This window comes from Marmota flaviventris, chromosome 7 (assembly GCF_047511675.1).
Source record: "Marmota flaviventris isolate mMarFla1 chromosome 7, mMarFla1.hap1, whole genome shotgun sequence".
Lineage (NCBI taxonomy): Eukaryota > Metazoa > Chordata > Mammalia > Rodentia > Sciuridae > Marmota > Marmota flaviventris.
In genome coordinates, this window is record NC_092504.1 from 93958353 (window position 1) to 94083946 (window position 125594).

At 35.1% G+C, this 125594-nt stretch overlaps 1 protein-coding gene across 1 annotated transcript; it reads left to right on the plus strand.

Moving 5' to 3' along the window:
* The first annotated feature begins 33046 nt into the window (after nucleotides 1–33046).
* Cenpe (centromere protein E) lies at nucleotides 33047–115219 on the plus strand. Its single transcript, XM_071614846.1, has 40 exons — nucleotides 33047–33102; nucleotides 36239–36330; nucleotides 38470–38559; nucleotides 38682–38800; nucleotides 39340–39459; nucleotides 39856–39937; nucleotides 40106–40173; nucleotides 40253–40318; nucleotides 45695–45746; nucleotides 47386–47473; nucleotides 48130–48259; nucleotides 49382–49501; nucleotides 50393–50551; nucleotides 54477–54624; nucleotides 55272–55360; nucleotides 57150–57317; nucleotides 61976–62095; nucleotides 62644–62766; nucleotides 62857–63022; nucleotides 63351–63505; nucleotides 65085–65399; nucleotides 75565–75837; nucleotides 75981–76139; nucleotides 79880–80083; nucleotides 81333–81491; nucleotides 82748–82906; nucleotides 83088–83369; nucleotides 84780–85019; nucleotides 85613–85771; nucleotides 87717–87821; nucleotides 88505–88723; nucleotides 90634–90831; nucleotides 91876–92076; nucleotides 94401–94616; nucleotides 96873–97058; nucleotides 101370–101482; nucleotides 102805–102902; nucleotides 105069–105252; nucleotides 113067–113353; nucleotides 114920–115219. Exons 1-40 carry the CDS (start codon nucleotides 33047–33049, stop codon nucleotides 115009–115011), a joined length of 6060 nt encoding a protein of 2019 aa, XP_071470947.1. The 3' UTR covers nucleotides 115012–115219.
* The last annotated feature ends 10375 nt before the right edge of the window (nucleotides 115220–125594 follow it).

The following is a 125594-nucleotide window of genomic DNA, read 5'->3' on the forward strand; positions in this document are numbered from 1 at the left end:
AAAAGAAAGTGGTGAAAAAAAAAAAAAACCACATGAAATAGAAAGTAATTTTAGAAAGTAAGGGCTGGCGGCTCTTCAATCTTAGGGGTAGACTTCCACACTGGAAAAAAGAGCAAGAGAGCCCTCATTTGCTTTATTATATATAGGGGAAAGTTCAAAGGTATTCCATAGAATGTTATTCTGTCAAATAAGGTAGGAGGTGGGCTGTCCAGGCCCAAGGGGTCACGCCCAATTCCAGAGCTATGGCAGCCTTCCTAGCTGAGTGAAGACTGAAGTCACATGCATTGTGTAATCCACTCAATGGATTGTGGGAGGGGTGACAAAATAATGTTCAATGCCTTGTCTCAAGGCCAAGTGAAGAGACTAAATAGCTCAGGAGTGATTTCCCACAGAGGAGGAAAAGTTTATTTGGGGCTCACAGGTTCAGAAGTCTCAATCCATCATTGGCCAACTCCCTTGTTCTGTGCCGAGGTGAGACAGAATATCATGGTGAAAGGATGTGGCAAAGGAAAGCTGTTTAGCTCATTGAAAGGAAAGTGAGAAAGCAAGAGACGGGCGAGCAAGAAATGAAGGACAGAGACCAGGTAGAGATCCACACGAAAGTTTATTTGTCTAAGTTGACAAATAAAGGCCATCTCTCTATAGAGAGGAGAGAGGCCCTGAAATGTGCGGGCGTTGAGCTTTTATGGGATAGGGGTTTGGAGTTGTAGCTGTGGCATTGTGGGATAGGCTGGGGGTGCTTGGGTCAGAGCTAGTCGGGTGGGAATAGCATGGGATTGGCTTAGGTCGATGGCACCATGGGGCTTTCCAGAGCCGAGGGGTCACATCCTTCTGGGATTGGCTTAGGGTTATGGTACCATGGAGTAGGTCACTAATGGAGGTGGGTGGAGTTCAGGTAAGAGGAAGTACAAGAAAGTGAAACTTATAAGATGGCAGTTAACATTTTAGATGGCTGCTCAGATGTTAAATCAATACCTTTTACTCATGGCAGCCAGGAAAGGGCAAGGGACTAAATAAATCTTTCTAGTACATGCTCCCGGTAACCTACTTCTTCCAACTAGGTCCCACTTCACAGTAGTCCATTCAGTTATCACAGACAAACTAGCAGGTTCCCACAAGGGGCAATGAGAGATTAGAAACATAAAGACTCACTTATGCAGATTTTTGAAGACAACAGCTGGGATTGGGTAGAATGCTGGATGGAGAAGCAGGTCTAAAGAACTACACCAGCAATTTTTATTATATGTTGTTGAAGCACGACCCAAAGAAAAATACCACCAACTCCAACTTAAACCAAATTAAAGCAAGCTTATATTGTGTACAATATATGACAACAAGGAAGTTATTCCCAAAGACCATCCAATAGATTTCCCCCCACATATCATTTGTCTAAATAAAAGTTTCTCAATCCCAGCACTATGAGCATTTTGGACTTAATACATTTTATCATCTAGAGCCATTCTGTACATTGGATAATATCTGTAATGAGCAAGCAAGAAATATTAAAAATAGTTATATTAAAATATTAAAGTTATATTAATACTTTAATAAGGTATTCAATAAGATATTAAAATAAATTAATATTACAATTACTCTTAACAGTGTTTTCATAGCAATATTGAAGCAGGTAGAGAAAACATAAATTTATAAATGTAGAATGTTATTATATTTGCAAATTTCTTGACTAACATATACCATAAGCCAGATATAATATTGAAAATTTAAAATATTTCATAGAAACCAGAACCTATATTTGGGCAAACTACTTGATATATTGCAGATTAATTAGAATTCAGATTGGATACAATATAAATTTCTAAACCAAATAGTCTTTCCATGTAGATAACTGTAACAAGTCATTTTCTATCAGTAATAGAAAAACAAAAATCAAAGACATTCTTATTGTATATAAGATCTTACCTCTGTGAACAATGAACAAAGGTAAACAAGTTTTCTGTCTAGAATGACATTATAACATACGTAAGTATAAAAAAAATTCAACTTTTGAATATTATTTCTTGACTTATGCTTTTATGATTTTATTATTTCTAGTATTATGTTTATAAAACATTTAGTGAATCAATAATAGTAATAATGTGCTAATCTATCATGCTTGCAGCCATAAATAAATTAGATGAGAGATTATGTAGAGTCTCTATATCTGTCTGATCAGCTATCTTGAAAGTCAATAGTAATATTTATTACAGGTAGCTGAAGAGTTTACAAAAGAAGAATAAGGGGATCCTGAAACTGAGAATGAAAAAAACTACAAGTAGCATAATCTCTGTACTAAATTTAAAGTTTAGAGAAATAAAAACAAACCACATGAAAAAAAATGATAGGAATAGATTAAGTCTCAACAAAAGGCAAAACTGATAAAATTCTAGAAAAACCAAGTATCTGCATCTAACCAAGCTGGCAAACTAGCTGGGTTCACAAAATTTGATTACTTCAATAACTTAAGAAAACAGTGAAGAAAGCACACAAGCACACAAAAGCACCTTTTCAAAATCTGGGACGGCTCTGCAACCTTAGGGGTTCGTTTGAAAGAGAGAGAGCATGTCTCAAACCCTAGTTTTGTTGGGGGAGACTGTTCAAAAGAACATTCCATCTATATAAGGCAGAGGGGTAATGTTATAATGGGCAGCCCACTCCTATTGGGTAATGCCCACTCCCAAAGCTTTGTTCCTCTGCTGAGGAGAGATAGGGATCCACCTGCTTCCAGGTCAGGGAAGCCAGTCTCCAAATTTCCATAACTCAAAGCTAGGGGGCGCTCAGCTCCTATGTGGCAGCTCCCGATGCCCAAGTGTTCCTTCTAACTATATAATATGTTCAAATATTCTTCAATATAAAAGTAAAATTTTCATTGAAAAACTATTTCATGCTTACCTTTTATATTTCATAATTATTACAGTTAAGACCATGTTTCTAGATTCATCTAGAATATGTTCTTTAAGTATCAATTCAAAATTGATGAAGTAGAAACAGAAAACTAGTATAACCAATATATAAATAAAATGCTAGCACTTGAACAAAAATTTTAATATAAGATAACTTAATAAAAAGAAAGAGCTTAAACTAAGATAAGAAATGATAAGGGCCAAATAATAATATAAATAAATTTTTAGACTTAAAAAACTACTTCACACAAGCATAAGCAAATTATTTTAAAATGAGTGAAATGGAAATTTTCTAGTAATTACAACTTAACACACAAAAAAAGAAGAAATGACAAAAAAAGAAGAAATGTGAGACTCTAAACAGACCAATTTTTATCAAAGAAATAGAAAAATTAAATAAAAGAACTACCCAATAAAGAGCACCAAACCAAAATATCTCTGGGGAGATTTTTTTATTAAATATTTTTTATCATACAATTTCCATTCGATTCAAGTTGTTTCAGAACATACACAAAGGGGAAAAAAATAAATATGAATTCAATTTAAAGACGTAGGGGAAATGTTGATACCTAAATTTACAAAGTTTATACTACAAATTAATTTCACTTATTATTATCAATGTAAACATTCTAATTAATCTATTAGAAAATAGTATCCAGTTGCACATGAAAAGGAAAACACAGGATGATCAATTAAGTTTTATCCCAGGAATGTAAAAATACTTCCTTCAATATTACAAAGTCTATTAATAGCTTGAGGGAGAGGAAAAAAAATCATATGATTTTTCTCCAGAGGTGCAGAAAAAGCATTCAGAAGTTCTGCATTTAAAAAAAAAAGAGAAAAAGAGTTCATAAAACAAGACTCAATGGATGCTTCCTTAATATGATCTTATTCTAAATGGGGGAACATTAAATGAACTGTTGTACATTAAACGTAAGGTCATTTGCCTGTTATTACTATTATTATTTAATGTTTCAAAGAAATTAGATTAGATATGCATTCCAAAAAATATCCACCAGCTATAATGAGGAGAACTAATTGCAGGCAGACATAGAATTTTAAAGGCCAAAAGGGGACTTAGAAAACTTGGAATAATCCAGGTATAAAAAGGCAAGTGAGTAAACTATGGTAGCCATATTGGTCTTGAAAATCAAAGTTGGGTCCTCATTCCCCTGGTGTTAAAAGGAGCCAGGGACTCAAAAGGAGTGGAGGTGTCTTGCATTTTTATAGACCCCCATCTCCTTTTTTCTCTGCTTACCTGCCCAAAAGGCAGGAAAGGGTGGCCCCAGGGGTTAAGGGCTTGTGTTGGAAAGTGAAATCCTTCCCTTCCCCTGGAGTTATTAGCAACCAGTTGATAGGGAAGTGCCATCTACCCATTTCCCTTTCTTTGATAATCAGCTACCTGTCCTTTGCCCCATCTCAGTAATTATCATATAGAAATGGAGGGTCACAAGTTTTAAAAAAAAATCCAGACTTTTTGTTTTAGAATTTGTCTGGAACCCATGAATCCAACTATGTAAGACTTAATTGTATGTGAAGAGTTATGGAAAATAATCATCCTACAAAATAGCCTCCAAAGAAAAGCAGAGAGATGATGCAGCTTGGGAGGAAGGAGGGAAAAACTAGCCAAGCATTAACCTTCCAGTAAACCTTTTCCTTATAACAATGGGCCCTGAAGGAAGGAGGTGAATACTGAAACTCTGGGAGACAATCAATTACAGAAAAAAGAAATACCTACCCCTCAATATCTGGATTCCTATCTCTGCAAGTAATGATGAGCTTCAACCCTTTACAGCTGCCCTCCTGAGTTAAAAGTTTTAACCTACATAACTAGCCCCTGACTATCGAATGGCACACCCACAAGTTCCAATGATGAAACCACCCTAACTGACCCTATAAACCAAAATCCCCTCTGTAACTGATGGCCATTTTCACATCCAGAAAATGAGTCCCCATGCCGCCTGAGTCCGCAAAGAACAATAAACAACTTCCCTGAATCTATTGAGGTCTGTACCCATCCCTTTGAGCTTACAGTATGTAAAATAAAAGAGACAATCCAAGATTTCTGACTGTAACTCTTGGCATATCATAGGGTTAGTTAATAAGATAGAAAAGACAAGAGGATGTTTGTATGAGAAAATGGCTTTAATTTTTGAAAACATGAATTAGGAGAAATAGTGAAAATCAAAGACAGACGACTATACATAGTTGGATTCATGGGTTCCAGACAAATTCTAAAACAAAAAGTCTGGATTTTTTTTTTCACCTTTCTGTTTAGCCCTCATGACAATGTCATGAGATCAGTATTATTGTCCTAACTTAATCAGTCAAAAAACTATAAACCAGGGCTGAGATATAGCTCAGTTGGTAGAGTGCTTGCCCCACGCGCATAAGGCCTTGGATTCAATTCTCAGCACACACAAAAAAAAATTATAAACCAATCAGTAAATTATGAACAAAGTGAAAATTAAGGCTTGTAAAGCTATCTCAGGTTCTCAGGGAGAAGTTTGACCAAAAGAATGTAAACTCCTTCACAGATGGAAACAACCGGAGAAAGAAAATATAATTAAAAAATCATCATAGATTCAAGGGCTGATATGTCAATAGCAATATCACCAAAACAGTCCCATGTATACAAAACCTGTTTTCCAAGTACTTTTGCATGTATCATTTCATTTAATATTAACAAAAACTTCAGGAATTATCATTTTCCACCCCACAGCATTAAAGAAGTTTAATTGCATAGTAATAAATTACTGTTTTAGTCAGCTTTCTTATTGCTGTGACCAAAAGATCTAACCAGAACCATTTTAGAGGAGGAAAAATTTATTTGGGGTTTACAGTTCCAGAGGTCTCAGTACACAGATGGCTAACTCCATACCTCAAGGCTCAAGGGGAGGCAGAACATTCATGGCAGAATGGTGTGGCAGAAGAAAGCAGCTGGGGGTATGGCTTCAGGAAGCAGAAAAAAAGCTCTGCTCAACAAAAACAAAACACATACCCCAAAAGGATACTCCCAGGGACCCATATCCTCCAGTTACACCCTACCTGCCTACAGTTACCATCTAGTTAATCCTATCTGAGGATTCATGCGCTGATTAGGTTGAGATTTTCATTTCGCCTCTAAACTTTTTTTGCATTGTCTCACATAGGAGCTTTGGGGGAACATCTCACATCAAATCATGTCATACAGCTGATAAATTTTAGAACCACAATGCCAGCATTTTGCTTTTCAATACTGGGAATTGAACCCAGGAGTATTTTACCATTGAGCTACATCCCCATCCCTTTTTATTTATTTGTTTGTTTTATCTTGAGACAGGGTCTCACTGGATTTCTCAGGCTGGACTTGAACATGAGATATCTCCGCCTTAGCCTCCTAAGTAGCCCAGATTATAGGTATGTGATACTCAGTTTCCAGCACTGATTTTTGAAATCCATTTTGGTGTTCATTTCAAACTAAAATATGTTCCCACTCCACAACAGTATTTGGGGTAAGCATTGTTAAAATATTTTAAAATCAACTCAAATTTTGACACAAGGAACTGAATGATTCCTATTAGTTATATCACAGAGATACTGTAGAACAATAATTATTTTCAAGACTCTGATAAAGAAGACATAGTTCTGAAGTGGATTGGGCAAAATATACAATCCATACTGAGTGTCAACTTGTTTCTGCTGATTTCACTGTAGTAAACATAGTCAGCATAGTCACAATTTAGTAGAATTTAACTTGAACAACCTTGAAACCCTACTTTGGAAACTTAAAGGGTTTGGGGGCACAGGTGGTGCTTCTCCTTCTGCCTCTATTGAAGATCATGATTTCTGGAAATGAAAACTCAGTAGCGGCTGCATAGATTCATTAAAAAAAAATGTGATTTACTGATTCATAAGCACTACTGTGCCAGTCTAGTGGAGAGCAGTTATAGAGAGAAAAAAGGGAAATAATGATGCCATTACAGAGTCCCACATACTAGACAGGAATGACGCTCCCCTAATCCAGGGGACAAATTCAGCACAAAGGCAAGAGGTAGACGTGATGGAGAGTATCAATTATCAAAGTTCTAACAGAAGTCAAATCCTGCTTTTCAAAATATCAACTCTGCTTCATATAAATTATAGTCTCTGTTCCTTTTTATTTTTGTTGGTTGGTTGGATATTTTGTCACATTTTCCCTTTCTGCTAATACCTTCATGAACAAAATTGAAGAAATATGTTTAACTGCTATTTTAACATGCTATTGTGGGCTAGTCTACAAGGTAGGCATGATAAATTTTTAGACAGAAAATGACTTAATTTTGAAATAAATTGGTCAAACTACAGATTTAAGGTGTATTGAGAAGGAAAAGGAGATAAATATATTATGATTTTAAAATTTTAAACACAAACTTCACAGAAGTGACATTAAAATAGCTCTAGAAAGCCTTATGCCCAGAAGTTGTTGAAATTATGGAAAAATCAACAAACAATTGAGAGATTTTTATCTAACTTCAGGGAAGCAATAAATAAGGAGTATCCACTTATTTCCCTGCTAGAGATAGATAATGGAATGTTAATGGATTGTAAGGGAAAAGCAGAATGATTCATTAAGCAATTTTATTTTCATTTTCGCCAAGAAGTACAATCTTTATGAATGTTACCCCTAAAGCGTGCCTGAAATGCTCAATAACAACTTCAAATTCCAAACAATTTTGGAAGACATATATTGCACTTGTATGATGGGTTTCTCCGGTCACTTTTAATTTATACATTCCCTCTCGCTCTTTTTTCCCCTTGCAATTTTTTCAACAAACCAGATGGCTATTCCTATGCAGTTTTCCCACACATTCTGGATTTTGCTGATTTTATACCTGTGGTGTTAGCATATTATTCTTTCTCCTCTAGGTCTGTAAATGGGTAGTTAGATACAGAGGCTTCACCAGATTCATATTTTGGCAATAATTTCATTGTTTTATACACCTACTAACTTATGCTAGTTGGTTTTGTGTATTTCTATTTGGAAATATATAATGTCTGATTATGTCTTTATCAGGGAATTTAGATGTTGTTGGTCTAATCTTTCCATTGAAATGTTTTTAGCAGCTACATATATTCTTGTATTAGGGATTTAAATTGATAATTATTAATTCTATGATACCTTATTTATTAGCTAGAATAATCAAATAAAGAAAAGTATCTCCTTATCATCTATATAACTACTCTAAGGGTCTTCTCAAATACTTAATACTTTCTCTTTATTTACCAAGATTCAGACTAAAGTGAATTGGTTCTGTAACATTCTCCAAAGATAATCAATGAGATTTTTTTTAAGTTTAAGTATCATTATGATGACATAAAGTTTAACATACTTGGTCCAGTTCATTTCTTTTTTTAAAAAAAAAAAGTTTTTAAATATATATATTTTTTTAAATTGTAGTTGGACATAATATCTTTATTTTATTTATTTACTTTTATGTGGTGCTGAAGATCAAACCCAGCTCCTCTCATGTGCCAGGCAAGTGCTCTACTTCTGAGCCACAGCCCCTCAGTTATTTTTCTTTGTCTGGTGGAGGCTCTTTAATTTAGCATTTGTGTCCAGAACCCATAGTAGTATAAGAGAAGTCCTCTTCATGCTCTGAATATAGACTTTGCTGCTCTGCCACTGCAGCTTAATTTTAAAACTGACTTTGTTGTTGTTGTTCCTTTCTCTTTTCCTTCTCACTCTCTTTAATCATGGAAAAAGCAAAATTAACCTTCTTCCCATCCTAGGGCCAGATATCTGTCCTTGAGCACATGCACCACAGGAATGAAGGACCCAGGCTTCAGGACTGGCCACAAGACCTAAGAAATGGCTCTCTCTCAAGACTACAAGTGAATTATGACCCCTGACAGGGCACAGCTGGAATATAGCTTTTGAATCATCTCTTTTTGAAAGCCTTCTGTTCCCCCTAATAGAATCATAGCCTCTGAGACAGGACTCCCTGTGTTTCTCCTTTACTAACAAAGTAATAAAACTTCTTTTTCCTTTTTCTCAAAATCTTGTCTTCATTATTGGATTGGCATCTGGGATAAGGATAGAGATTTCTATAGCAGTAGCACCTGGTATCTTTCTCTCTCTCTCTCTCTCTCTCTCTCTCTCTCTCTCTCTCTCTCTATTTTTTTTCCTAGTATGAAAAGATCTTGCAAGTTCTTTTGTGCATTTTGTGCCCCAGACCTGGAAACATTTATGCAAAGAAGCTGTAATTTCTTTTCATGGGAAAAAAAAAATTAGAGGCCATAGGTTGAGCATTATCTCAGGGCTTTTTCAGCAGAAAGAGCTAGGAATATTATGAGTTATTAATATTTCCAACCCAAATTTAGAATGAGTTGTTTTCATTTAATTTTTTGTTGTTGTTTTATCCATCTACTTACTTATGTTAAAAATATTGGTTCCTAACAGCATTAACGTAATTACTTACTTGCTTTTGTTTCTGAACAATATCAATGTTATTACTAAAAACACCAATTCCTTTTAAAAGATTAATATTTCTTTGCAATTCTTTTCTCCTTAGGCAATATTCAGTAGGATTGTATAACCAAATCATTATTAAAGTAAATTGAAATACCTATTCTCTATGTGGCTAACACAACTTAATTAGTTTCATTTTGTTTGCAATTTTTAGTAACTGTTTTTAAATTGAGGGGAATAATGTATTATGGAATAGGTAAAAACATTTACTTGGTTTCAAGATCAATCTACAAAAAAAAAAAAAAAGAAAGAAAGAAAAGAAAAGAAAAATACATGTCAAGAAGTCCAGCTTTTCCATTTCTTCCTCTCAACTCTGAAACCCTACCATTCTCTACATAGTTTTCAAATGAGGACACCGGTGCCCCCTTGGGACTATTTGGCAATACCTGGCAGTTACCACATGTGCTACTAGCAACTGAAGGTAAAGGCCAGGGATGCTGCTCACTATACTACAATGCACAAGACAGATCTACAACAAAAATGTATCCAATCCAAATATCAATTGTGCAACTGCTAAAAAAGTTCTGCTCTATAAACAATCCTTTTCCATTTGGTTTTAGGTCAACCTTTCATTTTTCTAATGCAAATTTTAAAAATTACTTCCTTAGATAAAAAGTAAGCATAATATACATAATTTTCTCCTTGACTTTTTTACTTAATAATCTAATCTGGAGCACATTTAAAAGCACTCTAAAGATGTATTGATTAATTCTCTTCACTGCAGCACAGTACCTCATTCTGTAAATGTATATTTACAGAATGTATGTTTATAGAAATGTTTATTCAACTATTTCTTATATTGACTTTGGGGAGTCTTTTCCTACAGAAAATAGTTCTACAATAAAAAGCTTTGTGTATACATCCTTTAGTACTTTTACAATGAGTATATAAGTCCCTCGATAGAGCTCAGAACTTTCTGCATTCCCACCCATCAACAGGGTGTATTGTCAATCTGTTTAGTTGCTGCCATTCTGATGGTAGGGAAAATGGATGTATGCATAATTTTAATTTGTATTTCTCTTATCTGTGAGATCAAACAACTTTTTGTTTTATTAGAAGCAGTTGGCATTTCATTGTTATTTTGACCAGTTAACTTCTGGCTACTTTACTGTAAGTGTAATAACTGGCATTTTTCTACTGTATTTTTTAGATCTCTTTGTACCTTAGAGATATTAATCTTTTGTGCTACAGTTTCAATACTTTTCCCAGTTTATATTTTTATTTTAATTTTTGTATGGTTTTTATTAAAAATTATCTTGTGAAAATTTATCATTTTTTTATTTCTTCTAGATCTTTAAATCTTTGCCAGGAAATGACTCTGACAAATTGAGAATTATGACATCATCTTTTAACCTTGAAGTCTCTGATCCACTTGGAATAATATCTATGAGGACTGGTACCCCAGTTGTTTCTCTTTTTTAAGGGTTTTCCTAGCTATTCTTGCTTGGTGTTCTTCCAAATTAAAATCTTAACCATCTGCAATAGCTCAAGAAAAAAAAATGAGCATGTTATTTGGATAACTTTAAACCTATAATTAACTTAGGGAAGGTTGTCATCTTTATGGTATTCAGTCTTGCTAGCTAAGAATATGGTACAACTTTCAATTTGTTCAAGTGTAATTTTGTGTACCTTGAGGTGACTCAGTTTTTGTGGCATAGGTTTTGAACATTTCTTATCAAGTTAATCCCTACTGTTCTATTTCAATTCATTTTTTTTTCTAAAATAAATTGAATCTTATGTCTTTTAATAGGTATTGTGTGTAAATATGAATTCTAATGATTTTGGCCTTGATTATATAATTTATCATCTTACTAAATTTCTGATGAATTTGAGATTGACTGGCATTCACTTATAATGACTGAAAAAAGTTCAGAGAAACACCACTTTATTCGGTTTGGGGGTTTCTGTTCGGGGCTTAGGTTGATGTGGCCTAAAGAAACACACAGATTATCATGAATCAGAAGAACGAAACAATTGTCATTAAGAAGGAATCAAATCCCAACCAGAAAAGGAGATAGCAAAATATCACCTGAGGGAGGCAATTTTCTGCCATGATGGAAACTCTGTCTTGATAGATTTAAGTCAATGACATGTATTCGTTAAGATTCATGAAGTTATGCACTTAACATTTTGAATGTCGTTGCATATAAATTTTACCTCAATAACCAGTAAAGAAAAAAAAAGTGCTAGGCAATTTTCTTTCTTGTATTTTATTCTGAATAAATAAGCATGCAATATTATTTATTTTAAGTAAATTTCCACTGAAATCCATCAAATCAACAGATACATATATATAGGCAGTTAAAATTTTGCACCCTCTCCTCAAGCCTAATCTTCAGAGAACCCCTTTTAACTCTGGTGCCAAAATTCCTGGAGTTTATGTGATAGTATTCTCTCTCTCCCCGTGTCCCCATTCTCTCTCAGACAAAAATCTACACAGTACAGAGATTCTCAGAGGAACAACATCCAATGATCATAGCTAATATCAAGTTCTTTTTTTTTCTCCAACACAATAAATGGGAACAGAGTTTACAAAGTATTTCTTAAAATTCTTTCTTCTCCATTAATTTCCAGTACAAATGAAGGAGCTTTTAGTCAACTTCTGGGAAAGATTTTCAAAAAATCTCTTTCTCCTAATCCTGGATTACATTACCTTTCTCTTTTACCAAATTTCTTTTCCCACTTCTGTAATCACTAACTGCTATACCTCTGTTGGAGTATTAGAGAAAAGAAAACCTGTGAGAGAGTTAGAAGCCACCAAAGGGTACAGAGAAAGCTAAGAGCAACATTATTTTTAGTGGCAGGCCTGAAGGATAATAAATACCCTACAAAGAATCTAAGACTATTTTTACATATCCCAATAGTGGCCATGTTGAGAAACACTGATTTACATCAATATTATGTTCATGGCATACCTTGAATACTGGATTTTTTCTGTACATTCAAAGAAATGCAATTGTAGCCACATGTTACTACAGAATTCCCATGGATGACCTTCAGCACTATTTTGCTATTTGAGTAGAAGTGTTTACTGCCTTGACTTCTGTCCAATAAATTCACCAGGCCAAATTCTTACCTCTTCCAGTAAATTTAAATATTTCCTTGGTATCAACTTGGTGATATATGCCACTGTTTCAACCAACTTTAAATAGCTGTGACAAAAAGGCCCAACAAAAACAACACAGAGGAAGAAAGGTTTATTTGGGCTCATAATTTTATATTTTCAGTCCACAGCTGGCCAACTCCATAGCTCTGGGCTCAAGATAAGGCAGAACATCATGGCGGAAGCATTGTAAAGGAAAGTAGCTCACAACATGGCAACCAAGAAGCAGAGAGAGAGAGTACTCTGCTCAAAATATAAACAAAATTTAAACCCCAATGGTACACTCTCAGTCACCCCTTACCTGCATACAGTTACCACTCAGTTAATCCATATCAGTGGTATCAGTGGGTTAATCCACTGAATAGGTTATAACTCTCATAATCTAATCACTTCACTGCGGAATGTTCTTGCATTCTCTCTCACACATGAGCTTTGGGCAACACCTCATATCTAAACCATAATCACCAATTCTCATATGTTCCTTGCAGCAAGTTGTACCCAACTCTTCATCATATTTTTTTTCCAGTTTTACTGAGGTATAATTGAGTTCACAACATAATATCATGGCTCTGGGTTTAGTCTGCCAGACATTGCTAAAATACTTTCCCTTATCTTTTGTAGCCAAAACTCAATGAGCCAAATCTGATTCCAGGTTAGTGAGAATTTATAACATGAATGCCCCAGGAAACCAACTAAGAATCAATGACATACAGATGATCTAATTTGGGTTTGCAAACCTATAAGTAATCCTCTCAGCTCTTTCTTTTCACATATGAAGCCTTTCTTTTAAATATTTTTACCAAAATATACTTAAAAGTTCTTCATCAGGATAATTTAGCAGGAGTCTTTAAATCACTACCTCTTTTGTTACTTGTATCACTTTCCAAATTCATTTGGAAACATTTTGATGTTCTCCCATCAGTAGTGATTCCTATCATCGTTTAGCTCTGCTTTCTATTTCCTCATTAATTTACTGTACCCACAGCTAAAATGGTTTGTGTTAAGGTACTAATCAAACACTTTTACAATAACAAATGGTTCAACAACTGTTGACGTATGATGAATCTATTTGCTTTTATCCTAAAATATTTTGCTTATTCTCATTACATGCAAAGGGAAGATATAAGAAAATACAAACAAAACCAATTGACAAAATTGTTTTTTAAAGAACTTTCTAGTTTAACCTGTGATCCATGAAATTAGTGGTGAGCTTGTTATGCTCGAATTCAGGACCCCCAAAAGACCACCAGAGACCAAGATCAATGTAAACAGCAAAGAGGTGTTTATTTCGAGCTGGCTTGGTCCTCTGCGTGCACACAGCAACTGGTGACACTGAGAGGCCCCGAGCCCAGGGTTTGCAGCAGTTTTATACATTCTTTGGAGAAGGCAGGGACCCCCACATACATCATAGTATCTCTTAGCAAATCATCACACACTGCGGGAAAATCAAACAACAACTCTAAAACATGATTAGCACATTCACTGGCGGGAACAAGTTGGGTAGGGGTGATTGGTCAGTACAAAAGGGGTATTCATTTGAACTGATTGGTTTAAGCCAAGAGGGGTGTACGTGCTGAACTACATGGTTTCCCAATATGTTATCAACCACCATAAACTACTGGGAGGGTCATCTGGCATCCCAGGTATTTCCCTGTCTCATGCTGATTGGTGGCTTCTAGGGGGCTGCTATGGATCCCCACCTAGCCTGACTGAGTGAGGGACACCTGGCACAGCAGATCTCTCCTGTTATTTGTAGATAAACAACTTAGCAGGGTGGGAATGTGCCTAGGAGTGCTCTGTGGGTCTTTCCAAGGACAAAGGTGATGTTCCTTCCTTGGACAGGCTTTGCTCTGAGGTAGAGGCTGGTTTTTCAAGCTAATAAACTGAACATTTATAATTTAATTTAATGAGTTTTATTGAAGCTGGAGATATAGCTCAGTGGTAGAGCTCTAGCCTAGCATGAGTGAGGTCCTAAGTTCAGTCACCAGCACCAAGAGAAAAAATTTTTTTAAAAAGCTTCAAAATATGAAAAAAGTGAGGTATGGTAGATAAGGGGCTGCTTATAGGGAAATATGTAAATTATTGATATAAATTGTAACTAATATCAACACTGCAAATAGATCTCCTAAAATGGGTTGGCAAACTAGGTCTGTGGGCTAAATACAGCCTACTACCTATTTTTGTCTAGCCCAGGGTCTAAGAATGGTTTTCATATTATTAAATGGTTGAAAAGAAAACAAAACAATATTTCATGGTGTGCTATCATTATTAATGGTTTAGCTATCACATTATGTTTTCTTCTTAGTTAAGAGTTATATATTTATTCTACCACTTGCATTAGTAAATGCAGAAATCCCAGACCACTGAGAGAAGTTGGGTAAATCAAACATGTTTTACTAATCTAAAGGATATAAAAGAAAGCAAACAATACTCTCCCAAGCCAAACAAATAATATGCTTCAAATTTCTTTGAATACTGTTCCTATCATATTTTTGTGATTGCTTTTTGTAAAGCTTTATTGTCTTTTTTAATAAGCACACCCTAAAAGCCAAGTGACTTTTTATAATCATTTTAAAAAATTAGTTAAATTTATTAATGTACCATGTTACTTTCTTCATTCATCACTTTCTCCCATTTCACTTCTTCCCTTTCAAATACATGCATAAGTTGATTACTTCCATATCTGTGAATGTCTGTATATATATTGTGATACAAAATTTAGGTAAAAGTTATTTTATCCAGCACTTTGAAGATAATTCCTATATTATTCTCTGTCATAAATTGTTACTGATGAGAAGTCTGCTTTCAATCTAATGGTCAACCCTCTTTGGTAAATTTTTTATTTCCAGACCCCTTTCTGGAATATTTCTTTTTAATAGTATGTATTAAACCCAGGGACTTTCAATGCTGACTAAATCTTCATCCCTTTTTAGTTTAGTTTAGTTTAGTTTAGAGACAGAATCCCACTAAGTTGTCCAGGCTACCCTGGAATTTGTGATCTTCCTGCGTTGGCCTCCCAAGTAGCTGGGATTCTGCACAGGTATGTGCCACTGCATCTGTATCTTTTTTGGAAGATTTTAAGATTTTTCTCTTTATTCCTGATATTTTCCAGTTTAAAAATGTGCTTCTAGGTGTGGAATTACCTTTATTTAATGACCCTACAAGCTTTTTAAGTATGCTTTCAATTTAAAAACATCACATTTTTCTCACATTTAAAAAATTCCTCAGCAATTACTTCTTGCATATTGCTTATTTACCCTATTTGCTTCTTCTGGAACTCCTATCAGATTTATTTTTTTTAATATTTATTTAGTTGTAGATGAACATACAGTATCTTTATTTATTTTTATGTGGTGCTGAGGATCGAACCTAGTGCCTTACACTTTTGAGGCAAGCACTTTACCACTGAGCTACAGCCCCAGCCCCCTCCTATCAGATTTAAATAATTATGTCGCAGATTCTCTAGCAATCTTCCATTTCTTGTCATTAATCCATAATATTCTTTTTTATGTAAATTTTTATTCATATATGACAGCAGAATGCATTACAATTCTTATTACATATATAGAGCAAAATTTTTCATATTCTCTAGTTGTATACAAAGTATATTCACACCAATTTACATCTTCATTCATGTACTTTGGATAGTAATTATCATCACATTCCACCATCATTCTTTATCACCTTGTCAATCCAGGACGAATTCTGAGAAAATTCCTAAGTATGATCTTCCAATCCATTAATTCCTTTTTGACTTGTCTAAAGATTATTCCATTTTGATAAGATTTGTTATTTTCTTTTGCTTTTTTATATACCTAACTTTCCATATAAAGGATCATAATATTACTTTAGGACATTCTCTCAGAAGCCTTGAACCAACCCAACCCAGTTCTCCTTTCTTCCTCACTTGTAATTCTCAAGAATAATAGAATGTGCTAGGGATGCAATATCCTAAGATAAGCAGAAACTAACCAAAATGTTCCAGGCTTTGTCTTTGTCCCCTCTGGAAATACCATCTTTCAACACTTTAGCCCAGTGTGTTTTGGCCCTAGGGTATAAAACCCAGAAGAGGCTGATTTCCGGGTTCTTTCAGCTACAGTACAAGGGGTGCATACTTAGACAAGACTCCATCATCTGGGGCAGTGTTCCTGAGACTGGGAGGACAAGTTCATCATGACTCTTAGGTTACTATTGTACCTTGCTGCATATCTAAAAGTAATAAATTCACCTCATGCTACTTGTCAGGTTTGTGAATATTCTATTTCACCAAACTTGGGTCTATAGGAAATGTAAATGTAGTTGGAATTTCAAATTTCCTGGTCCAAGCTACTAATAAATGTGGTAAAACAAGAATACAAAATAATTTTATCTGTTTTATGCCACAGTCTGGCTGGGCACAAATCACGAGCCACTCAAGCAGGAACAAACTGAAAACTCCAAAGTAGCAGGCGCCTGAGGCGGACAGCAGGAGTCTAATATACAATTGAATACACAGCTTAACATAACCATCATTATCTCAATGGCTTGCTGGTGTCACCTCTCAACCACTCCAATCTGGCAAAAATGCCATGCATCATTCCGACTGGCTATGGCTCTCAGCAGTTTTATTCAAAGATGCATATCAAGTACTCAGTTCCTAACACAAAGAGATTCTTGATGGCTTGTTCAATCAGGATTATATGGTTGTCAATCTTGATTTTGTCTATACAATTGAAAAGGCTCCTATTTTATGAAGAATGATTAAAGAAATAAATCTGGCAGCAGGTATAATTAGTTAAACTAATCATTAGTTCATGTCTTTCTCAATGTTTGTTTATTAATGGACTAAAGTAAACAGAACTAAAACTACAATAATAGTTCCAGATACTAACATTCTTGGAAAGATGAGAAAAATATCATCCATTGCCACTGCTTGGAAAAGCTGATAATGATCCATCTAGAGGCATCTGCTCTAACAGGAGGTCCTTAGCTCCATGAATTGACCTCAGTCTTAGCAGCCCCCTGCCTATATAGTCCAAGGAAACCTTTCAGAGTTCTATTTCCCTTTTCCCTTTTATTCTATCTGAAGCCCTTCTCTGGGTTTTCTGGAAAACCAGATGGACATCACTGATGAGAATCCAGAGCTCCATGCTCCTCCACAGGCAATGATCTCATAGCACGTCATACCACACGACAGGCAGAGAGGGAGGGGTCTTATCCTTCTCCTCACCTTTGCAAGCTCTCACCATGAACCATGAAGACATTCTGGCCAATATCAAACAATCTAGGTCAAACAATAAAGTCTGGCCAAGGTACAGAGATTGGTAAGAATGATGATGTAACTCAGCTATAGATATTTTTACTTTAATTTTTTTTTATTAGTTGCTCAAGACTGAAAGGGTAAAGTTTCTAAGCTGCTTCTAAACTGCAAAGCCTGAGTTAAAATGTAAAATACCGGGCATTGTAAAGTTCCTAAGCTGCAAGGCATGAGTTAAAAAGTGAAGGACTAGGTATTGTTAAGTTCCTCTGCTACACCCAGAAATTCCTGAGGCAGTTAAGACAAAGCCATACTGGCCATTTAGTTGATTAATATCCTAGGGCCCTGTGCAATCTTGCACGTAGGCATCGCAGGGCCTAAACCAATCAGTTTGAATGTAACCCCCTCCTTAGGAATGACCAATCACCCCCGCCCGACCTGTTCCTGCCAATGAATGAACTAATCATGTTTAGGAATTGTTGTTTGATTTTCCCGCGGTGTATGATGATTTGTTAAAGGAGACTGTGATGTATGTAAAGTCCCCGCCCTCCCCAAGAAGTGTACTTAAGCAGTGCTCAGCCCCTGCTCTGGGCTCTGGGCTGCTCTCCCTTCTTGAGTGAGCACGGAGCCCCAGCGCACTGGAATGGATCCCCAATAAATAAATCCCCTTCTGCAATTGCATGAGTCAGTCTCTTGGTGGTCTCTTCCTCCGACGCTTCGCAGGACCCTTACAAAGACAAACAGTGATCTTGACATATCATACATTTGATTCAAATAGGATATGAATTCTCCTTTTTCCACATGTACAGATTGCAGGATCACATTGGTTATACATCCATGTGTATACCTACAGCAATCCTAGTGTCAGTTGTATTCTGCTGCCCTCCCTCTTCCCCCTCCCCTCCCATCACTATTCTCTACCCATTCTACTGTGACACTTATCTCTCTCTCTCTCTCTCTCTCTCTCTCTCTCTCTCTCTTTTTCTTCCCTTCCCCCTCACACCATCATATATGTATTTTGTGAACCCATGAGGGTGTCCTTCCGTCTTCCGTGCAATTCCCCTTCTCCCTCCCTTTCCCTCCCTCCTCTTTTCCTTGTTTCGTGGTAATCTTCTTCTCATGCTCTTCCTTCCTACTCTGTTTTGAGTCACCTTCCTTATATCAGAGAAGACATTCGGCATTTGTTTTTTAGGGGATATTTTTACTTTTCGTGTTATTTTTTCAGTCAACAAGCAAAGAAGATCAAGGACATTGCTGGTTCTAGTGAATTCTGCTCTCAAGTTTCTTAGAGAAAAGACCAGGGTTTGGTGAAAAAAATCAACCCATCAAAACCTCCAGAATTGCGGCTGTTTTAGTCAACTTTTTTTATTGTCATGACCAAAATATCTGACAAGAGCAAATAAAGGAGGAAAAATTTATTCAGGGGTTTATGGTTTCAGAGGTCTCAGTCCATAAATGGCTTGATCTATTGCTCTGGGCCCAAGGTGAAGCAGAACATCATGGCAGGAAAGTGTGGTAGAGGAAAGACAATCAGGAAGCTGAGAGAGCTCTCTCTTCATCATTAGCAAAACATAAAACACAAAGGCACACCCTCAGTGACCCACCTCCTCCAGCCACACCCTCCCTGCCTAGAGTTACCATCCAGTTAATCCCTGTTGGTAGATTAACACACTAATTAGGTTAAGGCTCTCAGAACCCAATCGTTTTACCTCTAAATTGCATTGACTCAAGCTTTTGGGGGACACTTCATATTAAATCATAACACTTGCTGCCACAGTCTGGCTGGGGCACAATTCAGGAGACACTTGTCAAAAGAAACGAACTTTATTTTTAGAACACACACCTCACCACACAGCTCTTCAGGAAAAACCCTCAGAGCCCAACTGCCACCACCGGCTTCCCACAAGCCTCTCCACCTCCCCCACTCCTCCTGCTCTTGAGGCTGATTGGCTGGGTCGCATGGGCGGAGCCAAAAAAAGTTCCCCAATGAGCAGCTCTGTGGTCTGAAAGGGCAGGGAAACAGCCCAAAGAGCATCACCGCAGAGGAGCCAATCAGTTGGTAGCTAGAAGTTTGCTTGGGGCTGTTGTGAGCCAATCATCAGCTGGCAGCTGGAAGTTTGCTGGGGCCCCTTTGGCTGTGGCTCTCAACAACTTGCCTTCTGATTCCTTTCCCTGATAGGGAACATCCATCTACCACATGGCTCTGGGAAGCAGCTTAGAGAGGATGGCATTAGGAAGTATCTGTACTGACACTTGCTCTATGGTTCCCTTAATCCAAGTAATGGCTTCCACTTGCTATTTGCTTATGTCCCAAGGCCAACTGCTGCCTCAGCCACTGGCCTCCCTGTGTTTCAGTTTCTCCTCACTCCAGGAGGATCTTTGGGAGCAGCTCCACTCAAAGAGGACTGATCTAGCTCTCTTTTGGTGGTTCTATATCTATATCTAATGCAAGAACTAATGCACGGTTTGGGAGTTGGTAATTTATTTTTATAAGTGAAGTTTTATTTTTGTTGAAAAACTACATGCACATAGAATATAAATCAAGTAGTGTTAAAAAGCTTAAAATAAAAACAGCCACCCCCACTCCTTATCTCCTATCCACTCCTACACTTCAGAGTTAGCCAAGTCTCTTAGCTCTGTATTGTGGGCAGTTAACTATTGTTAAATAAACAACACATTCATAATTTCCTATAGTATTGAGTTATTATTGGGTTTTTTTTCTCCTTCATAAAAAAAGCAAATGTTGGCAGTAAGATAAAGAAATGAGGCTTTTTTTTTTTTTTTAGGGATTCCTTGAGATTTGCTTTCACTTTCAGTTTATTCTCCAATAATTTCTCACAAAAAAAAATGAAATTACACACTTGCTTAGAAGTAACTGGAAAAAAAATAGAACAGATCACCCAATTGAAAGCTTAATGTTTGGTTGTAGGGAATTTTATTAGATTTTCAAATAAACCAGTACCATTACTTTACTGTGCACCTAACAAATTTATGCTTTTTCACAATATTTGCCAAAATATTGACAAAATAACTTTCAAAAACCAAATAACTTACACTTAAAACGTTTAGCAAAACAAAAGTAACAATAAAGTTAAACCAGGGTGTTTTACTAATGAGTAGATCTTACACTTCGCCAAATTTAGTTAAATGTTTTGTTATAAAAATTTAGTGTATATTCTTCTACGTTAAATGTGAAGTAGCTAAAAGCTAAACACATGGAGATGACAAACAAAATAGTCATTCTTACTGTTACCATTGTTGACCAGTGACGAGTCCCTGCTTCCCCAATGTTGAAGAATAACACCAGAGAAGCACGCCAAGGCAAGGTCAGAGTAGAAATTAGAAGTTTATTAAAGGACAGCAGAAAAGACTTCTCCCGGAGGAAGAAGGGGACCCAAGAGATGGTATCCATGGAAGTGCGGTTGTTTCCCCTTTTTATAGTTCTTTCAGTGATGGAATGTAGGTGGGAAGGCCCGAGGGGTGGGACACAGGTGGGCCAAAGAAGTAATCTGGTCAGGAAGGACTTCTGAGTCAGCATCTTCAAGTTTGCTGGGGGCTGTTCATTAACACTTCTTTGGGATGGGCTATCTTCATGTTTGCTGGGGGCTGTTCATTAACACTTCTTTGGGATGGGCTCCGGCCTTGGGCTTTTTCCTGGACTTCATTAACATTCCATGAGTTGTCCTGCGTTTCCGGAATTCATTCTCAACATGGCCTCCATTTTAGATCTTACTTGATATTAGACCCGATTTACCTAACTACATTGACTACCTAACTTTAAATCTGGCTTCATTACCCAACCATAAAAAAATGTAAAGTAAATGTTCTAATTGTCAATTTGTTCTGCTAATTGCAAATACAAAGCCCTTCATGGATCCTAAAATAAAATTATATGGTTTTCAATAATACTGGCACACATATTTTAGAGACTTCACATTACCCACATGCTTGGGCCTTTAAAAAAATTACATATTAAGATGAGTGAAAGGAAGTTTAATGGAGTAAAGGAGAGAGAAGGGAAGGGCAGAGGGCAGAAAGAAAAAGGGGGAGGGAATGGGGGGATCATGAACTGAAATCAATATCCATTCATGTATGAGATTCTTGGGATGAACCCAACTATCACATATAACCATAAATCTCTAGAAAAGGAGAATAAATAAATGAGAAAAAATTTTAATTACATATTAGAGTCCCTTCTGGTTGTAGTAAATGACCATTTTGAGGAAGGCGGTTACTTCATGGGCATTTTCATCTACTTTTCCAGTATAGAAAAACTTCATTGGGGAACAATAATCAAGAAAAAACAAGAGTCATTTATTTACAAGTATTCCATTTGTTATATTTCTTGTTATATCTTCAAGATGTTGAAGGCAGGAGAGTGTCATTAACTGATGTTTCAGAGTATATAAATCAAATATTTTGATAATTTAACAAAATAAGATATAAGGAAAATTGGAGTGCTACATTATGGCATCTGCATAATCCTGATTGAACAATTTATCCAGAATCTCTTTGAGCCAGGAACTAAGTATTTGAGATGTACCTTTGAACAAAACAGATAAAAAAACATTTTTTCAAAGATGTCATTGCTTATAAGAAAAACATGCACTGCTCAGAGTCATAAGTATACTACTACATGTGGTGCCTCAGAAACTCAGAGGATAAAATACCAGAGTCTTCTTGAAAAATGTGAACAGATTCTGGAGAAAAGATAGGAGCTATTACAAAAAATGAGGAAGCAATATATACATATATATACATACACACGCACATATGTATATATGTGCGTGTGTATGTATATGCGTGCATGTATATATGTGTGTGTGTGAAGAAAACCTTAAATATCCAGTTGTTGATTGTTTATTTGTAGGTTTTGAGCAAGAACAGAAGTTAAAAATAACTTCCAATTTTTTTTATCTATTGTAGCTGTATTGTTGAACCATAATTGAAAATTAGATCTAGAACTGATATAACAAAATTTTAAAATGAGGCAAGTTTTAATTTTTTTTTGAGAAAACTGGGATGTTTTCATAATGGCCAGTAAAAAATTAGACATATGTGTCTAAAATTTAGTGACATTTTGGATTAGAGATACAGATTTGGGAATTATCAACCTGAAAATGTTAACTAAAATTGCAAGGGAAAAGGGGGACAAAGAATAAAGAACAGAAGATTTTGAACGAAGTCATCAGGAACCTTTACGTGAAAGGTAAGGCTGAGGTGAAGAGCTTACCAAGGAGACTAAAGAAGTGAGCAGAAAATAAGGGAACAGGGAAGACGTGCAATTAGAATGTAAGGAAGCAGAACTCAGTGCCCAATACAGTATCTACTAGTCCCATGTGATGACTACTGAGGAAAGGAGTAATTATAAGTTATTGGGACAACTTGGGTAAAAGAAACTAGTATTTTAGTGGTAAACTTTATCAATGTAAATATAAGGAAATAGCAAATTTTACAAAATCTTAAAAATAAAGAGTATGGGGAAATTATAGAATTGTTCTGTATGTTGCTTATGATGTAGTTCCATGCATTTGTCAAGCCTCATAAAAACTTTATACCCAAAAAGTTGAATTTTATTATGGGGTCTACTGGACTAACTTGGTTGTTGAATCCATGCAGCACGGGCCAGGTCAGCTCACTAGGCTGCACTCATTGGCAGCAGAGCTAGACTGGAAGGTCCAAGAGACTTCACTTATGCATTGGCATGTTGATGCTTCTCCACATGGCCTTTCCCTGTGATTATGCCAGACTTGTGACTTTAGCCCAATAGAATGCAGTGGGAATGACTCCAAGCCATCTCTGGGCCTAAACTTAAAAAAATCTGGAAGCTTTCATTGGAATGTGGGGAGACAGACATCATGTACAAGTCCATCCTCAGATTCCTAGCTGTGAGGAAGAACACAAGATTAAAGGGGTGAGAAGTAGAATGCATCTTTCTAGGGAAGGAGTGATGGATATACAACAGGGAGGGAAGGACATCAAGGCCTAACATTCAAACAAAGCCAGGAGAAAATGCCCAAAGTAATGAAAAAATATCTATTTTTCCCCACAATTTACTTATGGTGGCCCCCATAATGGAAATTTAATCAACATGGTAGGGTTCTAAGTCAAGCAATCAATATCTGAAGCTTGATTCGAAGTGAAGAAGGTAACTAGATACTGCTTTGTTGACCAAGAAGGAAATGGGATAGATGGAGGTGACACAAGGGCAAGGAAAGGTTTTCAAATTATGGAAGAGACCTGAGATATTTATAATATGAAAGGAGAGAGCCATTAAAGAGAGTTTTTAAAAATCATAGTAAAGAATGAAATTTTTAAATGTAAGAAATGAAATTTTAAAAAAAGATTTTAAAAAATGTAATATAATTATGATTGCTGTATGTATATAGGTGACTGTATGACCAATATGATTCTGCAATCTGTACAATCAGAAAAATGAGAAAGTATACCACAATTGATTCAAATGTATGAATTGCCAAGATCATTGTAATGTCATGTATAGCTAATAAGATAAAATAAATGTAATATAATATTTTTAGAATCTCAAAGTAGAGAAAGATTTCCTAAATGGAAGAAAGTACAGAAACCAAAAAAAAATTACACATGTAAAAAATTTAAACTATAAACTTTTGACCAGATGTAAATATTTGCTAAATAATAACCCATAATACTTGAAGAATTCCGACATATCAGTAGAGAAAGATAAAAAATTCAGATGAAATAAATGAGTGAAGGATCAATCCAAATAGACAATTCAAAAGTAAGCTATAAATACTACTAGTAAGGAATTAAGGGATGTTCAAGCCTTCTAGTATTCAGGGATCTGCAAATAAAAGCAATAATAAAATCTCTTTTTCCTATACAATCAGAAAAAAATAGAAATACTGTATTGATAATATCCAATGATGTTAAAGAAATGGGAAAGTTTATATTCACTCTTCGTTGCAGCATGATAGGTACACATTATTGGGGAAGTAATTCAAACAAGGATATCATTTGAGTCAGCATTTCAATTCTAGCAATCTAGTCCATGAAAATAAAATCATGAGGATATAAACATATATGAAGATGGATTTTTGTATTAGAAGAAATGCTGAAAATTGGAAACAATCCAAACACCCAAAAAAGAATGATTAAACTACAGGAATAATTGAATATTATGCAGTCAATAAAAAAGGCAGATCTACATACTTATGCAGTCAATAAAAAAAGGCAGATCTACATACTTATTCCCTAGTATAAAAAGCAAATTTTTTCAGGGCTGGGGTTGTGGCTCAGCGGCAGAGCGCTTGCCTAGACGTGCGAGGCGCTGGTTGGATCCTCAGCACTACATAAAAATAAATGAATAAATAAAATAAAGGTATTGTGTCCAACTACAACCAAAAAAAATAAATATTTTTTAAAAATAAAATGCAAATTTTAGATCAACAAATCCAAAATGATTCTCTTCTTAACAATATAAAATTAAGTTGTAATCATACAGATTACTTACATTTATTAAAGAGTCAGAAAAATGTAACATTAAACACTTTAGGAAAGATCATTTGTTGAAGAAACATACATAGGCAATTTTAGATTTTTTTTTTTTTAATAGGCTGGGGATGTAGTCAGTGCATAGTGCTTGACTAGTGTTATTGTCTGGATAAATGGTATTCTCTCAAAAACTCCTGTGTTAATACAGTTCAAAGGAGAAATAATTGGATTGTGAGAGCTGTAACTTAACTAGTCCATCCTAATTTGAAAGAACTAACTGGGTGGTGACTGTAGGTAGATGAGTTACTTGGGGGCATGCCCTGGAAGGGTGCATTCCTCCACACACACCTGCTTCCTGGCTGTCAAGAACCGAGTAGCTTCCCTCTGCCACAATGTTCTGCCTCACCTCGGGCCTAGCGTGACAAACTCAGCCATGGACTAAACCTCTGAAACCACGAGCCAAAAATAAACTTTTCCTCCCCTAAGTTATTCTTGTCAAGAATTTTGGTCACAGCAACAAAAGCTAACACGCCTGCATGCCAAGGCTCTAGGTTCAATCCCCAACACCAGCAATATATACACCAAAAAAAGTGTCACCTAGATAATTCTTTCAGAATACTAAAATTATAGATTGCTATTTTTGCTGTTTTCTAGTTTTTTTTGGCGGGGGTGGAGGTGTGCAGGGAATTGAACTCAGAGATACTTAACCATTGAGCCGCATCCTCAGCCCTTTTTTTGTATTTTATTTACAGAAAGGGTCTCCCTGAGTTGCTTAGGATCTCACTAAGTTGCTTTGAACTCACGATCCTCCTGCCTCAGCTTCCCGAGCCACTGGGATTACAGGCATGCACCACCACACTCAGCTCTAGCTTGTTCCTTTTTTATTTATTAATTTTTTTATTTATATATGACAGCAGAATGCATTACAATTCTTATTACACATATAGAGCACAATTTTTTATATCTCTGGTTGTATACAAGGCATATTCACACCAATTTGTATCTTTATACATGTACTTTGGATAATGATGTCCATCACATTCCACCATCACTTCTAACCTCACACCACCTCCTTTTCCCTCCCATCCCTCTGCCCTATCTAGAGTTCATGGGTGGAAGAGATGAACTCTAGCTTGTTCTTAAACGGAGTGAACAACTAGTGGAACAAGGTATTGGAGGAAAATGGAGAGAAAGGAAGCAAAGACAAAAAAAAAATGGAAGGACTCACCTCAGACATGACAGACACCTCCCTCTCTGGGAGTACATGAAAAGCAAGAGGGGTTGGTGTGGAGATAGATCAGCTGGAGTGAAAGAGGTAGGGTGGGAAAACAGGGATTTCAGACATCCTGCCTGAAGGCCTTGGTTTCTCAATAAAGGTAGATATGACCTGAGATTGAGAAGAGTGCTCAAGATGTGGAATAGCAAATGCAGGAAAGAAGGAAGGCTCATCAAGGACAGAGGAGGAAAAGGATACCTGTGCAGTTTTTATTATGCAGGCTTTCAAATGACATCTTCACTGCAAGACAAGATGGCAATGTAGTTTTGATTTCTAGCCAGAAACAGAAGAATGGATTTTGGTAGACTGCTATCAGTCTCTGCCATCTTACGACTAAGATTTTCTCTGTAACATAGATCAACGTTCCCATTCCCTCACACATCCATACTCAATTTCATACTCATTCATGTTCAATTTGAACATGTTTCCTTTTAATTATTTTATTATTTTAATTGAATATATCTGTGTGTGCTTATGTGTGTGTGTGTATATGTGTATATGCATTGAGGAATGAGTAAAACAAGTTAATTAGCATACATATTACTTCACATACTTTTTGTAGTAAAAATGCTTAAAAATCTACTGTCATGGCAATTCAAGTTGCTTTTTTCTAATGAAGACTTCATAGATTTATTGAAACTGAAATGAACCTTACAATCCCTACCATCCAATTCCTTCATTTTAAGGATGACAAAACAGTGACTCACAGAGATAAAAGATTTTCCGGTATCGCATAGCTTATAAATGGTGGAGTTGGACTGACCCAGGTCAGAGCAGCTTTCATGATGCCACACAAATCCTCTTTAACCATGATTAAGAGGGAAGAGCTCCTATGCCTGTGATCATTATCTTCAAATTAAAAATAAGAATTATACTTTGGATATTGAGCATTGTATCTATTAAACAAAAATCATTCGTATCAAAGGCGATCACATGATATAGATATATATATATAGCAATTAACTTTATATATTATATATAAAATAGGCAAGGATAGATAAGTAATGGATATATATATTTTTAACATAAGGGCTTCTCCAGATGCAAAATTTGCACCACATTGAGATCTTCAAAGCACTATCCATGATTATGCCTTGCATTTTTGGAAGGATTACAGTGCCCTCTGCAGTTCCAGAATAAATAACAGGAGAAATAATTAAAACATCAATTAACATGTCTCAGAAATTCACTTTCCCCTCTTGAACTGATGAATATTTAGGTAAAGATCACACTTTAAGCCATGTGAACCACAGAATGCATAGCAGGCACCTGTTTATGTAAAAATTATAGAAAAAAATATATGTGCATATATCTACAGATTAGTTTGATGAGAACACATTAGGAGATAGCATAGTAACCTATAGGAAGGCAAACTGGTACCTTATGAGTCAAATATAGCAAGATTTTTCACTGTGAATCTTCCTGTACTATTTGAATTTTTTACCAGATGCATATATTAATTTTTTAGATATAAAAATGTTAATCAAAATTTTAAATTACTTATTAAAGAAATTATAGGCTTCTAAATTTTAAGTCTTTCTTTCTAGAAGTTCCATAACTTAAGACAAGTACAATTATAAACTTATAATTCAAATTAAATTAAAACATAACTTCTATTATTACATGCAGCCCAGCATCTTCCCACTTTAGTCGTGAAAAAGGAGTAGTTCATACAAGCTCAAGCTGGACAACAAAAACAAATCCTGAATAAGTAGACTCTATTTTATGTACTCTTTAAATCTATTAACTCAAGTCTCTAACTTGAGAGAAACTAATCTTCATATGTCTAGATATTAATAATAATGAAAAATATACAATGTAAGGTAAATCTATTTCCCAACTCAGTCCATTTCCACCAAAATATTCCATATATTTTTCCAAAAATTACATTATAAGTATTTATAGAGTGACTGAATAAGCAATTTTTTTAAATTGAGCATTTATAGCAAGCATCTTTCTGGGTGCAGGGGATAAGGAGTAAATAAAAACTACTTCAGTAACTTTGCAGAGTTGAAATTGTAGTGGGAGGAGACAGGTGTTATAAACACAAATTACTTTTCACATATTATTTCTGATAGTTGTAAACAATATTTGAAAAGAAACAGAAGTAACAGACAAGGGAGTTGCTATTTTACAGAAAGAGAGCAAGCTCTGAAAAGATGACAGACACCAGATCACAGGGAAGGAGGGAAACATGGATATCTGGGGTAAGAGTCTGCAGCCAAAAGAACACAGTACAAAGGACAACCTGTCCAGGAGTCAAGGAGCTGCCAGGGGCCAGTGTAGCTAGAGTGGAGAGAGCAAAGGGGAGGGTGGTAGGACATAAAGCCGGGGGGAAACCAGGGACAAGATTGGGGACTAAGGGTGTAGCTCAATGGTAGACAGCATGTTTAACATACAGGAGGCCCTGTGCTCAATCCCCAGCACCAGGAGGAAAGAAGAGAGGAGAGGACAAGAGGTGAGGGGAAGGGAACTTAGTGGAGGGAAAAGGAGCAGAGGAGGCAGGGATCTTGAGAACCAAAAGAAAGACTTTGGGTTTTTGTGGGGGTTTTTTTGAGAGAGAAATTGGGTATGGGATGTGGAGGGGTGACACTGGGGATCTTGAGAGAGGAGTGACCTGACTTATATTTTAAAGGATCCAATTGTTATGCTAAGAATAAACTGACAGCAGGATGGGAAAGTATAGTAAGAAACAATGTATTTTGGACCAGGTAGATAGCAGACATTGAGATAAATGGCCATATTGTGGAATATTCTCTAGGTAACCTCAAAAGAATTTTCCAATATGCTAAATATAGACTTGGAGGGAAAAGGAGAAGGTGAAGAGCACAACAACATAGTTTGCAGCCTGGGTAACTAGAAGGATGAAATTGCCATCAGCTGAGAGTAACAACTGCTGATTGAGCAGGTGGTAAGGGGAAGATCATGAATTTGGTATTAGATATTTAAGTTTCAATGTCTATTACATATCCAAAATGGATAGGTGAAAATAAGGTATAAGTTTACTGAACAGACTTGTTTATTTGAGCAGGTGAAAATGATGTTGGAGGACATAAAGGAGCAACCAGGAAAGGACAGGTTCTCTACACACATGATGAGACTTTCAGAATGGAGAACAGACAGTTCATCCATTCACAACCAAGAAGACAGGTCTGTGAGCACAGATGCAAGTAGGCAAGTAGACGAATGCAAGTAGACAGGTTGACAGAAACTACTGCAATGTCTCCTCCAGAAGCTTCTATTTTCATAGTGAAATAAATCAATGAGTCCCTTTTACTGTTTTGCTTGAAATCCTCCAAAGGCTTCCCCTCACTATAAGAATAGAATTCAAATATTTTATCACAGCCCACAGGACCCACAGGACCTACCCCCACCTCCTCTCTCCATTGCCACAAATACTTAAGCCATTAGGGCCTTCCTTCTGTGTCTCAGAAACACAATGAATTGACAAGACTTGGATTCTCTAATTTAATTGTCCCTGTATCTGGTAAGCTCTGTCCCTTGCCATCCCAAGTCTGGCTAATTCTTTCCATATATGTCTCATTTCAAAGGTACTCTCCCTAAATCTTTCTTGAACATCCCATCTAAAATGACCCTTCCTTCTCTCAGTTATTTTACTTATATACTTATTCTGTGTTATCTGCATCTTCCTATAAGAGTGTTTTCTCCCTCCCTCTCCTCTTCCTGTCTGTCAGAATGCCTGTATATTTCTTCTCAGTATTCATCCCCACATGATATAAGTATGTGTGTGTATGTGTGTGTGTGCACGTGCGTGTGTGTGTGTGTGAAGACACAGAGATAGGGAAGGAAAGAGAGAGTGATAGATGGATATTTTTGTGCATTATTCATTTCCTCTAAAAGAATAGCTGCTCCATGACAACAGGTGCTTTATCTATTCTATTCACTCTTATGCCTCCTATTTGCCACACAGTAGTAGCTCAATGAATATTTCTTTTTTAAATTTTTATTTTTTAATATATTTTCATTTTGTTCTAATTAGTTATACATGACAGTGGAATGCATTTTGACACATCATACATAAATGGAGTATAACTTCTCATTCATCTGGTTGTACATGACGTAGAGTTACACAGGTTGTGTAATCATGTATGCACATAGGGTAATAATGTCTGGTTCATTCTACTATTATTCCTATCTGCATATCCCCTCCCCTCTTTTCATTCCCCTCCTTTCACTCCCCTCTATTTAGTCCAAAAAACCTCTATTTCTCCCTCCCTCATTGTGAATTAGCATCCGCATATTAGAGAAAATATTCAGCCTTTGGTTCTTTGGGATTGGCTTATTTCACTTCGCATAATAGTTCCATCCATTTACTGGCAAATGCCATAATTCCATTCTTCTTCAAGATTGAGATATATTCCATTGTGTATACATACCACATTTTCTTCATCCTCAATGAATATTTCTTGATGATAGGTCAAATGAAAATGGAGATGTAAAACATATACAAGCCTGGCATATAGTAAATGTCCAATAAATGTTGCCTGCTATGATGATGACCACAAAGACAGCCATGGAAACAGTCACAAGCACAGCTGAGAAAGGCTAATACTTCCTCTCTGCTTGTGAATCAATCCCTTTTGTCTCATCAGAGACTTTTATTAACTACATATTCCTTCTTCCTCTTCATAGACTCCTTCCCTTCCACAACACATGTGCTGCTGATTGAGCAGGTTGTGAGGGGAATATTATAGGTATTTGCCCATAATTTAAAAAAAAAACTTAAAACATATTTTCTTTAACTTTGTGTTATATGTTAGTCAACTTTCCATTACTGTAACAAATATCTGAGATAAATCAACTTACAAAGAGGAAAGGCTTATTTTGGCTCACAGTTTTGGAGGTCTCAGTCCATAATAAGTTGGCCCATTGCTTTGGACCAGTGGCAGTACATGATGGTGGGAGTGAGTGGCAAAGGAAGCTCTCACTTCATAGTGGCGGGGAAGCAAAAGATGTGGTGTGGAGGGGGTGGGGGGTGAGGGGATGAGGTCCCAAAGAAGGCATGCTTCCAGAGCATGCCCCCAGCCACCTAACTTTCTCCCAATAGGACCCACATCTTAAACCCATATCTACCACCTCCCAATGGTACCAAACTGATGACTTTTAATACACAGGCCTTTGGGGGACATTTATCCCAATTCTAGGGTTTTGATTTTGGGCAGTACTGGGGATTGAACCCAGGGTACTTTATCACTGAACAACATCCCCAGCATTTTCAATGCTGAAATTAATAGGCTTTTGTATGTATATATCTAGATATAAATTCTTAATATAATTGCTGTCATAAAGAGTATTTGAATCTTCAGTTTTTATTAATATTGCCAAATGACTTCCCAAAATACTTCTATTGAAGTAGAGTTTTCAACTCTATAATGAACAATTATTAGTAACTGTAGGTCATGTTTTTAGTGAGGGAAAGTGTGGATAATTCTTGATGTTCCCTAAATCAATCAAGAAAATGACTGAAACTTCTACAAAAACCATGTTGGTACTTTTCTGTAACATATATTTAAAACAAAGGAAAATCAAGCACTTTGGGGGCAGGGCGGGTGGGGTGGATAATTAAAGCACTTTCTCTCTTCAGTTAATTGAAGTTTCAGCACCTATGGCTGGGGTTGTGGCTCAGTGGTAGAGTGCTTGCCTTGCACATGTGAGGCACTGGGTTTGATCCTCAGCATCACATAAAAATAAATAAAGATATTGTGTCTATGTGTGTATATATATATATATATATATATATATATATATATATATATATATATACATATATATATATATATATATATATATATATTTAAAAGAAGTTTCAACACTTACTTACTAAATAAGTTCTTCCAGTCTTCATTCTTCTCCCTAAGCTCAGCAATTCACAGCCAATGAAAACGGAAGTTACATAAAGAAAAAGAAAAAAACTAAAAGCAGAAATTCTACGGAGCACAAATGGCTACTTCTGAACGGGACAGTGAATTTCAACCCTTGTCCTCTGAGATATTTTTTAAAAGTAAGTGTGGTGGGAGGGCTGTTTTTTATTCTCGTTTTTTAAGATCGTTAATTCTCTTCTGTTAGGGAAAAACTACGTATCTTTGCCTAGTTTCTTCTACAGACTGCAAACTCTTTAAGAGAGGTATTTGTACCCCAAATGTATGATATGTCAAGATCATTGTACTGTGGTGTGTAACTAATTAAAACAAATTAAAAAAAATAGAGAGAGGTGGGGAAGAGAAGGTGTTCAGTGGCTTTTAGAAAATAACAGCCTTTTCACCTATTACCAAGCAACTGCTTCCCAGACCCCGCCTCCAAGGTCCACTCCTGGCTGCAACCAGACCTTTAGAGTCCCCCTCCACTCGAGAGCGGTGGGCGCGCCTCTCTCCTCCCCCCTGGCGCCGCGCTGCAAATGGAACAGTCCATGACGTCATGAGGCCGGGGCTCAATCAGATGCGGCGTTTGGGAATTTTTAAACTTAAAGGCGGGGCGGCCCAAGAGTCCAGGGTGTCGGCGGTGCGGTTCCCAGTTTCCTCATCATTTTCCTGGGACCTAGGCTGGCAGGATGGCAGAGGAAGGTGCTGTGGCAGTCTGCGTGCGAGTCCGGCCGCTCAGCAGCAGGTAGGTGGACGCGACAGTGGTCTGGTCGCCAGTGCGGCATCGGGCGCGGCCCGGGTCGGAGGGTAGAGACCTTCCTTGGCTTTTCCTGGAGTTGCTACCTTCTGGCTCCGCTGCTTAGTAACTCCGCGGTTTGCCCGCTTTGTGCCACTGTTCCCCGTCTGTAAAGTGACCAGGAAGGATCAGAGAGCTAGAAGATAACGTCCTAGCTGCGGGATTCGCTTAAATCTTAATCGGACTTGCTGACAGTAAAGACCTTCACCCGTCCCCTGCACTTCCTTTCTGGCATCGGTGCCTCCCTGATCTCCTCGCCCTGGAGAAGTCGTGTCATAGTTACTTGTTTTACACTTCACTAGCTGTCTAAACTCTCTGAGAGCAAGGACTTGCATTGCATTTAGTAGATGCTCAAGACCTTATCCATCCATTCATTCAACAAATTTTACTAATGATTTTTTTATTCACAAGTTCAAACACATAATAGGATCCTTGTCCTGTGGATCTTTCCTCCTAGTGTGAGGAAACAATACAGTAAACAATGCTAAGTGGTGATATATGAGTAGTAAATGCTATCAAAAGAAAAATCAAGAAGAGATATTAAGTTTGGTTTTTCTAGCCTCTGGCCTTCAACTCAAAATGCTATGCTAACACTTTTTCTATTTGAAAAATTGTTATTAAACACTACGGTCTGTTAACAAATAAGATTGTCAAGATTTTAAATTTTCTATTTTTAAGAAGCTCATTCTCTAACTGGGTGTAAGATTATGCTAAGTGAAGCTAGCCAATCCCTAAAAAACAAATGTCAAATGTCTTCTTTGATATAAGGAGAGTAGCTAAGAACAGAGTAGGGTCGAAGAGCATGAGAAGAAGATTAACATTAAACAGGGATGAGAGGTGGGAGGGAAAGGGAGAGAGAAGGGAAAATGCATGGAAATGGAAGGAGACCCTCAGAGGTATACAAAAGTACATACAAGAGGAAGTGAGGGGAAGGGGAAAAATAATACAAGGGGGATAAACGAATGTCAGTAAAGGGGGCAGAGAGAGAAGAGGGGAGGGGAGGGGAGGGGAGGGGAGGGGAGGGGGGATAGTAGAGGATAGGAAAGACAGCAGAATACAACAGACACTAGTATGGCAATATGTAAATCAATGGATGTGTAACTGATGTGATTCTGCAATCTGTATATGGGGTAAAAATGGGAGCTCATAACCCACTTGAATCAAATTGTGAAATATGATATATCAAGAACTATGTAATGTTTTGAACAGCCAACAATAAAAAAAAAAAAAAAAAGAAGCCATTACAATACATTATGATGGCCCAGAGGAGAATGTTTGCCCGAGGAGTCATTAGCCTATCAGAGATGACAGTTTGGGTGAGGCAGGCTGGTGGCTGTAAAGTCCTGACACTTTTCATGAATGGAAGAATAAGCAAGTAACTTAATGGAAGGGAAGGACAATGGTAATCCAGGTATGGAGAGGTTAAGCTAACATCATTTTAGGAACAGCCTCAGATTAGTTGATTTGTTTGGCACTTAAGGTGTATGCAGGAATTTAGAGGAAAATGAGGTTGAAGAGAGAAGTGACATGGTCCATGTGTCCTGTGCCATGCTAAGTATTTCATAAGTTTCTAGAAGGTTTTTAAGGTTTGAAGCAATAGCACATAATCAGAGTTGTATTTTTTTCTTCCAAATTTGAATATCTTTACTTTTATATATCTACTCAGTGGATAGAGACAGTTTGGGTAGTATGCACACCTTTATCTAATTGGCAATTAAAACAACAACAAGACACACCTGACTCCAGTGGAATTTGTTGTTTTATGTTTATATGTCAGCCCTGATTATACTTAAGTCTTTCTGTTTGGGAAATATTAATTTCAAATTCAAAAAATCATAATGCTGTGAAACTGGAAAAAAAACTGATCTTGGAGATCAGTTAATACAGTTCTCTAATTTTACAGATGAGAAATTGAGGTTCATAGAAGATAAATGGCTCCTTGAAAACCACCCCAGTACCAGCTAAGACTAGAACTCTCATTTCCAAAGCTTCCTGCTTTTTCTCCTGACCAATCATGCCTATATGTTTGGGTTCTAGTACCATGCTGTTTTTGTTACTATAGCTCTGTAGTATAATTTGAAGTCATGTATTATGATGCCTCCTGCTTCACTTCTCTCACCACGAATTGCTTTGGCTATTTCAGGCCTCTTATTTTTCCAAATGAATTTCATGACTGCTTTTTCTGTTTCTATGAAGAAGGTCATTGAATCTGTGTAGCACTTTTGGTAGTATGGCCATTTTGACTGTTTCTGCCTACCCAAGAACATGGGAGGTCTTTCCATCTTTTAAGGTCTTCTTCAATCAATTTCTTTCTTTAGTGTTCGATAGTTTTCATTGTAGAGGTCCTTCACCTATTTTGTTAGGTTGATTTCCAAGTATTCTTTTGTTTGAGGCTATTGTGAATAGGATAGTTTTCCTAATTTCTTTTCTTTATTTCTTTTTTTTTTTTTAAGGAAGGATGACAAGCAGAGCTGTATTTTGAATCTATCCTTTCAGCTGCCAGTACTGGGTGGGAAGTTGGAAGTGAAGGGCTTCACAAGGAAACTCCCATGAGAGGACTGGTGTGGGAGGCCATCCTCCAAAGTGATTTGAGTTACCTCCCTGGCTGGGTAAGAAGGCTCTAACACAGTTGTGTCTAAGCGCCTCTCACCCAGCCAAGGAGGTAACTCAAATCACATTCGAGGATGGCCTCCCACAGACTGGAGATCACTAAACCCCTATTAAGAGAGTTGAACTCTGAAACTTCCAACATGGACTTTTCATCTTTTCCTTATATATGTGATAAAAGTTATAACCATCTTTTGTTGTTGTTTTTGGTTCTGGGAATTGAACCCAGGGACACTACCATTTTTTTATTTTGAGACAGGGTTTTGCTAAGTTGCTAAGGTTGGCCTCAAGCTTGTGATCCTCCTACCTTAACCTCCTGAGTCTTTGGTGTTATAGGCATACAGTATCACACTTGGCTAGTTGTTACCATCTTTTAAAATGTTCTTTAGAACATGAAATCTTTTAAGTTATCCTTCCTATAACATGACTTCTGTGATCAGTTATATTATACTAAAATGTAGTGTTTTTATTCTTTTAGAGAGGAAGAACTTGGAGAAGCTACACAAGTTTACTGGAAAACTGACAATAATGCTATTTATCAAGTTGATGGGAGTAAATCCTTCAATTTCGGTAAGCTTGTTGTAGCATCAAAAGTTAGCCTGGGCTGGGGTTGTGGCTCAGTGGCAGAGCTCTTGCCTCGCACATGTGAGGCACTGGGTTCGATCCTCAGCATCATATAAAAATAAATAAACAAAATGAAGATATTTTGTCCATCTATAACTAAAAAAAAAGTTAGCCTGTTAAGCCTGTTATCCTTTTACTATTAAGAGTACTAAAGGTATATCAGTAAAGATTTGTAAACTGCTTCACTGGAACCAAAAAAAATTATTTATCCATCATGGATGAAAAGAAAGATAATAATAAATTGATGTTGAAAGCACAGTTATAATTTTAGTACCTTATAGCTGAAACTAATGTTTTTCTCCTTTCGTTTATTTATTTATAGCATAAAACTCCATAAACCAAAGTATATTGTACAGTATCAAGTCATCATTAAGATCTTTCAATTTAGTATACTCTTTTTACAATTATTTTCAAACTCTTAATGAAGAAGTTTCTTCTTTATCTGCTAAAATATATCAGGGACTCATCTCTGCTTTTGTGGAGCTTATCTAAAGGCATTAAATTCATGATGAGATAAGCTTTGTGGGAATTTTTAGTGGAGGATCTAATTTAGTCCAATAATCCAAAAAAGGTTCTGCTACAATGAAACACGAAGGCTAGCTATACCAAAAGGACTTTGAGGCCTTAAAGGTAACTAAATTGATTTCTTCATTGACTGAACATATATAATGTCCCAGCCATTGTTCTAAGCAGTTCATGTTAATATACTTGTTTAATCTTCCTGACAAATCTATGCAGTAGGTACTGTTGCTTTCCCATTTTAATGAGGGACCAAAATAGAGGGCTAGAGTCACACAATCAGCAAGTGGAAGAATTGGTCTCCAATCTGTTCTATTCATGCTAACAGAACTGCTTCCAAATCTAGACAAAAACAGGTCTGCTCAATAATCTTAAGAATGAATAAAAGTGTTGGTGTTAAACCACAAAACCAATAAGTAATGTTTTACAGCAGAGAAGTATAGAAGATGAAATGATTGCTTGTAAATGATTGTTGGTATTAGCATAATTTTTTTAAAAAAAAATTTTGTAGTTATAGATAGACAACATGCCTTTATTTTATTTGTTTATTTTTATGTTGTGCTGAGGATTGAACCCAGTGCCTCACACATGCTAGGCAAGTACTCTACCTTGAGATAGGAAAGTTCCATGAGATAGGAAAAAAAGCATAGCACAGGGTTCACTTTTATCCCTGGGTTACTACAATTTTACTACTGCTTTCTTTCAAATATCCACAACCACAGCCCCTTAGCATACTTTTTTAGAAGGTAAAAACAGTCTGTGCCAGGCATTGTAAATCCAAATTAAGGGATACCCAAGCATTCAGACTCCTGTACTATAGGGTTTTAGTGGCTACGTATGGTCATCAAAGATTTGGACTCCTCCATCTGCCTGAGGCATTAAAATTTGAGTCATCTACCAGTTCTCCTCATTCTGAAATCATGTTACCTGAGCAGCCTTCAGGTGGCACTTGGATTTCTCATACACTTCTGCCTGCAGGGCAGATATGTGGTCATGATAGAACAGCATGATCACTGAATTTCTCACGGCAAATCAGTATGTTTCCCTCCCAATTTACACATCTATTTCCTGTGAGCCACCATTAAAACCAAGATCCATTTTTGTGTGTCCTAGCAAAAGCAAAGAAATCAAACCTTAGGAGGGCAAACTCATCAGTGCAAAAGCTACCCTTAATTCTAAGCACAGTAATGGTTCATATCTCCTAGGTATTAACCATATACTTACAATAATTCAATAATGATGATAATATGTGCCCATTTTACACATTGGGGCACAGAGACAGTAACCCCCTTGGTCAGTGTCACACAGCTTAGATTCCAGAGCTCCATATGCACCACTATGCCTTACTGCCATTTGAAAACACAAAGGTTAGGTGACTTGTTTTTTCTGTATGGGGACCAACACATTATCTTTGTGTATTTTCAGAAGACAAAAAGGTTGAAGAAAATACTTTCTTAAATATCTTGTCATCCTAGTCCCTGACAATTTTTTTCTTTGAGTGATTACTAATTCAGAGTGAGAACACAGTTGATTTGTTTGACATCTATGTTTTTCTTGTTTTCCTAGATCGCGTCTTTCATAGTAGTGAAACTACTAAGAATGTCTATGAGGAAATAGCAGTACCTATCATTGATTCTGCTATACAAGGCTACAATGGTTTGTATTCCTTTGATGCTGTAGAAACATTTTAGTCTTGAGCATCTACTCAACAAGCATTGATAGTTTCACTCACTGTAGATTTATTTTTAATCCTTGCATGTGTGTATTTTGTTTTGTAGGCACTATATTTGCCTATGGGCAGACTGCTTCAGGAAAAACACATACTATGATGGGTTCAGAAGATTGTTTGGGAGTTATACCCAGGGCAATTCATGACATTTTCCAAAAAATTAAGAAGGTAATAACTTAGCTAACTTCCTAGTAAAAATAGTAATAATTGGATAGCAGTCTTAGAGTTTTCTTTTATAATGATAAAAGGAGGCAAATTTACATTTATCTCTTGAGTTCCATGAGATAGGAAAAAAGGCATAACACAAGGTTCACTTTTATCCCCACAGGTTACTGCATAAAAAGTAGATGTTGGTTAAAAAAAGAGAGAGAGAGAGAAGCAGAAGTTCAGAATGCACAACTAGTTACAAGTTGGGTTTGAGTTAGTGTTTTCATTAAAATAAGAGCATCTCTTATTAGGGTTTTACTTTGAGTCAGGAGAGTTGGATTGGGTGGTCTCCTCTTATTCATGATGGCATACTTTTCATTGTTTCTAAAACAATGCTTTTGTATTTTTATGTTTGTTATGAACACAGAACCATGGGTTTTATTTATTTTACAAAGATTATTACCTTCCTTACCTCTTTAATAATAATGGGTCCCCGTTCAGTATTAGATTTTCATAAACGGATGCTTTCTGATGCTTTCACACATTTTTTTTCCTCCTAGTTTCCTGAGAGAGAATTTCTCTTACGGGTGTCTTACATGGAGATATACAATGAAATCATCACAGATTTACTCTGTAACACTCAAAAAATGAAACCTTTAATAATTCGGGAAGACATCAATGTGAGTATTCGAGTTAGCTGGCTTTAAAACATTCACTTATTGGAATTGCTCTGCATATTTTTTAAAAGTATTTCCTTTTTTTTGGTTTTCTTTTTCTTTCTATGGTTTTTTGTTTGTTTGTTTGTTGTTTTCAAGTGTTTATAGAGAGATCCATTTTTTCAGCAATCTGTGTAGTTTTAAAGTACTGATAGATTAAGTGCCTAAAAATAGCAAGATGGTAGGCTTTGATGTACACAGTGAATTGTGATTATTCATAGAGTTGTTTGCTATTTTTTTAAAGAATAATCAATCCATTTTTTTAACTTCCTCAAGTTCTGAAATAGTTTATACCATCTTTTTGAAAAGCAAACTTATAAATGACTTTTTTTCTAATCTTTCCATAATTACTGGTTTCAGAGGAATGTGTATGTTGCTGATCTCACAGAAGAAGTGGTCTATACCTCAGAAATGGCTTTGCAGTGGATCACAAAAGGAGAAAGTAAGACTGCTGTATTTCTTTAAAATGCTTACAAAAACTTCAATAATCCCATTTTTAATTGTTAAGCTAAAATAAAATAGCCTTCAAATCGCACTTAGGCTAAAATAAAATCAGTGTTTTTCTTAAACTTTAACATGTATGTAGCTGAAATATAACTCATTTTTACAGAGAACAGACATTATGGAATAACAAAAATGAATCAAAGAAGTAGTCGTTCTCACACTATTTTCAGGATGGTATGTAATTATTTCCCCCAATATTTATCTTTCAAAGTAAGAATACACTAATTTTCTACAAGTTGCCTTTTCTGTCTAGATTTTGGAAAGCAGAGAGAAAGGTGAACCTTCAAATTGTGAAGGATCTATCAAGGTGTCCCATTTGGTGAGTACTAATGAATCATAATAATGTACCATAGGAGCCAAAACAAAATGTCATTAACTGTTGGATGTTTGGTTTTATGAGAACTGTTAACTAAATAGGAAAATGTATGTATAAATTGGCAGTTTAACTAGTCTTGTCAGAAATATCAGATTACTAGCAGAAATGTTGTAGGAAGAATTTAGAGAATATTTCTTTCTATTATATCATGGCTACCATCTCCTAAAATTTAGATGTAAGGCTTACAGGAGTTGAAGTTTTTTCTTACCACCAAAGAAGTAAGATTGTTTTTTATGCATATCTAAGAGTTTAAGTAATCTTGGAATTTGGAGATTTTTTTTTCTTTAATTAAAACTCAGACTTGTGTGATCAACAACAACAAAAAACTAGATAGAATGGGTAAAACAAATTACATTATTCAGGTCTTTTTTATTATTTTTTTAGAAACAATAAAAATATATGTTTTATATTATAAATGGTGGTTTGTGTTTGTTTGTTTTGGGGTTTTTTGCTGGGTGCTGCAGATCCAACCCAGGACATTGTGTATGCTAGGCAAATGCTCTACCACTGAGCTTCACACCCAGGCCATAAACAAGGTTGTAGACTATAAATCCCTTGAAGAGAAGAGTGATGTCATATTCATCTTTGTAGCCCCAACATATTGCATATTTATTGCAATAAATATTTACTGAACTTGAGCATTATGCAAACTTTCCCTTTTCTCCACATAAGTACATCATTACCTTCTTGCTACACTATACCATAGCTGTCTCTTGCTCCTTCCCTATCCTTTTTCATTATTGATCTGTTCTCCATCAAATTCTTTTTTCTTTTTTCCTCTGTGTGTGTGTGTGTGTGTAATCGGTTGTTTTTAGTTATACATGACAATAGGATTCATTTTAACAATTATAAAAGCATGGAATATAATTTGTTCTAATTCAGTCTCTGGTGTTTCCCCTTTTTCTTCCCTCCTCCCTCTGCCTGTTTCCTTCCCTCTACTCCTTTTGCTATTTACTCATTGTTTTGTTGTTGTTGTTTTTTAATTAGTATCTTACGGATGTACGTGATGGTAAGATTTACTGTGATATATTCACTTATGTACATAGGAAAGTTATGTAATATTCATTCTACTGTCTTTCCCTAGCCCATCTCTCCTCCCTTCCCTCTTTCCCCTTTGTCTACTCCACTGATCTTCCTTCTATTCTTTTTTTTTTTTTAATCCCCTCCTTTGTTTTGGATTAGCTACCACATATCAAAGAAAGCATTCTGCCTTTGGCTTTTGGAGACTTGCTTATTTCACTTGGCATGATAGTCTCCAGTTCAGTTCATTTGCTGGCAAATGCCATAGTCATTCTTTTTTTTTTTTTTTTGGCTGAGTAATACTCTGTTGTTTATATAATATCACATTTTCTTTATCTATTCATCTGTTGAAGGACATGTTGGTTGGCTCCATAGCTTGCCTATTGTGAATTGTGCTGCTATAAACATTGAGGTGGCTACATCACTGTAGTATGCCGATTTTAAATCCTTTGAATATATACTGAGGAGTGGGATAGCTTAGTTATATGGTTCCATTCCTAGTTTTTTGGGGGGAATGTCCATACTGCTTTCCAGAGTGGTTGCAGTAATTTGCAATCCCACCAACATGTATGAGTATACCTTTTTCCCACATCCTCACCAGCATTTACTATTATTTGTATTCTTGATGATTGCGATTCTGACTGGAGTAAGAGAAAATCTCAGTACAGCTTTAATTTTCATTTCTAATTCTAGAGATGTTGAACATTTTTTCATATATTTGTTGACCCTTTGTATTTCGAGGATTATCTGTTTAGTTTCTTTTCCCATTTATCGATTGGGTTATTGGGGGAGTATCTTTGTTTTTTGGTTTGGTTTTGTTGGTGGTGGTGGTATTTTTGGTGTTAAGTTTTTTGTGTTCTTTGTATAGATATCAATGCCCTAACCTAAGTATAAGTGACAAAGATTTTTTTCCCATTCTGTAGGCTCTCTTTACACTCTTAATTGTTTCCTTTTCTGTGAAGAAGCTTTTTAATTTGATGCCATCCCACTTACTTATTTTTAATTTTACTTCTTCTTGTGCTTTTAGAGTCTTATTAAGGAAGTCAGTTCCTCAGCCAACGTGTTGAAATGTTGGACCTACATTTTCTTCTTTTTTTTCCCCTACATTTTCTTCTGACAGTTGCAGGGGTTCTGGTCTAACTCCTAGGTCTTTGATCCACTTTGAATGAAGTTTTGTGTGGGATGAGAGATAGGGGTTATGTTTCATTCTACTACATATGGATTTCCAGTTTTCCCAGCACAGTTTGTTAAAAAGGCTATCTTTGGTTTTGACACCTTTTTCTTCTATGAGATAACTGTGTTTATTAGGTATATGTTTGTGTCTTCTATTCCGTTGGTCTGCATGCCTGTTTTGGTGCCAATACCATGGTGTTTTTGTTACTGTAGCTCTGTAGTATAATTTGTAATGTGGTATTGTGATACCTCCTGCTTCACTTTTCTCACTAAGGATTGCTTTGCGAGGCCTAAATTCTTCAGCTTGATATGGGATGTGATTTAAGATTACCTTATTTGGTTAGAACAATGAATACTAACATACTTGTTTGGGCTGTTTTTAGTTTATTTTAAACAAAATTACTAGACTATAGGACTCAAGAACTTGTTACATGTTATTATTTGGTGTTCTGATAATAATTTAAAAGTAAAGACTTTGCCATATTAAAAAAAAAAGACTACCTTATTTGATTTGAAAACTATAGAGAAAAAAATTAATCAACAGTATATTTATTTATTTTCAGATTTCATGAAAGCAAATTCTTACTATTCCATTCTAACTTTATTTTAGTGTAAAAAGTGTATCTCTTATTTTAGTAGACTTTAATGTTGTTTTAATATAACAACAACAAAAACAAACTAACCTCTTCCAATACCAGTGATTTTTTTTTTTTTTCTTTTAAATACACTTGATGTATTCAGTGCTCTATTTGGTGATTATCCTCACCTTCCTCAATGCTCTGTTATCTGTGGTCCTTGGACATTATCTGGGACATCCCTTTGGCCTACCCACTTCCTGTAAGAATCTTCTTGGGAAGAAGTCTTCCTTGAAGAATCATCTTCTGGCTCTTTGGAGGTGACTCTTTCCTAATTGTCTCCTGGCCTTGTGGGGATGATAATATTTAGGTTCTCTCAGCTCTACTCCTCCATTCTCTTCTGTGTCTTCTTTTCTCCTGCCCTCTAAGAAAAACTCAGGAGTGTTCTGTGGCTTTTCTTACTTCAGATTCTTATACTCAGATATTCTTTCACCATTTCTGTGTTGAAGATTGCTAAATATTTATTTTTATCTACAGTCTCTGAGATTGCTGGAATTATGCATGCTACTGTTATCTCAAACTGCAGTATATATAAAATTAATTTCTTACAACAGTAGTGACTATTCTGCTTTTTCCAGGAAAGCTTTGTCAATTTTAACTCTTTAATTCAATTAATCTTTGTTGGTATTTCTCTTTGTCCTGTTGTCTCATTTCTTATTTTGGTACATTCCTGTGGTATATTCATTTAAATCCTTGTTTCTCTTGAATTACTACATTGATCTCCTGAAACCTGGCCCTCATGACTCTGGACTTCCTTTCTTCAGTCTGTTATACAAATTTGAAATTTATCTAAGCACTGCTTTTGTTATGTCACTTCTTGGACAAGAAATGTACTTCCTCTGCTCCACATGAGTTCCTCTCCTAGATGGGGCCTCTTGGAAGCTTTGGATAGGTGTCTTTGGTTAGGAGTACTTGTTCCCACTGTCATGACTTCACTCATGCTGTTTCACTCCTTAACCACTTTGCCTTTGATTATGAATCTGGATCATCTGTAGTGGACACTATGTAAGGACCATTAGACTTCTGATTATTTTAGAGAAGAAAGTATCTGAGATAGAACTACAGAACTATAATTACTTGCCTACACCCTGGAAATCTTCACAGAGAAATAACTTAAAGCTCTTTCTTTTAATGTATTCTGAATATATAGAGAGAGTTTTTTATGCTCTGGGCACAGTGCTGGGTTCTGAGATTAAAAGAATAAAGGATACATTCCTCTGTTACTTAATATACAGATAATTTCTACTGCTGCCTCTCCAGACCAAGCTGCCATCATCTCACCTGGATTCTGCACTAGTCTCCTACCTTGGCTGCCTGCTACCGCTCCTGTCCCTCTCTAATCCATTCTCCACTCAAGGGCACAGTTGATGCTTCAGAAAGTTGAATCTGATTGTATTAGTACTCCCCCGTATAAAACCCTCTAGTGGCTTCCCATTGCATTTAGGAAACCTGGAATTCTTAGTCTTGCTTAAAAAACCCTGCATAATGTGATCATTCCTTCTCTTACCCTGTCTTTTTCCTGCTTAAGTTCACCAACTACACCACTCTGCCCTTTCTACATTTTTTAACACACCAAGGGCACTCTGGTTTGTGACCTGGTATGCTGGCTTACCTTCTGTCTAGACTATCATTTCCCATGATCTTTTCATAACTGCCTTTCTTAGTCTGATGACTGGCCTTCCCCTACCACCCCATCCAGAAGATGTGTTCTGTTCCTCCCTCTGCTCTCTTCCAGCTCTATTTGAATTATCCACTACATTTATCACAATATATTTCTTATATGTCTTTTTCTCTCTTCTTAGCAACCTCCTCTTCTGTAGAATACAAGCTCTGTGAGAGCAGAGACCTCATTTGTCTGGTTCTCTGCTATTTCCCCAGCAACTAATGCACTGCCTAGAACATGATAGATATTCACTTTTTTTTTCCCCACTATTATTTGCAAAATGAAAGAGGTCCATGCTTTTGAAGATGCTACAGGGTAGTCAAGGACTCAAATGACTAGCTCTACAGGAGTTACTCAACTATAAGAGTAAGTCATATCTAATAAAGTGTTCTGGGTACATAGTGGAAGTAGCGTTTCAAAAAAAATTCAAAGTGTGGGGTAGGAAGAGTAAAGTTGGCACAGCTACATTAAGAAGGTAACATTTGTCCTGGTTCTTGAATAAAGAGTAATAAGGGCAGATTAGAATGTTAGAACCTACTGCTGCCACAAGTGCTGGGTTGCAAAGAATCATGTTCACCTTGGTAAAGTTTTGACTATATAGGAAACAACCTACTGTGATCTGCAGCATGACAGAGTATATGTCATAAAGAAAGAAAAACGACACATAGAGACTACTTTGACTCAAGATGATATATTATCTCAAGAAGAAACACAAGAATTTAGATGGGACATTCAGATATGCCAAGTATTAAAAATGTTCTTTCAATAGTTTGGACTTTATTATTTCTAATTATCCCTCCTGAAGGTTTATTTTCATTTGTCCTACAGAATTTGGTGGATCTTGCAGGCAGTGAAAGAGCTGCTCAAACAGGAGCTGAAGGTAATGAGAACTAGTAAAGTAAATTAGTCTTAGTTCCTTCTTATTCTTTTATGGGATAAAAATGCTTCTAAGTATTTTTTAAAACTGATAATAGTAATTTTCTACTAAAAATCCTTAATACAAAAATCGGCATCTATATATAACTAATTATTTTCTTTGAACTATTGTAGCATCTATTAAAAAGCTAAAGTTATGTAATTAATAGGTTAGTATATCTGGGAAGCCCATGAGAATTCCACGAAAACTATTTAAATTTCTACAGTTAGTAAGGATATTAAGAAAGATAGCTGAGCCTAATGGCACATGCCCATAATCCCAGTAGCTCAGGAGACTGAAGCAGGAGGCTTAAAAAAAGTGGATGTGTAACCGATGTGATTCTGCAATCTGTATACGGGGTAAAAATGGGAGTTCATAACCCACTTGAATCAAATGTATGAAATATGATATGTCAAGAACTATGTAATGTTTTGAACAACTAATAAAATTTTTTAAAAAAGTTCAAAGCCAACCTCAGCAACTTAGCAAGGCTCTAAACTTAGCAAGACTCTGTCTCAAAAAAAAAAAAAAAAAAAAGGACTGGGGGCTTAGCTTGGCAGAAAGGACTCCTGGGTTCAATCTCTAGTACAGAAAAGAAAAAAAGGAAGGTAGTAGGAAGTATCTTTCCAGTACTAACATTCTGATTCTAGGATACATGTAAGTATATACAGATTCTTTCATTGCACCTTTGCCCTTTCAAAATTTATGTATACTAATCTCCATTAGAAAATGAGACGTGACCATAGTTAGCATTGAAAAGAAAAGGATGCTTTTCTACTATGTGAAAAATGATACTGCATATCATCCCTATGTATCTATCCTGGGAGAAGCTTAACATTACAGCTAAATTTTAACTCTATAGGATCTAGTCTCTCATGGCAAAACTGGCTATTTTTTCCAGTTCTCCTTATATGTGTAATAAAACAAATGAAAATCCAAAGAAAGGTAGTGTGGTACAAATTTAATATATAGAAATTAATAACTCTTAAAAACAAAACCAAGTAGAATTTTATGTGGACAAAGGTTATTTACATTAATAATGTAAAAGATGTGGTACCTCTTTTACATAGGAAAACTTGATATCTCAACTAGGAAACTCAACAGATTGCACAAAATCAATGTAAAGAAATCTTTAAATCAGACCTGAATTATGGAGAACTTTGTGAAAATGAAAAAGCATACTTAGATGAGAAGATTTGAAATCACAAAGATGCCAAATTTCTCTGTTAATTTCTGGATTTAACACAATCCTAATAAAAACATCAAGAATACATTTTTGTGTTGTTTAAACTAGTATGGTTATTTTAAAGTGTGTATGGAATTTGTGACCTCCTGCCTCATCCTCCCAAAGTAGTCCCTCTGATTTTTAGTAATGTTTTTCCTACTGTTGATACCTATTCTGAATCACTTAATTGGTGGAAGGAATAGGAAGAGAATGCCTACCAAAATTATAATACGGTGGGCTCAGGTCCAAACCAAAACACACATCCTAGCATCTGATTCTTTGATGTCTAATTTCTCTTGTCATTTACTAATAAATAACTTAGTTACCTAGTATGGGGGGGAAGTTTTGATTTTTTTTTTTTTTTAATCATAAATTTAGGTGTACGACTCAAGGAAGGCTGTAATATAAATCGAAGCTTATTTATTTTGGGACAAGTAATCAAGAAACTTAGTGATGGACAAATTGGGTAAGTTTATCCCATTACACACCCACACTTACTCAGGCTATTGTAAGTATTTTTTATACAACTGCAGCACAGCTTTTCATTTCTCTGGTTATACATGATGTAGCTAGTGTCACACCATATGTGCAGTCATTACATGTACCTAGGGTAATAATGTCCATCTCATTTCACTATCTTTCCTGCCCCCCATGCCCCTTCTCTCCCCTCCCTTCCCTTTGCCCAATTAAAGTTCCTCTGTTTTGCCCATGCCCCCTCCCCCATTATAGATCAGTATCCACTTATCAGAGAGAACATCTGCCTTTGGTTTTGGGGGATTGACTCACTTTGCTTAGCATGATATTCTCCAGCTCCATTTATTTACCTGCAAATGCCATAATTTTATTCTCTTTTAATGCTGAGTAATATTCCATTGTATGTATATATACCACAGTTTCTTTATTCATTCATCTATTGAAGGGCATCTAGGTTGGTTCCACAGTTTAGCTTTTGTGAATTGAGCTGCTACAAACATTGATACGGCTGTGTTGCTGCATTTCTGTAGTATACTGATTTTAATAAAGAATTAATTTTTAAAACTAAATGTTCTGTATTAAAAGACAACCACTTTTATAATAAAAAATTTCTCAATCTTTTTCTTCCCAAACTCATTTCTTGTTAAGTGGTTTCATAAATTATCGAGATAGCAAATTAACACGAATTCTTCAGAATTCTTTGGGAGGAAATGCAAAAACACGTATTATCTGCACAATTACTCCAGTATCTTTTGATGAAACTCTTACTACTCTTCAGGTGAGTTTGATTTTTTTATCTTAATATGGGGAAAGGTCAACTTTAAGAAGAAAAAATTACCTACTAAAATTTGGTATACTTTTTAAAATTGACATAACACACTTGTTACGATAATATTAATGTGTTATCCTCTAAATACCATTCCTTAATTTAACTTTCAAGACTTCAATCTTTTGTATTCCACTTCCATAATTTTAGCCATATCCAATGTTATTTTGACTGATATTGACTTGATATTTTCTTCAAATAACTTACTTTTTGTACTTAATTTGTGATAAAAGCAAATTTTATCAATCCTATGAATGAAAAACTAAGATTACTCACCACAAGTAGAAAGTAACCAAAACTATATATATACACACACACACACACACACACGTATATATATATATGTATACACACACACACACACACACACACGTATATGTATGTATTTGCATATGTATATGTGTATGTGTGTATAGGACAATAAGTCTTGAATTCTGTCTGTTGCCCACCTTGGTTTTGTGCTAAAGGCCAACATTTTCTGTTAAAAATGAAGGAAAGGAAAATGAAAAACATCAATGGAATAGCTTTCTCAATGAAGAATTCAGTATTATTTACTGGTCACCTTCATGTTCCCACTTAAAGTTACTTCTAGTACTCATACTCAAGCCATTGCTTTAAATAGCTATTGAGCACTGGATTAAGGTCCTGCCAGTAGAACAAAGAGAAAACATTCCTGACTTTACAGAATTTACAGAGCAGATTAAGATTTGTCTTCTGACATGATTGCCTTGGATTAGTATTTAAGTGGCTAATAGAGTTTAAAGAAAGGGGAGATAGTTTTGGCTCGAAGAGGAGCTTCAAAGTATAGGAAGCATTTGGGAGGGGTGGATGGTTTTGTAGGTTCTCTATTGCATCTGTCTTCAAGATGTTTTTCTAACTCTTCTGAAACTATTGGCCAGAGTAAGTCACAGAGCATGGTTAAAAGAACAATATAGAATGCTCCCTGTATTCAAAAATATTAAGCCAACTGAGAAAACTTTGTTTTGGTTTGTCTTCCAAGAAACTTGATTATAGGAAACCTAAATGTTGTTATGACTTCTTTTAGTATTAATATTTTACTTCATTTTTTGCCAGTTTGCCAGCACTGCTAAATACATGAAGAATACTCCTTATGTTAATGAGGTATCAAGTGATGAAGCTCTCCTAAAGAGATATAGAAAGGAAATAGTGGATCTTAAAAAACAGTTAGAGGAGGTATGTATAAATCATTTATTTCAGTAAATAGGGACCAACTTAGAATAATGGAGATCTGCCCCCCAAAATTCTAAATTCATGAATATCTGAGCTGCTACAGCTTAATTTTAAAGTAAATAGTTTTTAACTAAGAAGAAATCAACTCATAAAAATTTAACTTTGTTTACTATAAATTGAAAGATTTGGTTTCTTGAAATTATTTTGAATTTTGTTTTTCATTTCCAAAGTTCAAGACTTAAGACTTTTTTTCAAATAAGCCAAGTAGAAATACTTTCTTAAAATGTTTTACAAGTACGTATTAATTCAGGTTGACAAGAAAGACCATGTATAGTTACTTAAAACTACCTTCTGTATTTTCACATTCTGCTGAATTCCTCTTCTAACCCTTAAGTAGTAGCCTAATAATATAGTATAATCAACCTATCATTGTAACTGGTTTATTTTAATCTTGGTCTCATAATTTGTAAGTCTTTAATTTTAGTGATCTCTGAAAAAATTGCCTAAGATATCAAACAATAGTCTTATAAGATGAAAGAGAAAATGTCTGTGTTTGCTATTGGTATACAGATTTCAGCTTCTTTGACTTTTCTGCCTGTTATTTAGATATTCGTAGCAATTAATAGAACTGTTTTAACAGTATTCTTATCTTTTACAGAGTATATAGAATAGAGACCTGAGAAGAAATGTGTAATTTGCTATATTACAAGTTTGAGAAATTATTGATTATAGTAACTGCACATTAGAGTTCTGCACTTAGGGTATATTTTATTTCAATACAATTAAATTCTCTGAGATCATATGCATATTTCATATTCTTTTTTTAAGCTACTTTAAAATTTTTAAAATCTAGCTACATCTATTATTAACATAATCCATTATTACATTCTGTAGGTCAGTATAAAGACTCGGGCCCAGGAAATGGAAAAAGACCAATTGGCCCAACTTTTGGATGAAAAAGATTTACTTCAAAAAGTACAGGATGAAAAAATTCAAAACTTAACACGAATGCTGGTGACTTCTTCTTCTCTTACAATGCAACAGGAATTAAAGGTAAAAAAATAAAAGATAACAGCTTAAATATGGTAGAAAATAGGCACTTTTATATATATTTATGATACAGTTAGGCACTTCTTATTCTTTTATACAATATATTCAAGAAACCCAGATATTTTATGTTTTTGCTTATACATCAACACTGCCTAAGAAGTTCATTAAAAATACCCTATCCCTAATTTCCACATATAGCGCTTCTTATTCAAGAAGTCTAATATATAGTTAAAGAATCTATTTTGTAATATGCAGATGATTAGGAACCACTGGTCACTAGGGGGATGTTTTTGTTTAAAGAAATAGAATTATTAACCTTAGAAACATTGATCTAGAATATAAACCAATGTGGTGATCAAGATTCTAGCTTGTTTGTGTTTTTTGTTGACATTTTAGGGTATAATATTGTGAACAGAAGGAAGAACCCTGAATCTGGACTGGCTGAATTTGAATCCCAGATCCATCAATTCCTGACTCTTGACATTGGGCAATTTCTTGAATCCCCTTCACTGTAATTTCTTTAGTTGTGAAATAGCTTGATACATACCTCATGGGGTGTTGTGAGAATTAAGTAAAATAATACATAGAATGTGCCTAATACAATCCTTTCTACACAGCAAATTTAGTAAATATAAGCTATTAATAAATTATTGTTAATAGGCACTATGTACAAGTCACCATACTAAATATAGAGGGGACATTCAAGAACTATTGGTTGACTGAGTGTGAATAAAAAGTGGCCCAATGGCACAGGGAAGAGACCCATATATGCAAAAGCCTGGAGCTATGAAAATACATGATGCATTCTTTGGACTTAAAATGTTCTAGTGGTCAGTCCATGTTAAACCATCATGTGATATTTGAATGTGACGTTATGTTAAGGAGATAATAAGAGACTGTGTGTGATGTCAGAATTGCAGAAAAAGCATGACTGCTATGCATATCAGAATAGTTGGGCCTCTATAAGAAATGTGGCTCTGGAGAGGGAGCAAATTGGAGAGCTGTTTATGGGGTAAACTTAGTGATTGATTGGATGTCAGGAGCAGAGAAACAGAGAAAGAGGTATCCAGAGTGATGTGAAAGTCTTGCTTAACCTCCTGGGAAGCTAGTAGCCGAATTTGTTAAGCAACAATAAAAAATAGTAGAAGTGCTTAGAATATCTTTTGAGATGTCAGGCAGGTGAAAATGCAAATATATGGAAACAGTGTGGAAGATGGGCAATGTAATCAGTTTGGGCACATGCTACTACAGATTTAAATTGAAATTATGGGAAGAGATGAGTTGGTTCTTTGAGCAAGTTGAGAATGAAAAGCTTAGAATGACAAGGAAAAAACCCCAAGAAACATTTTAGGTAAAGGTAGAAAAAGAAGGCTCCATAAAGGGGCCCAGGTTCAGCTCTAGGGTGAAGAAGGATGAATACAGTAGCTGGAAAGAGAATATTTCAGGGAAGTTGTGATCAGTGGTGTCATGTTTTGCCAAGATGTTAAGTAAGGTTAAAATAGACAAAAACTATTTGCATTGAGGAACAAGGAGCACATTTGCAAAAACAAATTGAGTTATATGGTGAGGATGAAAGCTGCCTAACAGTGAGTTGAGATAGACCAAAGGGATGGACTCTTGAATATAATAGAAGGTGCTAGCCCTGGATAGGAGACCAATTTATTAGATTTCAACAAACACAAGGAAAAGGATAGATATCAGTGCAAGTTGTACTTTTGTAAGTTTAGTTTTATATTTTCTTTGTGAAACAGGTTCAGTTTTTCTGGTGTGATGGCAGTTGTAGATAGAGTCACAAGTTTACAGATATACCAAGCATTCAAAATAATCTGGCCCTTATTGAGAATGGAAAAGAAACCTGACAAGGGAGAGAAAAGCCCTCCAGGCAGCATAAAGGATCTGATTCATGTCTGTCTGTGTGACTCAGCAGTGCTAAAGAGGCTAATACAGGCTCAGAAGGCAGTATAATTCATCTGAACGTACGTTGTGTGGAATAGATGTGAAGGACAGAGATTTTTGAGGATATTAATCTCCAATGTCAAACATAATTGAAGTGATGACCTATGGACTCAAAGATGATGATATGAGAATCAAAGAGGGAGCTGTCAGGAAGACAGTGATATAACAAGGACAAGGAAAAAGTCCCTATTAAGCTAACCAGTCAAAATGGGATTGAATAAATGAGGTAGAAGGATAGCAACTATGGCGAGAGTGGCAGATCTAGGCTTATGAGTTCAGATAATGACAAGATTCAAGTGTGGCTTAGGGAGCCAATGGAATTAAGCTGAGGGTCATTGGAAATGAGGCTTTATATATTACTTGGCTTTTGCAATGTGGGCTATGGAAAAAGTTACCCATTTTAAGTAGAAGGGTAGTATACAGTGAGACATAGAAGTAACCAGTGTATCCTGGGGAAGAGAGCTACTCTTCCGAGGCTACATAGTGCAGTGGTTCCCTAGATAGGCTCTAAAGTTACAGATATGGGCTCAGCTACCAATTGATTGTACAGCGTTACAACTTCCCCAAATTTGGGGGTGACTATAAAAAGGATGCAGTAAAAGATCCACTCATAGGATCATTGAGAGAATTGAATGTGATGAGATGGTACTTATACCCAGGAAGGGGCAGGAAAGAATGTTGGCTGTGAAACCTGGAAAATATACACTTAAGAGGCAGGCAGAGCAAAAGATATAAAATCAGCACACTACAGCAGCACAGCCACCTCGATGTTTTTAGCAGCACAATTCACAGTAGCCAAATTGTAGAATCAACCCAGATGCCCATCAATAAATGAATGGATTAAGAAATATATGCAAACACACACACATGTATATACTCACAGTGGAGTTCTACTTAGCCATAAAAAAGAATGAAATTATGGCATTTGCCAGTAAATGGATAGAAATGGAGAATATCATGCTAAGTGAAGTAAATCAAACTCAGAAACTCTAAGGTTAAATGTTTTCTCTTACATGCAAAAGCTAGAGTAAAATAAAGGAAAGGGTGGAGGGAAACATAGGATAACAAAGATAAAGGGAAGATCAGTAATAAAAAAGGAGATCAAGAGACAGAGTGGAAGGATGGGTAAGGAAAGGCAGTGCAGAATGAATTCTTTAAAAATCATATTATGTGCATATATAAATATACAACAGGGAACTTCACCTTTATGCATAGGTAGAAATAACCAATCAAATACAAATAAATACATGAGCAAAAGGAAATCTAGTAGGGGAAAGAGAATAGGAGAGGGGAGGGAGGATCTGGGGGAGAAAAGGGGAGAGTCATAACATGAAATTGAGTTCCATGAATGTATGAGTTTGTCAGGATGAAAACAACTACTATGTTTAACTATAAAAAGAGGCAGGCAGAGGAAGAGAATGCAGAAAACAGTGGTAAGGACTACAGGGTGGGTAGCATAAGAAACCGGAGATGGAGGTCCCTGAAGGATAGAGAAAGAGGACAAAGTAAGAGCAAAGACAAAAGGTTAGCTTGAGGTAAGTAACCAGTCAAGAGGTTTTAAAAAAAAAAAAAAAAGTAAAAGCAAACAGGCTTGAGCATTTGTGAAGTTGAGAGAAGAAAGCCAGTGGAAATGACAAATGCCCAAATAACAGAAGGAGTGTGATCCCAAAGAAAAAGAATGTAGAAGTCAGCAGCAGTTTTATTCATTTTGTAATGGATTGAAACACTGATTTGAAAATTTTGAGTATATTTTCTTATCTTAGAATGTCCTCAGACAAATAAAATATTAAACTAATAATTCTAAATAAAATAATTCTAAATAAAATATTAAACTAATAATTCTAAATATTTAAATATTAAACTAAAAATTCTACCAAATCAATAATTTTTAAAAATAAGAGCTAGTTCCCTTGTTTTATGATGTCTGAACATAGATCTGTATAAAGTAATTTTGATTTTTTTTTTTCTTTAGGCTAAAAAAAAACGAAGAGTTACTTGGTGCTTTGGCAAAATTAACAAAATGAAGGACTCAAACTATGTAAATGAATTTAATATGCCAGCAAATGTAACAACAAGAAGACACAAGACTGATGGCGCTGTGTTAGGAGAAATTGATGAATGTGAGTGCCTGTTTAAATAGAACTACATTTATAACTCTGTGTGATAAACACATTGAAGTAAAAATGTATGTATTTTAGATATGATTGCAATGGAAATTATTATAAGAATTTGTGATTTTGAAAAAGTAAACATTCATGAAACTCTTCTAAAATTCTTAAGAATAATGCACTGTAGTTGAATCATGAGTCAGGTTGTTTTGTTTTTTTCTTCTAATTGCTCAATTAAATTTGTACATTATTCATAACATCTGCCTTAAACTTGCCAATTTTCGAAGGGCAGCACTTACTTAGGAATCTTTCAAAATTATATCTCCAGTAATATAATCTATTTTTTAGGGGCATTTATAAATCTACTTACAGTGATCAGATCTCATATTTAGAATCTGTCTTTTTTACCTGTATTGTATTAAAGATCCTACATTTTGTCACCAATTCTAACAAGCTATTTTAATTCACAAAACAATATAAATATCACATCTGTTTTTAATGTTATCTTGGCATTCATACTCTAAGGACATATTAGCTAATATGAGCTTATTACCTTTGGTCAGTGTTTTTGTTGTTGTTGTTTGTAATCTTTAATTTGACTATTAGGGAATGTTATGTATAAGTTCATAGAAAAATTTTTCCTCTTCCCCAAATTTTAGCTCTCTATTTAGAGTCTGATGTCTTCAGTAATACTCTTGATTCATTAACTGAGATAGAATGGAATTCAGCAACAAAGCTACTAAGCCAGGTAACCTAATGTATTTTACAGAATATGATCTTTTTACTCTTTTTAAATTTGTTTGTTATTGGACTTTGTTGTTGTAGCACATTATCAGTTCTGACTTAATACCAGAGTTAGTTTAGGCTCTAACAAAGATTTCCCTCATTTTTATATTTTGGTTGATAATGATGAGACATCTAGGGGAAGTCTCTTTATAAAATTAAAAAATTTTATAAAGCTGGTACGTGCTCAGAGGTAGACATTGCTTCTAGCTCTTTACCAGCAAATCTTAGTATCTATGATGTTTTTAGAATTTCTGTTTTGATTTGGAAAACTGCATGGGGGTAAGACTAACTAGAAGTTCACTGGCTTAGGCAAAGGGAAATGAAGGAGGTGGGGGGGGGGGGGGCGGACAGGAATAGGAAAGACAGTGGAATGAATCAGACATAACTTTCCTAAGAACATATACAAATACGACACAGGGAATCTCCACATCATGTACAACCACAAGACTGGGATCTTAATTAGAATAAGACATATTTCATGTTTGTCTAAATATGTCAAAATATACTGATATGAATAAATAAAAAGAATAACTTTTTTAAAAAATTTGAAGTGTCAAAATTCTCAGGCATTCAATAAAACAATACAACAGAGTGGGATAGTTTTGCTAGATAATACAGAAAAATAAAAGTACAAGTTTTTCCTCCTTATCCATTGGATGGTTCCAGTACCTCCACTGATACCAAAGCCCATAGATGCTGAAATCTGGTAGAGGAAAAGGCCTTAATAATTTCATATAACCTATGCCTATCTTCCCATATACTTTAAAATCATCTCTATATTACTTGTAATACCTAATACAGTATAAACGCTGTGTAAGCAGTTGTTATGCTGTATTTAGGGAATAATGATAAGGAAAGAAGTCTACATTTTAAGTATTGAGACAACCATTGTAGGCCTTACTACATTTTCAGTCTGAGGTTAATTGAATCTTTGAATGAGGAATTCATAGTTACAGAAGGCCAATCCTGTATAGTTTTATTAAAACTAAGCAGTAAAGAATACTGTAGTGAATAAGTCAATAAGTTTAAATTCCAAGCTACTTTCTAGATTGTCCATGTTCAAAGACATATAGTTGTATAATGTATTTATTAAAATTTCATTTTAATTTTGGAATACAATTATGGTGCCAATAATTATTGTTATCATTAGTTTATGTCTATAAAGTATTATAGGCAAAGTGCCTTTGTGTCCTTAAGACTTAACCTAGGAGTTAGTTTTTAAAGGAAAGGAAAAAAAAAATGCCTTAGTTTTTTGTTGATACTTTTATCTCTTTCTCATAATAGTATGGAAAGGAAAAATATGCTTCTTTAAGTATGGTAAAACATAGCCACCATTAGAGATTTAGAAGTCATTAGTAAGATCTCTATTTCTGGTTCCTGAATTCAGAGTCATCTGAGAAATAGAAGTCAGACTAATTAGTAGTTAAATAATGAGCTTTATTGTGGTGAAATGGGTTTCCTAACAATTACTCTGCCTTCGCAGTTGGCCTTTCCTTATCAGGTATAGGCAGACTTATGATTTATTTACATGATTTTTGTTTATTCCTTTTTAAATAGAGTAAGTTACTCTGAATTAGATAGTTTACTAAAATATAGGCCATCATAAAGACATGAAGAAGAGAATGGCCTAAACCATCAAATGACTCAAAGTCAAATTATATTCAGCTAATCCAAATTTTAATTGAGGAAGTAAAGAATATGTAATCTGAACTCCATCTGAGTAGAATTGTTTGTTTGTTTGTTTATATTAGGAAAACTTAGAAAGTGAATTGAACTCACTCCGTGCTAAGTATGATAATTTGGTATTAGACTGTGAACAACTGAGAAGAGAAAATGAAGAACTGGGATTGAAATTAAAAGAGAAAAATGATTTGGATGAATTTGAGGCTCTAGAAAGAAAAGCTGAGAAAGATCAAGAGGTAAGATAGAGAAATATGAAACTTTAAAAGAACTATCATTTCCTTAAGGATATTTCTTTCTAATACTGAGATATTATGGATCAGCTGTTTTACACACACACACACACACAATTTAGAGAATTTAAGAAATGTTTAGGGGCTGGGGATATAGTTCAGTTGGTAGAGTGCTTGCCTTGCATGCACAAGGCCCTGGATTAAATCCCCAGTACCACAAAAAGAAAAAGAAAAAGAAATATTTAATTTACAATGTTATAAAAATAATTATATTATATTTAGTTCCATCCATATTATTCCAGGCAGGGGAATCTGTCTCTTATGGAAATAAATATCATATAATTATTTTTAAATAATAGAATGAGATTTTAAAAACATCAGAGGGAACCTTTCATGGATCTATCTATTGATGGATTTGTCTTGAGGAAATAGTTTTCTTATAGTTGCTATATTACACACACACACACACACACACACACACACACACATATATATATTAGTGTGCTATAAGTTTTATCTATAGGAGATAGCATAGCTATTTCCTGAGACCAATAGGAATATTAAGATCTATTTGACTGTCTTATATATACATACTAAGTACTAATGAATTTTTCTTTAAAATGTATATTCCTAAATAGTTGGAACATTATTAGAATGTTCCATTAGTTCCATTAGTTGAAGAAGCTGATTAATGGAATTTTTGGAAACAAAACAGGCACTTAAATTTTCTAAGCATATGATATTATGCTATGTGTAAAGAGAACCTAGTCCAGAAATCATCAGACTCAAGGGACTTAAAAATTGTTCTAATGCTACCAAAGGTCTTATTATCAGTTCTTGTGTCTTCACAAGAGAAAATTTCAAGACATGAGGTGTAGTAAAAGTATAGCAGAGTTGTTTGTAACAGAAGGACGAAATGGGGGGAAACACCCTCTGGGGAGAGAGTGTGTCCTCTCAGAAATGAGAGAACTCTCTTCCTTGTGTCCCAGTTTTATTGGGGTTAAGGGACAGTTTATGGAGAATCCCGCCCAAGCCCCACTCCTAGCTCTTAATTGACAGTTGGATTATATCATGTTTCTAGATCTCTATTGCATATATCTTACTTCTGAATATATAAATGAAACCCACAGGAGTGAAAATTTATAATTCCAGTGAGATTAAATAGTGTGCCAAGGACCTAAAGGCAACTTTTAGTCATCTTGGCCCACACCAGACAATTTTATCTGGAACTTGATTTTACAGACCTTGAGACTATTGAGCTCACCAGCCTCCAGGCGAGGAATCTGTCTTTTATCAAAGGATCAATCTCAGAAATATATTTCTCAGCACTGAGAATAATATGCTATTTGTTTGGGGGCTATTATCTTACATCAGATCAGGGCCAGGATGACTTTGTATAAGTTGCTTCTCTAAAACATATTGAGTGGGGCTGGGGATGTGACTCAAGCAGTAGCGCGCTCGCCTGGCGTGCGTGCGGCTGGGGTTCGATCCTTGGCACCACATACAATTGTGTCCGCTGAAAACTAAAAAATAAATATTAAAATTCTCTCTCTCTCTCTCTCTCTCTCTCTTTAAAAAAAAAAAAAAAAAACATATTGAGTGCTGGGAATGTGGCTCAATGGTAGAATGTTTGCCTAGCATGTGTAAGACCCTGGGTTCAAACCCCAGCACCACCACAAAAAGCAAAAACAAAAAAACATAGAGATAGGGGAGGGGGACTGTTATCACATTACCACATAGGCTCAGACTATAGAATTAGCCCCTCATTTTTCACGTTCCCACCACTCACGTCTACAACCTATCACTAAGATTTCAGGGACTCTTAATGCAGATTGTCTTTAAACTAGAGTATACAAACAGAATTTTTGAGTCCATCGTTTTTCTGAAACAAAAATACCTATCTGTTATCAGACTTGCAAAGCAACCTGTGAGCCTCCCAAAAGTAAGAGCCAGTACTTTGAAATTCTTGTAATGTGAATTAGGATGCAGCTGCTTATCAGATTTCTCTATGGGTAACCTGAAGGAACATCATCTTTAATATCATCATTTAGTTTTTACCCTCTTGCTTTGTAAAGAAAAAATGAATTCTGTGCCAAAGCTATCATTTTCATTTTATCAAGAAATTAAAGTTGTTCCTACATTTTGTAGGTTAAATACCTAATAAATAAATAAATAAATAAAGTCTATATTAAAGTTTTTCACTGGATTTCATTCAGTTTGCTTTAAAATATACATATTAACAAAGTGTAAAATGTCATGAAAAAAAGAGTGGACTTCAGTCAATGAGATGGGTTTATTACAGGGGATGATATAAGGGAATAGTTAAGAGGATGGTGTCTAGAGCTCCAATTTTGAAGACTAAAATGTATATTTTGAATAAAATTTTGAACAAAGTCAAATTATGGCTCAGAACAGGTGATCATTTCTCTGATTTTCTTAAGGATTTTGTCAAAAAATCATCAAAGTCATGGATAATTTTCAGGTGGGAATGTAGTGATTATGGTTGCTTACATATTAAACATTAGAGAGATGAATTTTAAAAGTCAAATATCATCAGTCTCATGGGACAAGAGAAAATGTGTCCATCTACCTATTTTAACTTGATTTATTTAATTTAATAATTTTTACAACTCAGAAATTTTTCAGAGGTTTAATATTTTACCTGTTCAATTACAGGTAAAATTTTCAATGTTTTCTTATATCACAATGGATTAACTGTTGATCGTGTCCTGTGTTTTGAACATGTTTGCTCTTTACACACTTTCTCTTTATGCTCTGCATCTTAATATGTCATTTGGAGATTACACTTTTGTCTTTACAAAATTAATCTTTTTACTTATGAGAAGCAAAACATAAGCTGAATTGTAATTTAAGATGAGAAGTACGAATTTTTTTTTTTCTAAATGGTTATTTCCTAAATGATTTCTAAAGATTGATTATTTGCTTCTCCCTTATTGGTAAATGTGAGAAAGAACCAAATAAAAGTTAGAAATAGGCAGGGAAGAAAAGATAAAAGATGGAGCTATTGTTTAAAGCAAAACCAATACAAATTTCTAAGGCTGTGTTGTACAGTAGGATAGCTATTAACCATATGTGACAATCGAGCATTTAAAATTGGGCCAGTCTGGGGCTGGGTTGTGTCTCAGGTGGAGCGCTCGCGTACCATGTGTGAGACACTGAGTTCGATCCTCAGTACTACATAAAAATAAAGATATTGTGTCCAACTATAACTAAAAAGTAAATTAATTAATTAATAAAAATTGTGTCAGTCTGAATTAATTTAAGAATAACAAATAGAAGGTAAAATAATATTTTTATATTCATTACATGGAGAAATAATTTTTGACATGTTAAGTGAAATATTAACGTTAATTCTACCTGTTTCTTTTTGTGGTTTTTTTTAATGTACCTACTAAAAAGTTTTAAATTACATGTGTAGCTCCATTATGTTTCTGTTAGCTCACGTTGTTTCACTGACCTAAGAAATGTCTACTCTGCTACATTCCAAAACCTAAAACTAGTCAAGACTGAATTAAGCATCCAGAAAATATCACTTAAACAAGATGCATTTTCTTAAATTCCATCAGAATTTTATTGTATTATTTAAGAGCTTATTCAATTATAAAGATTAAGTAATTTCAAGAGAAAATGTTTCTTCAGTCACTTGCCATTTGCTTGATTTGTATACAAAACTTTCTGGTACTCAAATATTTTCTGCTACAGATATTTTGATACAAAGGAAAATTTGATAAAAAATACTTTTATACTTTATATGATCAATATAAAGCAATAGCATCTTCTTTTCACTATTTCCTATAAAACAAAACAAAATGATGTACTTCATAATCCCAAACTTCTATAGATCTTGAACAGTAATAATATTGTAAAGTCATTACATGAAATGACCCTAATCTAAACCTAATTCCAAATCACAACTCATTGAAAAGTATGTCAGTGTAGAACCACAAGGATAATTTATGGTAAGAAAAAAAAAAAATAGGATGAATAGATTTGCATGCATGTCTTATACAAAGCAAAAATTAATTAAAAGTGTATTTAGTAAAATTTTGATTACCACTTTACTGCTTACTAATTTGCTAACGACATTATTTTAGCTTTATTAACAGAAAACATAATTATTATTGAGGTCATGCTGAGATTTTTTTTCTTGTTTTATTTGGGTGGTATTCTTATATTTTTAAATAATGAGGTGCTCTTGCAAGTAGCTTAAATAATCGATCTCTCAATCTCTTCTAACTGTGTTGGGTGATGTGAATTCTGAAGCAGTGAATCAACGCTATCTTTTTTTTTTTGCTTTATTAACTATTGGTTTGCTCTATTGCCTGTTCACATACTCTTACAGATGCAACTAATTCATGAAATTTCCAACTTAAAGAATTTAGTTAAACATGCAGAAGTATATAATCAAGATCTTGAGGTGAGCATTCATGTGGGTATTTCTATTAATAAATAACTAGAACTATAAAATATATATCATGTAAATTGAACATGATTACAGAAAATAGAGGAATTATATTTAAGTAGAGGAATTGTATTTTTAAATATTAATAACTGAATTTTTTGTTGATTGAAATTATATAAGTTCTTTTTAATACTTTCAAAATCAAATTGTTAACTCTGTTTCACTTATTTGATTCTTTTAGAATGAACTAAATTCAAAAGTAAAGCTGCTTGAAGAAAAAGAACACCAGATTAAGAATCTACAGAAATACATAGACACTCAAAAGTCAGAAAATATAAAAATGGATTTGTCATACTCATTGGTAAAAATAAGGTTTATTTTGTTGTGTGAATATCTAGACATTTCTAGCGTACCATCATCATCTCCACAGTAAATGCTCATACTGGGCTAGCTACTGGGCATGGTTTTAATCAACTTAATCTCTCTATAACTTTGAGAAATGGACATTTTACAGATAAATAAGCATTCATACAAAGTCCAGCATATCAATCTTTCAATGAATGTAAATTAGGGACAGTCTTCCATGAAAAGTCAATGATTAAAAAATTTTGAATTTTTTCAGTTGTTTAATAGAAATTCTGAAGAAGTATATAGTCATGATCATAAAATAAGCACTTAAGTTAGAATTGATAAGTAACTAAAATATGTATCATAAGTAGTTGAGCATGACTTCATAAATTTTATTTCAAATAGCTATCCATGTATTCTCATTAGAATTTAAGTAACTAATTTAATAGTTTGTTAAACCTTTTATTAAACAGTACCCAATTTGTTAAATTATCGTACTTAAAGTATTTTTATTATCTATCAAAATTAGATCTCACTGAATCCTTTTTATAATTTGTCTAGGAAAACACTGAAGATCTAAAACAAATGCAACAAACTCTGTTTGATGCTGAAACTGTAGCTCTTGATGCCAAAAAAGAATCAGCCTTTCTTAGAAGTGAAAATCTGGAGCTGAAAGAGAAAATGGTAAATAATTTGTGAAAAATGTAGAAATGTAAAAAAACAGTTCTAATGGTCAGTACATTTTTCTGCATTTTCAATGTTTTTCCTCAATAGAAAGAACTTGAAAGCACTTGCAAGCAAATGGAAAATGACATTCAGTTATATCAAAGCCAATTGGAAGCAAAAAAGAAGATGCAAGTTGACCTGGACAAAGAATTACAATCTGCTTTTAATGAAATAACAAAACTTAACTCCCTTATAGATGGCAGAGTTCCAAAAGGTATTTTATAATTTGTGGCTTCTCTTTGCAAATCTGACTTCCTCTAAAAATGTACCTAATTGATTTGACAACTATATTTCAGTGATTAAAAATCCACCAGACTGATTTTTTTTAGTAACTTCACATTTATTTTTAATATTCTTTGATGTTAAGTATGTACAAAGTTTCCATTTTCAATGGGAAATTTTCCATTTTCAAATCACAAGGGTTTAAAAATTACTTTTCAAATACACTGGATCTGACCTTGAAAAAGGTTGGTTAAAGAACTTTCAAAATTAGATTACCTATTTGACAACATTGGCCCTCTAATTCACCAAAAACTTCCTAGATTTGCTCTGTAATTTGGAATTGGAAAGAAGGATTACTGATCTACAGAAAGAACTGAATAGAGAATCTAAAGAGAATGAAGCTCTACGAAAAGAAGTTGATTTACTCTCAGAGTTGAAATCTTTACCCCCTGAAATGGAAATGCTGAGGAAAGAGGTAAACAGATTTTTGACTAATTAATCCTTGTTTTAAAATAAGAACCTTTACAAAGAGTGCCTGAAATATTTTTATATAGTTTATTTCTGAGTAGCAGGCAAGAGACATTCAACTTGTTAGCAATGGAACTGAATATATTCCATCTTCTAATTTATTCTTATGCTACTAGATAGAAAAAAAATTTACTTTTGAAATATATTTAACAGCATACTTGGTAACATAATCCATGTCACAGCCATTTTTATAATCATCAAATGTCACATTTAGAAAATTTCATCTCCTATCCTTAGTCTTCACCTTTTTGGAGGGTTTTGTTTCATTTTATTGAGTAAAAGAAAGCAATACCTTCCTGTGCTCATGTATGAATACACAACCAGTGTAACTCCACATCATTTACAACCACAAGAATGGGAAGTTATACTTCATGTATGCATAATATGTCAAAATACAATCTATTTTCATGTATATCTAAAAAGAACAAATTTAAATTTTTAAAAATAAATAAATATTTAGATTTGCATGTCTATTTAAAAAGAAAAGCAACGAGATAAAGACGCACCACTAATAAAGCTTTATGAATCAGTATAAATCTTTTAGACTAGGAAATGATTCTTAAGTCCACAGCCTACCAACTTTTCCCTTTCTACTTTTCTGAAAAAAAATAATAATTAATAATAACAAGGGCTGAGATTGTGGCTCAATGGTAGACCACTTGCCTTGCATGTGTGAGGCACTGGGTTCAATCCTTAGCACCACAAATAAATAAGTAAACTAAAGGTTCATTGACAACTAAAAAACAATTTAAAATAACAAGAATTTGAGTGCTTACTTTATGGCAAACTTCATACTAAAGAACCTTAGAAACATTTTCTTTAGTTATTCTATAAGCTTTCAAAAGGTAGTCACTACCATTTCTCAACCTTTTGGTGAAGAAGTACAAAAGAGGGTGCTACTTTTCATCCAAAAAATAATAATTCTCTAATAGTTGAGTGACAGAAATCTGCCGTGAATGTAGCCACCATGCTATATTACCTTCTCTCCTTTGTTTCTCCTTTAGTCACCTTCCACCTTCTCATCTCCTTCCTAGCTTATTTTCACAATTATTAAACTATCCATGAACTGAATGTGGGTTACTTAATTACTTTAATAATGCTTTTTAGATATTTTTACTAATAAAACATCATTTAAATTATAAATAGATTGAATTTTTAGAAATCTGCGCTACATTCAAAGCCTTTTTTTTTTTTTAAAGAGGTCAAATTCTGAGAAAAACCATAAAATGCCTGCTGCCACATAATACTTTAGAATGACAGCTAAGGACATAAAGACACACCCTACTTGTTTCTACTAGTTGACCTTCTCCATGCAATCCTTACTAGAACCCAAAGACATTAGTGAAAAAAACATTAAATGTAAACTTAAACAAGCCAGGGTAGAGAAATAACAGTAAGAATATTGCCTTTCCCTAGTCAAATTTTTGCTCGATTTAAATGATCCCCTCCCCCAAAGGAAAACTTGTTTTCCTGAAAATTGATTCAGCAGATCATACATTGCTAACATCCCTAAATTTTTTCCATAGATCCATGAAAAATCTGAAGAGCTCTCTATAATAACATCAGAAAAAGACAAATTGTTTTCTGAAGTAGCTCAGAAGGAGAGTAGAATTCAAGGTTTACTGGAAGAAATTGAAAAAACTAAAGATGACCTAATAACTACCCAGTTGAATTATAAAAGCACTGAGCAAGAATTTGAAGATTTTAAAACCCTTCATATAGAATGTGAGCAAAAATATAAAATGGTCCTTGAAGAGAATGAGAGAATGAATCAGGAAATAGGAAATCTTTCTAAAGAAGCAGAGAATCTTGGTTTAAGTTTGGATGCTTTGAAGACTGAGGTTAGTACAAAATGATATCCAAAGACATGGTCTTCAATCTTCTTGAGTTTGATTTCTATCTTCTACAGAAAACTCTGCTTTTACTATGTCACATTTACTTTTTCTTATTTTAAAGCTTTCTCACAAAACTCAAGAGCTTCAGCAGAAAACAACTGAGGGTCAAGAAAGGTTAAATGAAATGGAACAACTGAAGGAACAATTAGAAAGCAGAGATTCTAGGCTACAAGCTGTAGAAAAGGAGATAACACTGATTACTGAGAAACTTCAGAAAGCCTTAGAAGAAGTGAAAACCTTAACCCGAGAAAAAGATGACCTAAAACAACTCCAGGAGAGCCTGCAGATTGAGAGAGACCAACTCAAAAGTGATATTCAAGACACTATAAATCTGGTAAGGCTTTGAATGATTAGATTAAACTTTACAAATATTGGAGCCTCTTCAAACATGGTACAGGAGCTATCATTGATAAGACTGCTTATCTATGATTAAACGGTCACTATAAAATGGAAATTGTTTTCTGTTTCTTCAACAAGAACATAGATTCACAAGAACAATTACGAAGTGCTCTCGAGTCTTTGAAACAACACCAAGAAACAATTAATACACTAAAAATGAAAATTTCTGAGGAAACTTCTGGGAACTCACTTTTAGAAGAAAACCTAGGAAAAACTAAAGATGAATTTCAGCAAAAGGTACAGGTTATTTAATTTCAGATTTTCTCTTTGACCTCCCAACACCTAATATGTAATGGTAATTTCAATTTTATTTGTTATTCACAATGGTAATAACTCAATTTTATAAGACTCTACTCTCTCTTTGAAATAACTTCCCTTACAATTTGAAAAGCAAAGGGCAAAAAAAGTATTGGTTCAAACTTTGAAGAGCTGATATTTTCTGAGATTTGATGTGTTTTAAATATCTTTAAAAGAACTTCTGAACGCTAAGAAGGAGGATTGACTATTATAACTGAAATAGTTTATCTCCGAATTCTCTATACTAAACTTGCTTAGAGTTCAGTTTAATCTGTTACAGAAAGGATTGTCTATAATTTTATACAAGGGTTTGATTTACTTTAGATTTCTACTTTCCTCATAATACCTTTAAGATATATATTATCAACAGAAATTTTTAATAATCTTTCATTATTATATTTCATTCTTTTATTTTTTTAAATTTGTTCTAATTAGTTATGAATGACACTAGAGTGCACTTTGACACATCATACATAAATAGATTTCTCATTCTCTGGTTGAACATGATGTAGAATCACACCAGTCATGTAATCATGTATGTACATAGTATAATACTGTCTGGTTCATTCTATTATCCTTCCTACTCCCATTCCCACTCCCCTCTACCTAATCTAAAGTAACTCTGTACCCCTGCTTATTGAGAATTAGTATCTGCATATCAGAGAAAACATTTAGCCTTTGGTTTTGGGGGATTGGCTTATTCCACTTAGCAACCAAAATATTAACTACTGCAGTCTTCAAGTGTTCTTTGTAAAAGTTCTTATTTCTACAGAAAGAACTGAATATAGAATCTAAAGAGGATGAAGCTCTACGAAAAGAAGTTGATTTACTCTCAGAGCTGAAATCTTTACCCCCTGAACTAGAAATGCTGAGGAAAGAGGTAAACAGATTTTTGACTAATTAATCCTTGTTTTGAAATAAGAACCTTTACAAAGAGTGCTTCAAATATTTTTATACAGTTTATTTTTGAGTAGCAGGCAAGAGACATTCAACTTGTTAGCAATGGAACTGAATATATTCCATCTTCTAATTTATTCTTATGCTACAAGATAGAGAAAAAATTTACTTTTGAAATATATTTAATAGCATACTTGGTAACATAATCCATGTCACAGCCATTTTTATAATCATCAAATGTCACATTTAGAAAATTTCATCTCCTATCCTTAGTCTTCACCTTTTTGGAGGGTTTTGTTTCATTTTATTGAGTAAAAGAAAGCAATACCTTCCTGTGCTCATGTATGAATACACAACCAGTGTAACTCCACATCATTTACAACCACAAGAATGGGAAGTTATACTTCATGTATGCATAATATGTCAAAATACAATCTATTTTCATGTATATCTAAAAAGAACAAATTTAAATTTTTAAAAATAAATAAATATTTAGATTTGCATGTCTATTTAAAAAGAAAAGCAACGAGATAAAGACGCACCACTAATAAAGCTTTATGAATCAGTATAAATCTTTTAGACTAGGAAATGATTCTTAAGTCCACAGCCTACCAACTTTTCCCTTTCTACTTTTCTGAAAAAAAATAATAATAATAACAAGGGCTGAGATTGTGGTTCAATGGTAGACCACTTGCCTTGCATGCGTGAGGCACTGGGTTCAATCCTTAGCACCACAAATAAATAAGTAAACTAAAGGTTCATTGACAGCTAAAAAACAATTTAAAATAACAAGAATTTGAGTGCTTACTTTATGGCAAACTTCATACTAAAGAACCTTAGGAACATTTTCTTTTTTTTTTTTTTTTTTTTAATTTATTTATTTACTTTTTTTTTTTCAAAACCAAAAATAAATAACTTTATTTGAAAATCTAATACTCTAATTAACATTGAGATTGTTTGGTTTCTTGACCACAAAAAGTGTTGAGAATTGCCGCCAAGGGCAGATTTCTTTTTTTTTTTTTTTTATGAAATTTTTATTTATTTATTTATTTTTTACTCATACATGACAGTAGAATGCATTTTGATATATAATTCATACATGGAATGTGCATACCTCAATCATATTGTCTATTCTATTCTGCTGCCCTTCCTATCCTCCCTACTCTTCCCCACCTCTCCCATTCTTTCTCTCTGTCCAGTCTAATGTGACACACTTTTTTTTTTTCTTTTTCTCATCACAACCTCATATATGTATTCTGTATAACAATGAGGTTCTCCTTCCATCTTCCGTGCAACTCCCCTTCTCCCTCTTTTTCCCTCCCACCTCTCTTCTCTATTTAGTGGTAATCTTCTTCTCATGCTCTTCCTCCCTATCCCATTTTGAGTCACCCCCCTTATATCAGAGAAGACATTTGGCATTTGTTTTTTAGGGATTGGCTAACTTCACTTAGCATAATCGGCTCTAATGCCATCCATTTGCTTGCAAATGCCATGATTTTATTATTTTTTAGTGCTCAGTAATATTCCATTGTGTATAAATGCCACATTTTTTTAATCTATTGAAGGGCTTCTAGGTTGGTTCCACAGTCTTGCTATTGTGAATTATGCTGCTATGAACATTGATGTAGCAGTGTCCGTGTAGTATGCTCTTTTTACGTCTTTAGGGAATAGACCGAGAAGGGAAGTAGCTTGGTCAAGTGGTGGTTCCATTCCCATGCTTTCTAAGGAATCTCCATACTGCTTTCCAAATTGGATGCACCAATTTGCAGTCCCACCAGCAATGTGTGAGTGTACCTTTTTCCCCCGCATCCTCGCCAGCACTCATTGTTGTTTGACTTCATAATGGCTGCCATTCTTATTGGAGTGAGATGGTATCTTAGAGTAGTTTTAATTTGCATTTCTCTGATTGCTAGAGATGGTGAGCATTTTTTCATGTATTTGTTGATTGATGTATATCCTCTTCTGAGAAGTTTCTGTTCAAGTTCTTGGCCCATTTGTTGATTGGGTTATTTTCTTTTTTGTTGTTTAACTTTTTGAGTTCTTTGTATACTCTAGCGATTAGAGCTCTATCTGATGTTTGAGGGGTAAAAATTTGTTCCCAGGATGTTAGCTCCCTATTCACCTCACATATTATTTCTCTTGCTGAGAAAAAACTTTTTAGTTTGAATTTGTCCCATTTGTTGATTCTTGATTTTAACTCTTGTGCTATAGGTGTCTTATTAAGAAATTTGGGGCCTGCCCCCACGTGATGATGATTAGGACCAACTTTATCTTCTATTAGACACAGTCTCTCTGTTCTGATTCCTAGCTCCTTGATCCATTTTGAGTTGACTTTTTTGCATGGTGAGAGAAAGGGATTCAATTTCATTTTGTTGCATATGGATTTCCAGTTCTCCCAGTACCATTTGTTGAAGATGCTATCCTTTCTCCATTGCATGGTTTTAGCACCTTTGTCTAATATAAGGTAGTTTTAATTTTGTGGATTTGTCTCTGTGTCCTCTATTTTGTACCATTGGTCTACCAGCCTGTTTTGGTGCCAGTACTATGCTGTTTTTGTTACTATTGCTCTATAGTATAGTTTAGAATCTGGAATCGTGATACCACCAATTTCACTCTTCCTGCTTAGAATTACTTTAGCTATTCTGGGTCTCTTGTTTTTCCAGAAGAATTTCATGATTGCTTTTTCTATTTCTGCAAGGAATGTCATTGGGATTTTAATGGGAATTGCATTGAATCTGTAAAGTGCTTTTGGTAGTATGGCCATCTTAATAATATTAATTCTACCAATACATGAGCAAGGTAAATCCTTCCATCTTCTAAGGTCTTCTTCTATTTTTTCTTCAGGGTTCTGTAGTTTTCATTGTGTAGCTCTTTCACCTCTTTTGTTGATTCCCAGGTATTTTTTTTTTTTTTGAGTATATTGTGAATGGAGTAGTTGTCCTCATTTCCATTTCAAGAATTTGTCACTGATATACAGGAATGCTTTTGATTTATTGGTATTGATTTTATATCCTGACACTTTGCTGAATTCATTTACTAGTTCTAGAAGTTTCTTGGTTGAATTTTTTGGGGGGTCTGCTAGGTATAGGATCATGTCATCGGCAAATAGTGCTAATTTAAGTTCTTTTTTTCCTATATTTATGCCTTTGATTTCTTTCGTCTGTCTAATTGCTCTGGCTAGTGTCTCTGAGAGAGGGCATCCCTGTCTTGTTCCAGATTTTAAAGGGAATGCCTTCAATTTTTCTCCATTTAGAATGATGCTGGCCTGAGGCTTAGCGTATATAGCTTTTACCATTTTGAGGTAATTTCCTGTTATCCCTAATTTTTGTAGAGTTTTGAACATAAAGGGATGCTGTATTTTGTCGAATGCTTTTTCAGCATCTATCCAGATGATCATATGGTTCTTATTCTTTAAGTCTATTGATGTGGTGAATTACATTTATTGATTTCCGTATATTGAACCAGCCTTGCATCCCAGGGATGAATCCCACTTAGTCATGGTGCACGATCTTTTTGATATGTTTTTGTATCCGATTTGCCAGAATTTTATTGAGGATTTTTGCATCTAAATTCATTAGGGATATTGGTCTGAGTTTTCTTTCTTTGAGGTGTCTTTATCTGGTTTGGGAATCAGGGTGATATTGGCCTCATAGAATGAATTTGGAAGTACTCCCTCTGTTTCTATCTCCTGAAATAGATTGTAGAGTATTGGTATTAGTTCTTCTTTAAACTTCTTGTAAAACTCTGCTGTACATCCGTCTGGACCTGGGCTTTTCTTGGTTGGTAGTCTTTTGATGGCTTCTTCTATTTCCTCACTTAATATTGGTCTGTTTAGGTTGTTTATATCATCCTGACTCAATCTGGGTAGCTCATATGCCTTCAGGAATTTATCGATGCCTTCACTATCCTCTATTTTATTAGAGTATAGGGTTTCAAAATAATTTCTAATTATCTTCTGTATTTCTGAATTGTCTGTTGTGATGTTGCCTTTTTCATCCCGTAAGCTAGTAATTTGGGTTCTCTCTCTTCTTCTCTTTGTTAGCGTGGCTAGTGGTCTATCATCTTATTTATTTTTTCAAAGAACCAACTTTTAGTTTTGTCAGTTTTTTCAATTGTTTCTTTTATTTCGATTTCATTGATTCCAGATCTGATTTTAATTATTTCTTGCCTTCTACTATATTTGCTGCTGATTTGTTCTTCTTTTTCTAAGGCTTCGAGGTGTAGTGTGGGGTCATTTTTTTGTTGGTTTTTCCTTCTTTTAAGGAATGAACTCCATGAAATGAATTTTCCTCTTAGTACTGCTTTCATAGTGTCCCAGAGATTTCAATATGTTGTGTCTGAGTTTTCATTTACCTCTAAGAATTTTTTAATTTCCTCTTTGATGTCTTCTGTAACCCTTTGTTCATTCAGTAGCATATTGTTTATTCTCTCTGTGGTGTAGCATTTTTCCTTTCTCATTTTATTATTGATTTCCAATTTCATTCCATTATGATCAGATAAAATGCATGGTAGTATCTCTACTCCTTTGTAATTGCTAAGATTTGCCCTGTGACATAATATATGGTCTATTTTTGAGAAGGATCCATGTGCTGCTGAGAAGAAAGTGTATCTGCTTGATGTTGGGTGGTATACTCTGTATATATCAATTAAGTCTAAGTTATTAATTGTATTATTGAGCTCTATGGTTTCTTTATTCAACTTTTGTTTGGAAGATCTGTCCAGTGGTGAGAGAGTTGTGTTAAAATCTCCTGTGATTATTGTATTGTTGTCTATTTGACTCTTGAACTTGAGAAAAGTTTGTTTGATGAACGTAGCTGCACCATTGTTTGGGGCATATATATTAATGATCGTTAAGTCTTGTTTGTGTATGGTTCCCTTGAGCAGTATGTAGTGTCCTTGTTTATCCCTTTTGATTAACTTTGGCTTGAAGTCTATTTTAGTTGATACCACTATGGATACCCCTGCCTGCTTCCGGGGTCCATATGAGTGGTATGATTTTTCCCAACCTTTCACCTTCAGTCTGTGTATGTCTTTTCCTATCAGATTGAGTCTCCTGTAGGTAGCATATTGTTGGATCTTTTTTTTTAATCCATTCTACTAGCCTTTGTCTTTTGATTGGTGCATTTAAGCCATTAACATTTAGTGTTACTATTGAGATATGGTTTGTACTTCCAGCCATATTTGATTATGTATGTTACTTAACATGATTTGTTTTTTCTCTATTAGTTTTTCCTTTACTGTACTACCTCCCGCTGTTGGTTTTCAATGTTATTTTTCATTTCCTCTTTCTGTAATGTTTTGCCAAGGATGTTTTGAAGACCTGGTTTTCTAGCTGCAAATCCTTTTAACTTTTGTTTATCATGGAAGATTTTTATTTCATCTTCCATCCTGAAGCTTAATTTCGCTGGATACATGATTCTTGGTAGGAACCCTTTTTCTTTCAGCGTTTGAAATATATTGTTCCAGGATCTTCTAGCTTTCAGAGTCTGTGTTGAAAGATCAGCTCTTATCCTGATTGGTTTACCCCTAAATGTAATCTGCTTCCTCTCTCTTGTGGCTTTTAACATTCTCTTCTTATTCTGTATGTTGGGCATCTTCATTATTATGTGTCTTGGTGAGGATCTCTTATGATTTTGTACATTCAGTGTCCTGTAGGCTTCTAGTATTTGGATTTCTTTTTCATTCTTTAAGTCTGGGAAGTTTTCTAGTATTATTTCATTGAATAGATTGCTCATTCCTTTGGATTGAACCTCTATACCCTCTTGTATCCCAATAACTCTTAAGTTTGGTTTCTTTATGTTATCCCATAATTCTTGGATGTTCTGCTCATGATTTCTAAACATTCTCGCTGAGCTGTCTATGTTCTTTTCAAGTTGAAAAACTTTGTCTTCGTTGTCTGAAGTTCTATCTTCTAAGTGTTCTACTCTGCTGGTAATACTCTCATTTGAGTTTTTAATTTGGTTTATTGTTTCCTGTTTTTCCAGGATTTCTGTTTGTTTGTTTTTTATATCCTCTATTTCCCTATAGAGTTGATCTTTTGCTTCTTGGATTTGTTTATGCAATTCGTTGTCAAAGTGATCTTTCATTGTCTGAATTTGCTGTATAATGTCTTCCTTGAGACTCCAGATCACTGAAGCATGTATATCCTGAACTCTTTATCTGACATTCCATCAGCTGCAGATATTACCTCTTCTAATGTTGAATTGACCTGTATTGTTTGTGGTCCTTTCTTTCCTTATCTTTTTATACTGCTCATGTTTTTTTCTAGCTTTGTGAAACTGTTGTGTTAATGGTTTTCCCCTTATATATTTATATTGTTCTTGTATAGCTCCAAAATCCCTCTTTTGCGGAGAAAGACAATGTTAACAGTTCTCATTATCAACAGTACATCATCTAAGCACAAGTTTCCATTATTAATACATTTATAGTTAAATTCTAAGTCTACAGATATTGGTTTTAAATATTATTTAAGAATATAGTCATTAGTTTCATAAATGGCATACCATATCTGGTGGCATATAGAAAACGTAATTTCAGACGAAGGATGTTATACTTAGAAGGAAAGGAGTGTGGGTATGAGGTTAAACAAACTTAGCAAATTTGGAGAACTCTAACCAATAGACTGGTAATTTATGGAAGAATGTATAGACTTAACCTCCTATCTGTATTTAGATAGTTACCCTATGTATAGAAAGCAAAAGTTAGGAGGTTGAAAGTGGGAAGAAGGAATACGAATGAAGAAAAGAAAAAAAAAATAACAAGGAAGAAAAGAGAAATAAGAGAGAAGGAAAAAGAAAGTAAGATAGATATAAAGAAAAAAATGGGGGAAGGTGGGGTAAATGCAATTCCTCTATATTATGTTATTTTGGTGATTCAGTTGTTCATGCACAGTTCTTGCTTTCACATATGTTGAGGTTGTGAAAGAGAGAGAAGAAAAGAGAGATAAAAAAAAAAAAAGTCTCTCAGAACACTCTTTTCCTTGCTTCCAGTAGGTGGCGTTGTCTATTCCTAGCTTGAGCCTCTGTGTTCAGGGTGGTGGATGTAGCCAGTGTGAAAGGACATGAGGTTCCACCTGTATCTTCCCTACTCTAGTCTCTGAGGTGGAAACCAGGTGCCAGTACAGTTGTTGTTTTGCGTTGATAGCTAGAACCGTCAAAAGCTTGTGGGAAATTTTTTGAGTTATCGCAGCTAAGGGTGGGGGAGTTGGAAACCTGGTACCTGGATCAGCCGCAGAACTGTGCTGGTAGCCACAACCCCTTTGATGTTTTTAAGGGTTGATGGGCTTCCTCCGGACTAGCACGCGGGGCAATGCCGGGCTTCCTCCTCCCGTCTGGGCTGGGCTGACTCTGGGCTTCCTCATCCCTTAGGAACGTTTTCTTTAGTTATTCTATAAGCTTTCAAAAAGTAGTCACTACCACTTCGCAACCTTTTGGTGAAGAAGTACAAAAGAGGGTGCTACTTTTCATCCAAAAAAAAATAGTTCTCAAACTAATAGTTGAGTGACAGAAATCTGCCATGAATGTAGCCACCATGCTATATTACCTTCTCTCCTTTGTTTCTCCTTTAGTCTCCTTCCACCTTCTCATCTCCTTCCTAGCTTATTTTCACAATTATTAAACTATCCATGAACTGGATGTGGGTTACTTAGTTACTTTAATGATGCTTTTTAGATATTTTTAATAATAAAACATCATTTAAATTATAAATAGATTGAACTTTTAGAAATCTGAGCTACATTCAAAGCCTTTTTTTTTTTTAAAGAGGTCAAATTCTGAGAAAAACCATAAAATGCCTGCTGCCACATAATACTTTAGAATGACAGCTAAGGACATTAAGATACACCCTACTTGTTTCTACTAGTTGACCTTCTCCATGCAATCCTTACTAGAACCCAAAGACGTTAGTGAACAAAACATTAAATGTAAACTTAAACAAGCCAGGGTAGAGAAGTAACAGTAAGAATATTGCCTTTCCCTAGTCAAATTTTTGCTTGATTTAAATGATCCCCTCCCCCAGAGGAAAACTTGTTTTCCTGAAAATTGATTCAGCAGATCATACATTGCTAACATCCCTAAATTTTTTCCATAGATCCATGAAAAATCTGAAGAGCTCTCTATAATAACATCAGAAAGAGACAAATTGTTTTCTGAAGTAGCTCAGAAGGAGAGTAGAATTCAAGGTTTACTGGAAGAAATTGAAAAAACTAAAGATGACCTAACAACTACCCAGTTGAATTATAAAAGCACTGAGCAAGAATTTGAAGATTTTAAAACCCTTCATATAGAATGTGAGCAAAAATATAAAATGGTCCTTGAAGAGAATGAGAGAATGAATCAGGAAATAGGAAATCTTTCTAAAGAAGCAGAGAATCTTGGTTTAAGTTTGGATGCTTTGAAGACTGAGGTTAGTACAAAATGATATCCAAAGACATGGTCTTCAATCTTCTTGAGTTTGATTTCTATCTTCTACAGAAAACTCTGCTTTTACTATGTCACATTTACTTTTTCTTATTTTAAAGCTTTCTCACAAAACTCAAGAGCTTCAGCAGAAAACAACTGAGGGTCAAGAAAGGTTAAATGAAATGGAACAACTGAAGGAACAATTAGAAAGCAGAGATTCTAGGCTGCAAGCTGTAGAAAAGGAGACAACACTGATTACTGAGAAACTTCAGAAAGCCTTAGAAGAAGTGAAAACCTTAACCCGAGAAAAAGATGACCTAAAACAACTCCAGGAGAGCCTGCAGATTGAGAGAGACCAACTCAAAAGTGATATTCAAGACACTATAAATCTGGTAAGGCTTTGAATGATTAGATTAAACTTTACAAATATTGGAGCCTCTTCAAACATGGTACAGGAGCCATCATTGATAAGACGGCTTATCTATGATTAAACGGTCACTATAAAATGGAAATTGTTTTCTGTTTCTTCAACAAGAACATAGATTCACAAGAACAATTACGAAGTGCTCTCGAGTCTTTGAAACAACACCAAGAAACAATTAATACACTAAAAATGAAAATTTCTGAGGAAACTTCTGGGAACTCACTTTTAGAAGAAAACCTAGGAAAAACTAAAGATGAATTTCAGCAAAAGGTACAGGTTATTTAATTTCAGATTTTCTCTTTGACCTCCCAACACCTAATATGTAATGGTAATTTCAATTTTATTTGTTATTCACAATGGTAATAACTCAATTTTATAAGACTCTACTCTCTCTTTGAAATAACTTCCCTTACAATTTGAAAAGCAAAGGGCAAAAAAAGTATTGGTTCAAACTTTGAAGAGCTGATATTTTCTGAGATTTGATGTATTTTAAATATCTTTAAAAGAACTTCTGAACGCTAAGAAGGAGGATTGACTATTATAACTGAAATAGTTTATCTCCGAATTCTCTATACTAAACTTGCTTAGAGTTCAGTTTAATCTGTTACAGAAAGGATTGTCTATAATTTTATACAAGGGTTTGATTTACTTTAGATTTCTACTTTCCTCATAATACCTTTAAGATATATATTATCAACAGAAATTTTTAATAATCTTTCATTATTATATTTCATTCTTTTATTTTTTAAATTTGTTCTAATTAGTTATGAATGACACTAGAGTGCACTTTGACACATCATACATAAATAGATTTCTCATTCTCTGGTTGAACATGATGTAGATTCACATCAGTCATGTAATCATATATGTACATAGTATAATACTGTCTGGTTCATTCTATTATCCTTCCTACTCCCATACCCACTCCCCTCTACCTAAAGTAACTCTGTACCCCTGCTTATTGAGAATTAGTATCTGCATATCAGAAAAAACATTTAGCCTTTGGTTTTGGGGGATTGGCTTATTCCACTTAGCAACCAAAAATTTTTTTTTTTCCAGAGGGAAGATAAGAAATAAATTTTATTAATTAACAGCATATACTCTATCAATGTAGAAGATTGGACTTGAGACCGCTGACAATAAAATTACATATGTAGGGCTCACATAGGGCAGTATAAAATGATCAAGAGCAAAATCAGCAGCCATTAGAAGGAAAAGGGGAACAAAGTCAGATAATTTCCAAAATCAAATATTTTTTTTCCAATAAAATAATATTTTATTTTATTTATTTTATTTATTTTTTATTGGTTGTTGAAAACATTACAATGCTCTTAACATATTTTATACATTTGATTCAAGTGGGTTATAAACTCCCATTTTTACCATGTGTACAGATTGCAGGATCACATTGGTTACACATCCAAGTTTATACATACTGCCATCCTAGTGTCTGTTGTATTTTGCTGCCTTTCCTATCCCCTTCCTATCCTCCCTCTCCTCCCCTCCCCTCCCATCTTCTCTCTCTACCCCATCTACTGTAATTCATTTCTCTCCCTTCCCCTTCTCAGACTATTCCCCAAAGACCTAAAAAGAGCGTACTATAGGGATACAGCTACATGGATGTTCATAGCAGCACAATTCACAATAGCTAGACTGTGGAACCAACCTAGATGCCCTTCAATAGATGAATGGATAAAAAAAAAAAAATGTGGCATTTATTCACAATGGAATATTACTCAGCACTAAAAAATAACAAAATCATGGCATTTGCAGGAAAATGGATAGCATTAGAGCAGATTATGCTAAGTGAAACTAGCCAATCCCTAAAAAAAAAAAAAAATGCTGAATGTCTTCTTTGATATAAGGAGGGCAACTCAAAACAGAGCAGGGAGGAAGAGCATCAGAAGAAGATTACCATTAAACAGGGACGAGAGGTGGGAGAGAGAAGGGGAATTGCATGGAAATGGAAGGATACCCTGATTGTTATACAAAATTACATATAAGAGGATGTGAGGGGAAAGGGGGGAAAAAAAGCAACCAAAATATTAACTACTGCAGTCTTCAAGTGTTCTATGTAAAAGTTCTTATTTCAACCACTATACTATTCTCTAAGGAGATTTTTAATTTTGATGTACTCAAATGTATCTATTTTTACTTTTGCTTCCTGTGCTTTATGGTATCATGTTCATGTTGGAATTAACAATATAATAATGAATGAGTCTGGGGATTCCCAGGTGCACTCTGTTTACCTGGGAACCAGAAGGCTCCTGTGATAGGTCTATCCTAAATCCACTTAAAGGAATCATTTTCAATCCTGTTTGTGTCTCTTTCTGGAAATCTAGTTTTCTTTAGTTGATCTCAAGAGAAATTTTAAATTTTGGAATTAGTGAACTTCATCTCATATAAATGACATTTTTTTTTTTTTAATAATTAGGTCTATTAGATTGTACTTACAACCAACTGGAGTAGCTGAAATACTTTCTAGAGTGAGTTCAGATTTGAAATGTACTTTGAGTATCATTACAAAAGATTATTTCAGTCTGCTTTGTATTCTTTTACAGACCATATCCGTATGAATTAAACGTACCAGCTATGTGATTAGAGATATTATAGAAACTTGTAGAGTGTGGTCAATATGAAGCTGAATGGTTCCCTAATTTCATACAAACAATTGTAGTGTCAGTCTTTGTTTTCCTTTACCAAAAAGTTCATACATTAGGTTACATTTGGTTATGACTTATTTATGCATTAATAAATTATTATAACATGCAGAATGTAAAAACACATTGAGAAAAGATGTATCACGCTTTTACAAAAAGAGATGAGCTTCTATCAAAATTTTGTTCTCTGCTTATAATAAAACTTATGATTTTTGTAAGTAAACAGTTCTGAAAAATGAAGCTTTACTAGAAGTAAGAGCTAGAGATGACTCAGATGGGGAAAAATAAAGGGATTAAGTTTAAAGTTGCTTCTTCCTTCTTTAGAAGAAAAAATACTTCTAGTGTGAAAGTTATGCAATATTTATGGAAAATATATAGAAAGGAAAGGGATTTGTCTTTTAATTTTATAATTGGTTTGAAGTAAGTGAATATACATAAAGTCAGGTTAAAATATTATACATGAAAATAATTATAATATTTATAGTTGTCCAGATAGTTCTCATCAGTGAACAGGTCAAAATTCACAAGCTCTGGAGCTAGACCCTTGAGTCTGGCTATTCCTCTCTTTGTATCACCTTGAGTAAGTGACTTTACCCCTCTATAATCCAACTTTCTCATCAGTCAAATGCAGATATTAATAATATCTACCTCAAAGTTGTAGTAAAAGTTAAACGTGTTAAAATATGAGAGCAATGCCTGGTACATAATAAAACATGATAGTTAGGTGTTTGTTTAATATTAAAGTGATTGTTATTGACTACTTAAGAAATTCTTCTTTAAAACTGTGGTATATAGGAGCTGGGTTTGTGGCTCAGTGGTAGAGCACTCGCCTACCATGTGCAATGCTCTGGGTTCAATCCTCAGCACAACGTAAAAATAAATAAATAAAATAAAGGTTTAAAAAACCTGTGGTATATATACACAATGTAATATTATTCAACCTTAAAGAAAAATGAAATTATGGCATTTGCTGCTAAATGGATGGAACTGGAGAATATTATGCTAAGCCAAATAAGTCAATCCAAAGAACCAAGAGCCAAATGTTTTCTCTGTTATGTGGATGCTAATTCACAGTGGGGAGAGGAGGGGGATAGAGATATTTTGGACTAGAAAGAGGGGAGTGAAGGAAGGGGAAGAGGCATTGGGGTAAGAATGATAATAGAATGAATGGGGCATTAGTACCCTAAGTGCATATATGATTACACGACCTGTGTAACTACATTATGTACAACCAGACAAATGAGAAATTATGTTCCATTTATGTATGATTTGTCAAAATACATTCTACTGTCATGTATAACTAATTAGAACAAATTTTAAAAAATCTTCTTTAATGTATTTCTATTTTAGGTAGGAGACATGAATAAGAAACAGAATTTGGAAGCTAAAACAAACCAGGCATTAATTGGAGACCTTAAGGATAGTGATGTGACTGAGCAACAGAAAATGATCTGTTCTTTAATACAGGAGAAAAATGAACTCCAACAAATGTTGGAAAGTATTACAGCAGAAAAGGAACAACTAAAGACTGACCTAAAGGAAAATATTGAAATGGTAAGATTTAGCACTATAAACTTGGTGATAACATTTTTGTCTTTGTTTTAGATTTTTATCAATTTTATTGAGATATATTCTACAAGCGCTATATGTATCTCGTGGAAGTATACAGTTCGGTTACTTTTGACAAATGTTTCTGCCTGTGTACTCACTAAATGGAGTTGCTAAGACATAGGGAAATGTATATTACCTTGATTAGAATTTGCTAGACTGATTTCCAAATGAGTTTTACCATTTTACATTCATATCAGCAAATTGAGAAAATTCTGGTGGCTCCACATCCTTCCTCACCAACACTTCGTATTTACTGGTGCTTTTAATTTTAGCCACTCTGATGAATATATGTCGTGTTGTTTTGATTTGCCTTTCCCTAATGACTAAAGATGCTGAACACTTTTTCATATACTAACTGGCTTTTAGATGTCTTCTATAATTTATCTCTCTCTCAATACAGTGTTACAGGTTTTTATTCTACAATCCTTTTACTTATTTTATTAAATTTGATCCTAAGTATTTCTCTTACTGTTGTAATTTTTTACCTTTATTTTTAATTGTTGGCATTTGCCAATATCTTCACACCTCCTTTAGTTTTTGTATCTTTGTTTGGAGGAAGTATAATCTGTACAGGTTGAATTGATAAATGGAGAAATTCTCTATAGATCACAGTAGGGATCTGTGTTTTCTAATTTTTCACGTTTCTTGGAAAAGTCTGCTCTGTCCAAATTGCTAAATGTAAATATGCATAAATTAAATAAACAAAAATTACATTCTAACTCTGGCATGTTGTTTTGTGGTCTTGATACATGAGAATTCCACTGTGCAAGCTTCATGACAAGTTAGCCCTCATAGTGCTACAAAGGGCAGCTACCATTTTGAGTTTGCTGATGATAGTGCTCAAAACCAAAGCTAATGCTTCATGTGAGAAACTCAGTCAGTGAATACTTAGCAGTCTTTTTGAGTTTAGGCACAGAAAATGAGCTAAACTTTCTTGATTGGATGGTAAATCCAATTCTAATTCTCATAGGAATATAAACTGAGCAATAATAATTGAACATAAAAAGCAGATTCTCTATGATTAAAGATTTACATGATTAAAGATTCACTTTCTTTTAAATTCATTTTTACTATATAGTTTCACTATATAGTTTCTTCATTTATAGGCTGAGGTAAATGCCGATTTTTACCTGGTTTCATAAATGTAAGCTAATATTATTTGTTTTAATCCCAACTTCTTGTTTTATTCTAGACCATTAAAAACCAGGAAGAATTAAGAATTCTTGAAGATGAACTTAAAAAGCAACAAGAGATAGTTGCACAAGAAAAGAACCACGTCATGAAGAAAGACAAAGAGCTTTCTAAGACCTGTGAGAGACTGGCAAAAGTTGAAGAAAAGCTAAAGGAAAAGGTAAATTTTTTTTAAGTTATCTTCCTGGCCATTTTTCTTGATTAAACATTTTTGATAATAGTTTTTGATTCCCATAGCCTAAATGCAAGAATAGCACATTATATTTGCAAAAGAACAGATCTTCATTCTGGTATTTTGAAGTTTCAATTCACAGAATCCTAACTAACATTTTTTGTGAGGTTACATTATTCCAGAGTCTTTAGGTGAGAAGGTACCTTGATCTTTTAAACTAATCATCTGATGTAGTCATCAGTCAAATACTTGTTGAACACTATATGGGCCAGGCATCATCCTGGGCACTTAAGAGACATTAGTCAACAAAGCAAAAATCCTCCCCATATGAAGATGTATTTGTTGGTCTTTAAAATGAAAGGCTTAATACTATCACCATCACTAAGAAGTTTGTAGTTTCCCAAATCACTCCTTGAATCACTCCTTTCATGGAGGTAGGATGGTGCAATGCATGTATAAAACCCAAGACTCCTGTAACAACCATACTGCCCAAGTGATTCTGAAATACAACCACAGAGGTCTATTTAAGCTAAGAGCAGTGCCACTTGCATTATAGATAATATGCTGTGGTTTCTGTTGTTCTTCTGTGTAGTATTTTTTTCCTAAGCTATATTTTCTTTTAAGCCAAATCCCTTTCCCTTTCCTTATCTCATCTGATTGAATTTGCTAAAACCTTGTGTCTATTTTACTCCTCCTAAGGAAGTGAAGTCAACAGCCTTGGAAGTTAATGCCTCTGAATTTGTTTTAGGCCACTCCTTCTTACTTAAATTGAAAATAAGGTGCTGGGGTTGTGATTCAGTGGCTTGCCTAGCATGGTGAGGTACTGGGTTTGATTCTCAGCACCACATATAAATAAATAAATAAAATAAAAGTCCATTGAGAGCTATAAATTTTAAAAGTTTTTTAAGATAAAGGAGAATTATTTATTTGGTGCCTATATTTAAATGCTTATCTATGCCTTTCAACTTTATTTTTACATTTTTACTTTATCATCTTGATCAGCCTATATCAGTTTCCTAGGGATGGTATATCAAATTACCATAACCTTGGTGGCTTACAGCAACAGAAATTTATTCTATTGTAGAATATATCCAGAGCAAGTGTTGACATTCTGAAGTGGCTTAAAGGGTGAAGACTGGGAAGCCTTATAAAGGTTAAGGAGGACTTTTACTTCTTGCCTTCTATCTTACTATAGCATTTTAATTGTGTTATTCTCGATATTTTTTCTTCCTCTAATAATAAAGGACTTAGAGAAACAAGAGGAACTAAGAATCGCTCACATGGATCTGAAAGAGCACCAAGAAACTATTGATAAACTCCAAAGAACTGTTTCTGAAAAAATTGATGAAATATCAAATATGCAAATGAACTTAGAAAATGCAAATGCTGCCATAAAAGCACAGGTATTTTCTTTTAAGTTGTTATTTGAGTAACTAGGAGTTCAAATCAGGTCTTTTGTATAATGAAACAGGACATGAATTAGCCTAAAATTGAAGACAAGATTTATCTACTCAACTTTGAAGCTATTATTTGGGTTTTTATTTATATCTTCAATATCCTAACTTATTGCATGTTTATCTCAAGATCCAAGAACTTCGGGAGAAAGAACATCAACTTCTTAAAGTAAAAAATGACCTGAAGGAAAATGTGTATGAAACAGAGCAACTGAAGAAACAACTGGAAGCTCAGAACTCAACTCTGGAGAGTTTAGAATTAGAGAAGTTAATGTTGACTCAGAAAATAAATGAGAGCCTTGAAAAACTGAAATTTTTTACTGAGGAAAATGATGGCCTAAGAATTGTGGAGGAAACTCTCAAAATGGAACGAGACAAGCTGAGGGAAAGCCTTAGAGAAACAGAAGCAAAAGTAAGTTACACTCATTCTTCTTGCTAGCAAATAAATGTTTTCTTAGAGCAATGAACCTTCTTTGAAACAAGTGGTATTGTTGGCAAGAGCGACATGATAATCTTTTAAGCAGATAATTTAATATTCTTTTTCTTAAAAACTTTAAGTTATATAACCAGCATTTTCTTCATAGATTTTATCCTACATGTATACTGACTCAATTACTTAAATAAATATATACACACAAACATACGTACATATGTACACCACAACACCACAAGGTTGTTCATTGTAGTAGTTTGTAATAAAAATGGGAAACAATTTAAATGTTCCTCCCAAGGAAACTGGGTAAATATGAGCCATATATCAAAATCCTGTTCAGCCCTACAAAAAGTGAAACAGATTTTGACATCCTATTTGGAAGTCCAAGATAACCCTGAAGTGGAGGAATCCAGCTGTTAAATAGTATGTGTAGTTTGTTTACTTCTAAAAGAGGAGTAGAGTGTGGAGAATAAGGACAGTAAGAGAAAGTCTTTAACTTTTGTAACAACAATGTAAATTAAGAAGTAAATGCAATATTATTTTTACTAAGAAAATATATCACTTCACTAAAAAAAGTAGTTAACATTAAGATATGACCTTGTTCTTAAAAGGATCTGAAAAAGCAAGAAGAACTAAGAATTGCTCACATGGATCTGAATGAGCACCAAGAAACTATTAATAAACTCAGGAATTATTTCTGAAAAGACAGATGAAATGGAAAATATGAAAATAGATTTAGAAAATTCAAATGCCAGATTATAAGAAAAGATATTTTGCAGGGGTTTTTGATTGAATATCTGATTTGTTGTGTTTGAAATCTTCAGAATATGAGATGGATTGGCCACATTCAGAAACAGCTTGTCAGTATTTACTAAATGCCATAAGACCCAGTATTTCCACTCCCTGGTTATGTACCTAATAGAAAAGACTAAATAACATCTCTAAAAAGACATTTACAAGAATGTCTGTAGCAGCTTTATCCAAAATGGTGGGAAACTTGAAAACAAATACCTATCATCAGGAGAATACACTGTCTTAGGAAGGTTCAAAAGTAGGTAAAACTGATCAAGTATGATAAAGATCCCAATAGCAATTACCTCTAGGGAAGGGGTTCACAGGCACTTTAGGGAATGCCAGAAGTATTCTCTGACTTGATATGGATTGTAGTTTTATAGGTGTATGCATGTGTCAAGAATAAATGGAACTACAAACATGATTATAGAATACATTTTGTATATTGTACCTCAAAAGAAAATTAATTTTGTGTGGGTTTATGCAGGGTGTTAATGATTATAAAAAGGGGGGGCTATAGTCTTAATTAACTTAGAGACTATTCCTTGTCCTTCCCTAAAAATCTGTAACCTAACATTATATTATGATTATCTTAAGATTCAAAAGCTTAAGGGAAATGAACAGAAACTTTTTAAATTAAAAGAAGATGTCAGTGAGATACAGAAACAACTCAAGGATCAAGGTTTAACTCTGGGTAATTTGGCTCAGAATCTTCAAGATAACTTCGAAGAAATGAAATCTGTAATGAAAGAGAGAGATAAGATAAGAAGATCAGAGGAGATGCTCAAGCTGGAGAGAGACCAACTCAAGGAAAACCTGCAGGATACTATTGCTAAAGTGAGTTGTGCACATTCTTCATGTCCAGTAAGCATATTCTTAAGGCAGAACCTCCCTTCTTTGAAAATAGATGATACTGTTGGTGAGAAGGTTATAATCTTTTAACTTTTTGAAAATTTATCATTATAAACATTGATATAGTAATTCCACTTATATAGATTTATCATACCAACATATTCACACATTGGAATAAAAATATAACAGCATTCACTGCAGCATGGTTTGGGATGATCAAAATCTAAAGGCAATTCAAGTGTTCACCCATAAGGCACTGGCCGAGGGGTTCGTCTGTATAATGAAATACTAAGCCTAGGAAAGAGCACCTTTTGTGTGATACTGATTAGAAAGTATGTTATACTGTTTGGATAATAGGAAAGGAGGAAAGCAAGTGGTACAGGTCAGCAAGGAACAGGACTAAGGTGAGGGAGGTTAGAGACAGGAATTTGTACCTTAAATCTTTCTGTATACTTCGAATTTGGGGGATGGCAGATTGGTTGTTTTTAACTAAGTATGCATTTTTTCAAATTTCATTTAATGATTAAGAAAAGATAACGTTTCTTTATGTCATCACATTTCTCTTTTTTCTAATATAGGATCTGGAGACACAACAGGAACTAAAACTTATTCATATGCATTTGAAAGAACAACAACAAACTATTGAGAAATTCAGAGAGAAAGTTTCAGGAAAGACAACTCAAATTATAAATATTCAAAAAGATTTAGATAAATCAAAAGATGAATTACAGAAAAAGGTATGTTTTTGTGGGGTTTTTTTGGAAGTAACTGTATCCAAAATTACTTGAGAAATGAGAAAATATATAGATATATTGAGCATGCCTAATCCAAAAATCTGAAATCCAGAATGCTCTGAAATCTATACTTTGAGCACTGAGGTAAGCCTCAAAGTTTTCAGATTTTGAATTTTCAAATTAGGGATTCTCAACTGGTAGCAACTATGTAAATATTTCAAAATCAGAAACACTTCAGATGAGGGATACTTAACTTGTATAAATGTACAAATATAACAAGTAGATGCTATTTTCCTTCCATGAAGGAATTCTGTTTGCATTCTAACTTATTTTGTAATTATCTCAAGATCCAAGAACTTCAGGAAAAAGAGCTTCAACTTCTTAAAATGAATAAAGATGTCAATAAAAGTGATAAAAAAATGAATGAAATGGAACATTTGAAGAGGCAAATTGAGGCCCAAAATGTATCTGTGAAAACTGTGGATATGGATAACTTGTGCTCTACTAAGAAACTTCATGAAAATCTTGAAGAAATAAGAACTGTAGCTAAGGAAAGCAATGAGCTAAGGAGGAAAAAGGAGTGTCTCAAAATGGAAAAAGACCAGTTCAGAGAAATCATAAGAAAAATGATAGCTAGAGTGAGTTCTAGTAACTGTAAGAATCAAGCTTTATAAAGGGGTGCCAATATGGGTGTTTTTTCCTTAGAATTTTCTTAATTTTGATACTGGGGATTGAACTTAGAGGCACTAGACCACTGAGCCACATCCCCAGCCCTATTTTGTATTTTGAGACAGGGTCTCATGGAGTTGTTCAGTGCCTCACTGAGGTGCTGAGGCTGGCTTTGAACTCACAATCCTCTTGCCTCAGCCTTCCCAGCTGCTGGGATTATAGGCGTGTGCCACGGTGCCTGGCCTTTTCTTAGAATTTTCTTTGAATACTAAAGATAGTGGGAAAACTTACTATAATTTTCATATCAGTAGGAAACACATTTTTAAAAGAGGCCAAATTGTTTTTCAGAAAACATCACTTTTGATTTTTAAGAAAAAGTTTGTTAAAGCAAAATATTCTTAGTAATATAATTTCTAAAGTTTTGTTTAATAAAAAATAGTATTATTCTAAATAGAAAAAATATTTGAAGGGTTAGATTTGTAAAAGATTAAATATTCCACTTCTCTACCTCTTAATAGGGATCTAGAAATGGTCCATAACTGCTGGTTAGAAGGAAAAAAGAGAAGATGAATATTACAAAGTTTTTCTAGTATGATTATTTGTAGATATTCATATATATTATATAATTAAAAGCCCAACTGAATGCTCTACAAAATAAAGTAGAAAAAATATCATTTGCAATCTCAGCAGAAATATCAGATGCTTAGGAATCGTCTATATATGAGCCATAACTAAATTTATATAATTTTAATTCTTTAGACAAATACTTATTCAACAGATACTCATGCTTCTGGGTACTGTAATGATAACAATAAACAAGTAGGCAAAAAATAATTTTTTGTTTTGTACTTTTTAATGAGAAATGTGGAATGTAAACAAGATCTGAATTTTCAGTTCCCAGTTACGAGAAAGAATATGTGAATAGGGTTTGCGACACAAGGTGGACAGTGGTTTTGCTAGTATGTTTAGTTGGCAGCAATAATTTTAAATACAGAGATTCAGTTTAAGGAACCAAAAGAAATTCTAAAGCCTCATTTTCAACTATGAATAACAAATCCCATCTCCAAATAATATATGGTTCTCCCACTTTTTTTTCCTAATGAGTTCAGGTCACTCACTAAAGATTTAGTACCATTCATTTGATGGATATTTAACATTGTTTTTTGAGTTACAAGTATAATGTTTAATTCCATTATTAAAACTTAATATAGAAATTTAATAAAGTATATGATTATACATTATATGTGAATAGTTATGTCTGATTGTTTCTTTGTACAAGGATCATCAGAATCACAAAGAGGTCATAAAATATGAAAGAAGTTCACTATGTGATGGAGAAGAGCACCATACAGAAAACCTGAGAGAAAAGTGCTTCAGGATAAAAGTAAGTGTTCCCTACACATGCATGTCGGTACTCTTCCAAAGGCTTCCTGAAGCCTAAGATGGAATTTAGAGACTTGTGTGGGATGAGTAGGTAATGCCTGGTCCTTTTCTAAACATTATAACCTAGTATAGGTATGCATGTGTATACCCACCTATGTACATATATAAACAAAACAATCGGAGTTTGTGGTTTTTTAAGGCCTCGAGTGTATACGTGAAAGAGGCCAAGGATTAAATTGTGCAGGTGTTTGAGACAAGGACGATGTAGACGGAGGGAATAATGAACAAAGCTCCTGAGGCAGCCAGCCTGTCTGGTGGGTTCGAGGAGCACCAAGAATGAGGAAAGCTAGTGAGAAGTAAGGTCAGAATTGATGGGGTTTGAGTTCATTCAAATTTCTCTTCAGACTTTCCCAGTACTCGTTCAAATCATGAATATTCAAAAGACTAAATGAGAATGCATCAAAATTAAAACAATGGTTATTTCTGGGTTTGTTATATTGGCCAACTTCTAAAAAATTTTCACTATAATCATATATTATTTCTATAATCCCAAATCAATAATGTTTCCGTTTGTTTAAATGTCTTGATTTATTTCTTTCTTGTAGAAAGTGTTAAAATATAAGTATTCTTACAGCTTTACCAGTGGAACTATTTGTTGTTAAATCAAATGAATTTTAATTTCAGGAGCTGCTGCAGAGATACTCAGAGATGGATAATCATTATGAGTACTTGAATAAATTGTCTTTTGACTTAGAGAAGGAAATTGAAACCCAAAAAGATCTTTCAATTAGAGTAAAAGCAAACCTCTCACTTCCATACCCACAAACAAAACAGATTCAAAAACTTTTTGCTGCAAACCAGAGATGTTCCATGGAATTCCATAGAGTCATAAAGAAACTAAAGGTACCAGTATCTTATTAATACTACTCTAAATTTCAGTTACAAATTTTAATGTACTTAAGTACTGTTTTAGGAGTTGGCATATTTGCTATTTAGGATACTTATTAAATTTAAATATTGTATAGGTCTGAGAACAGTAAGTTTAGGATTTTTAGTGTTTCTAGTATCTACTCATTCAATAAAAACTGAGCTTTGAGGAAAAAAAATGAGCTTTGCCTATGTGCCTAGATACTATCGAGGTACTCAGAAGACAGATGAGTCATATCAAAGATCTCTTAATCTGGTAAGGCAGACATATAAAAAGGTAATGAGTGCAGTGATAGAGGCATATACAGGTTGTATGACATGCCACATGTAAGAATTTTCAGAAGATTAGACTATAGTGGAAGCCAAATTCAAGCAATAAAGTTTGGAGTTTGTTTTGTAGAAGACAGACAGCCAAAAGACAGTTAAAGTAGCAGTAGTAACAGATGAGATTAACATTTAGGTACTTCATTGCAGAATAAAAAAGACATGAATTTGAGGGGGATAAGCTTAGAAGAAGAGAGAAATAAGGGGCAATTACAATGGTCCAGATGAGATAATATGTGTTACTATACTACTAGGGAAAGTTAAATAGGGACTGAGAAGAGATTGAAGAAGCATTTAGCAGCTTGAAATGGTATGTCCAGGTGATTTATAATGGAAATAGGGAGAGAAGTTTGGATGGAGTTCCAAGATTTGTGATTATCCATGTGTGTAAGATAGGATTAACTGAGAAAAGGAAGAGAATCAGGTATGTGATGCTGGAGAGATCAGGTGTTTAGTTTAGATGTTTCAAGGTTAGAATACCTATGAGACATCCAAGAAGAGAAACCATGTAGGCATTTAACTGTGAGTCTGAGGTTTGGCAGGATAAAAGTCAGGAGATTTGGGACTCATCAGCATATAGGTGACAAGAAGTACAGAAAGGTCATCTAGAGAGCATTAAAAAATCACCTGGACATACCATTTCAAGCTGCTAAATGCTTCTTCAATCTCTTCTCAGAAGAATAAAAGCTTTGGAAGAAGACGAGAACCCAGAAAAAGATAAATGTCCAAAAGAGACAGTAATAAAAGGGTGTAACATGTATGTTCAGGTATGAAAAAATCAAAAATTCAGGAGAGAAGCAAACAAAAGTGCTGTCCCTCAAGTCAGTGGAGTGGAGCTCCTCAAAGATAAAGTGGCCAAGAGTGGCAGATACTTATGAAACAAAGGTGTCCCCTCAATTCAATGATAATAGATTTCTTGGTGAACATTGCCAGAGTAATTTTAGTCAAGCGGTTAGGGAAGACACCAGATTATGAGAGGTTAAGGAATTAACAAGTAGGTATCTTTCCTGCCTAGTTAGATGTCTGCCCCTTTACTTCCTGAAAATCCTTCCACAAATCTTGACAAACAGATATCTAGAACTTATTTGTATGACCCATGAATATATGGTATTGAAGCTTAAATGTCTAATGATTCTCAACAAGGAAATCTTGAGGCTTAAAAGACCTTTTTATTGGTTATCCAAGCAAGGTGGGCAGAAGAGGATTTACTTAGATGTTAACTGGGAATCCTTGGTGATTGGCAATTTAACTAACCAAAAAAGGGGCAACAGAAAAAGGATATATACATAAAGAGACCATGTAACATTCTAAATATTTAATTTGAGGTATTTATAAGACACCCTAAGTAGGAGGTCAAAAATATGGAAGTAGAGGTCTGGAAGTTACTCTCCCATGATTCTAAAAAGAGAAATTTGGAGATAGAAGATGGCTGCTCCCTTATTTACTTATCAGAGAATATAAATAAACAAGGTACACCTTCTCACCTCAGTCTCAAAGGTTTGAAACTTACTCTAAACATGAAAAAAATTCATTTTCTGATTTATTTCATTTTTTTCTACAAGTATGTGTTAAGCTATATTACAAAGATGAAAGAAGAACAACATGAATCCATCAATAAATTTGAAATAGCTTTTATTGATGAAGTGGAAAAGCAAAATGAACTCCAAATTAAAATACAACACCTTCAACAGGATTATGACATACCATCCAAAGAATTAAGGCACTCCAAACTGAACCAGAGTTTGGATCTACATATTGAGGTATAATTTATTTTAAATAGATTTAATTAGCCTTATTATCATGTAGAAAAGTACTTTTGCATGTGCTTAAAACTTTTATTTACCAGAAATTAAAAATAGGTTGAAGAATAATAACTAGCCAAACATAAAGACTGCCAAATAATGGACTAGCCTCCTTTCAGACCTTCATAGGCACAGAAAAACAGATTTAACTTTAGTAAATGGGAATCCATGGAATCCTAGAATAAGTTTACAAATACCTTCTAAAACTTCTTACATCTGTTACTGGGGAATCAGAAACCCTTTTATTGCCACAACTCCATGTGTAGTATCTTGCCCTCCCCAGCAATGAGAGGCTGGCATCCCAACACATATGTAAGTCCTGCTGTATGCACTGAAGAGCATTTTATGTGATAATTTGTCCCAGATTGATCATTCTGACAGATTTTAATTCTTAACAGGTAGAATTGTAGTTATGCCACTACCATATCACATATACTACCAAAATTTTATTATGCAAATGACTAGAATAAAGTTTTTGGTTAGAATTATATTTCTTTTTCTTTTTTTTTTTTTTTTTTTTTTAATTTTTTAATTTTCGACAGACACAACATCTTTGTTTGTATGTGGTGCTGAGGATCGAACCCAGGTCGCAGGCATGCCAGGCGAGTGCGCTACCGCTTGAGCCACATCCCCAGCCCAGAATTATATTTCTTAGATTACTTTTTTGTTGTTGTTGTTCCTTTCTATCTTTTTCTTTTGGTACCTGGGATGGAGCCCAGAGGCACTTAACCACTCATCCACATTCCCAGCTCTCTTTATTTTTTTATTTTGAGATAGGATCTCACTAAGTTGCTGAGGATCTAGCTAAATTGCTGAAGCTGGCTTTGAGCCTCCCAAGTTGCTGGGACTACAGGTGTGCACCACAACACCCAGCCTTAGATTACTTTAAAATATTAAGAAGAATCCATGTTTTCCCCTTTTTATAATATTTTTATATTTCATATGATATTTGGATAAAATTTTCCTAATGTTCAGGTGCTAAAGTGCATATTTCTCACACAGGAAATTCTCAAAGATTTCTCAGAAAATGACTTCCCCAGCATAAAGACTGAATTACAAGTATTTAGTAACAGGAAAAAAATGACTCAGGTTTTGGAAGAGTGGTTAAATACTCCTTTTAATATAGAAGAACTTAAAAATAGCATCCAGAAAGAAAATGATAGCATTTGTCAAGTGAATTACTTCTACCATAATAAAATAACTGTAAGTATTAATTTTTATTATGCTACCTCATTCTGTTTACTTTTTCTAACTCATTTCTCAGAGGGCTTAGAGTAAATTAATTTTAAGTATGTTTTCTTTAATTTATTTGCATACATTATGAAAAAAGTTGATTTTGTAAAATGTGTTCTTCCTCTAACATATTATGCTTCTTAAGATAATTAAATGTCAATTTATACTTATAAAGGTAACCCAGCCTTGTGTATAATGTTCAGTTTTCACTCATGAAATTTGGACTCCACAGCTTTTCTTTCTCACTTTCAGTAGGAATTGAACCTTTCTCCAAGTAGCTTCAGCCAAGGTGAGGCCTGAGTCAGTTTCAGGGCTGCAGGCAGCTGTTGTGGTAAAGCCATAGACTAGTTGGCTAGCTGCTTCAGCAGGGCCTCGGGACTTCATGAACTTTACTCCTGTTGGTCTCAGAATTATACATGCTGATCCTGAACTTTGAGGATGAAAAATGTGTCTATTTTTTGTATTAATAAACTTTATTTTTTTAGGCTGGTTTTAATTTTATAACAAAATTAAGCAGAAATTACTGGGAGTTTTTAATGTTAAAGAGTTAGCTTGTTATTTCTTTCAGAGATCATGACTTTGAAGTTGTTTCTAAAAGGTTATCACCAAGCTCAAGGTTATCAAGGTTTCTCCCATGTTATCTTCTGGGATTTTAAAGTTTCATACTTTATATTTAATTCTGTGTTCCATTGTGAGTTACTTTTTATAAAGCTTGTAAGGTCTGTGTCTAGATTCACTTTCTTGCTTGTGGATGTCCCTTTGGTCCAGCACCATTTATTGAAAAGACCATATTTGCTCTATTTATGGCTTTTGCTCTTTTGTCAAAAATGAGTTGACTATAGGTCTATTTCTGTGACCTAACCGCATTGATAGATCTAGTCAGAGTTTTAATTTTTCAGTTCTGCTTTCTGTTTGTTATGATGGACTGGTAACTTCTGAATTCTTTACGTGCTGGACCAGAATCTGCAAAATCGAGATTTTTATCCTTGTTCCCTTCATGATCAGTCCCAATGTACTGATTCATAAGAACCAACAACAGGTTGTTAATTTGTTTTTACTTTTCAGTGATTATTATATTCATAGTGCTCATTGGTATAATCTCTTCCTTACATAATTGGTAAGATATATAGTATCAAAAGACTTCTTGTATGTGTGAAATTAGAGCAAAAAGAATAGATTAAAATGGTAGCTTCCAAGATTGGTTTTGTGTTTCATATGTTTGAATAGTTCTTTTTTGATACTTTAATTTCATCTGGAGACTATATTTAAATCACATTGAAAGAAGGGATGAAAAAATGTTTTCCACGGGTAGTTCCTCCTATTTGTAGAATAACCAGAACGAACAAAACAGTAATAGGCTATTTCAAACAAACTTGATCACAATCAATGGAGAAAGGCATAAAACAAAATAATCTCCCTATAATTCAAAGCTTTTCTTATAATATTGAGGTATCAGATGTAAGTAGCTTAGAAAGTAGGGGTTGCTGCTGTGTCAGCATGAATATGGCTTCTTCTAGCACCCTAAGCGTAGGAGTCAATAACTTTGTAAGATGCAAAGTCAGTAAACCAGAGCCAAAAAGAGTCCAGGATATCAGAAAGAACACAACTAACTTAAGATCCCGTCCTGGCAGAATGACCATAAAACCACAAAGAAGTTATAGAGGAGACCAATAAGACATTCTTGATAAGAGCAAAAAGTATATCCCATAGGAATTAGGAAGTGTTTATTATATGATTAATTTTAGAATTAGCCTTCATTGTAAAAAAGAGTATTGATGACATGTTATTCTCTGCACAGAAATGAAAGATATCCATACTAATTACCAACGGCAGTTATTTTCCCTAAAAATACTGAAGTTTAAAATGAAGCAGGAAAATAGATAACTGTTAAGTTTATTAGGAGTGTTCTGCTGTTAGATGGCACTTAATAGCTCATCATCAACCATAGCATATATAATGATTTTAATCTGCATAATTGGTAAGATATATAGTATCAAAAGACTTCTTGTATGTGTGAAATTAGAGCAAAAAAAAACTAGATTAATATTGTAGCTTCTCTTCATGTGCTAGTACAGATCCAATAAAGCTGGGATTATCTTACTCTCATAATCAACATCCAATATCTATAATTTCAAAAAATATGTGCAAATCACAAAGAATGTTCATTCTTTAAAAGCATTGTTCTAGGGTGTTGGGCGTTCTAAATAATGAATTTCAGCATATGCATTGTACTAGAATTCTAGTGCTTGAATATATAAATCATTTTAGAGCTGTAATGTTTTACTGTTCAATAGGGTATAATAAATGAATCAACAGAGTTCGAGGAAAGAAGTGTAACCCGATCAAAAGAATGGGAACGTGACCTGAAATCAATAAGAGAGAAAAATAAAAAACTGTTTGAAGACTACCAAACTTTGACAGTCTCCCTAACATCTGGTGCCCAGGCTAATTCTATTGTACAAGACAATAAAAATCCTCATGTTACATCAAGAGCTGTACAACCAACAGAGGTATGCAATTTCTTATAAGATATTCTTTAATTTTTAGCTTCATCCTGGAGTCCAGAGCAAAATCATAGTATTGACTACATTTATTAAGGAATATGAACACAATATTTTGTGTGTGTGATAAGCTAGATATTTATATATAGTTCTGGATATCACTCAGCTAAATAATTTTAAGTCTAGAAATTATAAAGATTTACCCTTTGTATTATAAAACAGAGGTAAATCAAAGCTTAATTTGAATACTAAATTCATATACTATAATTTAAGTGATTACCATTTAAATTTTTATTACTATATATTATAAACTTCCTAAATCATCTGACTTTATACTAAACTATAATCTGTCTATATGCAAAACCAATATAAGCTTAGAGAAAAATAACAATTTAGCTTTTTTCTAATTATCATTTCTTTTAATATTGGTTAATATTTCAGTCACAATAAAAAGGGAAGAGGCTAAAATTATAACAGAATAATTATACATATCAACTTGTGTCTAAGAGTCAGTAGATTATTTGAATAATCTGTTACATTATTACTTAACCTTAGGAGTTGTTAAACATCAGAAAACATGCTACCTTATTTTATTAACACACAAATGATTTAGTGGGGATTCTACGAGTAAATTACAATTTATCATTTTTACCAGTATATATACTTGTAATGAAATGTCAGCCACTACTTTAATAATTAATTACCAGTGGAAACTAGAAGATCACTAGTTTGCAGTTTTTTGATTTGGTGATCTTAAGAGAATTGTCATCTGATAGCCATAGAATAGAGCAAAGATGAAACCCATTTACCAAAGCAATAATTTAAAGAAGCAGAAAGAAATTCTGTCTTTGGTGACCCAAGAAAACACTCTAATAGATAAGAAAACATATGCTATTATAATTAGACAGTTATGCAGGAATATACAAGTATAGAGGTGGAACAGAACTGAGTTCAGAAGCCCACCCCATTAAGCCTTAAGAATTATATATATACACATATACACACACACACATACACACACACACACACACACACACACACACACAATTATGGTAATGTTCAACTCTACAGGGAAAAATTGTTTACTTATAATTTGAAACAACAAACTAGTCATCTGGAAAAGAAATAAGACTCACTAAACAAAAAATAAATTCTAGGTGGACCATAAAGCAACAGACATTTCACAGACAGTAAAAAAATGTGTGTACATGTGAATAATCTGATAAACGTGAAAAAAAATTCAGGTATTTAAGTTTATCCTAAGATAATTTATACTTGTGAAAAACTGGAAATAACCTCAATCTTCATTTGTGGTGACCGAATAAATAATTTATGATATTTCCATGAAATCGGATGCTATGTATCCATAAAAACAAAAATGGAAGACATTTATATATATTGATAATAGAAAGATCAAAAATATACTGGATTAAAAACAGAACTTTATGTTTAGTATATAGTGTATGAGTAACTATTTTTATAAACTATTCACATATGCTTAGATGCTTAGAGAAAATTCCTGGGAAAGTACACTTGAAAAATTTAGCAGTCATTGCCTCAGGATCAACTGGGATCTGAGGTGGAAACTACCTTTTCATCATGTACCTTTGAATTTTCCCCGTGTTTACCTTTTTCAATTTCAAAACTAATTAACAAAAGTAAAGGAAAAGGTATTATGTACATTACTTAGAAAGTCAGTTAACAAATATATTTCTGATAGTGTTAATTTAAATTGAGTGCTTCTTTAATGTGCTTAGCACTCAACTAACCAGTAAATAACATCAACACTGTGCTGTTTTCACATTCATGGTTTAAGAATTTGTTGACAGATTATATGATTTAAATTTTTGTCATTTTTAAATCCAAAAATCAGTTACTTCCAAATGAAAGCAATACATGTCTATAGATTGAGTGGTATTTGGCCTCTCTTCTATCCTTTATGAATGCAGTTCATGAAAAATTATCAATACATAAATATAATCTTTTGTCTCAAATTTACGTTGTGCATCTCTGTCTTTAAAATAGACCTTATGAGTCAGGCACAGTGGCGAACACCTGTAATCCCAGCAGTTTAGGAGGCTAAGGCAGTAGGATCGCAAATTCAGAGCCAGCCTCAGCAATTTAGCAAGGCCCTAAGCAACTCAGCAAGACCCTGTCTCAATAAAAAGGACTGGGGATGTGGCTCTGTGGTTAAGCACCCTTGGGTTCAATCCCTGGTACCAAAAAAAAAAAAAAAACCTAATGAATATATGCTTTCTCTAACAGAGAATTCAGGAACTGGAAAATTCCTTGCGTGAAGCTAAAGAAAGTGCTGTACATAAGGAAAGCAAGATAATAAAGATGCAGAAAGAACTTGAAATGACCAATAACATTATAGCAAAACTTCAAGCCAAAATTAATGAATCAAATAAATGTCTTGAAAAAACAAAAGAAATGATGCAAGCACTTCAGGTAACTTAACCTCATTTTATTAGTAAATGCTATCATTTTACTTTAACTGTTAAATTTGACAAATAATTTGATGCTCTGTTCTCCCAGTCTCACCACAACTTCCTATGACATATATATGTCTGAAGTTCATTATTCAATCTTTAAAAGAAGGAACAACTTAGAAATGAAATGCAAGAGTATCTTTTTATTGTTGTTCTTTTTAAATATACATGACAGTAGAGTGTATTTTGACATATTGTACATACATGGAGTATAATTTATTCTAATTAGGATCCCGTTCTTGTGGTTGCACATGGTGTGGAGTTACACTGGCCATTTATTCCTATATGAACATAGGAAACTTATGTCTAATTCATTCCACTGTCTTTCCTATTCCCATCTCCCCTCCCTTCCCTTCATTCCCCTTTGTCTGATCCAACAAACTTCTATTCTTTCCTCCTCCGCTTATTGTGTTAGCATCTGCGTATCTTTTTTTTTTTTTTAAAGAGAGAGAGAGAAATTTTTAATATTTATTTTTTAGTTTTCGGCGGACACAACATCTTTGTTTGTATGTGGTGCTAAGGATCAAACCTGGGCCGCATGCATGCCAGGCGAGCGCGCTACCGCTTGAGCCACATCCTCAGCCCAGCATCTGCATATCTGAGAGAACATTTGGCCTTTAGTTTTTTGGGATTGGCTTATTTCACTTAACATGACAGTCTCCAGTTCCATCCATTTACCAGCAAATGTCAGAATAATTTCATTCTTTCTTATGACTGAGTAATGTTCCATTGTGTGTATATGCCACATTTTCTTTATCTATTGTCTGTTGAAGGGCACCTAGGTTGGTACCACAGTTTAGTTATTGTGAATTGAGCTTCTGTAAACATTGATTTGGCCACATCATTGTAATATGCATTTTTAAATCCCTTGGGTATACAATGGTTCCATTCCAAGTGTTTTTAGGAATAGGAGTATATTTTCATGTAAAATATTGGTTATTTTTGTCATGCTAGAAAAGCAATTTTTAAAGATACGTCAACATTCTTTATACTTGAAAATGTACATTTTTTATTTTTCAAAAGTGGTGTGCTTCTTATCTAAATATATAACACCATAATAAATGTATAAAGACCAGTAGATTAAGTATGTTTTCATTTTTTTCTACTTGCTGTTCTTATTACTGAGAACCACCTGGTGTCCTGTGGGCTAAATCAGGCCAATTTTCTTTGGAAAGAATGGTGGTTTAAATGTTTTTGAACTTCAGTATCCTTGAAGTCACACCCCTATTCATCATTTCCTTATCACTCCCTTTTGTTTTGCTCCAACCACTTTTCATAATTCTTTTCCTCAAGTCTGAAACTGATAGCATAGAAGTGTGTTTCTGCTTCAGTGTCTCTTCAGCCCCACTAAAATTAAGAACAAGTCAAAAATGCCTTCTCTTTTCATGGTTACCATTCTTCTAAAAAGTCTGATCCATTCATTGAGACATGAGCAGATAAACTAGAGATAAAAGTTTGAGAGTAAATTTTTAATATTACAAATTAAACAATCACATTTTATTCATTCAATTAAGTATTTGCTGAGCACCAACTATGTGGCAACAGAGGAGTCCAGAATATAAGTCAGAGAACTTGCTTTCTGGTATGGGGAGACAGAAAATTAATTGATTTTAAAATGTAAATATATGATATAAAAATGGACTGATGTGGCTTAGTGGTACCATTGTGGTACCATGGGTTCAATCCCTGGTACCACAAAATAAAAGGGAACAACTTGAATGTTTGCCAACAGAGAAAACGTTAGATTATAATATACTCTCATACTAGAATACATTAGGTAAGTGGAGGGAAACAGTGAGTTAGACTGTTGGCCTGAGAAGTAGGTAAAGCCCACCACTGCATGCAGAGAGCAGTCTTATGAGTAATAGGTAACAAGTAGGAAAAAGGTCTGTGAACTGTTTGTTGGTGTGGTGTACCCAAAGACAGAAGGCTATATGCTTTGCTCACAGTGGACAGGAGGGAGAAAAAAAAATTTTTAAATCCCTGGATTGTTTGTTACAACAAATACATTTTGCTTTTATAAATGGGAAGAAATATATAAATATATGATTAAAAAGTATAATAGAAAAAAAATGAGTCAGACAAGGAGTATGTGGGTTCTGGGTAAAGGTGGGCATGTGCAAGCAAAGAGATGATTTTTATAGAGAGAGAGTTAAGAAAAGTCAACAGTAAGATGATCTAAAGGAAGTGCTGGGGCAAACTGTGACTAGAAAAGAGTCTTCCAGGCAAAGGAAATAGCAAATGCACAGACCCAGAAACAAATATTCTAGACAGGTTTGAGAAACAAGAAAGTCACTATATTCAGAGTAGAGTGAAGACGGGTGGAAAATAAGGCAAGAAGCTGCAGTGAAACAGATCATAAAGGGTCTTGAGGGCCATTGGAAAATTTTGTCAAAAACAGTGTTACGTTCTGACTTAATTTCTTTAAAGACTTCTCTTTGAAAAATAGACTTTAGGGAATGGTGATTTTAATTAATTAGGTACCACTACACTCTTTTTAGAATGGCCAAAATCCAAAACATTGACAAACACCAAATCCCGGCAAGGATGTAGAGCACAGGAGCTCTCACTCATTGTGGGAATGTGAAGTGATCTAGCCACTTTGAAATACAGTTTGGCAGTTTCTTAGTAAATTAAATGTTTTCTTACAGTATTGATATCAGTGTCTTTGAAATACAGTTTGGCAGTTTCTTAGTAAATTAAATGTTTTCTTACAGTATTGATATCAGTGTTGAGAATCAGGTTCTAGTCCTGTTCCCTCAGTGTTGAAGATTAAACATCTGAGAAACTCCAAGACAAGAGCAAAAAGCTTTATTTAAAGGATAGAACAGAGAAAGGGACAGGGGTTCCTCCGCAAAAGAGGGGACCCAAGTAGGTGCCTAAGGGAGTGGGGGTGTCCTTGTCCCTTTTATAGATTTTAGATTTCCTTTGTTCTCATGCCCCCTCCTGCTCTCATCCTGCCTGTGGCCAATGACCAAAAACCAGGAGAGGAGCTGCCCAGAAAGGAAGGAAGAGAGTCACCCAGGGGCTACTAATTAACACCTCCTTGCAGGGAGGAACAATTCCATGGAAGCAGGTAACCTTGGCAACAGGATGGAGGAGGGGAAGTATCCTGAAGATATTAGCATTTTATTTCCTCTTGAATCAGCCCCCATCTTCCTGACCCAGCCTTTCATTACCTACATCGGCTGTCCTTTTGCCCCCCAGCCTCAATATGATCAAGCAGTTGTCCTCCTTGATATTTACTCATTGCACAAAAAGCTATGCATGTGCATTTATAGTAGCTGTATCATCATTGCCCAAACTTAGAAACAATTAAGACCTCTTTTAAGAGGTGAATGGATAAATACATCATAAGTATGTTGATACAAAGGAATATCATTTATCAGATAAAAGAAATGAGCTATGAAGCTATGCAGTCATGAAAAGACATGGGAGACATGCATATTGCTAAGTGAAAGTATCCAATCTGAAAAGGCTGCCTAGTATACAATTTCAAATATGTGACATTAGAGTTGGTGGGGAGGCATACCAGGATGTACAGGTAGAGCATAGGAAATCTAAGAAATTCTAAAGTAAATACAGACTTTAATTAATTAATAACATATTGGTATCAGTTCATTGGTTGTAACAAATGTACCATACTAATAATGCATGAATGTAATAATAGGAAAGAAGGTATGGGACACTGTATACATGGGAACTCTCGATGTTTTCCATTCAACTTTTCTGTGTAAAATAGTCTATTCAATTTCTTTTTTAAGATTTACTAATGCACATGAGTATGTATATGTTCTCTGAATGGAAAGCAGATATATGATATATTTGTATCACTGATTGAGCTATCTTTCTGTATAAAAATATTCCCAATAATGTGTTGTTGCTTGAATTTGAGTTCCACTTAATGTTTACATTTCTGCTCCAGCATCTTTTGTTTCCTTTTCCTGCTTCATCTTTGTCCACACATTTCATTATTTTCAATCTTTCTGTTTCATTTTGTACATAGATCACTTTTTTCATTGCAAAAAAGTACTTGTTTTAAGACATAAAAATCATATGTCTATATATATTAGCTTCAAATATACCTTACATCAAATGTTTAGTTACTATTCAACTAGAATTAATGCCTTTCTTGTTTTTCTTATACTTGAAGGAGTTTGCTATTTTAAAATATGTCTACTAGAGTAAAGGCAGCTAACTTTTCTTTAAAACCAGAGATATAGGACTACTCTAATCATTATTTTACTTTTCTTTTTTCTGTAACTATTAGGACCAAGTCGCTTTAGGAGCCAAACCCTATAAAGAAGAAATTGAAGATCTCAAAACAAAGCTGGTGAAAATAGACTTAGAGAAGATGAAAACTGCCAAGGAATTTGAAAAGGAGTATGTTATAGCTTTAGTTGAACATGGCTTTAATAGCTTTTCTTTCTAAACTACATAAATATCTTTGTATTAGTTAACTTTTTAAAAAGAAACTTATGAAAATGTTAGTGCTTTAAAAAAAAATACAAACCCACAAATTTTTAAGTTCACTAAACTGTCATATAAAGTTTTTTATGTTAATCACAGTTCTGATCAATTAACACACTTCTTTGAATGCTTCCTTCTCAATTGGGTATAAACAACTTAAAATGGCTTTTTCATGCTTAGAAGTGAACATTAAGAACTTATACATGTCTCTGAGTGAGTCTGTGTGTGTGCATATGTAAGAGTGTATTTTCTTTACATTTATAGGTACCTAGGACCCCAGAGCATATTCTTTTTATTAATATACACAAACACACACACACTATAAGAGCATGCTTCGGTCTACAATAATGAAAAGAACACTAAACAGAGAGTCAGGGAAACTGAATTAGAAGTGCTCACTTATTAATGCATTACCTTAAACAAGCTCTTTAATCTGTCAGATCCTTGCATTCACAATCAATAAAAGGAGAGGGTTATTATAGGATGTCTTAAGAGGTCTTCTGGATCCTAGCATTCTTCATTCTTCCTAATCTTGAATAAATATCTAATAATCTCTAATTCTGCTCATTCTAGCACTCTGTAAGTCTTTGTGCTGCCTAGCTGCCTTCCACTATTAGGTCCTTAATTATTTTTTAAGAAAAAAGCTTTTACTTATAGAATCAAAATACTTTTATAGTTTTTGAGAAAGACAGAAAGTCTTAAAATTTATTATTGCCTATTAATATCTAAACCAACAATTCATAAAATGTCTTTCTACTGGGAAAAAATGATCAGAATTTGACCTTTTGACTCTTTCACCTTAGACCAGACCTGCAATCAAGCTTTAGCTTTCCTGACAGTGTAGAAATGAAACTGCTTTTCTCTTTCTTGCTCTGGTAATTGTACCTTCAAGACCATTCTGTGACTCCATGATAGCAGCCCAACTGTTTGTTTTATAGCATCTCCAAATATAACTTGGCTTAATAGCCAATTAATAGCTATTGAGCTTTCAGAAATTTTAGAACTGGTTTCTCAATATTAAGAAAATTGGAGTGTTCCTATAACAAAATACTTGGAATTTGCTGGCATTATAGCCATAAAAGACATCATATAAAGAGAGATTATGCAGGATGATCTACCACTACTTATGGGTACTATGCTAATATAATGCATCATATTACAAAATTTTTGACAAAGATTTTGTTTATTCTTCCATAGAAAATTAGTTGCTATATTTTTATTATTGTTCTTGTTAGAATTGATTCTACAAAAGCCACTATAGACTATCAAAAAGAAGTGATAAGAGTATTAAGAGAAAATCTGAGAAGAAGTCAACAGGCCCAAGATGCTTCAAGTAAGTAGAAACTACACATATTTTCAGATCTTTCCAATATTACTTCTCAACACACAGACTTTGAAAATGCCTATTATCCATATGACATTCAGTAACCCAAGTTAATCAGTAATCTCTTTTTAAAATAAATATGTATCTTGTAGTATCTCTTTAGATTACTATAGTCAACTGTTTATCCATTGTAGATTCTTGAACTATATGAATTTTACTTTTGCATTATTAGATCTTTACCTATACTGAAGATACCTTTGCTGTTATAAAAGAATGACTTTTATGGTCAAGGTAGAACCACCCTTCCTAATAAAAGCCAAATACATTCCTTAGTACATTTTAAACTATATGCAACTAATAAATGAGGATTGGTACACAGTAAAAATAAGTAAATATTAACCTATTTGCTCTTAAAAGTAAAAAATATCAAGGTGATATTTACTTGAAAAACTTTTTAAAATATATCTCAGCTACATTTTAAGATTTAATGGTAAATTTCTACATATGCACTTCTCAAACTATCTTTTTTTCACATTTTTGTCTCATGTTTTACTTGAGAAGAGAGAATTCTAGCTAGTACTTAGGGAGCTTTATGTAATAGAAAATGCACTGAGCTAAATATCAGGGGAAGTTCTCTAGACTGATTGCCCTCACTAATGGCCACATGAAATCACAGGTCCAGCACCTGACCTTTCTCACCTTATATGCATTGTTAAGAAGAGCAAACCAAAAGTTGTATGTGAAAGCACATTGAAAATTCTAAATGCCAAGCAAAATATAATATTTTATCATAAAATATAATAATAATAAATGTTATTATCCACTCAGTGTGTGTTGAAGTCATACTTAATGTAGATTAAACTTCCTGAGTGTCTATTGCAATATGCTCTCAGCAACTGTCTAGAAAACTTGACAGGATGAAAATAAAAGTGAAGATTCTTTGTTACAGAAGGGTCAGGATAGTTCCTCCTGATGTGTAGGTGACTTTCAGGTATATACAAGTAGAGTAATCCTTACCCTAAATGCTTAGACCCAGAAACTTTGGGGGTTTGGATTTTTTCAGATTTTGAAATATTTGCATAAAAAAATATACATAATGATATATAATGGGGATAGGTCCCAAGTCTAAACATAAATTGATTTATGTTTTCATACACGTCTTTAGTACATAGCCTGAAGATAACTTTTTATAATATTTTTAATGATTTTGTGCAGAAAGCAAAGGCTCTCCTAGCCACCCACATGGATAATATGAATTTCCCACTTGCAGTATCTTATCAGTACTCAAACAGTTTTGGATATTGGAGCATTTCAGAAGTCATATTTTCAAATTAGGGATGCTCAACATGAAGTGTACATGAATTCTGAAGAAAATGGACACTGAGAATTTCTTCTCCCCATATACCCTGCCCGTTTTTTTTGTCAATGCCAGTGGCCTAACGGGTTATTCTACTAAATAAACATCTCACAATTTTATGCAATTGAACACAGTTTTACATATATAGTGTGAAATACTGACTAACATGCTTTAATAGCATTCTAAGGCATATTTAATAACAGTTTACCTTGAGTACTTACAATGCCCTGAATGACTGAGGCGGTCCTCATACTTTCTCTGTATTAACAAGCCCTCCAGCTGAGCACTAATTTTGAGCAGCTCTAACTGGAGAGGGTAGCCATTGCTGCAGTTAGGATGAAAGATCTTAGCCATATTTGGTAGAGGTTGAGGTAAATTCTAAAGACATTTAGAACTGATGATCAGCCAGATGTGGTTAGTGCTCACCTGTAATCCCAGCTATTTGAGAAACTAAGATGGGGATCTCAAGTTCAAAGCAGCCTGAGCAACTTAGTAAAATACTATCTTAAAATAAGTAAATTAAAAGGCCTAGGGCTATCTCTCAGTGATAGAGCCTTGCCTATAGCAAGCACAAGGCCCTAGGTTCAATCCCCAGTATTGCCCCCCCCCCAAAAAAAATAATTTAATTTAAAAATAGAACTGGTGATCAAACAGGCTGGATAGGTAGGTGAGGTAAAAGGACAAGTCTACAATGACTTCCACGGTAATGGTGGAAATGTTCGGATTTTTATAGTTTTTCTTATTTTAAATCTTGGAGATAATCAAAATTACACTATATTAAAAAAAATACCACCTATTTATGTTTTTGTTTTCCACAGTGATATCAGAACATACTGATTCTCAGCCTTCAAATAAGCCCATAACCTGTGGTGGTGGCAGTGGCATCATACAAAGCACAAAAGCACTTATTTTGAAAAGTGAATACATAAGGCTAGAAAAGGAAATTTCTAAATTAAAGCAGCAAAATGAGCAACTAATAAAGCAAAAGAATGACCTGCTGAGGTAAGATTTGATTGTGTGATACAGATAATGTGCTTATGGCTGTTACATAGGTTGGGTGGGGGGATTGTATTTTGTATAGTTGACAGCCCTTCATATGAGGAAAGTAAATTTTAGAGTTTATATAGTAGGTGCCTTTAAAAAAAGAATATACTACTACCAACCCAGATGTTTATATTCATCAACTAACCTGTTTTTAACTAAGTCAAGAAAGTGAACAAAGACTTTTGAGGGGACAGCAGAGATATACCACAAGTCAATGAAGCTATACTCAACAGAGAACCCTTTAAGTCTGTTACCATAGCCTATTTACTTTTACTTTATAAACAAAGCTAACAAGTGTAAAAGGTCATTATGAAAGAGCAAATCTAGGTGTTGGAGAGAGAGTCTGGTGATAAAAAACTTAAACTCTAAGAATAGATCTAAAAAATGAACAGAAATTAGGTCAGATGAAACAAATGTAATTTTTAAAAATTTTTTTATTCTAATTTGTTACATGGCAGTAGAATGCATTGTAATTCGTATTGCACATATAAATCATAATTTTTCATATCTCTGGTTGTATATAAAGTATATTCACACCATTCATGTCTTCATACATGTTCTTAGGGTAATTATATCCATCTCATGACACCCTCATTTCTACCCCCATGCCCTCTCCTTTCCCCTCCAACCCCTTTTCCCTATCTAGAGTTCTTCTAATCTTCCCATGCTCCCCCTCCCAACCCTACTATTAATCAGCCTCCGTATATCAGAGTAAACATCTGACATTTGGTTTTTTGGGATTGGCTAACTTCACTTAGCATTATATTCTCCAACTGCATTCATTTACCTGCAAATGCCATGACTATATTCTCCTTTATTGCTAAGTAATATTCTATTGTGTATATATACCACATTTTATTTATCCATTCATCTACTGAAGGGCATCTAGGTTGGTTCCACAGTTTAGCTATTGTGAATTGTGCTGCTATAAACATTTATATGGCTGTGTCCCTATAGTATGTTGTTTTTAAGTCCTTTGAGTATAGACCAAGGAGTAGGATAGCTGGGTCAAATGGTGGTTTCATTCACAGTTTTCCAAGGAATCTCCATACTGCTTTCCATAATGGCTGCACCAATTTGCAGTCCCACAAAATGTATGAGTGTACCTTTTTGTTGTTGTTGTTTGTATTCTTAATAGCTGCCATTCTGACTGGAGTGAGATGAAATCTTAAGAGTAGTTTTGATTTGCATTTCTCCAATTGTTAGAAATGATGAACATTTTTTCATATATTTGTTGATTGTATATCATCTTCGGAGAAGTGTCTGTTCAGGTCCTTGGCCCATGTATTGATTGTGTTATTTGGTTTTCTGGTGTTTAGTTTTTTGTGTTCTTTTTATACCCTGGAGATTACTGCTCTTTCTGATGTGTAAGGGGTAAAAATTTGTTCCCAAGTTGTAGGCTCTCTATTTACCTCACTGATTGTTTCTTTTGCTGAGAAGAATTTTTTTAGTCTGAAATCATCCCATTTATTGATGCTTGATTTTAATTCTTCCGCTATAGGAGTCTTATTAAGGAAGTCGGGACCTAATCCCACATGATGAAGATTAGGGCCTGCTTTTTCTTCTATTAGACACAGGGTTTCTGGTTTAATTCCTAGGTCCTTGATCCACTTTGAATTGGGTTTTGTGCATGGTGAAAGGTAGGGGTTTGATTTCATTTTGTTGCATATGGATATCCAGTTTTCCCAGTATCATTTGTTGAAGAAGCTATCTTTTCTCTGATGCATGTTTTTGGCACATTTGTCTAATATAAGATAATTCTAATTTTCTGGGTTAGTCTCTGGATCCTCTATTCTGTACCATTGGTCTATTAGTCTGTTTTGGTGCCAATACCCACCGTTTTGGTTACTATCACTCAATAGTATAGTTTAAGTTCTGGTATAGTGATGCCGCCTGCTTCACTCTTTCTGCTAAGGATTGCTTCAGCTATTCTGGGTCTCTTTATTTTTCCAGATGAATTTCATGACTGTTTTTTTCTATTTCTAGAGGAATGCCATTGTGATTTTGAGTGGAATTGCATTAAATCTATATAGTGCTTTTGGTAGTATAGTCATTTTGATAATATTAATTCTGCCTATCCAAGAGCAACGTAGATCTTTCCATCTTCTAAGGTCTTCTTTGATTTCTTTTTTTTAGGGTTCTGTAGTTTTCATTGTGTAGGTCTTTCACCTCTTTTGTTGATTCCCAAGTATTTTATTTTATTTTACTTTATTTTATTTTAGGCTATTGTAAATGGGGTAGTTTTCCTCACTTCCCTTTCAGAAGATTTGTCACTGATATACAGAAATGCCTTTGATTTATGGATGTTGATTTTATATCCTGTTACTTTGCTGAATTCATTTACTAGTTCTAAAAGTATTCTTGTGGAACTTTTGAGGTCTTCTAGGTATTGAATCATATCATCAGCAAATAGTGCTAATTTGAGTTCTTCTTTTCCTATTCGTATCCCTTTAATTTCTTTCATCTGTGTAATTGCTCTGGCCAGTGTTTTAAGAACTATGTTTAATAGAAGTGGTGAAAGAGGGCATCCCTGTCTTGTTCTACTTTTTAGAGGGTCTTTTTTCTCCACTTAGAATGATGTTGACCTGGGGCTTAGCATAGATAGCCTTTATGATGTTGAGAAATGTCCTTGGTATCCCTCATTTTTCTAGCTTTTTGAACCTGAAGGGGTGCTGATTTTGTTGAATGCCTTTTCTGCATCTATTGAGATGGTCATATGATTCTTATCTTTAAGTCTATTTATGTGATGAATTGCATTTATTGATTTCAGTATGTTGAACCAAGCTTTCATCCCTGGGATGAATCTCATTTGATCATGGTGCACAATCTTTTTGATATGTTTTGTGTTTGACAGAATTTTATTGAGAATTTTTGCATCTATGTTCGTTAGAGATATTGGTCTGAAGTTTTCCTTTTTTGATGTGTCTTTGCCTGGTTTTGGAATCAGGATGAGATTGTCCTCATAGAATGAGTTTGGAAGTACTCCCTCTTTTTCTATTTTGTGAAATAAATTGAAGAGTATTGGTTTTAGTTCTTCTTTAAAGGTCTTGTAGAACTCAGCTGTGTATCCATCCTGTCCTGGGCTTTTCTTGGTTACTAGGCTTCTGTCTTCTATTTCATCGCTTGATATTGGTCTATTTAAATTGTGGATATAATCCTGATTCAATTTGGGCAAATCATATGACTTAAGAAATTTGTCCATGCCTTCGGTATTTTCTATTTTATTGGAGTACAAGTTTTCAAAATAATTTCTAATTATCTTCTGTATTTCTGTAGTGTCTGTTGTGATACTACCTTTTTCATCACGTATATTAGTAGTTTGAGTTTTCTCTCTCCTTCTCTTCATTAGCATAGCTAAAGGTCTATCAATTTTATTTATTTTTTCAAAGAACCAGCTTTTTGTTTTGTCAATTTTTTTCAATTGTTTCTTTTGTTTCAATTTCATTGATTTCAGCTCTGATTTTAATTATTTCTTGACTTCTACTGCTTTTGGTGTTGATTTGTTCTTCTTTTTTTAGGGTTTTGAGATGTAATGTTAGGTCATTTATTTGTTGGCTTTCTTTTATTTTAAGGAATGAGCTTCATGCAATGAACTTTCCTCTTAGTACTGCCTTCATAGTGTCCCAGAGATTTCGATATGTTGTGTCTGTGTTCTCATTTACCTCTAAGAATTTTTAATCTCCTCCTTGATGTCTTCTGCAACCCATTGTTTATTCAGTAGCATATTATTTAGTCTCCAGGTATTGGAGTAATTTTTATTTTTTATTGGTCATTGATTTCTAATTTGATTTTATTAAGATCTGATAAAATGCAGGGTAGTATCTCTACTTTTTTATATTTGCTAAGAGTTGCTTTGTGTCATAGTATATGGTCCATTTTACAGAAGGATCCATGTGCTGCTGAGGAAAAAAAAAGAGTATTCACTTGTTAAAGGGTGAAATGATCTATATATGTCAGTTAAGTCTAAGTTATTGATTGTATTATTGAGTTATATAGTTTCTTTGTTCAGCTTTTGTTTGGAATATCTATCCAGTGGTGAAGTGTTAAAGTCACCCAAGATTATTGTGTTGTGGTCAGTTTGACTCTTGAACTTGAGAAGAATTTGTTTGATGAACAAAGATACTACATTGATTTGGGAATATATATTTATGATTGTTATGTCTTGGTGTATGGTTACCTTGAGCAGTATGAAATGTCCTTCTTTATTCCTTTTGATTAACTTTAGCTTGAAGTCTACTTTATTTGATACGAGGATGGAAACCCCTGCTTGTTTCTGCAGTCCATGTGGGTGGTATGATTTTTCCCAACCTTTCACCTTCAGTCTGTATATGTCTTTTCCTATCAGATGAGTCTCCTGGAGGCAGCATATTGTTGGGTCTTTTTTTTTTTAAATCCATTTTTTGATTGGTGAGTTTAGGCCATTAACATCCAGAGTTATTATTGAGACATTATTTGTATTTCTAGCCACTTTTGCTTATTTTTGGTATTTAACTTCACTTGGTTTCTCCTTTGATTGGTTTTTCCTTTAGGGTACTACCTCCCTCTGATGATTCTCATTGTTTTTCGTTTCCTCTTCATGGAATATTTTACCAAGGATGTTCTGTAGGGCTGGTTTTCTAACTGTAAATTCTTTTAACTTTTGTTCATCATGGAAGGTTTTTATTTCATCATCAAATCTAAAGCTTAATTTTGCTAGATACAAGATTCTTGGTTGGCATCTATTATCTCAGAGCTTGAGATACATTGTTCCAGGATCTTCTAGCTTTCAGAGTCTGGGTTGAAAAATCTGCAGTTACCCTAATTGGTTTTCCCCTATATGTAATCTGATTCCTTTCTCTCATGGCTTTTAATATTCTCTCCTTATTCTGTAGTTGGGCATTTTCATTATAATGTGCCTTGGTATGGATCTGTTGTGATTTGGTGTCCTGTAAGCTTCTTGAATTTGGTTTTCCAATTCATTCTTCAGTTTTCTGATTTTATTTCATTGAATAGATTGTTCATTCCTTGGTTTGAAATTCTATGCTTTCCTCTATCCCAACCACTCTTAAATTTGGTCTTTTTATGATATCCCATATTTCTTGAATGTTCTGCTCATGGTTTCTTACCATTTTCACTGTGTGGTCTACATTCTTTCAAGATTATATATTTTGTCTTTGTTGTCTGAGGTCCTGTCTTCCAAGTGGTCTACTCTGTTGGTGATGCTTTCTGTTGAACTTTTAATTTGGTTTATTGTTTCTTTCATTTCAAGGATTTGTTTGTTTTTGTTTTTGTTTTTTTAGAACCTCTATCTCCCTGTTGAAGTAATCTTTTGCTTCCTGTATCTGTTTATGTAGCTCTTTGTGGAAATGATCTTTTGCTGCCTGTATTTGCTCTCTTTTACCATCCTTTAATTCACAGACCATTGTAACCATGTACATCCTAAACTCCTTCTCTGTCATTTCTTCTGCTGTGGCTGCTAATGATTCTAATAATGTGGTGTCTTGATTTGTTTGGGGCACTTTTCTCCCTTTTGCTTGTGTATCTTCCTTTTCGGCTCTGTGGGTCCAGGGTGTTATTGTTTTTACCCTATAAGCTTATGGTGTTCCTGTAGGGTTCCAATATATCTCCTTTGTGGGGAAGGACAATGTTAACAGATCCCAATATAAACAATATACCACCTATAAACAATTCATTGCCAATAAGACCTATACAGTTTGGTCACAATGTACAGAAATGTTGAATTTGATTATTATCTATAATGTAATCAGTAGGTTTGTAAAAGGGTTTACAGTTTCTGACGGTGTACAATGAACTGGGAATGAGGTGTAGGATGATATGCTGAGGAGGCAGGATGTGAGAATATAGAGTTAGTATATCTTAGGAAGTGTGGAAGAGAAATAATGAAGAGCATTAGTAGCAAGAGAATAGATAGGAAGTAGTTTGGGGTAGACAAGTATGTGGGAAGACAGTAGAGTACATAAAACAAATACATATGTATTATGAAAAATAAAGGATATTAAAATAGTAAAAATTGGAGGAAAAAAAAGAAGAAAAAAAGGCATATTCAACACCAGTATAATATACTATTCAGACGTTCCAGTCCTCAAAATCCTAGTTGATACGAAGTACTTGTTTTCACATATGTTGAGGATGTGAGGGTAGGAGATAGAGGGGGAGAAGAAAAAGAGAAAAAAGTAAAAAAATAATAATAATAATAATGAAAAAAATTTTTTTAAATCTCGAAGGAAGAAACTAGGATTGTTAATTGTTTTGGTTGGAGATGAGTCTCTTTCCTGCTTCCCGTTCCCTTCAGTAGGTGGGTTTATTGTTAGATGGTATCTCCACCCTCATGATGGTGAAAGTAACCAGGGTGGGAATGCTGGTTCTGGGACAGGGCACCTGGATGTGAGGTGTGGCACCCGCCAGTCCCTGTAGGGAGACTGCATTTCAAGGGTCTCTTTTTGGTTCCGCTCCTATGACTTGGGCACCTGGTCCTATCTCCCTATCTTGCCTGAAGGTTTCCCAGTTCCTGGTCTCTCTATTAGCCTCCACACTGTCTTACCTTCTCCTTCTAGGGACCTCTCCCACTGGGGCTCTCTTGGGCAGTGCCCTGGTCGCACTGCACACCCATCCCGCTGAGAGCTGTTTCGTGTTTGGTAGTTACTGTTCTGGGTTACTGGCCACTGGGAAGAGGCGAGAGTTGGAAACTGGGTACCTGGTCAGTGGAAGTTCCAATCTGGGAGCTGCCCCCACCAAACATAGTGATGAAGGTATCCCAAGATGGAGGCAGGCCTAGTCGGGTGGAGGAAGCCTGGCAATAGTGTGTGATGTGTTCAGAGATGAGCTCTGTGGCATGCAGCCTTGGGGCTTTTGGCTGTCTTCAGAGCCCGTGAGATGTCTCTGAGTGCAGGTAGATTACCGCATAGGGGAATATGGCAGTAGCTACAGAGTCAGTCACAAGATGGAGGCGACTTGGGGAGTCTCACATTGGTAGATGGGGTCTATAGGGAGTGGCAACGGAGTTCCTGTGGGTGGGTAGTGACTGATTGTACTGTGTTGGTGTGGAGAAGCATCTGGGAGTTCTGTACCTGTGCTGATGCAGTGATCCTGCTAATACACTCGGGAGCTCTGTGTGGGCTAATGCTTCGGGGCTAGTATTTGGGTGGGGGGAGACAGGAGCCTGGAGTCCTGCTCCAACACTGAGCCCCAGAGCCCTGCGCAGGCACAGCACTGGTGATTTCTGTGCAAGAGCAGCTGTTTAGGGGTCCCCTATCACTCTCAGAGAAGCAGTATTCCCACTAGGTGAGACCTGGGTCACAGAGCAACACAGAATGCTGGCTCCCTCTGGCTCGCCATCTTGGATTCCCCCAAGAAATGTAATTTTTTAAATAAAGCTTCATCAAACAAGATTTGTCCAGAAAGACTAATTTATCACATCAAAGACTAAATTATTACATCAAAATATCAATAGACAAATCAATCCAGATGATATCAGTTAATTTGAAAACATAGTATTATACTTGGAATTTTTAAACTCCATGATGACAAGTTTTACTGAAATTATTCAATTTATATAGACCCATTTCACTTTTTGAACTGTGGAAATAGTCCAAACAAAAAGCATTAGGTTGAAATTAAAATATTAATGTGGTAAAATGGTAAATTTTATGTTAAGTATATTTCACCACAGTTTTTTGTTATCGATTTTTTTTATGTGGATACGTTTTAAGAACTGAACAGTCTAGCAATCTTCCTTTTTATTTATTTATGTATTTTTCTTACCTACACTTAAGCAATAACCAGCATCTTTCCAATGAGGTCAAAACTTGGAAGGAAAGAACCCTTAAAAGAGAGGTTTGCAAAGAAGTAACTTGTGAGAATTCTCCAAAATCTCCCAAAGTGACTGGAACAGATTCTAAAAAGATACAAAATATACCATCTCAATACAAGGAACAAAATGTACAAAATCTTGTACCAAAGGAATCGCCAAAATCTTGGTTTTTTGATAACCGATCCAAGTCTTTACCAGCACCTCATCCAGTTCGTTATTTTGATAACTCAAGTCTCGGCCTTTGCCCAGGTAAGTAAATATAAAGGTTACTTGGAAGCCAGGGGATAACATTTGGAACTTGTCTTTAATATTTGGCCCCAAATGTCAAGTTTAGATAAGAAATTAGGTTAAGCAAGCTACAGTGCACAGACTTTGTTTGCTGACCCTCTGTAAGAAAGTCAGTTTTTCTCCAAAGCACAATGACATGTAGTCACTCTTATACCAACTGAAGTCTTTATTCTGCCTCTACAGTTTTCTCCAAAGATAGACAAGCAACAAATCAAGGACATAAAGAAACTACCCTATAAACAAAACTGCTACTAAAAAGGCTTTCAAGTCAATTCAGTGGGCCTATCATTTCATTGACATATTCATTTTACACAAGCCAGATGATAGATTACGATATGTACTTATTCATTTAATGAGAAAAATCTTTTGAACCCCTACTCTGATGATACATTGATAAATAAACCAGACAATAATCAAGTACAGACAATAATCAAGTACAGATGTTTCCCTAATATATTACTACAGTATGTATACATAGTATGGGTAGTACAGTATTTCCCTACTATGTTAACCACAGGATCTTTTGACTTTGCAGTGGTGTGAAAGCATACCCATGTAAGTATTATGATTTTCAGTTTTGGACAGTATTCCAAAAAATTACACAGGGTATTCAATATTCACCAGTAGGCTTTGTGTTAGATTGTTTTGTCTAGCTGTAGGGTAATGTCAGTGGTCTGAGCATATTTAAGGTAGGTTAGATAAGTAAGCTATGACATTCTATAGATGAAGGTATTAAATGCATTTTTTACTTCAGATATTTCTACTTAAAATGCACTTATTAGGATGTAACTCAATCATAAATCAGGGGGAAATTATATATATTTTTTTTTAAGTAAAGTTTTAGAAATACAAAAGTCTATGAGACATATAATAGGTACTTTTGTTGTTGTTGTTGTTGTTGTTTAGGAATATTGAGGAAGTCTTCCTCCAGGAAGGGAACTGAGATATAAAAGACTAATGTGAATTAGCTTAACAAAGTGGGGGAGGGAAAGAAATTTCAGGCAGATGAAACAGTGACAGCCCCAGTGTAAGAGAGACCACGACCAGGGGTAGAGAAATGTGGTGTCGCCACTGAACAGTCTAGCAATCACGTGGATAAAGTCAGGCCAAAGAGAGAAAGAGGTAAGTCAGATGTGCAGGACTTCCATAAATTACATAAAGGAATTTTTACTTACCCTGAGAGTAGGTGGAAGTAGTCTTTGAAAGATTTTAAGCAATTGAGGGCCATTGTTAAATAAAATAAGGGTTACTTGAACACAGACACGGCAATACTGCTACAGTCCATCTGGTAACTGAGATGGCTGCCAGGTGACTGGAGTGTGGTAGCACATGCATACAGCATGGATACACCAGAGTGGGATGGAGTGGAACAATGAATTTCATCACCACTCAATGTGGCATGCTATTTAAAAGTTCTGAATTGTTTATTTTTAGAATTTTCTATTTAGTATTTTTGTACCATGATAGACCACAGATAACTGATATCTCTCTAACAGGATTAATTTTGGCTTTTATTTTCTTTGTCAGAGGAACAAACCATAGGAGCAGAATGTGTGGATCCTAAGCCAGGACCTTGGTACACCTCAGGAAAAGATGCACCCGAGTGCAAAACTCAATAGGCTCCCCTCTGTCACTTTTCTAGAGGCCTTGCATTCCATGTTTGGAAATGATGCTGTTACTATATGTGTCTATTCATGGCAGTGATGTCACAATCCAACTTAACTTCAATTTATTTTTCACTTTGCCACTAGAATTAGAAAATAAAGGAACAACAAATTAATTTATTCCAGTAATTTAGAATAATGACAGCTATACCTTCTTCTTGCATGTGGTAACACTTTTTTAAAAAGTTTAATTGTATTATTTATTTATATATATTGCAAAGAATAAAATTATTGAAGGAAATTTCCTCTCATAAATTGTATGTTTTTATTAATGTAAACTTATTCACTTTTGACTTTATAAGTAAAACGTCATTTATTAAAAATTATAAACTTTTTTATCTAATACCTTGAACATTCATTAAATGTTTAATTAGTATTTCTCTCTTCGTGCTGTCTTTCAGGATTTTGCTATGAAATTATACACATATTTTCTTAAATTCTTAAAGGATAGCGGAAGCTCTCTCCTCTTAACTTGTGGTCATAATCTTCTTATGCTTTAATAACTACAAAACTTCTTTCTGACTTTTCTGTTAACCAACTCATCCCATTCCCCATGCAAGTATTCCAAATAGGTTAGTATATTATTAGATTTTGTTCTTCATTGCACTTCAGCTGGAAGAACTTCATAGATCATTTATCCTACCTCTTCAATTTAGGCATGAGAAAACAGTACTCAAGTTGTGTGAACCTGAGGTTCCCACAGATATATTAGGCATATATGGATGGGTTTCAAACAAGCTGTAAAACTTCTGAAATTTTAGGCAAACTTTTGTATGTGGATTTATTTTTCTAGGGTCCATACTTTATGTTTTTAAAGAGTATCTAATATTACTTTTATATCATGATTTTGAAAAACCACTTAAAATAGCAACTTCCTAGGGTTATAGGACAGAGTTAATGTGATTTTCCCTTAACATAGAGGAGCTCAGTGGCAGAATACTTGCCTAGCATGTGTGAGGCACTGGGTTTGATCCTTAGCACCACATAAAAAAATAAATAAAATGAAGGCATGATGTCCATCTACAACTACAAAAAAATTTTTTTAATATATTGTCATAGGAATTTATTAGTGTTAAGGGGAAATTGTCCCTTTTTATAACCTTTTCTCCTCAGACCAGGCCCATATAAGACAGAGCTGCAGGTTTGATTCTCCTCCTACCCTTCCCACCCCTACCCAGTATTGGAGATTGAATCCAGGGCCTCTCACATACTAGGAAAGCACTCTACCACTGAGCTTTATCCCCAGCCCTTTTTATTTTTTGAGACAGGGTCTCACTGAGTTGTCCTTGAACTCTTGATTTTCCTGCCTCTACCTCCTGAGTCATTGGGATTATAAATGTATACCACTGCACCCAGGGTAAATATTTTTCATGTTTATTTCTTCACTGAACAAAAATAACTTTAAGTAGTGGATAAATTTAAATCCTTTAAAAATATAGTCAGCTATCCAGTTTAGGAGACTGATGTTTAACTCCTGAATTTGGGGGGCTTGGGACCATACTTTCCTCAAATAAGCTCTCTTATTTCTTTCTTCTCTTGGAGAAGATGTGTGTCTGTGTATTGGACCTCTTTATGATGTTCCATAGTCCCTTAGGATTGATTATCTTCAAGCTTGCTGAATCTTCTACTTGCTCAAGTTTGGTGTTGAACTCCCCTAGTGAATTTTTCAATTTAGTGATATATTCTTCAGTTTCAGGGTTGCTTTTTTATAGTTTCTCTTTGTTGATAATCTTGTTTTTTTCATGCATTGTTTTCCTAATTTAATTGTGCATTTTCCCTTATAGATCACTGAATGTCTTTAAGGTGATTGTTTTGAATTCTTTGTTAGGTAATTCATAGATGCCATTTCTTTGGGGATTTATGTTTGCCCTTTGGGCCATGTTTCTGTTTCTTCATGTACCTTTTTCTTTTTTTTTTTTTTTTTTTTTTCCCCTCTGAGATTTGTGCATTAAAAACAGTGAACCAGGTGAGGTGGCACATGCCTATAGTCCTAGGAAACTGGGCTAAGGCAGGAGTATTACTCAAGTCCAGGAATTTGAGGCAAGCCCAAACAACATTAAGACCCCATCTCAAACTAAACAAAATGAAATATTTTAAATTAATAAAAGAAAGAAAGAAAAACCAGCCACCTCTCTCAGTCTTTGTGAACTGGTTTTGACAGGAAATCTTAACCAATCAGTGAAAATAGGAGTTCTGGGGGCCTTGTTATATCAACTTCTATGGGTTTATGCTTGTAATTTCTCATATAGAAAGGTTTGAAATTTTATTTTTCAGGAGTTTAAAACTCTGGTCCTCCCTGGTGTCTCTGTTCAGTACTGCAGGTTTTCTTGCTGTAGTAGCTAGTCACCGACTCTCCTTTGTTCTCCCTTGAGAACAAAGGGGGAACCAGAGTTTCCAGGGGTCCAAACTATGACATTCCCCATAAGAACTCCACATTATACAAGACAGATACAAATCCCTCAACAAGCAGCTTTCTGGAGATCTACATAGATACATACTCCACTTTTCTCCCTCCATTCCTAAAATGAAGCTTCAAGTTAGGCAGTTTCTCCTAATTGTTATTGTGCTGAGCTGTGCAGACCTCTGCAGCTCTGCAGGTCCTCTGGTGCCACAGAAAGCCACCCCCTCTTCCTTGCTTTCCGTCAGCCACCAGATTTCGAACCCATGTTATTCTGTCAGCACTCCAAGTCAGAGGAGCCAGAAACCAGCCCCTGAGTAACCAGAATATTAGACACATTCCACTCTCCCTTGAAGTTGCAGGTGGGTGCTGAGCTATGATGACTTGAAGGAGGAGCAATCACAGGTAAAGTGGAACCATTCTTACCCATTTCATTGCAGACCTTCTCTGTTTTGCACTCAACCTGGGGCACTACAGCTTCTTAACTGGTTTCCCAAGTTCTCATAAGGGGATTTTAGTCTGTATATTGTTAACTCTGGGGAACAAGGGCTGGGGCTTCCTATTCCACAATCTTGCTGATGTCTCCCTCAGAATATTGTTTGATTCTTTCACTCTAAGTTTCAATATCCTGATGAGTGATTGTGAATCAACAATGATGAAAAACAGAATTGGAAAACTTTAAGAGTGTTAAAAAAGCAGTCATGTAGTCAGACGACATTAAAATGGTCTGAAAAGTAAAGTCAGACCAGAGAAGAAAAAAATATATATTATGCAAAAGAAACATTGTATTAGAGTGCTCCAAGGAGAAAGAGGGGAGGAGATTTACTAGAGACGCTAGCTCACATAATAATGGAGGCTGAGAAGTCCTACAATAAGCCACCTAAAAAGCTGATAGGGTGGTTCAGTCCAGGTTAAAAAGCCAGAGCAGGGAAATCAGTGGTGTAGCCCTCAGTCTGAGGCCAAAGGCCAGAAAACCAGTGTGAAATCCAAAGGCTGGAGGATCTGGAGTTCTGCTACCCAAAGGCAGGAGAAGATGATGTCACAACTCCAGAAGAGAGAGAACTCCTCTTTTCCCTGCTTGCTTTCTCCAGATAGGTCATAATTTAAAGTCTATATTGCAAAATTAACAACACTTAAATACTGATGTAAACTCAATACATCTTATGTCACATGATAAAGGAATTAGAGGGAAAAAAAGATTTGCTTAATAGATGTGTATATACATGTAAGCATACTCTACAATGCCAAATGTCTTCTTTGATATAAGGAGAGTAACTAAGAACAGTGTAGGGACGAAGAACAGGAGAAGAAGATTAACATTTAACAGGGATGAGAGGTGGGAGGGAAAGGGAGAGAGAAGGGAAATTGCATGGTAATGGAAGGAGACCCTCAGGGTTATACAGTGGAGGAGGTAGAGAGAGAGGAGGGGAGGGGAGGGGAGAGGTGGGGAGGGGGGAGGGTGGAGGATGGGAAAGGCAGCGGAGCACAACAGACACTAGTATGGCAATTTGTAAATCAATGGATGTGTAACTGATGTGATTCTGCAATCTGGGTATGGGGTGAAGGTGGGAGTTCATAACCCACTTGAATCAAAGTGTGGAATATGATATGTCAAGAAATTTGTAATGTTTTGAACAACCCACAATAAAAATTAAAAAAATAAATAAATAAATAAATAAATAAAAAAGCCATTTTTCTATATCTAGTCAGCTAGCTAGTATTTATAATTACCCTCTACTATGCATTATATATATATCCTTTACCTTCAGCAAGCCCCATGGGTCTTTACCTAACAGGGTGACCCAAACCATTTTTGAGTCTGGGCCTTTCGTAATCATGCCTGGATTGGGTTGTTGTTTACCATCTTAATCACAGGGTATGGTAACACTAAGACACATCCTAAAAGAGCTGCACTTGAGGAATAGTCGCTCTTAACTTCATCATAGTAGAGCAGTTCGATTCCCTATGGAAGTCTGGATCAATTACCCCAACCCACATCTCAACTCCCTTCTTAGCCTATTGAGTTAAAGACATGAGGATCCCAAAATGGCTTGGTTGCAGTCTTAACTTCCAGCTCAATGGAATTTTTATGTCATTCCTCAGGAATGAGCCCTCTAGGACGGCAAAGCACCAAGTCTTGGCAACAGGAAGCAAAAATTTTTTCTAGTAAGTCATTAAGGGTAATGATGGTACTACTCCATTTCCATTTCTTGATTCTTGAATTTGTGAATCCTGACTATTAGAGAAACTATACTATGTATTGGATGCTGATTTAGGGCACACACAACTTTCAGGAGAACTTTGCCTCAGCCCATTGAGGTATTGTCACCTAGTTGGTGCTAAAACGAATTTTCGGAAGGCTTTTACATCAAGCCAAGTGTTTTAGCTTAGTAGGAAATATGGAAAGAAGAGTTAAGTACATGAGCATGAGCCCACTGCCAGTAAGTTCCTTGGTCAGAAACTATGCTGTGTGGAATGCCAGTGGATAAGACATGCTATAAGTCCATGGGTGGTAATTTTGCAGAAGCATTGCATGCAGGGAGGATAAGTCCTTATCCAGAGTAAATGTCTATTCCAATAAAGACAAAATGCTGCCCATTCTATGATGGAAGTGGTCCTCTGTAATCAATCTGCAACCAGATAGCTAGCTGATCAGCCCAGGAAATAGTTACGTAGTGGAGGCTCCATGTTGATCTCTACTGCTGGCATTCTGGGCACTTAGCAGTGGCTGTAGCCTTGGTGAGTGGAATCCGTGCTACTGAGTCATGCATAACTTCCATCCCTTCCAAACTGGCCACTTTGTTCATAGGCCTATTAGGTGATGATAAGGGTAATTGGAGAAAGAGGCTGATTAGTAACTGTGTGGTTATTGAAGTCCTCCTCTGCTGAGTTCACCTTTCAATAAACCCTCACACAGGACACAAACACGTGTTCTGAGATCTATTGTGGGGGCAGGTGAGGAACCAAAGCACTCTCCCTATTCTGTATTCTCAATACAACACACAACGCTTTTGCCACCTCTGGTCACTAAAGTATATAAGGATGGTGTTTTCATCCCACCAACAACCAAGCAAGAAATTCAGAAGTGGACACCAACTGGATGTCCCTCATTTTGATTCTGATACTACTTACCTGGAGATACTACCTACCTGCAGTAATAAGTCCTGAAGGTTGAGAGCTCAGTCCCACTGCCTTGTCCTCCACTTCAGAAGCTAATTGCAAACAGAGGTTGTGACCTGCGTTTCTGACCAACTGGTGTAAATTCCCATGACCCCTTCCTTGGGTTCAATTAACTTGCTAGAGCAGCTCACAGAACTCAAGGAAACATTTACATATAGTTTATCCTAAAGGGTATGGATCAAAGCCACCTATAAGAGACACATAGGGAAGGTATGGAAGGTATGTGGGAAAGGACCCAGAGCTTCTGTGCCCTCTCTGAGCAGGCTACCCTCCAGGAACCTCCACATGTTCAGCTATCTACTAGCCCTCCAAACTCAGTCCTCTGGGTCTTTTATGGAGGCATCATTATATAGGCAGGACCAGTTACATGGTTGGCCATAGGTGATTAACTCAATTTTCAGCCCGTCTCCTCTCCCTGGAGGTCATGGTTGAAGCTGAAAGTTCCAAACTTCTACTTACATCATTGTTTCCCTTTGCAACCAGCCCCTAGCCTGAGGCTAACCAGAGGCCCACCAAGAATCACATCATTAGAACAAAAAAAGAGTCTCCTATCACTGAGGACATACAAAAAACGTTAGAGCTTCAAATCAGGAGCTGGTGTCAAGTACCAAATACTAGAATAAAAGATTCTCCCAGCACCCCTATCACTCAGAGAATTTTAAAGTTTTAAGAGCTCTGTACCACTGAGTGTGAACAGAGATCAATCTATGCATTTCTTCATATTTCACATCTATCCCAAGATTTATTTGTTTTGGGGAGGGCTGGGGGCTACCCAGGATTGAACTCAGGTGTATTGTACCACTGAGCCACATCCCCAGCCCTATTTTGTATTTTATTTAGAGACAGGGTCTCACGGAGTTGCTTAGCACCTCTCTTTTGCTGAGGCTGACTTTGAACTCTTGATCCTCCTGCCTCAGTCTCCCAAGCAGCTGGGATTATAGGCGTGCACCACCGCGCCTGGCTCGTCATTTCTTTGTCATTAACTTTCCAATCATGGTCTGTGTATGTCCCTGACCATCCATCCAAACTATTGGCTACAGCCCATGAGTCAGTAAAAATATATCTGGCCATTCCTCCTCCCAAGCAAAGAGCATAACCCGGTTCACTGCCCTATGTTCTGCCCACTGAAAGAAATCCCCTTTACCACTGTTCCCCTGGGGAGTTCCATAAAGACACTGTAGTGCTCCAATGCTACAGTTTCTATGTTGCCTCCACATCATGCAAATCCATCTGCAATCCAGGCCCTAGTCTTCTCTTCAACTAATTGTACAACCCATGAGGCCAGAGGTGCAAGCTGGGAGAGAGAAGGGAGTATAGCAGGAGTAGAAACCCTAGGCCTTTAGGCAACTTCTTCGTGTAACTTAGGCCTTCAAGACCTGCTCAGACCCAATCACATATATATCACATATATACCACTTATATCTGATGATGAACAGCAGCCGTGCATGCCCAGTTTATCGCTTGACCCATTTCATGATTGGCAGTTCAGATCATATAGTAACTTGGTGACCCAAGGTCATGTTCAGTTTCTAGTTAAGTCCTAGCAACAGGTGAAGAGCTGTCTCTCTGCAAATGAAGGCAGAGCCTTGCTTCCAAGGCGTGTGCTGCAATTCGCTTTATGAGCCTGGCAAGGTTTCCAAAAAGGTACCCTGTCTGCCAGTGACACTTCAAGCATGATTGGATCTGCTGGGCATATTATCAAGTAGCATAGCATCCTGAACAGAGGGCAGAGTCTTCTGTTGTTCTGGGCCTCATTCAGATTAGCAGCTTTTCGAGGTTGCTCAATAAATGGGCTGGACTAACACAACCAAATAAGGAATTCATTGTTGCCAAAATCCCAAGAGGCCTACTGGAGATATTTTGCCTGTTCTGTAACTGAAGGAGAGGCCAGATGTAATAAATCCACTTAGAAGGGTTATCTTGACAAGCTCCACACTGCTGGATCCCTAGAAATTTCACTGAGGTAGAAGTCCCGTGGATTTTAGCTGGATGTATTTCCCACCCTTTGACACACAAATATTTTACCAAGAATATGCTACTTCTTGCTCACTAGTTCTAGTCAGCATAATGTCATTAATGTAATGGACCAGTGTAATATCTTGTGGAAGAGAAAGGAGATTAAGATTCCTACAAACTAAAGTGTGCCTAGTACTGACCTAGAGAAACGATATATGCTTGAGATGGGATGCTGCTCTTGGCAGTCAAAAGCAAACTGCTTCCAATGTGTCTTACACACAGATATGGAGGCATTTTCCAGTTCAGTATCTGCATACATGGTACCAGCAGATGTGTTAATCTACTCAAGAAAGAAAACCACATCTGGTAGATGGAATGCAATTAGAGTCATCCCTTGGTTAAGTTTACAGTAATAATCCATAATCATGCTCCAGGATCCATCTTTCTTCTACACACATCAAGTAGGTACTTTGAATAGAAATATGGGAATCACTAGCCCTGCATCTTTCAAGTCCTTATCGGTGACACTAATCTCTGAAATCCCCCCCCCCCAATAATACCATATTGCTTTTGATTTGCCATTTTTCTAGAGCCAGGTCTAGTTGCTTTCACTTGACTTCTCCCACTATAATAACCTTTAATTCACAGGTTGAAGAACCAAGGTAGGCCTTCTGCCAGCTGCTAAGTATGTCCAATCTAATTATGCATTCTGGAACTGGGGGAAAGAAACACAAGATGGGTCAAGGACCTAGTGGACCTATTGTGAGACAGATTTGAGTTAAAACTCCACTGATCATCTGGCTCCATAAGCTCCTACTCTGACTGAAGGGCCACAGCGAAGTTTGGGTTTCCTGGGGTTACTATCGGTTCACAGCAAGTGTCAGGGATCCTGTAGGGTCTGATATTTTCCTTTTCTCCAATGTTCAGTAACCCTGGTATAAGGCCAGAAGTCCCTTTTGATATGGCTAGGGAAAAGAGTCATATAAATTTCTAGTAGTGTTCTGGAGTCCTTCTTCAAAGAGACACATCCTCCCCTTCATTCAAAGTGTATAAATTAGCCCAAATATGGGAAGTGTGTGAAGGGCGGTGACTCTGTTTTTATTATTTGAGTTAGGTTTTTGTCCACTATATCCAGACATTCTCTACTTAAATAGTTCATGTTAGAATTTAGGAGAATTCCTATCAATTTCAATTCTAGAGACCCCACAATTAACTAGCCAGTCCCATACGTCTATGGAAGTTGGACTATTCTTATTGTTACTTTGACTCTGATGTCCATTGCGATAACAAAGCCCACCTTTCCTTTAATGGCTGAGTGCTGCTACTTGGCCCTGGCATCCCAGAGTACAATTATTACTGTTTCATTGAAGTTTTCCAATTGAGTAACTTCAGTCCTGACTGTACTATCTAACCTATAGAGAAGAGCAATCATAGAGCTCTTTAAAGATTCTGGGGCTCCCTGAGACTGGGGTTGTGGCTCACTAGTAGAGTGTTCGCCTAGTGCAGGTAAGGCACTGGGTTTGATCCTCAGCACCACATAAAAATGAATAAATGAAAATAAAGGCATTGTGTCCATCTACAACTAAAAAATATTTTTTAAAAAGATTCTGGGGCTCTCTTTTGGACCTCCTGGTGTGGGTGAGTAGGATTTAAGCAACAAATTTATATTATCTAGCATTCAAATCTCCCTAAATATTTGAATCCTTTCCTCCATGTTAAATGGAGGGAGATTGAGCATTGCCAAGTTGCTCTCATAGATCATCTGTTGATCTATATTCCAAGCAACCAGCCAAATGTCTTGTCAAATAGAGCCCTTTTTAACTCCCCAATCTGAAACATCAAATGCAGACTCTCTACAAAGCCACCCCATATCAATTCTTTACACAATTATTGTACACCCTTAATATACATTCCCACAATATTCCCATGATTTCTTTTGATATAAATTTGGAAACTCAAGTAGTTCTTCTGGAGTACAGTATACTTGCTCACACATCACACTTTGTATTTCACCACTATGTTCCTGCTGGAACTTGAGTCTAGAAGCAAAGAGGGGTAGTAAGGGTGAGTCCTGAGGAGAATCAATATTGCCTTGCTTCACAAAATGCCTCAGGAGAGTCCATTACTCTTTCTGCAGCAATGAATCCCCGGATACAGGTGGAAAAATTGATACCATCACATGTGGGGAGGCTACTAAAATTGGGGATATGGAGGTATGTTAGTCAGTTTTTTGTCACCATGATCAAAATGCCTGATAAGAACAACTTAGAAGAGGAAAAGTTTATTCTGTCTCTCAGTTTCAGAGTTTCAGTCCACGGTTGGCAATTCCATTGCTCTGGACCCCAAGTTAGGTAGAAGATCATGGCAAAGGAGAACTGCTCTATTCACTGTGGCCAGGAAGAAGAGAGAGAGAAGAGGCTACTGGGAAGATAAACCCTTCCAGGACAAGCCCCAGTGACCACCTCCTACAGCCAACAACACACCTGCCTATAGTTACCACCCAGTAATCCATTCAAACTAGGATGGACTGATTAGGGTACAGCTCTCCGAATATAATCACTTTACCTGTGAATATTCCTGCATCAACACAGGAGCTTTTGGGGAACGCCTTATATCCAAACCATAACAGGAGGCCACTTCTACTGGAACAAAGACTCATCACAATTTAGGAGCTCAATATCCCAGGTCTCATCAGGACCTTTCCACATGTCCCCACCCAATTTACAGTATACCATTTTTTCCCAATCTATTCAGTTTACCATTAGATACCCTTTAAGCTGAGAGTTCACCTCTAATTGTAATTCTGCCAATCACCTGATAAGTGCCTGTGTTTCAGCAATTTCAGCCCTGCTATAAGTAACAAGAAGCTGGTTTCTTATGGGTAGCTTGATCTGGAAATGTGGATCCAGGAGAAAGAGAGAATATTCACCTTTTCTCTGCCTTTTTGTTCCATCCAGGCCTTCAGCCAATTGGATGGCACTTGCCCACATTGTAGGAGGTGAAC

Bases quoted from the DNA above. Each gene is read 5' to 3' on its own strand.
- Cenpe (XM_071614846.1), top strand. From the start codon at position 33,047: ATGGCAGAGGAAGGTGCTGTGGCAGTCTGCGTGCGAGTCCGGCCGCTC. The intron at 49,502-50,392 runs GTATGTATAAAT...TACATTCTGTAG, and splicing joins TTAAAAAACAGTTAGAGGAG to GTCAGTATAAAGACTCGGGC. The intron at 55,361-57,149 runs GTAACCTAATGT...TGTTTATATTAG, and splicing joins CAACAAAGCTACTAAGCCAG to GAAAACTTAGAAAGTGAATT.